The sequence below is a fragment of the Vanellus vanellus genome, assembly GCF_965231255.1.
Source record: "Vanellus vanellus genome assembly, chromosome: 15".
Classification (NCBI taxonomy): Eukaryota; Metazoa; Chordata; class Aves; order Charadriiformes; family Charadriidae; genus Vanellus; species Vanellus vanellus.
In genome coordinates, this window is record NC_138920.1 from 14,041,238 (window position 1) to 14,170,837 (window position 129,600).

Sequence of the window (129,600 nt, forward strand, 5' to 3'; positions counted from 1 at the left end):
GCACCCAAGCGCCCACTCACACACCAGCCCAGGTCCCAGGGGACCGCATCCAGCGGGGACCAGGCTGCTGAGCAGTGGGGGCTCCCGGCAGGGCTCAGCGCGGTCCCTGGCGTGCCACAGCCTGCACACCACCAGCACGTACCGCCCAAAGCAGGAGAGCCGGCTGTGGCAGAGGCTGCCGCGGAGGTCCCGGTGCAGTCCCCACAGCTGCCACCGACCCCCTCCCGGACCGTGGCCGGACGATTCGACTTCCTCTTCCCGCTGCCGGCGCCTCCCCCACCTCGGTTCGCTCCTGCCAACTTTCTCTTTCTTTTTCCTGCTCTCTCCCCTGGGTCTGGCCGGGCAGCCCCACGGCCGCCCCACGCCTAGCGGGAGACATCCAGCTCCAACCCCCCCAGCCCATCACCCTCCCACCCCCCTCCGTAGCATGAAAGATTAATTGGAATTAATTAACAACGCAACCGCCCTCTTTGCTCCTCGGATACAGCACCCAAGGACTGGGAGACGGGCATGCTGGAAGAGGGACCTGCCGGCATCTCCTCCAGCCGACAGCTCGGTAAACATCTGGCTTGGGAGAGCTCCGGCGGCGGTGCGGAAGGTGATTCACGGTTCCCTGCCCTCCCCGGCCACCGGCTCCGGCATTTGCCAGCAGTTTCCCGGGTAACCAGGGGCCAGGAGCATCCCTGGGAATGATGCTGCAGGGGTTTGGCGGCTGGGCCCCGCGGCTCGGGGCGGAGGGAGCACGCCGGGCAGGGTGCGCTGCCAAGCGAAGCCACCGGCCTCGTGCCGAGCATCCGCCTTGGGCTCCCGACCCGCCGCCACGCCGGACCAGCTCTCTGGCGATACAGGGGAAGAGCGGTATTTACGGCTGCGATCCGGCAGACAACGGAGCAGGGAGGGGCAAACTTTGCGCTGCTTCTCCAGAAATACTTTTCACTTTTAATTAAGATTCCTTTCCCCACCCCTGGGATAAATGGGGTGCCGGGGGAGGTGGGCAGGGGGTGCTGGAGCTGTTGCTCCGGCTGAAGCTCCAGGCAGCAAACACGGAGCTGGGACTGCAGGGGGGGAAGCAGCCGGAGCATCACCCACCCTCCCAGCTCACCGTTAGCGAGCTCCTTCCATCCCATCCCAGTGCCACAGCACCCACCCGCTGCCGAGATAGGAAGAAATCACCTAACCCTACTTCTCTACCGTGCGTGAGGTTGGACACGCGCTCGGTGGATAAACACCAGCCCTGTTTATCTCTCAAGGTCTGGCAGCGAGCCTGGCACTGGGCAGAAATGCTAGTTTCTGTTTCGGTAAGCCGCGATACTCGGTGGCGGAGTCTCACGGCGGCGGTGGCTCTTCCTCCACCGCGATTTGGGTCACCGTGCCACACCATCAGCTCTCCACACCCACAGCTGAACCACCCCAACTCACCTCCGTGCCTTCGTTTCCAAACTTTTACTCGCAGCACTCCCGTGCAGGCTGGCAGCCCGCCAAGCGTGAGCTTACGGTAGGATCGGCAGCTCTGCCCGGTCTCGTACCCATAAATTGCCCAAACCTACAGGGTGGTCCCAGCACCACCCTGGTCCTGCTCAGGCAGCATCACCCGCATGCTGCGTCCTGCGGGTACCCAGGCCCAAAGCCCCAGCAGAGCTGCTGGATGCAAACGCAGCACAAGTGCAAAGGAAGAGCATCCCCAAGCCGGAGCGGGACTGGGGCCGGCAGAGCGCCAGGGTATCCCCATCCTCCTCCGACTGTAACAAGGTCACAGTCATTGGAAGAAAACTGTTTGTCCAGCCCAGACACTGCACAGGGGTCAAGAACTTTCTTTGCTCTGGTTCTACCACTAAAAAAAACCCCAAAGTTGGGGCCACAGCAGAGGTTTGGGTGCTGCCCGATTGCTGACTGATACAGAGAAAATGCTTTGCACCGAAATGAAATAACTTGGGAAACAATAAAAATATAGGAGAGCACCTATAAAAAGACAGGAGGGGGGATGGGATGCTGTCCCCTGTCCCCGCGCAGCGCTGGCATGGGGCTGCAGACCCTGCGCCCAGGGGCTGCTGCCGCCGAACCCCCCCCAGGGTCATTAACAAACCCCCCGGCAGCTGGGAACCGCCGGAGACACGCTCCCGGGGACCCTGTGCCGGGCCGCAGGAGGGGAAACCCCTGCACATTTTAAGGGGGCCAAATATCCCTCCTGTGCCAGCCTGGGGAGACTGTTTGCCCTCGTCCAAAGCGCGATGCTAAGAGGGAGCGTTCCCGCTCAAGCTTTCCCCGGGAGGTCGGGAATCGGCTGGAGCTAAGCCGGACCCCAGAGCAGAGGGATGGACGCCGGGTTGCCGCAGGCTGAGCTCGCTGCGGTAACTCCGCGCAGGGTCCGGCAGCGGGCAGGGCAGGGGCAGATGCAGCAGAGAGGGGCCAGTGGGGCCAGGCTGCTGCCGGACCACGGCCAGCAGGAACGCCTGGAGAGGGACCCGAGGTCACGCTCAGCCTCCAGGAGCCTTTCAGCTCCTTTGAAGCCGGTGGGGGTGAGCAGCACGCTGCCGGCAGAACCGGGGCTTATTTCGGGGCTAACATCTGCGGCTTTGGGAACGCTTCGGTTTCCCTCCGATAGCGGCTTCACTTTCCTTCCTCTGGAAGTCTCCTCCTTAGGATGAGCCCTCCTGGGAAATGCACTCACGTTCAGGATTTGTGCAACATCTGTGCAATGCTGTCACTGGTGAAAACTCCAAAATACCTCTGTAATACACACGAGAGAGGATGAAATCTGATCGCTGGAAGTCAGCTCCATGGAGAGGGAACCGAGCTCTCTGGTCCCGGCATATCAACAGAGGAGGACGTGGTCCCAGAGAAGACGTGGTCCTGCAGCAGCGATGCCACCGACCTGCTCCGTTAAACGCTTTAAGAACTACCCATAAGGACTGTACAGGGCAGCCGGGCTGTTACTGGTATTCACATCTCGGCAGGGCATCCCAGGCTGAAAAAGCTAAGAGGGAATATTCCACCTTTAAAGGGTCAATTCCCTTGCTGTTTATTTTTTTAAGAAAGCCTTTGATTTTGAGCAAGCTGCCAGAACATGCTCTGGGTCTGGAGGTGGGAGGGAAGAGGAAGGGGAAGTGCAAACCCCTCTTAAAGCCTCCGCGTAGCACCAGCGCTGAAGCCAAATTAAAGCCTTTTTCTCTCTACAACCAACTTATAACAGGAAAAAAAGGAAAAAGCTACGGGAGCTTTTGCAATCCAAGCCTGGGCGGAAGAAAGATACAGGGCACGAGGAAGCCTGGGGAGGTGCACCATAAGATAGCCGCCTTAACGATAATAAAACTCCAATGGCAACAGGGCAAAATCCAAGTGCCCCAAGGAAGGTGGGAGCTGGTCGAGAGCAGTATTTACCAGCAAGCCACAGACCATGATTTGCAAGCTGAATTTTGTACATTTTAAGAACAACAACCTTCTTTACAGTGCTCCTGAAAAGCCCAGCCTGGCGTTTAAAGCCACTTGCATCCCACTTACGGGTGAAACGAGTCACTCTGGCAGACAGAGAGACTCATTTATTGTACGCCCAGCTCCGCACCCGCTCACGGAGGCTCACAGCCCCATCGGGGTGAGTATCTGCCTCTCCCCCAATAGCACATACCCTCACCAGACACCGACATGGACACATGCACCCACTGCCCAGCACTGCTTCAGCCTCGCTGCAAACCAAATCAAACCAAACCAAACCAAACCAAACCACACCACACCACTGCCTCGCTAACGGCATTTCCTCCACGCTCCGGAAGACGCTTTGGGTCAGGGCTGGGCCATGCTATGTCCGAGCATCATCCCCCGGCAGGCGCCTTGCAGGGCTGCGCTGACGCCAGGGATAATCACATTTCCCTGGAAATCATGAGTTGAAGCATGCCCGCGGCAGAGAAACACTCATTGCACCTCCGCAGCTGAGTCCTACCGCTCCGCACCCCTCTGCCATCCCGGCCCACCGAGAGGAAGGTGGCCTTTTTGTCAGGTCCTGCCTCGATTAATTATTGACAGGAGATTAGGCAAAACGCTACGCCAGAGTGAGCCAAGTGCCCCTCGATCAGAGCAAGTGACGTGGATCAGAGTGCCGGGACAGCTCTCTGCGGGGATGGGGACAGGCCAACAGCACACCCAGGGGACTGCGCACATCAGGGGACCGTGGTCCCACACCCCAGTTATTGGTCCCGGCCAAGCACTGGACGTGGGCACCCGGGGAGTTTTTCCTCTCGGCTGCGAGTGCTCAGAGCAGTGGCGCGAGACCAGCACAGCATCATCCCCCAGCACCCTGCGAGCAGGCAGTGCGGCTGAGCTGAATGGAAGGGTTTGGTACCGGTGGAAGAGGAGCTGCACCACGGATGCTGCCCCGTGCCACCCCGTCGCCCGCAGTCACCCTCCCGGCTGCACCGAAACCACGACCCCTCCGACATTTCCCTCCTGGGCAAAACCAGCCTCAGAAGTTCCTGGGGCCCCTCCTTTCCTCAGCCTTTTTCAACGTGACAGTTCACTCCACGTCCTGCCCGGAGAACGCTGGCACAGTCCCGCCAGCGCGGCTGTGGCAAAGTGACAGCCACAACACCGCTGCCCGAGCGGGTGGGCAGACATGAACCCCCTCGGCTTGTGCACAGCCCCCCCAAGGCACCTGCACCCCCGAGGTATTGCATTTGCTTTATCCAACTATAAAAAGTTCCCCGGGAGCTCCCAGACGGCATTCCCGAAGCTCAGGAGCCGGGAAGGGAGAGCTGCTGGGAATTGTTCTCTGGAGGCAGCACGGCGCATCCCTGCCAGCCCGGCTGCTCCCTGCCCTCCAGCAGCACCCCAAAAACCTGCATCCTACCCCCTGCTGCCCTCCTCCTCTCCCGAAGGGGCTCCAGCACGGGCAGGGATGCTGCGAGCCGGGGCGAAGCGGGATGCGCACCCCGCACCCTGCAGCACCCCAAAGCCCGCTGCAGGGCTACCGGCAGCCCCCCGAGCCCCGCAGCACCCCCTCTCCCCCTGCAGCCCCCCCCGGCCCTGCAGCCCCCCGCGCTGCTCTCACCGCCGCCGCGGCCGGTTGGGGGGGACGACCCGGTGACTCGTCGCCACCGCCGCCGGTTTCGTTTCTGGGGCCTCCCCGCATTCAAACCGGGGCCGGACTTCGCGGAAATTGCATCACGGCGGCCCCGCCCCGCCCCGCCCCACCGGCACCCGGGGGGGGAACCGGCACCGGGCGGCAGCGGGGCGGGAGGGGGCGGCAGCGGTGCCCGCACCCCCGCAGCGAACAGGAGGGATGCGCCCACCCTGGGGTACCACCTTCCCACACCGGTCCTGCCTCCCCCCCGCATCCCGGGACGAGTCCCGTCCCCCCCCCCCCTTCGTCCCCGGTCCTGCCCGCCTCCCCGCAGCCCCCCAGCGCGGAGGGGCCGCTCCCGGGGCCGCCGCTCACCCGCGGAGGGTCGGGGCTCTCCTCCCGCGCTCAGGTCCGGCTCCCGGCAGCGGCGGTACCGGGTACCGGCAATAATAAAGCGGATATAAAGCGGCACGGAGGTACCACCGGTCGCCAGCCCGGCCAGTCCCGCCGCACCACCGGTCGCCAGCCCGGCCAGCCCCGCCGCCAGCCCCGGAGCCCGACGGCCTCCGCTTAAAACGGGTTTCCGGGGAGGCGGGGGAGGGACGGGACGGGACCGAAAGCGCCGATTTCGTTTCTGCTCATCAGCATCACTTTCGTTTTCCGTTCCTTTCCCTGCCTGACGAGGTGAACGCCGCTGCAGAAAGTTCAACCTCGAGCCAAAAATACCCAAACAAACCAAACCTCAAAAAAACCCACCCAATCCCAAATCCACCCCCCCAGCAGCGAGTGCGCTCCGAGGCGAGCAGAGACGCGTTTGCATCGGGCGGCAGCACCCCCACCCTGGGTGGCGAGAGCCCGCACCCCACTTTGCGGGCACATGCCACCCCACCAGAACCAGCGCCCGCGGCTCAGCCCCCGGCATGTGGGGGGGTCCTCAGCCCCCCAGCGCTGCCACTGCCCAGCTGGCTGAGCTGGACCCACAGCAGCCCAGTGGCTGCATCCTCCCCCACCGCGCTGTTCGGTGCTGCTGAAAATTTGAGAGTGGTACACACAGATAACAGCCCTGCAGCCCGAGACCCCCCCCCCAAAACCACACGCATTCAAGCAAAAGGCCCAGGAGCTTCCTCTCACTGCCCCCCCCCAAATTCCCCATCCCCCTCCAGCCCTACAGCACAGCACAGGGGCTGCGACAGCGCATCGTCTCGCCATCCCGGACACGAGGCTTCAGAAAACGCCGACCTAGAGAACGGATGTGCTCGATGCAGCCGGGCTCCAGCCTTCCCACCTAATAAAATTATCTTTATGCCAATGGGCAGCTGCAAGCCCTGGAAAGCAACCGGGCAAAACCTACCACACCTCCGAACTACGAGGGACTGTGAAAGATTGCAGGCACCGGAGGCAAAGTTTCCCTGCGAGCAGCGGTGGTGTTAAATCCCTCTGTCGAAGGACGGGCGCATCACGTTGGGTGACGCCGCGCAGGGGCCCTGACACAAAGCCAGCATCAGCGAGGGAAGCGAAAGCTCACCCTCGAAACAAGCAGGAGGAGGAAATGCCGAAGGGCCGAGAGCCACTGAAGAGCCGAGAGCCAGCCCACGGGGCACGCCGGCGGGGGGAACAGGGGAGGAAGGAGGGGCAGGGACCCATTCCTGACACATTTGTCAACACCGAAGGAAGGAGGAAGAGGAAAGATGTTTTTTTTACTTCCCAGCTTTGTGCAGTTGCACCCATCGGGTGCTGCGGGGGGAGTCCCCACCCCAGACAGCACCGCAGGGAGCCCCGAGGGAAAGATGCTTTCACACTGGGGAGGGATGTGGTGCCGCACAGTCCTGTGGGCGCTGGAGGGACCCCACCAGAGCAGTGGGTGGCTGTGGGAACCAGCCATCCCTGGGCAGCAAACGCGCCTGCTCCATGCACCAGAGCACCGTGGCCGCGACGGCTGCCTGCGGCAGGGCCACGGCTGCAGGGCTGCACGCTGCTCCGCTCTGCCTTTTGTCGGCGAGGAGCAAGGGGGCAGCTCAGCCTCGCAGGAGGAGCTGAGCCCCCGCTTGGCTTTCCTGCCTGGGAAGGAGCCTTTTGGCCTTTTCCGTGCAGCTGAAAGGTTTGTTTCGAAAAAATTTATCAGTCGGGGCAGCGCAGGGGCCCCATCCCTGTGCAGGAAAGGAGGGGCCCCTTCCCCTGCGAAGATGCAGCCCCAGAGCCAAGCGAGGCCAAAGAGCTCGGGAAGGCACCAGCTCTGGTCCCCAGCCCCGGCACGGAGTGAGCGCAGGCACCGGGACATGGAACAGCCACGGAGTGTGTTGCCTGTGTGCAGAAATCATCCCCTCCACAGCAGTGACTCTAAACCACAGCAGACGCCTCTGTAGGAGCCCAGCCATCGGCAGACAGCAGTAAGAAACAGCAACAAAATACCCTCCAACAACTTCCCCCCCCTCCCCAGGATGCCAGAGCCAGGACGGACAGTGCCAAGGAGCCGCTTCGGCACTGGGGCTCCGCTCTGATTTTACAGGTTGGGTATTTGGAGGTTTCACTCTGATTTTACAGGTGGGATATTTGCCCTCGAGCTCCAGCTCCAGAAGCCCAGAGCAAAGAGCTTTCACTATCTTAGATAAAGCTTCTGGCCCCGCTGGGCATGCGTAAAAAGGGGATAGAAACAGAGAACAAAACCCAGGGGAGCAGCCGGGCTCTGCTGTTACTTAATCTCTGGCCGGCAGCGAGGAAGAAGCCTCTGCCCGAGCCGGGCAGCTGCAGCCAGAGCAGGGAGGAGGCAAAGCTGCGTCACCGCATCAACAGCGTCAGGGTGGGGAAGAGCCGAAGGCCAGGATTTGCCGATTTTAGAACAAACACACACCCAGCTGAAAGCCCTGAGTTTCAGTTTCCACTCCTGCAGTGACAGGACCGACAGCCACAGAGGGGTTTCCCCATGAAGCCATCACTGCTGCCATCGGGGGGGGGGGGGTGGGGGGCTCAGCTGTACCCCCCTCCCCCCCCCAGCCCTGGGCACGCTGCGTTGGTGCACTGCACAACTGCCCGAGGACGAGCTGGGATGCGGGAGGGCCTCCTGTGAAGATGCTTGAGCATCCCCTGCCCCAGTACCACCGCTAAACCAGTCCAGAGGAACTGGTGGTGATTTCCTGCAGCCTCCTGCTCCCTGGCAGCCTGCAGGCAGCAGCGCAGGCAGCAGCGCAGGCAGGACCATGGCACAGCTCTGCTTGCAATGCTGCCGGTTTGATGCCTGGGCAGCAGGAGCCTCGGCGGGTCTCTCCCAAATGCTGCAGGCTGCTCCCACAGGCGCCTGGAGCAGAAAATGCAAGTGGCTGTGCCTCTCCATCACTGCACAATCCGGAGAAAAACAGGGATTTGGCATGAGTCAGCCGCAGCCCTTATGTAATTTGTCTCTGGATGCGAGTCCTCCACACCCGGCTGTGAGCAGAGCAGCCCTGGGCTCCCCACGGGAGGAACGGGGAGCACAGCTGAGCACCCAAGGGGGCCCCGGGAAGGCAGCTGCCGGCAGTGCCAGGCTGGCAAAGCAGGCACCGGTGGGCACGTGGGAGCCCCATCCCTGCTGCAGGGACCCCAGGCTCACGTGGTGGGTTGACCCACTGGGATTCACCCCGATGCGCCGGTTGTGGGGTGCACCATACCCGCCGCCGCCCTGGGAGCACACCCGGGCTCCGCGGCAGCACTCAGCCGTCAGAGCAGCGGCACCGGCGAGGGCAGTGCTCCCCAACACGGAGCCCCTGATCCCGGTGCTGCTGTCAGCGCCGCGGGGAGATCCTGCCTCCGATCTGCAGGTGGGACGTGCTCCCACAAGCGATGCTTTACCACCACTGCTGAAACCAGGGTGGAAGAACCAGGAGACAAGCAAACCACGTGCACCACGGGACTTTCCCCCTGGCCAGGGTGCCCCTCTCCGAGCCCCAACGGCCGCATCCTCGCTGCATCCAGCCCAAGGCCAGTTATCCACATGCTGACTGCTACTCTGTTTACAGCTTACTGTAGGTGACTTCCCTTTACTCTTCCTTCTCAAGCCTCAGCCCCAGCCCTACCACGAGTTACCACCGGCCCTCCGAGGATCCAGCTGCCCTTCTGCAGAGCGGGGAAGCACCGCGGCACGCTCAGCTCAGGGGTGGCACATCCCCCCCCCCCGAGAGCAGAGCACACCTCTGAGGCATCCCAGAGCATCACAGCCGGTCCCTCTGTGGAGACCGGGCTGCACCTCCAGCACCTCCCTGCCTGGCTGCCCCGAAAGCTGCTGCAAAGGGAGGGGAGGATTGCACCAGCCAAAATCTGTCTGCTGAGCTTTCGTTGCTTGTATTGCTGTTCACATCCCTAGGAAGCATTGCCTTGCAGGGCAAAGTACACCCACACTGGGAATACTTTGCCAGCGAAGCAATCGATAGTCTCCGGGGCTTGTAAAGGCACGCAGAGCCGGGGAAGAGCTGCTGCCCACTGCCAGCTCTGCCCTGGCAGTCCCTACCCACTGCCATGTCCCCAGCACTGCTCACACCAACGTGGAGATGCCACAAACCCTGCCTCCCCCCACACTCGGATGCCACCTCTCAGACACTCTTAAAGAGGAGGAGGCCCCTCCAGCCGTCCCCCATCAAACCAGCCATCCCCTCTCAACCCGCAGCCCCCGGATAACCTGGATGGGTTTGTCCAAAGCAGAGATGGCTGGTGCAGGGCGCTCAGCCCACAGCTCTCGAGGGCTGGGCAAAGGCATCAACGCTTTCCAGCCACCGGCACTGCTAGGGGAAGGTGTCCCTGTGGTCACGGAGGGACCTTCAGTCACCGTTGCAGCACGGGAGCAGAGGGCTCTGGGCTGGAAGCACAGCCTTGGGTCCAAATCAGCAACGCTGCTCACACTGGAGAGGCAAGAAGAGGTTCACGGTGTTCACAACCCTTTATATTTCCTTGGTCTGACATAGTAATGCCGTCCCAAGTACAAAGACAGGCAAGGAAGAATTGACTGCGATATCTTAATGGCAGGCAGCTCGGGAGGGAAAAGCCTCTGATTAGTCACAGCTCCTCCTAATCAGCTGTGGCCCCGGGGTTCAGGCTCAGCTGAAACAAAACAGAATCTAATGCCTTAGAGGAATAAATCAGTTTTACTCTTGATTGTGTATCATAACTCTTCTAGATACAGCTCAAGGAGTTGGCTGCTATCAGTGCTGGGTGCAGCCGGGTCCGCCCCCACCGTGCCATGGACGACCAGACTTTGGAGCTCACCAGTGCCGTGCACACCCTGCCCACGCCAGGGACGCCCCGGGGTGGCCCGGCTTGGCTCAGCTTCATAACTGCCAGGTGCTTTTCTAAATTAAAACTTGTACTTTGCAGGCAGGATGTTATGGCCAGCACAGCAGTGGGTGCCTGGTGCCGAGTTTGCTGCTGGTATCGGAGATGGAGATGGCATCAAATGCCACAAGCAAAGCCCAGGCGTTTGGGGACAGCCCTGCCACCCCGCCGCTCTCCCTGCTCCGTTTCAGGATGCGGATTTCAGTATACGCACAGCTACAGAGGTTTTTCTCAGGACGATGCTGCATCCACCCGTGTTCAAATCCCCGGCAAAGGGTGGAAGAGTAAAACAACACAAAGTGATCTGAGTGTCCCTGAACAAAAGCAGATGTGGAGTCCATAAAAAAAAACAACTTTTAAAAAGACACCTAAACTACCTCCAAAAAGACACCGCTGCTCACAGCATTTACTGTGACTTGGGGGACGCACAGGCTGGACCGGTGAGCATCTGGGGGCTCTCCCACCCACCCGGTGGGCATGCAGGCAGGATGGACAGACATCCCTCTCCTGTTTCGCCCACCTCATCCCAGCATCTTTTCAAACTCAAGAAGCCTTTTGAGGCAACTCTGCCTCCCCACACCCACCGCTTTCAAAGCAAAATGCTCCCTCCACAACATCCCTCCCCCCTCCTGATGGCCATGTCCATCTCAGCAGGGTTGGACTGAAAACAAAACTCATTAGACAGAAAAATTGCCAAAAAACCCTGAAAATATCAAATTGCTGAAGCTACGGCACACCCTGCCATCGAGAAAGGACGCGGGAACCTTCACCCAACCATGGAGGCACGGAGAGGAGCCCCCTTGCAGCCTCCTCCCCATCCTCCAGGAGCACGGCAGGGCCGGGGGACACGGGAGCACCCAGCACTGCTGAGCCATGTCCTCGCCCACCCACCCGTGACCACGGCTGGATCGGCTGCAGAGCAGGCATCGCAGCAGAGCAAAAATCCCCAGCCCCACACTCCTCCCCACCTCCGTCCCCATGGAAGGGCCAGCCTGGCCACGCTGTCCCCCTCCCCAGGGCAAGGAATGAGTTAATATTGTTTTTAACCAGGAAAAAGTAAGTGATAGTCAAAGCCAGCCAGCCTGGCAGAAGAGGCGGAATTAGCCAATACGGGGTTGATTTAATGGCTGTGACACACAGAACTAGAGGTTTCCGAACAGTGACCCTGCGGCTAACAAAGGGGGACTCTGAGAAATGAGCTCTGCCTCCATGCAGACACACGGCATCGATCCGTCTGCTACCACGGGAAAGAACCGAGCGTCCACTTCAAGCAGAGCTGCAGCGCAGCCACCCCCGGGCTTCATCTCTAGGCTCTTTCCCCGGAGCAGCGCACGCACACGAGGTCTCTGCTCCATCCCCTGCTCCCAACACTGCCTCCGGAGAGCGCTGGGACACGCCGGCATGGCCACGGCTCCTAACGGCCAGGGCAGACCTGTCCCGCAGCCAGGATGGAAGATCTTCTGCATGACTGCTGCTCTCATCCAGCCTGGTCTCGACCCAGCGTGCAGGGTGGCACCAACCTTTCCAGTTCCTGAAATTAAAAGCATCATCTACGAAGTAAAGAAAATAAATCCTTCTATTGCATGAACATGTTTGGGATAAAGACGCTCCCACTCAGAGGCAGCACTGAAATCACTCAAACTCACGTCCAGCAGGGTCCGCGCCAGCGCCAGGAGGTTTCTCTTTCTCCCTCCAAAAGGAGAATCGTCCTCTCCTAATGCAAAACTCTGTTCTTGTCTGCCTTTAACAAACCCTCAGGGGTTTTCCTCAAGTTTCACTCCTCCCAGTGTTTTACCAGATCAGCACCCCCAAACACAGCACATCCAGACAAACAAAACACCCCCTTATCTCCCCTGTAGTTGTTAAACCCCCAAACGCAGCAGTGCATCCCAACCCAGACCCTCCTTAAACGCGCAGGATACGGTCAGAGTGTGTCACAACGTGCCCACCATCCTCAAGGGTTTGGAGTATCTTTGCACGTGTGCAGACAGCAACATGCGTACAATACACATATGTGTGCATTTATACTTAAATTAAAGCGCAAAGTGTGTTCCTGTGCCAACCCAGCCCCACTTTGCAACCCCGGCTGTCACAACCAGATGCAGAAATACAGTAAACCAGTAGCGCTCTTTCAAAAAAAAAAAAATTTATTAGCTCATTAAAGTGACCTGTCGCCGCTGCTGCTGCCAGATCAAGTTTGTTGGAACCCCAACACTTCAAGCACCCGACTCCTTCCAGCCAGAGACAGTGTGACCATCGCTGCAGTTGCACGGCGCGTGTCTGCCCTACAACAGGAGCACGGAGACGCGCAGCGAGTTGAATGGTTGAAGGAGTACTGTGGAGGTCAGCCACCCTGTTACAGAACGGCTGCTCGAACCTGGTGGGGAGGGAACGGCAGCACCCGGCTCCCATGGGATGAGGCACCAGCGAGATGCTGGGGACCGGCCTGATCCTGCGCCAGCATCACACCTCATTAATAACTGCAAGCTCCTGGGAGTGCTGCCATTCAACTCATCTCTCTGCACAGTCAACAGTACATCTCTGCCTCACAACCAAAGGGCTTTGCTTAAAAAAAATCCCAAACAACGGAATTTTTTTTTTTTTTTTTTTTTTTGAGAAAACTAGAAAGAGACACTAAATCCTCAGAAGTTGCAGCTCTTCCCCACCCCTCTGGATTTCTCTCTCCCCACTCCCCCCAGCAGACCTGGACAACTCACCTGACATGAGAGCCCTCGCTTGTTTCCACCACCCAAAGCCAGCATCACGCGCAGAAGCCAACCTCCTGGGGCTTGTGCCCGCGTCACCATGCAGAGCCTCTCCCCAATTTTGATGACCGCACGCATCCCATGGACAACCTGCTCTCAGCATCCCTGATCACTCCCCAGAGCCCCCCGGGGACAGGGAGCAGGCGGCTCCCTGACACCTCCCATCAGTTCACACCAGACCCCTCGGCAGCCGGATCGGTGCCTGCTCAGCGCTTCACCTGCTTGTCCTTTCGCTACCGCCTTCTCCCTGCCCTGCACCCTGCTCCTGCCTGCTCCTCTAGCGGATGCTGCTCCAGCTACGCCTGCAGATGAGGCAGAGCTGATGACCTAGAACAGAGTAACTATTCCAAGAGAACGGGTGAGGAAAGCTTTATAAAAAAAAAAACCCACAAACTTTTTTTTTTTCCTTCTCCTCCAAACAGGTCAGAGCATTTTTGCCTTTCGCATCTCTGGGCATCTTTCTGCCCCCTCTTTCCCTCTGACCTGAACCTCCTCATTACCGAGGTGAGCTGCTCTGAGTCTCGTTAACCTGTGCCCCTCGTTACACTGCTCCTCATCCCCCAGCGCAGCCAGAGAAAAAGGCAGTTCCACCCAGAGCGGCACGGCCAGCGTCCCTCCAGGCAAGTCCCCCTTTCACTTCTGCTCTGCCTCATCGGCCACTGCGGTCACCTCGATGGCAGCGGTGGCGTGTTCATCCCCGGTGGCCTCGGTGGCACCAGACGGGACAGTCACGACTGTGCTCCCACCAGGAGCCATTTGTGTCACGTTCTGGATGGTTGTGCCGAGTCCTGGCAGCGTCAGCAGCTGGAAGGGGCTCACCACCTTCACAACCGTGCTGCCGTCCTGGACCGCAGCTGTGCTCAGCACCGTCAGGTTGGAAGCGTCCGGGTGGATCTCCACCGTACCGGGAAAGGTGGAGCCGGCGGAGGCCAGTACCGTGTACCCTCCCAGCAGCGGGGAGGCCGGGGAGCTGGCGGCGGGAGGCTGGGACGAGCCTTTTCCCAGCATCGAGGGCGGGAGGGCTGAGACCACTTTGCCGAGAGGGAGGTTGGCAAGCTGGGAGACGGGCATGCCGGGGGTGACTGCGAGCTGTGCTGGCTGGGACAGGACTTGGGAGGTGATGGCAGCTGGTCCGGAGGTGGCCCTGGTCAGCCTGGGACGCTTTAAAGGCGTGGGGACGGAGACAGGCGTGAGGGTCATCAGGACGTTGTTGAGGTGCTGCGATTTGTGCTTCAGCTCCTTTGCTCGCTTGCGGTGCTCGTCACACTGCTGCTCCAGAGCTGGAGAGAGAAGAGGGTTGGCTCAGCCTGGACCCCGGACAAGCTTCCCAGGGAACACAGCAATGCCTGGAGCAGCAACAGCCAATCCCACCATGGCTGGTTTAGCATATACCAGCTTTAACCCAAACCCCACTTTCTCACACAGAAAGAAAACATGCTGGCAGTGATGGGAAGTGCCGGAGCACCGGCGTGTCCTGGGGACATACCTGCCAAATCCCGTGTGTACTGCTCCCTCGAGCGATCCATCTGACACTTGTGGCTGGCCAGGACCTTCTTGACCAGATCCAGCATACCAAAGTTCTGAACTACGTTGTTGAGTAAAACAGCATCTTAAAAACAAGACACAGATCTTTGAGGAAGCAAAAATTCCCTACGCAAAGTATTTATAGCTTGCTAAAAAGCCATATGACAGCAAACACGTTCAGCTGAGACGGCCAAAATCTGGGGGGGAGGGGTAACACAAGAACACAAGAGGCTGGGGAAGAGAAGACAACAGAAATCATGAGAAAGTGCAAGAGGTCACTAGCGTATAAACAGTCCTCTGCTTCTTAGCAGGGGTGATAAGAAATCTGCTGGCCCAATAGCTGGTTGCTGCATCATTATTTGATGGCCTAAATTCCACCTCAGTTCCTGAGCCAAGCATTTGTCCAGACCTAGAGCCAGCAGATGGGAAGCCCCAGGAACAGTGCATTGGAGAACTGAGGCCACCTGATGTATCCCTGAGCACAGCCCCAGGAGCCTGCCTGGGGAGCAGCCAGAAATGAGATTTACTTATGAGGAACTATGTCCCTGTAGTGCCATCCAGATATCACTAAGGAGGAAAAAAAAAATAACCCACAAGCCCGTCTTCTGAGCTGCCTCCAAGCACCCATGCCCAGGTCCTTACCACTGAGCTGCAGAGGGGGATCCTGCGCTCGCTGCTGCAAGCCCTTCATGGTCTCTACCAGCTCCTGGTGGAACTCATGGATTACTTCTTCCAGGAGACCCGTGTCCTTCAGGCCTCGCCAGAAAGCAAATGCGTCATCTGGAGAAAGAGAAAACAAGTGAGAACCTCAAAATCCTTGAAGGGGGTTTTAACAGTGATCTGCTCTGGATTCCCCTTCTGGCCCCTACAAGGGGAAAGTCCTGCGAGGCTGCAGGTACAGCGTGCTAGGGCAAAGCCCAGCCAGAGCGTGTACCCGAAGGAGGAGCAGCTGAAAAAGAACATGCTTTCCCCATCCTCTGTCACACATAAACAGGACACTGATGCTACAGAAAAGCCCATTGCTCAGAGCAACCAGAGGAGCAAGAATGATTTTATGACCCCTCTGATTTTTATTCCCCCCCACCCCCCACCCCCACCCCCACCCCCAGAGCCACACAATTTCATCCCAGGATGATGCTGCAGTCAGGCCGCACACAGGCAGGATATACCACAGCGCTATGTGCTGGTCAGCAGTAAATGAATAACCTCAGCGGAGGCTGCTCCGGCCAGAAGGGAGCTCCTCATCCCTGCTGTTTCCTTCCTTCTCTATATCTCCATCCTCTGCCCAGGATGTGCTGAGCCCAACAGGATCCCAAGCCATACCTCCGATGCTGGTGCTCCAATCACTGGCATCCTCGCACGTTTCTATGGTAATTGTAGCCGGGGATCCGTTCACTGCAACCAATAGCAAAAAAAAAAGAAAAGAAAAAAAAACCCAAGTCCTGATTTTTCTCTGTATTTTTCATGGGCTGTTTCTGAGGGAAGCACTCCCTTGCTGCATTTCTGCAACTTCTCTTTTATTGCATAGGGCCATTTTTATCTGAACGTAGCTCTCAAAGCTGAACACAGAGACGCCCAAGCAGGTGGTGAAGCCGCACACGGTTGCTGTGCCAGCAGGGCTTATTTTTCCACATTGGAGTGCAATACCCCAGGGATGACTTCTGCAACCCTTGCACAAGAACACATGCCCAAGAGCAGCATTTCCCTCCTGTTCTCCCCCCGCATACACACTAGCACAGCTCAGGGCAAAAGTCACACAGATGTAGAGTCCGATTTTTTTGGCAATCCTTTTTTGCCCAGCTTACAGTTTGCAGGACTGGGATGTCTGAAGGGTTTCTAACGCCTCCAAGGGGAGAGCATCCCACACACACGCACTGAGCAGGGATGAAGCGAGGCTCCCTCTCTCCAGCTCTGCTGAATCTCAGTGGTTTTGTTACCATAGAGCCAGGGAACCTACATCATTCGAGCCGTGCATAGGAGCGGGATGAATGGGAATCTGGCCAGAGACCTGTGGTGCTGCGTGGAGCGTTCGTAATGCTCAGCCGCTGCCATTAAATCCAATTACTCTGCAGCCTTCAGGGCTCTGGTTATTCCAGCGCAGCCCAGCAGCGAGGGAAGCATCTCCCCGTTAGTGAGCTGATGTCCATGTTGAACGAGGGCTCAGGACAGGCTGCACTGTGCATTGGCATCCCCACCACACCACCGGGCCGTGGTGCCGAAGGTGCCCCACACAGCCGGACAAGGGGCTCTCCCTGGCCTTGCTCTGCTCCCACAGACACCATCAGGAGCTCGGGGGGTGGGGGGCTGTTCTCAATTGTCAGAAGCAAAAGGAGTTAAAAAACTATAGAAGTACTTAGAAATTAGAAAGTTTTCCAGTAAAACAGTTGCCTGTAATTATAGGTCAAATAAAGTTTAGGGCTACAGCTATGTAGCCACAACATCATTTAAAACCAGTTTTATGAACTACATACATGAGTGCAAATAAAAAAAAAAAAAAAAAAAAAAGTCGGTTGTATCCCCTAGTTCTCTTTAATCTTTCATCAGACAAACCCCATAATAATTCAGCCAGGGAGCCTTAAATGAAAACCCCTAAATTATTCTGGAAGAAGTCAGGTTAGAGCTGGGAGGAGGAGGGACTCCCACCCTGGCACCCTGCACAGCAGGAGAAGCCGGGCTGATCCCTTCCTCCCAGGATGAGCCCTGCGGACACAGTACCCGACTGGCAGCAAGGACAGAAGGGAACTTCATCGAGCAACGACTACTGCTTTCCTACAGATTAACTGCAGTCTTCTGCTTCAGCTACACAGTTTGGGGTAAGGCAGGAGGCCAGAAGGGCAGCTCTTTGGGTCATGCATGTTACAGAGCAACTAAGTGAGTTATTGTGTCACTGCTGAGATGCTCTAACAATGACTCTGCCTATGCCTAACTCTGCTATAGGGCATCCTGCAACGAAGCAAGGAGAGAAAGCAGAGGATAAAACAATCCGCAGAGCCAAAAAGAGAGACAACCGTAAGGGGTGTTGGTTACGCGGCATTTGTTGTGCTTTAATGGTTCAAAGGCCCTGTGTTGGGTGCAAGGAATGGCTGGACGTACCATCCGCAGAAGCTGGAGTTAGAGGGATGTACTCCGTCGATGTCTGGCTGGTCAAGGACACCCTGGCTCCGGTCAGGTCGATTTTGGTGCTCCGGCAGGTGTTGGAACAGACCTTCGTGTGCTGGTAGAAATCCAGCTCTCCTGAGTCCATGATCTTCCTGCAAGACAGGGAGCAAGCACAGGGACAAGCACGTCAGCGAGACCAGAGAGTTCCGAGACGCAGCTCCTGGCAGCCTTCACCCCCAAACTTCTCGAAGTCCCAGATGAAAAGCAAAAGCCAGGAGAGCAGGCAGAGGCAACAGTCTGAGTTTCCCTAGACAAGTTCCCATGTCCTGATCTTAGAGGCAGCATTAAGAGTTAATTAAAACAGCATCCACAGTCTGCTCTGTACTGGCCACATGCAAAAGTCCAACAACCCCACAATACTCCAGCAGTGGTAAAGCCTTTCAGGAGGCTGGGACAGAAAGGAAAAAGCCCATCCTGCTGTAGCTGTGGCAAAGGACTGGAGCAGATTCAGTTTCTGACCACTTCCCTGCCACATCCCCCTTCCTCCTGTGGGATGGAGGTGAAGCAGGACTTCAGCCCTCTGAAAAGGTTCCTCTCAAAAACAACCCAGAGAGGATGAATTTCCTTAGTCCAAGAAAGAAAGTCCTTTTCTTCACCACCGGAGCACTCAACTTGGGCTGAGAGGCTCAAGACACATGAGCTTTTCCTAAGGATATGTCCCTGCAAAAACAAACATACCTTGAGATGCATCGGGACAAACCACAATGCTCTCAGCACATTTTCTGCTGGCAAGAAACCTCCAAGGAAAACATACCATTTTGAGCCCAAACACTGCCGCTCCCATAACAGCAGTGAAGCGGAGACAACTTTTCCCTGTCACCCCAGGCCACGCTCCCATGCAGCAGTTTTATCCCTGCCCTGTGATGCTGAACAGGGTCCTCCTCCCTGGGGTCTCCTGACCTGCTCTGAGGATATCCCCCGCCTTTGTAGGAGCAACACACACCTACCCCAACCATGCCCACACGTCCACAGGGCTACCCACAGCAGAGGCAGAGCCACCCTGTCCTGCTGCTCTCCCACCTCCCAACAGCAGAGCAATGCTTGGCCTCCAGACAAGCTGGTTTCAGAGCTGGTCCCACCTCTCTGAGCAAGTTCTTCTGCATGGGGGTCTGCAGTTTTAACTAGGAACCCTTACTGGGACTGACGAACTCCTGGTTTGTTGAGGATGAAGGAGAAGGTCTTAGTCTGGTCCCACCAGCACCTTCCCCCTGTGCACCCCTGCAGCTTCCAGCACAAGGGTGAGCTGAAGTCTCAGCTCAGGGTGAGATGGCAGGAAGCCTCTTCTTTCCCTTTTGACTCTACGCCTCAAATAGAGATGGGCATAACCCTATTTGTAAACTAAAACGAGGCCTCTCAGCTTGAGCAAAGGGAGTTGCAACATTGGTATATGTGATCTTCCCAGTCTAAACACGCTGTCTCCAAAGCATTTGCTGCCCAACAACAACCTGAGCTCCCATGGGCTGCTGGGCTTGCCTTCACACATTCCTCGTGAAGTTGTTTTTTTTTTTCCTTGAAAGACCTGCCTTGCCAAAGCATAAGCCTATTACGCAAAAATCTAAGTGGAGCAAAAGCTGCTTAGAAGGAATATGGGAGACGCCTGCATTGAAGAATACAGGCAAAGGCAATGTGAAAAGAGTACAAAACCACTGACAATTCCTGGGGAAAGAGGTGATGCTTTTTTATCCTGCCTACAGGCAGAGACAGATTTTAATTAAATCAGTCTCAGGATGGCATTCAAGACGACCATAGAAGAATTAAATTGCTGTAGTTAAGACTGGAGAAGAGAAATGCTTGCATAAATACGCTTTAAATAAGTCCTTGGAAAAAGAGTGACGCAAAACAGACATGCTGCAATGGGAGCATTAGCTGATGACCAGACTGACTTCCATTTGGTAGGTCACAGCAAGAACCCACAGATAGCATGGCCCAACCACCAGTGGCCATTAAAATTTTCAATGACCTTATGCCAGCTGGGAACTCAGTGTGGTTCAAGTCTTAAAAAGACCAGGGAAGCATTTCTTGCTTCAAATTATTCCCTAGGGACAAGGATAAAGCCGTTGGATAGACCATACTTGGGGCCAGGCTGTTAAGACAAACATTGAGTGGTGCATTTGCTTTCTCAGCAGCAGAACAACCATGTCAAACTCTGTCCCACCCCACCATTATCCCCCAGAAAGAAGTCTCCACTGTTACTCCGCAGACACAGAGAGACTAACCGGAGCATGATCCCGTTCATGCGTATCGCCCGCTTCCAATCCTTCAGGGTCGACTTGCCCGCCAAGTGGACAAACTCCTTGGGACTGATTAGGTGATCGTCAAACTGCAAGAGGCAGAAGTGCAACATCAGTGTGACAAGCCATAAAATAACAAACCTGTGCCCCGCGAGCATAATTCAGCAGCAAAGCCACGTTGCCTGGATGGCATTTCCCAGTGCCCAGCAGTGGAGGTGCATCACAGCTTCAACGTGCTGTTTAAATAATAGCACCAAAACAGATGGCTGACACATATTTCTCCACCCTAGAGAACATTGACCAGGTTAAAAAAAATTTAAAGCCAAACATTGCTTTCGTGGTTGGTTAACAGCTGCTCAAAGCCAAGGTTTTGGGGTGTGTACAGCACAGAGGAGTTTGCAGAATGCCCAGCCCAGGCAGGATGGCCAGGAACACCACCTGCAGCTTCTGCAAAGTACCATTAACAGCAGTGAGCTGCAGGCACTCCCGTTAACGAGCAGACTCGCACGAGCCAGGCTGCCCGTGGCCACATTTGGGTCCAGGGCCACATTATGCCCTGCGTGAGCGAGGGAAGGAGAAGCCCATTTGGTCTTTGACCTCCTGTTACCGAGCCCAACCATCGATATCAGTGAAACCTCTGGCCTCTCTCACAGCACACACCCATTTCTACCGAAAACCAGCTTTAGGCAGTTGGCATACACTATATCAGCCAACTCTTCCCCCTTCTTTTATTGCCTTACACACCCAGCTGTGCCTGAACCCACATGCTGAGCTACAAGCAACCTGCAGAATCAGGCAGCCCTCTAAAAAGCTGCTTTACAGCACACCTCACAAAGGATTTCCCAAGTCCAGGGCACCTCTTTTCAATGCCCATGTTGACCAACATCAAGCTCACTCACCATTACTGCATGAGAAACTGCTTCCTTGAACAAGTACATGGGCTTCGGTGCAAAGAAAGGACTGATTTTAGGCAGCAGCAGCATTATCTGCAGCAGTACCTGTCTTCTGCCTCGGGGATGGAAAAGACCATCTCTCCTACAAAGGGTAAGGACCATCCTTTGGAAATCCCTCTTGCAACAGAGCCCAGAGGAGACACTCCCTCAGCGTGGTATTGTTTGCATACAAATGCCAGTGATGGCTTATGATAACGTCACTCACAGTATGTTCCTGAATTCATGCAAATTTTAACCACGAGTTATTCAGGACACAGTAGAAGCTTTTCAGTAGGTCCCCTACCAATAAACTTCTCAAAAAATTCTCAACTTTCAAACTGAGCAGGCACTGGAAGCGCCCAAATTTCTCAAACTCTCCAATAATGCAGCTAAATTGAAGCAGCATCTCTTCAGCCAGGACCGCTCAACTTGGCCGAGAAGACAAATATCAGGTACCACAGTACCAAGAAGTTTCCTCCTATCCCACCACAACATGGTTTTGATGCAAAGCAGCTTATCAAAGCTTATCAAAACCAGGACAAGCCAGGTAAGCGTGCAATGTGGGCACAGGAAGGCATGAGTCCAGCATCAGGGCCTTTTATTCTCACCTGCACGCACTTCACGTTGATCCCAGGGCACACAAACTTTCTCCAGATGAGGTTGGCTTTGCTGTCCCCACAAGTGATGGGGTAGACAATCTCTGCCTCCAAATTGTCCTCATCTTCAGCCATCTTCACTTCTCACAGAGAACAGAGGAAGGGACAGATCAAAAAGAAACATGAGTCGCAGCCCCCGATGCACCACCCTGAGGCACACATACAGTGATAAAGCACTTCAGAAGCTCAGGAGTAAAAAAAAAAAAAAAAAAAAAACACCACAACCAAGCAAAAAAAAATTTAGACGATGCACAGTGAGGTGTGTTGGGCTTTGTGGCCACCACTGGTTTGCACTTTGCTACCAAAGCATCCAACCACCCAAACTTCTCAGGCAAAACAGTGCAGGCAGATTTATACGGATCTGGCTGCAGCTGAGTGTGTGAAATCGAGAAGTCAGTGGTCAAGGCTTAAAAAAATTCAATTCTTGATAACAATGAAAGGAATTATGTTGTTCAGGTAATTATACATTCACCTTTGGGTTTAGAGCAGAACTGGTTTTAAGGCAGCTCCAGCCCAGCTGGTTACAGTCTTTGCTCACTAAATTCATTTTTACTTGTAACCCAAGCCTGTGAGTTTGCTGCAAAACTGACGTCCCCATCACAAGCTGCAAGGGCAGGAGCCAGCGATGGCCAGACGCAGGGTCCCATTCTGCACCAGGAGAGGGCAGCAGCAGCCCAGCCAGCAGCCACCAGCTCCCTTCCAGTCACCTAGGCCCAGCAGCTCGCTGGGCGTCCCTGGATGCTGGGGAAGAGCATCCCTGGAACCCCCAGGAGAGCATCCCCGGATGCTGGGGACAGCATCCCCAGGGCCAGCCGGCAACTCTGCACAGCAGTGCCTGGACCTTCTAGGCTGGCACCAGCGCAGGTTTGTGCCACAGTGGGGTGGTGGAGCTGGCACAGCTCAACCGAGGGGCTACAGCACGGGCTGAACCTACCTAGAACCGCTTCCTTCAGATGCGTGGAGGCTGTAAAGGCAGCAGCAGCTGCAGCAGCTGCATTTTCGGTTTCCAGTGTGTCTTCGTTTATGTCACCGCTGGTAAAAGAGGCAGAGAGGCAGAGTTAAACCATGCGGATGTGCCACCCCCACGCCCAATGCCCCATGGAGATATTGCTTCAAAAGTCACTCTGACTACATTTTCCCACAAGGGCTAAGAGTCAGCTCTGGTTTTGCGAGGCTCAGCTCCATTTTTCCGCACAGAGATGAAGAACCCCCCAGCACGCAGGCAGGCCTGCTGCCAGCAGCCCAGCCAGCTCTGCCTCGCCTCCCGTTTAATCCCATCCCCATGGAGCTGCCTCCAGCACAGCCTGTGCTGGGGAGCTGGCGTGGAGGGATGCTGTCAGCACAGCCCCTTGCTCAGAAGTCACTGCCAGCCTCTGGCAGCTTTGCCTGAGAAGATTTCCCCAGGAAAAACATGTGTGAAACATGCGGCTGCTGTCTGGGTGATGGACTGGCTGAATCCCCCGGTACACGGGGATGCTCCCAGGAGCAGGACCTCAAGTAGCCACAAACAGGCTATAAAGGAGTTTGACAAACCTTAACAGCAGATCCATGCGCAGAGATAAAATAACATGAGCTATAGACCCTCACGATCCAATCTCTGAGCCTCTTACAACTCAGTATACCCATAATATTAAGTAATAGCTGGCTACCCAGCTGCTTTCATCCTCCCCACCCCGGAGTTTTCTGGCTTCACTTGGTGCTTCACTGATACAGCTGGTCCTGCACAGCATCCGCAGCCTCACTGTTCGGCCATTCCAGCTTTCACTGCGGCATACAGAGCCCCAAGCCCCTCTAACAAGCTTTGGTGCATGCTCAGACAGGAAAGGCATTTAGGGTTGTGATCCAGGACATGCTCCTCGCCCAGGAGGGTCCCACGCAAGGGAGGAAGCCTGCGCTGGTACCCTTGCAGATCCAACCTGTGCATCACAGCCAGCTCTCGGCATGGACCATTCCTAATGGGTTTTAAGATGTGCGTTTGGTTTTGGTATTAACAATCATAGAATTGTAGAATCGCAGAACGGTGATAGGGACCTTGAAGACCATTGTGTTCCAACCCCCCTGCCACGGGCAGGGACACCTCCCCCCAGCCCAGGTTGCTCAAAGCCCCATCCAACCTGGCCTTGAACACCTCCAGGGATGGGGCAGTCACAGCTCCTCTGGGCAACCTGGGCCAGTGCCTCATCACCCTCAAAGTGAAAGATTTCTTCCCAATAGCTAATCTAAATCTCCCCTCTTTCAGTTTGAAGCCATTCCCCCTTGACCTATCGCTACATGCCCCTGTAAAAAGTCCTTCACCAGCTCTCCTGTAGCCCCTTTAGGTACTAGAAAGCCACAATAAGGTCTCCTTGGAGCCTTCTCCAGAGTGCATAACCCCCAACTCTCTCAGCCTGTCTTCATAGGAGAGGAGCTCCGGCCCTCTGGTCATCTTTGTGACCTCCTCTGGACCCACTCCAACAGGTCCATGTTTCTCCTATGTTGGGGGCTCCAGAGGTGGACACAGTACTCCAGGTGAAGTCTCACCAGAGTAGAGTAGAGGGGCAGCAGGGGGGGAAAAACACTTAACTTTTCACATACTTCAGCATATAAACATCCTAAGGAAGACTGTAAGGAGAACTTGAATTCTACCCCGGTTTGGTACCACAGGTGAATTAAAAGAATGGTTCTAGTGACTTGCTGGTAGCCACATTTCCCACCCGCGGTGCCATGGGGACAAGCAAATTCAAGAGCAACTGGTTTTTCCATCCTGGCCTCCTAACACACAGCTCCGGGGTGGAACTGCAGCTTCAAAGCATCCCTCCCCTTGCCAGCCGCAAGGCAAGTACCTGGTGGGGAGCAGCACTGAGATAAGGGAACCAGCGTGGGCGGCAGCTCAGCCTCACCAGGTGAGTAACTCGGGCGATGCAGCTTCAGAGAAGCGAGAGCAGCAAAGCAGCCCCAGTTGTGGGAGAAAGGCACAGCGAAATGGGAATGTCATGTTGCCTCTGCAGCTCGCAGTGACCAACAACCCAGACCGCTGGGAGGGAAAGGTGATGGATAATGCAAAAGGACTTGACAAGGTAAACTCGGAGCTAACGCATTTGCACACAGGTATTACCGAAGTGGTAGTTCGACATGAGAAAAATGGAAGAATTGTAACATGTTTTTTCTTCAGTTTGCTGCTTGGTTCTTGCATTTCTCTAGATGCATTTGGAGAAAAGCCAGCAACACCACTCAGCAGGGCACCAGGGCTGCAAGAGGCAGCAGCCACATCCCGACATGCAAAGCCCAGTGCTCCACAGCCCTGACTCTGATCTGTCTCCACCCGCCACCAGACCCAAACCCTCCAACTGACTTGTCAAAAAGAAACACCCCAGCAGAAAGTCAGCACCTGAAACACAGCTTCCTCCAGGACTCCGTTGCATTTGCACTGCTCCAAAAAATGGCTGAAAGGCATTACTGGATTGGGAGAAATAACCCAGCCCACATCTCAAACCCCATCTTCCTGAGAAAAACAAACCAACCAACTTCAACAGCTTGTATGAAAAATTCAAGCAACAAGTTTGTGTCTGCCACGGAGATGTAACTGGAGGGGAAGAGAAAACCACAAGAAAAGGTTGAGTTTCTCCACACAGCTCCCCTCATCCCATTCCAGAGGATGAGAGTGTGGCAAATGGAGGAGAAAACTCAAACACCTTTCGAGCCCCAGCGGTGCATCCCACCAAGCCGGTCCTGCCTTTGCTGGTTGCCATGACAAAGCCGGGGGAGGATGGCTCTCATCTTCCTCCCTGGGAGGATCCATAAACCAGATGGGAGGAAGAGAAGAAAGTGCATGCTGATAAAGCAGCGGGCTTGCGTCTCCTTTCTCCTCCGCTCCTGCCTTGCCTGGAAACTTCAGAGAGAAAAAAAGCCTCCACCAGAAACCCGCGCTGGGGATGCTGATCAGAAATAGAAGCACCTCATCAGAGCATCAAGTACAGATCCCTCCCCGTGGCAGATGAAAGAGAAAAGCTTCTTTCTGATTATTACTATTTTCCCATTTCCCTCTGCCTTTTCCAGTCAATCTTAAAAACACAGGAACTAATTAGCTCTTAACCATTGGTTGTATATTTTTTTTTTTTAAATAGCAAAACCATACCCAAAGGAGCACTAGAAAAAAAGGCATCAACCCCCAAGCTGAATCTGGCCGTGACCCCAGCCTCGTGGTTTCTAAGTGTCACACAAGACGAGTTCAAAGCCGGCTTCCCGCGCAGCAGTGACTGAGCCAAAGCTGAGGAATCCCAGCCCGTGCTCGCAGTTGCTTTTCTTATGCCAGCTGGGACTGCAAAAGGAAAACAGAGGGAAAGGGAGCCAGCGCCACCATGGCGTCTCCCCAGGAGGAGTGGAGCCTGGCAGAGGCAACCATCCAAGGCTACAGAGAGACCGCGGGCAGCTCGCGCCCCACCGCTCTGCTCAGCGAGGGGAGTCCCAGCAGCCAGCGCAGTAGGAGTCAGGCGGGTTTTGCTCCATGAGCCTGAGATCCACATCCTTCACATCGACCTGCTGCTGTCCCAGAGAACATGGGAGCAAGGAGCCTGTCCACTAGCCCTTCTCCAGAGAGCTGCAGGAAAAACCCTCTGGGAATCTCTTAATGCCTGCTGAGGTATGCTCTGCTTGTAGCTGCAACTAAATAAAAATCATCCTCTCTCCGCTGTGTAGAGCTGTCCTGCTCCTGACCAACCAGGGGACTCTGGGATGGGATGAGAAAAAGTTTCCAAAGTAAAATAGGAGGGGAAGTAAGAGCAAAAGGAAACCACACCAATTGAGCCAGCCTCTGCCACGATCCATGTTCCTGGACAACATTGCACTGTCGCACATGGGTCTGCAAAGGCTCAGAGCCACATTAAAACCAGAAACCATTCTGATCCAAGAAGAGCCACATCCCAAGTTTCACATCTGGCTGCTTCCCCACCGAGGGAGCTAAGGAAGTCACTGTGGGCCAGAGATCAAGAGGAGCAGAGCTTTTCTTCCCCACCATCACCCGCTCTTTTGGGAATGGAAAAGGCTCTCAGAAGCATTTGCAGACCCGGGATACAGAGAAGGAGCAGGGCAGCTCCTGCCCATGGCATCCCCGTTGCCTGCCCCAGCGCTGACAGCTCTCACCCCTGCCTATTCCCTACGAGGATTTCATCTGTTACTGAGTTTTATATGAGTTACAGCAGAACAAGGGGAATGGCGCCCGTGCTGTAATGTAAAAGCTGTGCCCTGCTGCCCTGCCCTGAGCCACGAGGAACTGACATAGAAAGAACAGGGCATATTTGAGAAAAGGAGACAAATGTCTCCTTTTTGTGGAGAGCAATAAACAGCTGCTCACTACACACTTATTTCAAGTTCAGGGACTTCTGGATCACACAAACCTGTCTGGATTCAGCTCCAGGTGTGAACTTGGACTTTCTGCCCACCGAAACAGCAAAGCACTAAAATGTCTCTGGGCACCGTCCCATGAAAGACTGCAGGGAAATAAAGCAAAGAGCCCATCGCTACATGGGCCTTCAAGGTACCAACCAGGCCCTTTGCCCACGGAAGCAAAGACTCAACCAACCTGCAGCTGAACAGACCAGACTGAACAAACAGCAGCCCTAGATCTGAAATGCCAACAAGAAAGGCAGAAATTGGGCAAAGCAGCAGGACTTAAAAAAAAAAAAAAAAAACAAACAGATATATTCACTCTGTTTTTTTGCGTCTCCATCCAACACTGCATGGTTTCAAGGCCACCTCTCTCACTCACAGTATCACAGTATGCTAGGGATTGGAAGGGACCTCAAAAGATCATCTAGTCCAATCCCCCTGTCGGAGCAGGAACACCTAGATGAGGTTGCACAGGAAGGCGTCCAGGTGAGTTTTGAATGTCTCCAGAGAAGGAGACTCCACAACCTCCCTGGGCAGCCTGTTCCAGTGCTCTGTCACCCTCACTGAGAAGAAGTTTCTTCTCAAATTTAAGTGGAACCTCTTGTGTTCCAGCTTGAATCCATACCCCTTGTCCTATCAATACTCCTATTGCCAGCAGCAGCAGTGGTGGTTCCTGCAGAGCTCTGCTGAAAAAACACAGCCCCAAACCCTGCTGTGGGAAGAGGAACGCTGCTGCACCGCACTCACCACGCTGCAGACGGAGACCCATCTCGTGGAGGTACGTGTCTTAGTGAAGCAATCATGAAATACATGAAATAAATAGCAGAAAAACAGTGACTTAGCTAATGGTGTCCTGTTCCAACTGGACTTGTGTCCATTGCAATATCCACTCAGAAAAGATGTTTTGGTTCAGTTTTTAGGGTTTTTGTTCTTTTTTTTTTTTTAAAGACATTTTCCCCCATTCATCCAAAACAAACTGTTGCATTACTTTTGATTCTGGGTAACATCAGCTTAAAACCACCAGTCGAAACTCAGCTTTAACAAAAAAAGTGGAGCCTCCTCTGCTCTGTAAGCTCGGAGCTGCAGAGCCCAACCCTGCATATGGTCCCAGGGGGGTCAGTGAGGACCTAACGAGGAACCAGAGATTGCCCAGGCATTGCTGAGGTCCTCACTGTAAGAACTGATGCGGGATTATGTGGTAGGTGATTAAATACACCCAGCCCAGCTGACTGTGACCACGGGTGGGAGATTCTCCAGCACGTCACCTCGGTGTACACCAACCCTGCCTCTTACCCATGCTGGGCCAGGTTGGTGGTGACCAGCACTGTCTTCACCTCCTCCATGCCGCCTCCATCCACCGCGCCATCAGGCGTCGTCACCACCACCACCTCTTCCATGTGAACGCTGACATCTGGAGTCGCCATCACGAGGCAGGAGCGGGCAGCGATGGGCAGCCAGGCAGGAGAGCCCTCGGTCACCAGCTGCCTGTGGAGAAACGAGGGGAAGCACCGTGTCAAAAGGTCTCTCTGATAAAATTGGTCACGGAAAGACCATTGGTGCAGTGGGAACAAGGGGAGAGGGGGCTGCAGGGACTCCGGGCTCCTAAGGAGAAGGGGATGAGCAAATCCCCAACGGGTCCATCCCAGGAGGAGGGATGAGGGGAGGCTGGTAACCCAACACAGGCTCTGCAGGTTGGGGGAGGGTGATGGGCGTGGGAAGAGGCAAGAGGTGGGGAGGGACCGGGGGACGGGTGGTGAGGGGCAGTGTGGAAGAGGGTGGGAAGCAAAAAAATGGTCCTAGCATTCACCAAAAGCTCTACGAAGATACTCGGTTTGAAGGTACGTTTCCAAATCTATTTTGAACTATCTCAGCAAGATTTCACACTGCTGGAGGAGCTCATCACTGTCTCCTCCACAGCAGAAACAGGGACTCTCCCCTCCTCCAAAGTCACACACACACACACAAAAAATCAAATTAAAAAAGCATTTCAAGCCTGCAGAAACAAAGTGACATCTGAAAACTATTTCAAAATGTCCGCTTCTAATAAATCAGCAATAGATTTAAGACAGCACTTAAAACCAACTCCAGCACCCACTGCTGCAAAGCCACTATTCCATATGCAAGAAGAAACCTGGGAAAAACCCCAACGCTAGTTAACTGCGGGCACCGGGAGCCGCGCATCTTAACGGTCTCACAGTTGTGCCACATCCCCCGGCTGCTCCAGCCTCCGTACCCAGAGCACAACGTAACTCACTGGGGAAAGCCTCAGTGCCCCCGGGGACACTGTCGCCCACCTCTCCTGCCAGCTCAGGCCCACTTTCCCAGGGATTTTAGTAACTGTAGAATTAAAAGCAGTTTTAAGCCATTTAAACAATAGGAGAGGAGAGGTCAGAAAGGGAAATAAATATCCTTTACCAACACATGTGTACACATGCATCAACATCCTCCAAACACCCCTGTTATCGTTAATGTTACAAGGACACTGTGATCAAACTAACATACACTATTTAGAGCCAGAAAAACGTTTGCAAATCAGCTTCTGATGAGATCTTCAGCCCTGTCCCATGAGGGAACCAGGTCCACACTTCCCCCTACCACCAAACAGCCCTCACTTGCATGCTAACGCCCAGGTGCTGAGAAGCAGGTGACCACAAAGCATCTCCTATACTACCTACAGCACCAGCACAGTCTACACAGACACGTAAGGGTATGGTTGTGGGAGCACTGCCCTTGCCAAGCTCTGGCTGTTCAAGCTCAGACTCCTCTGGAGCCCTCAGAGCACGGTGGAGGAGCCGCTCAACCACGCTGGGCATCCCCAGAGCCATGCACTGACCCGATGTGTCTGACCTAACTCTGCAATGCCATTCACGCCCTGCAGAAACACCTGCCTGACCCACACGCACCCCGCAAGGTGATCCATGGAGCCCATGGGGTTCACCACAGCTGAAGGTGGACGGGTCCCGGCAACACAGCCCAGTGGGAAGTCACCAACAGACTCCATTTAGTTTTTGCAGCAGGAAGGAACAAAGCGAGGGCGGCCGGACCGAGGTCAAGGTGGGAGAAATGGGAGGGTTTGCTACAAACCCAAGCTTTAGCGCTTGCAGAACTGGGCAAGGGTGCAGCACGCTGACCGCACATTGTTCCCTGTCCTCGTCCCCCTCGTTCCTCCACCGGGATGGCAGCTCCCTGCGGCACCCACTGCCTTTTATCGGGATAAAAACCTGCTGGGTGCTGCGCGTCGGCGACTGACGATGCAACACATAATGCAGACGCTCAGCTGCGTTCAGTTTAACCACTGCGATATTATTGAGTTTTTGCCACTCTCTCCCTACACCTGCCTTCTGTTTTGGGGTAAAACTCCTCTTGTAACATTAGTGATACCCACGGTAGCCCCTGCCCCGGTGCCCGGTTTCAGGATGCTACGAACATCCCACCCAGCTTGACGGAGCGCTGGCTGCACGGGAAAGCTTCAGCTCTATGAGCGGGTGTTGCTCAGATATCTTCGGGCAGGAACCAACGTGGGATGGGGAAAAACTGGGCTGAAAACACAAGAAATCATCAGCAGTGGGGTGCAGAGAGGTGGCTGGAGGGGGATGGGGGCTGGCAGGGAACATTTCCCCCCCCCCGTCTCTACCCGGGCTTGGTGCACCCGTGCGGGTCCCTCGGGTGGCACTGAGCAAACTTCAGCGGCTGCAGGAAAGATTGGGGGGGGGGGGGGGAATACCATCGCACCACTGGGAGAGGAGGGATTTTGGGGGTGCGCTGTCAGTGGAGGAGGGCAGAGAGCACCGGGGGGGGACGGGACAGGGGGGACAGGACTGCATGGGGGGGTGCACTGGGGCAGCGAGCGAGGGGGGTGCACAGAGGGTGCGCGGGGGGGGGGTGGGGGGTGAAGGAGATGGGGTGCATAGGGAGGGGGCTTCACCCGGCGTGCGGAAGGGGTGCACAGGGGGCAGGGTGGGATGCACCGGGTGGAATGGGGGGGCGGAAGGTGGACGCCACGGAGAGGGGCAGAGAGGCTGCATGGCGGGGGGGGGGGGGGGGGGGCACGGGGGGATGCTGCCCGGAAAAGGGGGTTCACGGGGGCGGGGGGGGTTGCACGGCGCCGGTGCGGGGGGGGGGAGGACGGCGACACAGCCCGCCGTGCCCCGCGTGGCGCCGCGCGGGGGGTTCTCCACCCTCCTCCCCTTCCCCGCGCGCTCCCGCCGGCGGCGCCGGGCGCGAGGCCGGCGGGAGGGAGGGAAGGGGGGGGGGGCGCGTGGGCGCGCTCACGCTGGCAGCGTCGGGCGCGCGGGAGGGAGGGAGGAGGAGGAGGTGGAGGAGGAGGAGGAGGAGGAGAAGGGGGGGGTGAGGGGGGGGCGCGGGGCGGGCGGGCGGCCGGGCGGGCGCTGCCGCCGTCTCCTGCCGCTGCCGTAACGTCCTGACGCTCCGCAGGGACCCGCCGGCCGGACGGCGCGTGCGGAGGCCCCCGCGGCGCGGCGGGCCGGGCCAGGCCGGGCCGGGCCCTGCGCTTACCTCAGGACCGGGGGTCCCGCTGCCCCGGCTCCAGCTCCGGCGGCGGGCGCTGCGGCTAGGCGGGCGGTGGGTGCGGGGAGGGAAGGGAGGGAAGGGAAGGGAGGCAGGGTGGTGGTGGTGGTGAAGGGGGGGGGGTGGGGTAGGGGTTGGGGGGGAGGGGGGGGGGAGCGGGGCTCCGCCGCGCGCGGCTCTCGGCCCCCCGCGCAGGCGCAGGGCCGGGCCCGGCTCGCGGGACTTATTTGGCGGCGCGCGGCGGCCCGAGCTGCCTGGGAAATAGGTGCCGGGGACGGCGCAGTGCGCCTGCGCGCAGCCGGCGGGTGGAAGGGGCGGGGGGGGGGGGGCGAGAGCGCGGCGCGCGCTGATCGGGGTTTTCCGCGAGTGGAGCGGACGAACGCCTCCGTGGGGACCCTCTGTGTCCCCACCCGGGTCCTGCGTGTCCCCGTGTCTACTGCGTGTGTGTCCCCCCGGGTCCTGTATTCCCCCGTTGTCCTTCCACCACCACCCCCCCGCCGGATCCCTGCGTGTCCCCCCCCCCCCGGTTCCTGCTTCCCCCCCCGTGTCTCCTGCGTGTCCGTCCCCCCCCGTCGGATCCCTGCGTGTCCCCTCGTGTCTCCTGCGTTTCTCCCCACCCCGGATCCCTGCATGGCCCCCTTATCGCCCCGCCCCCACGGATTCCTGCGTGTGCCCCCCCTGGGGTCCTGCGTGCCCCCCATGTCTCCTGCGTGTCGTGTCGTCCCGTCCCTTTCCCCCCCCCCCCCCCCCCCCCGCATCCCGGCGTGTCCCCCGTTGCCCCCTGCGTGTCGTGTGTCGTCGTCCCCCCCCGGATCCCTGCATGCCTCCGTTGTCCCCTCCCCGCGTCCCGCATGCCCCCCTTGTCCACCCTGCGGGTCCCTGCATGTCCCCTATGTCTCCTGCGTGTGTGCCCCCCCTGGGCTCTGCATACCTCCTTTGTCTCCTCCGTGTCCCCCCTCCCCCAGGATCCTGCATGCCCGCCTTGTCCCCCCTCTGAGGTCCTGGATGCCCCCCGTGTCTTCTGCATGTCCTCTGCCCCGACTGGCTCTTGCGTGTGTGTCCCCCTCCAGCTCCCCACATGCGTTCCAGGGTTCGTGCATACCTTCCGTCACGCGTTGCCCCCCCGGAGCTGTGTGTGCAGCCAGTGTGTGCCCGGGGCTCCTGCGTGGCCCCCCAGCCCAGGGCATGGCTGCACTAGAGATGTGGGTCCCCCCCCTGCCCCCCCCCTTGAGCCAAGTGCCACGGGGGTGCTGGGTGTGTATTTCTCACCTCCCAGCCCACGGGTGGGGGTGCACGGACGGGAGGTGGGTGTCTGCTCTTTGGGGGTGCAGGGCCATGCTTGTGCAGGTGTTTGACGGGGAGCCGGGGGACTTTCTGTACCTGCCTTTGCCCTCGGGGCACAGTGCGTACCGGTCACCTGCAGCATTTTGGGGTGTCCCGCACACAGCTGGAGGGGTTTGTGCTCGGTGGCGAGCATGTGCCGCCTCCTTTTCAGAGGACGCTCGGGCCCAAGCGAGCAGCCAGGCAGGGCTGGAGGCTGCCAGGTTTCAGAGGAGGCATCAAAGTGTCATTGGTGACCTTCCAGCCTCTCCCTCCCCGTGCTGGGCTGGCCCCAAGGGAGAGCTTCAGGCATCTGCTTTCCAAGACGTGTTTCACTGTTATGGTGTGAAGAACGTGCACCAAATTATTGTCGTTTAGATAATTATTCTATCACCTGATGACCCCTCCCCACCTGGGAAGGGGAATCAAGAAAAAACAAGGAAACCCTTGGGTTGAAATATGAACCAATTTAATAGAGTAAGACTAAATAGTTAACGTTGATAATACTAAAGAACCACTGTTGGAACGTTGATAATACTAAAGAACCACTGTTGGTCCCAATATGAATATAAAATATACGGGGATTATACTCAGCCCATTCTATCTGTTGGAAGCTGTGCACTCCCCGCAGGGGACAGCCGACGTTGGACACTGCCGGCACTGCAGCTTCGGGGGGAAGGGGAGGGCTCGGGGGTCCGGCACCAGGGCAAGAAGTTCTCAGGTCACAGCCATCAAGGGAGAGAGAGAAACGCCTCAGCAAACTTCCTAATTTATGTTGAATGTGATGTTCATGGTATGACATAACCCTGTTGCCCAGCTTGGGTCAAGTGCCCGTCTCGCTCCTCCTCATCCCCGCACCTGGCGAGCTCCAAAACACTGAGACCTTGAAACCCGCATCCCATAGCTGGCCGTAAAGTAAATATTTTCACAAATTCAGACACCAGAGTCTCGTCAAAATGCAATTTTCCCTACCATTAGAAGAGACCTTGCCGAAAAGTAAAACTACAGAAAGAGAAATCAACCCCGTGTCGCTCAAACCAGGACCTTCGCTGCTGTTGACGGTGCACTCTGCAGCCCTGCGAGAGCGCCGCGGCGCTGCTCTGCCTCCGATTCAAACGGCCTAATAAAAACCTAAAAGAGATAAAGGAGTTTTCCGAGGACTCTTTTACTGTGCTTATCAGCAATGAATTATAAAAGAGGAGATAGAAAAGCGTGTTTTGCACCTGGAGGAGAAAGTAGCTGTGGCTGTGCAGGTGTTTGGATTCGGTGGCAGTTTTTCACACAGCGCTCTGCGGGTTTGCCCCGTTACGGTGGTCACCTCCTTCCTACCCAAGGTGTCTGCAAGCCCACCCTGAGCTTTGCAAACTCTTTGGTGGGTGTCCTGCGCAAAGGCTGTTGTCCCTGGAAGGAGGGGGACCCCCCAAGGGGCGGGGAGGGGGGGGGTTGCGTACTTGGGCACCGTGGAACGCGCCAGTGCTGCTGTTTGGACCGGGATCAGGGATTTTCTGCCCAAGAGCCGTCCCCGAGCGGCTGCGCCCGAGACAGGCTGCTGCGCATCAGCCGTAAATACCGTGCTGCAATTCTGCTCTCCAGGCTTTCCCCCGGCCACCTCAAGCTCTCACAGGTTTGGGTGTAATTTCTGCCATTTCTGGGCTTACCCTGGGAGCTGTGCCTGTCAGGGTGTGACCAGCGCGCTGTGATTTTTCGGGGAGGACTTTTCGCGCGATCTTACCGCATGGCGCTTTCTCTGCAAGCGGGTGGTTAACACGTTCTGAAAAAGGAAGAGCCACACCAGAGGCTCGAAAAGTTGCGAATCCCTCTTCGAAACGTTCTCGATGTGTTTTAGTTCTGTCGGCTTTGCGCAGCGACTGGGCGAGTGGCTTTTTCTGCCTTACGTTCGGGTGGTGTGGCCGGCCCATCGCATGCCTGTTCGGTCTGGTTAGCGGTATTTTTCACATGAATTTCTGCCTGATAGATATGTAGTGGTTTATTTAATGCTTATTTTTTCCCAAGCCTCTTCCTTTTCTTTTTCCATCCCCCCCCATCCAAACCAACCTTGCCCGATAAACAGCTGCCAGCTCTTATTTCCCCCATGTTCCTTTTTCCTCTCCAGTTCACCCAAGTGCATACTCATTAAAGTGATATTTCACGAGGAATTTTATTTCTTTTTCTTTTCCAAGATAACCAACGGCAACCAGCAATGCTAATTCACCCGCTAGAAATGGTGACGCCCTTTTCCATGCAAGCCTGGCTGTATTTCTGCCAGCGGCTCCCTGGGGAGCTGCCGTGCCAGCTGTGTCCTCGGCATCTAAGTGGGGCTGGACGGGGCAGATAAAAAGGTCCCTCTGCCACCGTAACCGGGTGTCTCCAGCGCCCAATGGCAGAGGCGTTACGGAGGTGGTGAGAAGGCGGCAAACCCACGGCAACGCTGCCCTGCTCCAGTTTTCCCAGCAGCTGGTGGCCTCTTGGAAAGCGAAACCTCGCTTTTGCTGTCAGACGCTGGGAAACGGGAACCTCCCCGGGCTCCTCCCCGGCACCCAGGGCCGGGAGGGATTCGCCTCCTGGCACCTTATCTGCCCGCTGCTCCCCGGTCTGCGCCTTTATCAGCTGGCGGGCTCCTCGCAGCTTTACTGCCCGGGAGGTTGCTGAGAAAGACCAGCTTGTTATTTTTCAAACTTTTATCAAATTACTCTGCAAAATGTGAGGGGTTTTCTCCCTTTTGCCTGCCCAGATGCGCTTTTGCATTTACCTGGCCAGAGTCGCTCTTCTCTTCTCTTCCCTTCCCCTCGCTCAGACGTGGCTCGAGCACTTTGGAGGGGGCCTTCCAAAGATATTTTGCTTTGTCGGCCTGGTTTTGATCTGGGAAGAAGTATGTTGGTGGGTGACACAATCTGGTCCAAGACTTTATTGTGCCCCACAGGGCCGCAGGCGTGGGCAGAGGCTGGAGGGCGGTGGGAGCCTCTGCGATGCCCGCCTGCCCCTCCTGCCCGCCCTCTCCCTAACGCATCCCGTTCCTCTTGCAATTTTCTCCTTCGTATCACAAGAGGTTGAAGGATCTGACTTGAATTAACCAGTTAGAGGGCGACCATGCTTGGCCTCTCTCGTACATCTTGAATTTTGTGGCACCGAGGCACTGTGACTATCTTCCCAAGACAAATGCGGAGGCTTACTTTACTACAGCCACTTCTTTTACGAGCCTGGGTTAGTGGTCTCTAGCAAATCTCGGAAGAAAAGTGAGCAACCCTGCATTTGCCATTAGGTCGTTATCGCTAAAATCAGGAAGGTCACGCTGCAGAAATAGAATTCCTGTTTGTGCGGGCGGCAGCGTCCTGCGCGCAACACATGGGAAGAGCGTCGGGCACAGGCGGCTCAGCCGCCGCCGTGATGGCCCCAGCACCGCCCTCCCCGCTCTTACAGAAGGACCGCTCCGGGAATTACAATGTCCCACCTTCTGCCTTCCCCTCGGTTTAGCTCCTCGTACCCCAAGGCGGGGGATCCTTTCCACAGCAGCTGGGGGAGCAGCCAGGCCCCTTCCCCTCGGGTGTCCCCGTGGATTACAAACCTCCCTGTTTTCAGCTGCAGCTTTTGGGGGCATTTTGGGGTATCCGGCCCCCGGGATGTGATTTTGAGCGTTGGCCGTGCAATGTCTCCCGGGTTAAGGTCTCCTCTCCTTGGGAACCGCAGCCCCACTTCCCCCCCCCGACCGTGTCCAGCCCAGGGGGAAGGCTGAATTGTTTCTCAGGAAAAGCTCGTTAAGCGAGCACTGGATTTCTTTTAAAAAAGAAGCTCACGTGTTTTCCAGAACTGGATTTATTGTATTTGTAATTGTCTTACGGTTTTTCGACTTTGCATGCCCTCACCTTGCCTGCTGCAAGGGATGTCAGCAGTACCCTCATTCAAGCATTTTATTATTTTTTCCCTCTGAGAACGGCGATAAACTGTGAATCTCTGCATCTTTTATGCTGGGTGCAAAGTGCTTATTTAGCATACAGATGCTTAAAGTCTATTTTGTTAAATTTTTAGATCAATTTTCCATTTAATGCATTTTATTGGTATTCTCACAATACAAAGAGAAGCCTCAGAACTAAAACAATCCATTTATGGAGAGAGACGGACACATATGGTTTCATACCAAGTTTATTTCTTTTTTTTTTCCTTTTTTTTTTTTTTTTTTTTTTCCTCATAATCACTTCTTTTGCACAACAACAACCTCAAGTTGACAATGAAATGCACGCGGTAGACCGAAGGGAACCGGACAAGGCTCTGTTAGCGATGGAAAGTCCTTCCGCGACACCGCTCCAGCTGCCCCCAGCCCCGGCTGCCCGCCCGGCACGAGCAAAGGTGGCCCACGCTGCGGTGGGAGGAGTGAATCCTGCCCGGGAGGGCAGCCGGGGCACTGAGCCCTGGGGTTACGGCTCAGCCCCGTGGCCACAGAGTCACCTTCCAAGCCTCTGCCTGCAGCCCTGGGCCAGTTTATCCCTCCCGGGGTGGACAGCTGCGTCCCACGACTCCGTATTTTGGTACTTTCCATTTTCAGAGCACTTTAGAGACACGGATGCGCTGGCTCTCCCGCGGTCCCCGTGGGGTAGGGAGCGTCGGTGTCCCCTTTGCATGGGAATGGGGAAACTGAGGCACAGGGGATGTCGGGGCTGGGAGGCCCGGCTGCCCCCTGCGCTTGGGTCCCACCATCCCAGCGGTGGGCGGGGGCGGCTGCATCCCTGCACCCCGGGGACCACGGAGCACCCAAACGTAGGTGTTGGCCAGTGCCCCTCTTCTGCTTTACTTAAAGACAACTGACTACAAAGGTGGAGTTTATTGGTCTTACTATGTCATCTCGTCCCTAGCATGGATAGTAAGAAATCTCTAGCACCGTAAACAGCCATTCCCTGACTCATTTCAAGTGGTATAGGAGTGTACGTGCATATATCGTTTCCACGTATGCATTTCTGTGCGCGTGTGCACAGCCACCGCGAGGGAAGAAAGTAATGCAGCGGGACGGGATTAAACGAATCCCATGAGAAAGGCTTTGCAGAGCCGGGGCCAGAGAGTCACGCCGGGCTAAGCAAAAGCAAGCAAGCTGAAGTTTACACGTTAAAAGAGGCAGCAATACCGACCTACCCCCGAGGTAGGATGCATGCAATCGTGAGCTGCCGCCGTCCCTGGAAGGTCAACTCAAAGGTAACCCCACATCTGGGTTAGAGCAAGATTTTTTAATGAGTTAAAAAATAATAAGATAAGGAATAGGCTCAGTCCAGAAGCAGTCTGAGGGGCCAGCATCCTTGAAAGCACCCATCTACGCACAGAACTGAGGGATAACGTGAGCGCAGACCTTTAATTTGGGATATGAGGCCAGTCGTCCCAGCTCTCGGGCAGCTTCTCTCATCGCCCGGCTGCCAGTGCCAGCTGGGAACTCATTTAGCTCAAATTTTTTTTTTTTTTGCTCAAATCAGAGGCCCTTCTCCGTGACAGCTCTTTGAAAGGTCTCTGCATGCGTGTAATAAATTGCCGCCATCTCGTCTTTCCTCCCTCACACAACTGCAAACGGTCGTGGTGCGGGCAGGGATGCTGCCGGCTGCCTCGAGGATGCTCTCCCTCCCAGGCACAAAGGCGCGTGGTCGTATGCTGCTGCAAAAATGGGGCTGCCAACCGTCGTTACAAAGCTCGATTAATACACATCTACAGGAATCAATGGAGAACCTCAAGCCCCGCCAGAAGGAAGGTGGCCCCGGGAATTGGGGGGTTGCATGCCATGTCCATGACTGCGGTATGTGGGAACGGTCTGGGAATGAGGGAGGCTGGGATGGTAAGGATGTTAATGGGGATACTTAATTAGTCTCAATTGAGGCATGAAGTACGCTGCTGCACACAACCATTAGCAACGCTGGGAGATGGAAAGGCATGAAATAACCGCGATCCCGGACTGTGGCGCGTGCTGCCGGTCACGACCTGGCACCACGTGAGCTACCGGCACCAGCAGCACTGTCCCCATGGGTTTGGAGCGGCGCGGCGGGTGGGTGGACACCCCTCGTTTGGCCGAAACCACGGGAGTTGGGGCACGCAGCCACAGCAATCACACATTTCCCTGATAGCGTCCAGTGGCACCGGACAAATGTCAAGCTCCCCAACATCCCTACTACATTCATCTGCACCGGGGAAACATTGCTCCGCTACACCGACAGCATCTGGCCCCACGGATGAGCTTGTTTCCTTGGCCCCACGTGTCGCAGCAGCAGTAACAGAGCCGGTCCCCTGACGTTACCGATGCAAAATTCTCCCTGCACATCCCCCCTCCTCCGACACGGGAGCTTACCCTGCACTGACACGTTTTCCAGCCGCATCCACTGTCCCTCACAGCACTGACCCGACGGAGGTGAGAAAAATGAGTTTCCCGGTGCTCACACCTGCATGAGCACCATGTGCCGGGCCGCTCTCCTGGGCATTTCCCATGGGATTTTTTCTTGCCAGACAAAGCTATTGCAAGAATAAGTCCTCACCTGAGCTCCAGGCTGGCCGCCAGGGAGGGGGAGGAGAGCGGGCACAGGGCAGCACAAAGGACCGAGATGGAGGATCCAGGCAGGAACCGAATCCAGAGACTCAGTAGCTGTTTGGGGAGGACGGCTCTAACCAGCACGACCTGCCACCAACCGCTCCTTCCTCAGCACACGCCAAACCTCACGGCCCCTCCGGCTTCCCCCGGGGCTGCAGGGAACAGCCTGGACCCCCTCACACAAGGAGGTTCGGGTTAACACTAAATTAGATGTACCGGAATTGGAGCATCGCCTCTATTCCACCTCTCAGCCCTTCCTTCTCCTCCCAGCACGAGGAGCAGCCCGTTCCCGCTCTCACCGCCCTGCCCGCAGGACTCGGCTGCCTCCAGCTCCCGACTCCGTGATTTTCCAGCTGCTCTCTGGTCCGGCATCCCACCCCGCTGGCACCCTGCCTTCACCCAGCCCAGCCTCCAACTCCTTCTGAGCCCCAAGGAAGGAGTGAAAAATGGTCGTTTCTCTTGTTTTAAACTCCTGCTCATGAGTACAACATTTCTGATAATAATCATAATAATAATAATCATAATAATCATAGTACTAAAAACAGTATTTACAACAAGCTCCAGGTCAGAATTACACACCAAGCAAACACTCAGCACCACAGAGAGTAGGACAGGGTTAATATCTCGCAGATACCTTCTCAGATCCCACCAACGCGGGACACAGACATTTGACAGTTTCAACCATTTCTTACACACAAACATTTCGTTTAAATTACTTTTAAATTATTTTTTTTTTAAACTTTTTAAAATTTCTCGTCACTATATGAATGAGGTGATGCTGGCGGTGATGCCGCGCTCTACACAGATGCTTATCTAAGACAGCTGCTACTATAAACTGATCGTTAGCTACTGTTAAGAAATTCAACCCTCAGTTTCCTTCCTCTTAGCCCCAAATCTTATTTTTTTCATCACTGGGCAGCGCTGGGGCTTTCTAACGGTCCTGTCCTCTCCCCCTGCCTGGGCAGAGGGGTTTGGGAGTAAGGTAGCCCTTCCTTTTAGGAGCAGAGTGTCCCCTAACGTCAAACCACCGCCATGGAGGGATCTCTCCCGAATCCTGCTGGGACTTCTGGGGAGATTAGCAGAGAGCCCCGGGATTTGACCTCCAGCAGCTGCTGCTCTTTGGCTTTCCGTGGGGTTTCTGCGACTGCCTGATGCTCACCCCAGGCCGTAGTCAATTCTTTACCTAATTAAAGCACAGGGCAGGCAGAAAACTTCAGCTTCTGAGAAGACTCAGTGACAATTTCTTTTTCGGAGGGGAGGAAAGGCAAGGGCATCGTTATTCCTCGTGCAAACCCCTCATCTGCTCTCGCTCCTCATCGCTGCCCGGCACGACCGTGCAGAGCCCAGTCCCCGGGAGCCGCGGGCTGGGCTGTGCCCGTGCCCACGTCTGCACCCCCTGAACGCTTACATTAAATTATTCCCCGAGGATCCTGCAAAGGCCACCGCAGGAGTCCCTCACCCCACCCACAGAATGGCTCTTCGGAGGCACAGCGCGCAAAGGACACCAATTACTAACAATGGAACATCGCAGTGCCTTGGATGCCCCTTTGGTTTATTCTGGGGTCTGAGAGGGCAGCTGGGACGGAAGGGCCATCGCGAGGCGGAGGGGAGCGCTGCACTGGTGTAAATACCACCCAGGCACTCTGCGCCCTGTCCCCAAAACACCGCACCAGTCTGTTAAAAAAATAACAACCCGGTAATCTCTAAGCTCTGGACAGAGGGGAGTTCTCATTACCTTCTGCTTCAAACGAAAGCAGCTTCCACCATCTCCTCTGCAAAACCTGCCGCAGGACCGTGCTCCTGCAGGGCTGAGCCCCCAGCACCGCGTCCCACGAGGCCCCGCGTGCCCGCAGGTGGCCATTCCCTGCTCTTCAGATGCAACATTTCCACTTAGTTTTTCAAGGCAGAGGTGGATGGAGCCGGGGCAAGGCGAGCAGGTCTGTGCGGATCTCAGCGGGAGGGTGGCAGCCCCTCGCAGTGCACGGTGGCTGCTTGGACCTTGGCTACCTCCATAAGATGTGACTCTAGAAGATTAGGAAGTCCGTGGGCTTTGCCAGTCACCTATTTAGATCAGACACGACTGCCACGCTTGCATGTTCTCTGCTCATCCCTACCTCCATCAAGAGACAATTTTTTTTCTTAAAAACAGGCCTTGAAAAGCTAAAGATAAAGGAATGGGCATGGGGACATCTCTTCACCCTTACTGTGGAATTGCTCCCCCCTTAGCTCCCCCTCATCCAAAGCCCCAGGGACCGGGTACCGGGTACCAGGCGGGCAGCCGGCGTGTCCTGCCTCCCAGGGTGCTGCCTACGAGCCAGAGCTCCGGGGCTCATCTGGCGACCTCTGGTCTCGGGGTCTGCCCTGTAATGGCACCAAAGAGCCTCATCCATCTTTGGAAAGAGGGAAGGATGGTTATTCTGTTCACTAAAAGGCTATTTCACAACCGTGCAGCGTCTCTATTGGATTTGCTTTCTTACTGGAGTGAAACCTCATGCTTTGGGAGCGCTGGAGAGCCTGCAGACCAAGTGTCCTCTCCCAGGGCTCCCGTGGAGCCAGGGATGCAATCACCGGCTGCGGTTCACCCGGATTGCTCGGCCAAGGCCTCTCGGTCCCCGCTCTGCCGGGGAGAGGGCAGCTCAGTCTGTGGGCTCCTCCAGCCCGTGGCCAACCAGGGCACCAGGCGGTGCCTGCCTTGATGGGGACCTTCTGTGATGTGGCACCCAGCACCGAGCTCTCACCTACTTCCAATTGGGCTATCAAAGAATCATCCAAAGATGAGGACTCCGGGTCACTGCCTGCCTGGGCTGGCTCCAGACACAGCCACGAGACGGGGGGTCTGCACGCCACGACTCCTGAGCCATCCCATCCCTCTCTTTCCTCTCTCCTACCACTGGCAAACACGGGGCTGTTCCCTCTTCCACTTCACACACAGAAATTATCACTTACTTCCCATTATTCTGAAACTGATACTTGGCTCAGAGCAAACACCAAGAGGAGTAAAAGCCCTGGATAAGAAATCCGTATCTCTGTGACACTGCTGGTTGAATTTATTAATATCTTAATCTTTTTTTACATCAGTTTAAGAAATATTCTTTTTTTAAAAAAGGACAAAACCCTCCAAAGAAGCTGTTTGATTGACTGATCAATTCTCTATTTCATGTGAACTAGCTGCTATTCTGCTTAGAGATCCCAATGATCTGTGAATCCCCACAAGTACTGACGATTAAGGATGCAGAGATAGAGAAGCGTGTAGCTGGGGGACGAACACCGGGGGAGGGGGGGATGGAGAACCGAATGTTGCATCTAGACAAACAAAATAAAATGTGTCGGTTGGTTGATTGGTTGGTTTGTTAACAGGAATCAGGTGCTAGATGTGTAGAAAAGCCCTTTATCCAGAGATCTCCTCCCGCTGTTCCTTGTTCCTGCGAACTTCAGCCGCATGCAGTTCCTGCAAAGACGGGAGAGATGACACCAGGCTAACACTTTCTGCTCTTTTAATCTCTATCTTCCTTCTCTCCTGCATGCAGGATTTGCATCAGCAAAATAAAGAAAAAGAGACAGGTTTCCCATCCAACGTACCCCAAGGACAGTGGGTTACGCCTGCAAGGAGTGAAGCATCTCATCTGCGGGAGCCTGGAGGTGATGAGAGCCTACAGCGAATGCGTTCACAGCTCCCCTCGTCTGCAAAGCCCTCTGGCCCCTGGATGTGGGGTGGGCCCGATCCTGTGCCTTTGAACTTGCACTGATCAAGATGGGCCAGATGGTATTTTTTCTACTGACCTTGAAGCACACATCCCCCCCTCCTTGTACTGCTCCGGAACAGAGCTGCTTCCCACCAGCAACGAAACGCCCGCTCCCCTGTGCCCCTCGCTCTGGGACGACCCCGCAGGGACCAGATCCCAAACCCCGCCATGGGCATCAGCACCCAGCCCTCTCCCGGGGCATCGCACTCGCCTTCTCGCGGAGCCGCTCCCTCAAGGCGGCGAGATGTGCTTCGCGGATCTCCCTGCTCAGCTCCATCTTGTAGTTGAGCTTCTCCTCGGCCAGGCGGCTGAAGTTGTTGTTCTCCTCCAGCGCCTTGTGCAGCACCTCCCGCTCGTGTTCCCGCTTCTCCGCCAGCTGCTTCAGCACCTGCGCCTCCTGGGTCTGCCGAGGCAAGGCGTCAGGAGAGGTGTAAGGCAACCAAAGAGGCTCTTGTAGCCTTAAGCACTCCAGAGAGGCTTCCTGACCTCTGCTCAAAAGCCTCTGCTCAAAAGTCCTCTGCCACCCCCCTCCATCCCATAACGCTCTTGCTTGGAAGATGCGTTGACACCTTTTTCCTGCTATGAGGCAATGTCTGCTAGGTCCAGTGCTCCGGGCGGGCGGGCAATGCAATGCTGCCCCCACCGGCTCAGCAAAACCGAGGTGACATGGATCAGAGTCCCCTCGCCGAGTGTCACCTCACTCTTTGAATTATTTCAGCTCGCTTTCCTCTTACCCACCAACATTCATAACATTTAGACTTCAGTTTAATTTTCCGGTTTTCTCCTTTTCAATAGTTTTCACCAGAAGACATTTTATACAGCACTCTCAATTAAATGTGGCATGGTCAGCTGTTAGGAACCCAAGGCTGCATTTAGGTTTGAAGTTTGTCGGGTGTGTGACCAACTGCGACGTCTCCTGCAGAATCAGCTGGCAAGAACTGCCCCCCCCTCCCCCACCAGGTCACAGGCAGAGGACCGAGAGGACCCCATACTGCGTGGTTTTAAGAACAGGATGATGAAGATGACGATCAAGTCCAATTCCCTGCCTAAACCAGGCTGCAAAACCTCACTCCATGACTCCCATGTCTCACCTGACAATTTATAGTGGAATATGATAAGCCATTTTAGATTGCTCTTGCTAAGCCAGTTTTAGGGTTTGGTGCAGTTAGTACCTGTCACAGCAAAGTCACTGCTTCTACAGGACATCTCATTACCTTCCTTCTCTCTTCTGCAGCCTCCAGCCTCCTCTGCAGCTCCTCCAGGGAGAGGTCCTTCTTCTTGGGGGGGGAGGAAAGGATCGGGCTCTCAGGAGATAAATCTGAAGGGGACTTCAGGATCACCTCAAAGCTCTGACCTGATGCCCTCTTATCCAGCTGCTTCACCTCCATATCTTTGGGGAGAAAAAAAACAGGGGCTCTGTGGACCTGTGGCGTTCAGGATAGCGTTCACCTAAGGGCACTGAGCTCTTCACACAGGAATTAGGGTGTTCCCATGTCCTGACCTGGGTCATTTTGTTCTATTCCCACATCCTGACCTGGGTCATTTTGTTCTGTCTCCAAAGTTTCCCAATTAGTGATCAGCTTCACCCCCCTCCAAGTGAATGCAACTAATTTAAATCCACAGCCTAATTGCAGAAAGGCCATATCGCTGTTAACATCTTGTATGTCACCCCAGTACGAAGCAGACAGCCTCTGCAAGCAGTTTCTTTCTGGGAAAATGTGGGTGACGTTAATAAAATAAACCGTTAAAGGAGACTAAACAGAAAGACCCCAGGCTGAGATATGGATGGCTGCTCCGGGATGGGACAGCCCAGCATGCTGATGAGCTCCCACGTTGCCTGCAGGAGCATCACGAGATCATCAGGAGCAGCTTACGTACCTCCATACTGGTAGATGGTATTAGGATGGGGCTGGGTGTGGAAACAGGAGCAGATGAGGGAGAGCAGAGACAGCTCCTTCATTTTCTCCTTGTAGGCTGAAAAATATGAAATAGCAATGAGAAGAGAGTCTAATGGCAATGGCAGATCTTTTTCATGGAGAAAGGAAGCAAGTAGACACAAAGAAACCCATTTGCAGCTACCGGACTCTATGGAGGCTTTTCCAGGCTGCCATAGGTTGCCAAAAGGTCCCCAAGGAGCACCTGTTCAAGAGCACACTAAATGATCTTCTCATGTAGCAAATATCAGGGGAAGGCACGGTAGGAAATTGCCACATCTAGAGGTATAAGTTTCTGTGAAGGATTTTCCCTCCAAAGGAGCTGTAAAGCTGCAGCCCATGTAGTTAATCATAGAACCATAGAATGGTTTAGGTTGGAAAGGACCTTGAAGATCATCAAGTTCCAACCCCCCTGCCACAGGCGGGGACACCTCCCACTGGACCAGGTTGCCCAAGGCCACATCCAGCCTGGCCTTGAACACCTCCAGGGATGGGGCCTCAACAACCTCTCTGGGCAACCTGTGCCAGTGCCTTCCCACCCTCAAAGTGAAAAACTTCTTCCTAATGTTTAATCTGAACCTGTCCTCTTCCAGCTTAAAGCCATTCCTCCTCGTTCTATCGCTACATGCCCGAGTAAAAAGTCCTTCCCCAGCTACTTCCCCCAGCTTCCCCAGCTTAATGATGCCGGGACAGCTGCCCAGACCCTTTCTCCATTCCACTTCCAGGCTCAGAGGTAAAATGATCCCCATCAACACCTGGAAACAGCAGTTCCTGATATTTCACAATTCAGCATTTCTGACATCAGGGTGAAGAGGCAAGATGCAGTTAGCTATGTGGAGAACAAACGGGCATTTGAGTGAAGAAATGGCTCAGGGGTGCTGCTAACAGGGAGAAGTGCTGTAACTCAGCTTCCCGAGGTACCTCCTTCCCTGCAGAAGCAGACAAGGGAGGGGGTACGTGGATTCTGTCACCACTTTTGTCCACGTTGGCAGAGGTTGATACTGGTCTGCAATCACAGTAACTGTTGTTCCCTGCAAAGGACAGGGAAATACACAATCCCTTTGAGCTCTGCTGCTGCGAACCCTCCAGTTTGCTCAACATTCCTGTGACTGGAGGACACATTGCAGCATCCCCAGTGATCACAAGCGCACAAGGTGCTGCCTGAATGGCAGCAGCACCCACAGCTTGCAGTGGGTCTGTTTCCGGGGCAATCTTCACCTGTATTTTTGGAGTTTAGCACATTTAAGAAAGCGAACACTTGACAAAGAACCTCAGAATAGAAGGCCCTGAAAACAGAGAGGTGCTCTGCCAGGCTATCAAGTTCTTTATCACATCAGTGTAACCCACACAGCATCGCTGCTATGTCACAGGTCAGCAGCTGATGGCTCAGTGGTGGGTGCTGCTGTCTCACAGATGCCTTGAGGCTCTGCACTGGACTGGCGGGCTCAGGGGACACCCTGGCACATGGGGACAGAGCCCTCATGGCTGCGTGTCCTACCAAACCTGCCCTGAGCCTCTTTGCGCCATCCTTCCTCCTGCCTCCACCACAAGGCACAGGCATTCTGATGTCCTGCCTTGGCTCTGCCTCCTGATGGCCCACGTGTCCTTGTGTTGGTTTGTCCCTTCCTTACTGAGCTCCTGTTTCAGCCTCCACCCAGAGGTGGACCTGCAAGCTGGCTGCCAATGCCCTTTATAGCAAGAGTCTCCACTGGGCCAGGAAAGGGAAATCCCCAAAACTTTGTGATATGAAAAGGTATTAGAGTCAGAACAATTTTTGAGGGGGAAAAATAAAAAAGAAAAAATAAGTCATGCTGTGTACCATATGCCCTCAGGAACACCTTTCAGATCTTCTCTCCTGCCTTCCCACAGCTACTCAGGTGGGAAAACAGTGGTTTCATATGTCTACTTCTTACTTGCACTTATTTTTCCTCCTGGGTACAGAACTTCATCCTAATTAACGCCCTCCTTTTGCTAACTGACAGTCCCTGAAGCTCAGATCTTTATTGAATATTTTCCACTTTGCTCCACATTCTGATTTCCATACCCTGTGCAGTCCTGCTGTTAAATGTAAACCAAATAGGAACAGTTTACATCAGCAGTGCTTGCCACAGAGCAGGACATCTTTGATTTTGTTCTTAATAAAAAAAAAAAAGTCTTTGGAAAGCCTCTGAGAGTGCTGTGTTGTGGTAGAAGTCGTGGCATAGAGCAGCAGTAAGTGAATGTATCTCATAGTGTTCTGCCAGGAGCCCAGAGGAGGGTCCTCTGGACTAAATGAGAGACATCATCATTTAATAGAAACAAACCATGCACCGAGGTTGTTGCTCTACCATAATGTCCGGTCCTGGGTGAAACCAAGACATTAAGCAGATGTGCCACATCCCCAGCCCACTAGTTTAATTGTCTTCTAGCACTTGTTACAGAGCACAGCACTTTGTATTTCACTATTTGAACTTCAGTACGTCTCCCCAGTGCTGGCTTCACGGTCCTCTGTGCCAATGAATGTGTGCCGCAGTCCCTGCCTTTCAGGAGGTCTCTTGGAGTGATTTCGCAGCTGCCTCCATTCCATCGGGATCTTCCCTGTCCCGCTTTCCCTTCTGCAGAGCAAACTGACCATCCCTCTCTGTCAATTAAAATGAAAAGGAGCGAGAGGACAAAAGGACACCGCTTCATTGAGCTGCGGCAGGGCTTTAATGAGCTATGGAAGTGCTGTGCGTCCTTCTCCCGGCGCTGAAGCCTGCAGCTGCACCCCGGCGCCAGCCATCAGATGCAATTAGCAGCATGCGGGCACACGGGTCGGGGAAGCGGGGCCGAGAGCTGCCGGGGCCCCGGAGACCGGGGGTGGGGGAAGATCCCGAAGAGCCCCGACCATCCGGCCAGCCCTCGCTGCCGGGCAAACCCGCTCCAGCCTCCCCGCTGCTGGGAGGGCTGGGGGGGCGGTGGGGACTGGGGGTCAGGGAGGAAGGAGCAGGAACAGCGGCAGCGGACCGAGACATCCCCGGCCGGTACCGGGGAGGGTCCGCTCGGCTTCGGCTCCCCCCGGCCCCGGAGCTGTCCGTTCAGCACCACCGCCCCCGGGACCACCCGCCGGCCTGGGAGCTGTCCGTTCAGAACCACCGCCGGGGAGCCCCCAAGCAGCCCCAAGGCCGGGGGCTTCGGCGTGAAGAGAGGGAAGGACCGACCCCTGAAGGAATCCCTCCTGATCCACGCCCCCAGGAAGAAATGGACCCCTGAACACCCCACCTCCCTCACTCCCTGCCTCTGCTCCAAAGCCAGCGGTTACACCTGTGGGACACAGAAGCATTCACAGTGATGCTGCCATCCTCATGCACTTTTGATCTGACACATTCATTGATGAACAAGAGGCGGTATGTCTGTCCAAAACACTGTTAATAGGCTAAAATCATCGAATCATAGAATGGTTAGAGTTGGAAGGGACCTTAATGATCACCTAGTTCCAACCCCCCTGCCATGGGCAGGGACACCATCCACCAGACAAGGTTGCTCAAAGCCCCATCCAACCTGGTATTGAACACTTCCTGGGATGGGGCATCCACAACTTCCCTGGGCAACCTGTGCCAGTGTCTCACCACACTCACAGCCAAGAATTTCTTCCTAATATCTAATCTAAATCTACCAGAAAAGGCATCCTGTGAGGAGTGGTAGATCCTCTGATTCAGTAAATAAAAGTAAGAAACTTATCCTCTGGGTCACTATTTAGGAGACTCTGACAATGAAGATCAAACCCAAGATCTCCTGAAGCAAGACTACGTCTCAGTCACAGCTGCATCAGAAAGGGCACGCTTAAAACTCTCAGGGGTAAAAGATCAGCATTGCAAACCTCAGCACTAAAATTTACTTCAGAAGTATCTGCACTCACATTTGCCAATAGAGATAAGGTTTTGAGGACATATTTATGCCAGTGGACAAAATCCTTAAACCAAGATAAGATAGCTGGCTGGCCAGAGTATGACATGACTAACAAGGCCCTTCCAGGAAAGACTGTATGTCTTCCAGTGCACAAATGTACATTTTTTAAGAACAATTAGACAGGAAATGCTGAACTTTTCATTTAAGCATCTAATTGCATTTTTTACTTCTGCTAAGTTAGTAAAAATAAATTCAGCTTACACTGAGCAAATACTGCATATGTGTATAAATGAGCAAGGCTTGCTGACCCAGTTCCTCAGGGACTTTATGTCAAAGCATCGCTTTGGTCTCAGAAGTGCAACAAAAGCTTTGTCTCACTGACGGGTAGAGGATTAGGACAGGCTGCTCACTCAGATCTGAATTACTGATATTTTAGGTTTCTTTTTAGGCAAACACTGCAATAGAAGGACCAGTAGCAAGTTTATTCACTCTGGTATGGTCGTAACACTCCACTGCTTTCATATTAGAATTGAGGCAAAACATTGCAAATAACTGAGTTGTTTAAATTAAGAAGTGAATAAACTGTAGAAATTATAGAAAATATATCAGAGTGCCATCCTGTAAAATAGGCTAAACTTGCATCTTGTTAGCTTCATAGGACCCTGGGTAGTGATTTACCTACAATTCTATCTAAAAAGGTGCAGTTTGTTCCTCATTATTTCTGAATATTTATGCCCTGTAATCAGCACAGTCTGATCCTGCTCTGCGTATATTCCACTGCACACTCCATGCAACAATTAATCTTTATTAAAATGTTTCACCTAACTTTTCTCTGCACTGTATATACTTCATAGGCAAAATTACTTTCTCCCTGTTGCAAGGATGAGGAGGCAGATGTGGTTTGGGCCAGACTGGCCACTGAGACGAACGACAGATGCTCTCTCCAACGAGAACGACACCTCTCTCTCCAAGCTCACCCGGGCCTTCACCAAGCCACCGAGAGGGTCAGGGTGCTCTCAGCTGGTTTCTCTCTAGCGAATCTTCCTGTGCTCCCTCTAGTGCCGTACAGCACAAACTGCATTTCCATATCCCTGCTGCTTTGAATGAGCACTATATACGGCATTTATCCGTGTCAAGTGTTTATCTCCCAAGTCAACCCCCGGAGACACTATCCAGCTGCTCCCCAGCAGCTGCGGTGCAGGAGATGAAGGAACAACTGGGGATGGGTGCGGTGCGCAAGCAACGGGAACCATCTTCCCACCGGCGATGTGCCTGGACAGTGGGGCTCACCACCTATTATTCATTAAAAAGTTCTGTTCTCTGCTTCTTAACCAGATAAAATTAAACTGTAGACTGAGCAGCCTGTCTTTTTGCTCAGAATTTAATGACATCCAGTGAAACAGAGTGAGGCCATTTAGGCACAACATTGATACAGACTCATTCATAACGAACCAGAGGCACAGCAAGACTAATTTATGTGAATTCAGGCAAATTAAATGGATGAGACTGGATGTGCTATGTCTGATAGCAAGGTCAAAGGAAGGTTATTACAAGAAAATAATTTGGTTTGCAAAGATAACTTTGGAGAAGTAAAAATTGCTTCCATAAAGACTATTACATCATGAGAAAATGAGAACAGTCCAGTTATCGATGTGGCCATAGCACAAACAGAAGGTAGAGAAGCTAGAGAGACAGGGAACCAAGTCCTTCAGCACAAAGACTGCAATGCCACATACACAACAAAGGCAACCATAGTCCTCGATAAGCCTTGAGAGTGCAACAGACTCTAGATATTCTCACCTGCTATGAATCCGAGCATAAAAATAACAGCCAGACCTTCACTTCATTCTAACTCAGTTCCATCTTATTGCTCCCCAAGTTCCAAAAACAGGTCAGCAGGAGAGCTCACACAACCAGAAAATACCAGCTTTTTTTTTTTTTTCCTCACATCAGCGGTTGTACCCCACACTGGCACCATACACCATCTCAGCTGCTCACTGTGAGATTTGAGGCCCAGAAGTTACTGTGGGCTCATGTGGAATCATCCATGAGAACAGGCAGATGCGAGAGTTGCTCTGCCTGCTGTCGGACATCTGCTTAACTATCACCCAGGAACGGCTTCCAGTCACCCATCTCCTTCCCCCGTAGGTTTCATTTGCAGCTCATGAATGCCACATCAACCCGTGTTATGCACAGCCAATGGATTAGCAAATCACTCAAGCTGTAGCGCTGGAACATGTGGGCTGCCCTCAGGAAAATAACCAGGGAAATCTCCTCTTCTATGGGTTCAGCAAGAGAGAAGGGCACAAGCTGTGCAGCACAGACCCGGTGGCCTGGGTTGGGTGGGTGATTGATTGTCAGGAAGGAGAGAAGCATGGCCTGGGTTGCTTGATAAAGCAGAGGAAGGAGCCAAATGGAGGCAGCTGTCCCAGAGTGTTTGTGGATTGGGGGCAAACATAGGTTCAGACGGTCAGGTTTGGATGAGACAAAGAGCTACAAAGGAGCTGGGGACTGGATAAGGCAGCAGCTCATGAGACAGTCAAGGCAGGAGTCCAATGCCATGGTGTGTCAGGTACAGACATGCTGTGTGACCACAGACAGTCATTTGGTCTCATTGGATCTCGGTTTCCTTTGCAGTAACTGAGGATTATTATGCTCGCCCATTATACAGTGGCATTATTTGTATATAAGAGAATATAAGATTCTCTAGTACAGCACTAAACAGGTAGAGGTACCTTGAAAGAATAAAAGGATTGTTTGGAAATATGCTGAGCAGCTCTTCACTAGTTGGGGTGTGCCAAAGTGCACATGCACACTGTCTTTCATTGCCCTCTAGCTCTTTTGTATTTCTAAATCACAGGAAAAAATTTGACCATGGGTTTAACTCTCCCCTGGATAGGAGATTTTTTTTTTTTTAAAACATAAGCTTATACCTGGGTGAATAAAGCCCATGTCAGTAGGACAACTGGGAGGGATTAGCCAGGCATGTTGTTTCCAGTTCATTTAGGGGTATAGAAGTTTTAGTGAGCTTCAGTTCCCTCCAAGAATTATCACCAAGAATCATCAGCACCGCTCACCCTAGGAAAGCTTGAAGTTGCAATCCATCCTGCTGCCCGCACTGCTCTCACAAAGGCCTTATCTGCAGCCTTCCAGTTGCTACATCAGACCACTAAATCTCAGCTTTTCCTTTGCAGAAGGAGAATGTGTTTATCTGATAAAACAATGCGTTCACCAGATCTGAACCAACATTGACAGGCTCCAAGAAAGGGCTCTTTTGAGGTATCTAAGGGGTCCTCACAGAGTCTACATGGTGCTATTAAAGAAGATATGATTTATATTTTAGAAAGAACAAATATTTTCCAAGGATGTAGATCACTTGTGTGGATACAGTGGTAAAAAAAAAAAATATAAAAAATGCCTACAATAGATTCTTTTGGCCATAAAACTGAAGTCCGAATAGAAGTACCATAAATTTCTAAGGGCATATAGACTTCATCAACATCTGAAGAAAAAGAAAATAGTGATTTCTTGAGAAGACAGAGAGATGGAGAGCTTGATAGAAAAGACTCTGATTCTCCAGCATGGGCAGTAGAAGTGCCGGGACAGGGCAATATCATATGGTGTCCACCAAGACCATCCAGAAAAGGGATTAAGGGGATAACCCAGACCTACATAAAGCCACACAACTCTCACATTTCAGTGCAGGAGGGGAAAACCTCGGGATCCGTCAAGGCACATTTACCATGCCCAGCTGTGAGGCCAGGAATGACAAACCGGTGTTTCCTCTTGGCTCCACCTTCTCGGAGACGCTAACGTCTGAGAAAAGCCCATGAGGCTGTCACCTTACTGCATCATTTTATAATCTTGTGTCTCTTATTCAACCCACACGCCTCCAAATGGTGGGGGCGGTCATATAGCCCTGCAGAATCCAGCCAGACACCCCTTCCGTGGTGTACAAAAGCACAAGGCTTGGTGCAGATGCTGCGGGGAGGAGGTGTGAGGGCTCTGTCCCCGCAAGGTCTGCCCGGCGGCAGGGCCAGCACCGCAGCTGAGCCTGCACTGAGCATGTGCCGCCACGTCCTCTGCTCCAGCACCAAAAACCAACCACCACGGCCAGGAGAAAATGCCTGAGGTGGCAGGGAGAAGAGAGAGAGGACTGCTGGGCTGGGGGAAGCAAACCCCGTTTCTTTTCATCCCAGGGATTTGTTTGTTTAAACAAACCCAAGAAAATCTTCCCAAGGGGGATAAGCCCCCGGGCATCAGCTGCAGACAGTCACAGCTGCTCTCCCTTCAGCACGGGGCTGCTTTTGCTGCGGATAAAGGAGAAAATAATGAAGAAAGCAAACAAGACTCTCTCCTTAATTTAAGAATTTTCTTGCCTTTTTCTCCTGCCGTTCCAGGCTATTCCCCATTCCTGCTGTAAGTGCTATAGGCATCGGGGAGCTGCTCCCCGCACCCGCAGCTGGGCGAGGCTCAGCCCCGCTCCCTTCGTCGGCAAACATTTCCCTATTCTCTTTCCTCCCGCCACAGCACTGGTTTCCCACGACTTTCTACTCCTTGAAATTGTTTCTCTCCTTGATCTGAGCCACAAGGAAGCACAGTTTCTCGGAAGCACACGCTTCTTCATGATCTTAAGTCTCCTTTGGCAGTAAAACCGCACCTTCGGGAAGACAAAATATGCCATCGGCATGTGGGCGGGTTGGGAGGGCGAGAATGCACCAAATGGAAAATGCACGTTATGCCGACGCATGTTTCATCCGCCACCTCGTCCATCTCAAGTTCGATGCAACCTTGGTTTAGATGGCTGGTAAAGCCCGAGCCGTCCCTCCCACCCCCACTCTGCAAACGAGGTCCAATCCTGTTCCGTAGGAGCGGAAGGCAGATGGGTGGGACCTCCCGAGCGTGCACTGCCGCACACGTTCATTGAGACAGGAATACTCGCAGAAAAATATACAATAGCTGGAGATTTTCTATCAGGGTCACATTTTTACAACGCTGCTTTACCGTATTTAGTTGCATCCAAAGCCCAGTTGGGCTCAGCTGCACTCTTATGCACCCCCCCACCCCACCCCCCACCTCTCTGTCCTCTCCCCTGCATCTACTGCTCTTTTAAAAGGAGAAAGGAATAGAAAACGCCCAGCAGGAGACAGGGGAAAGGCCAGTGAAAGACACAAGAAGCCTTGCTTGGTCTGCTTCTGGCTGGTTCCCTGCCTGGGGCGGAGGCGGGGGGGGGGAGGGGGGGGCACAAAGCACTGCTCGCTTTTCCTTTTTGTCTGCTGTTCCTGTTCAGCCCTACATCCTCCAGGATTTACCTTCCCCCACCCCAGCCCTTCTTTATGCACTGCAGAATTCAGAGACATTTCAAGAGAAAACTTGTTTGGGTTTTTTTTCCTTTTTTTTTTTTTTTTTTTTCAAAGAAAAAGACCCTCTAAACCCACCCACTGTTCATTGTACCACTTCAGGCTTTTCTTCTCCTTCACCCACGTTCCCAGTTTCAGCCATTTGAATCCCTTCTCCCCAGTTAAAAGGGGCGAGACGCATCTTTAGGAAACAGCTGGACCGAAGCAGCCCAGCATCCCGAGGGCAGGCTGCCATCCTGCAGCCAAACCCGACGCCGGCGGCAGGTTCCTGGGCAGCCGCGCTGCCATTCCCGTTATTGCTGCAGGAGGGAGGAAGGGCTTTCCCTTGCAGCATCTGATTTCACCCAACGCCATCAGAGGACCGCTCCCCTGTAGCATCTTCTAACGAAGAAACGCGAGCTGCGGAAGAAATCTAGGCATGGGAAGCCCGGAGAACAGAGAGAAACCCATCCAGGTTATTCTGGTTGGGTTTGGGGGATTTTCTAGGGCATTACTGTCAGTCTCTTGCCTGCGTCTTTCTTTCCGTTACCCATTTAGGCAATACACGATTTTCACAAAACAAAATGTTATTGCTGATTTCTCTGCATCCAGCTACACAGGGTGCAAATTTTTCTTGGGGGGGGCGGGAGGGGGGGGAAGCTGTGTCACGTTGCAAAAATAATAATTAATTGGCATGCAGCAGCATCTTCTTATGGCACAACGTAATGCCAGCAATATTGTAATTTTGCAAGTTTATCACAGGTGTATTCATATTAAAATAAAAAGCCCACCTGCTATCTTGCCTCAGAGGGGTGTGTGTGTGTATGGGGGAGGAAGGGGAACAATGCTGCCATACCAGCTGCCTCCTCAGCAGAGAACTCCCCCGAAACCCACAGAAAAAAAAAAAAGAAAAAAAAAAAACAACCTCAGAATAACGATTAAAAAAAAAATAATAATAAAAACTGATGGCTCTATAAGCGGGTTGACGCCAAGCCCTCCCCCCCCCCCCCTTCCCAAAGAAGATGTCTGTCCTACCTGAGACGGTGCTGGCCATGCTGCTGCGGCGGGAGCGGAGCGGAGCGGGTGCTGCAGGAGCAGGAGCGGGTGCTGCGGCGGTGCTGCAATGCTGCGGGGAGGGAGGACTGACTCAGCTGGAGGGGGCTGCAGCCATCCGCGGCGGGGAGAGGCTGGAGAGCCCAGAGAAAAGGAAGGGGTGGAAAGAAAAAGAAGGGTCACTAGTTCAGAATATTAATTAGCGTATCAGGCCTCCTTTCCTGGGTGGCTTTGACGGCAGATCCCTCCCAGGCAAGTCTGCCTGCCAGAAACACAGACCCACCGCGGGGGTGGGGGGGTGGGGGGGGTGGGGGGGAGGGCGAGGAGACACACCCAGCCGGGCTCCGGCAAAAAAAGATGATTTTTCCTCCTCTTCCTCCCTTTCTTGTCTGCTCTAGACGGGCTAAACGGCTTTTTCCCTTGCTGAAAGCAGAAATAAGCAAATTCATTGATTTTTATGTGTTTGTTTTTTGTTGTTTTTTTTTTGTTTGGTTTGGTTTGGTTTGTTTTTTTTTTTAATACCATCGGTTGGAAGGCTGTGCCCACCCACAGGGCCAGGTCTGGGGTCTGGCTGAGCCAGGCTGGGGTGTAAAACCCAAACCCCAAACCTTACAGCAGCTTTAGGTGAACAGGGAAGGGCGGAGGGAACCCAGACAGGCTCAGCATTTTTAGGTGTGTTTTTTCTGCATCAGCACTGGAGCAAAAAAGGGGCTGCAGTTTTGGTGGTGGGGGGAAACTGCTGTGAAAGTAGAGGAGGAAGAGCCAAATGGAGCCTTCTGAATTCAATGGGACTTCTCTGGGTTTCTCCCCACTCCTCCCCAGGCATCAGGACCTCTTTTCTTTTCCTTTTCTGTTTATCATTTCTATCATTTCCATTTGTGGCTGTTGCTAGGGGCCGATGCATCTGTGCTTGTAGACTATCACACACCCGTTAGGGACCAAGGAGCCGTCCCCAGTCCCTATCGCCAGCGGCGCCCGTCCCACCATGGCCGCACAAACCCCACCTCGGTGCCTGCGGTTGCGATCGCATGTGGTTCCATGCGATCCTCCCGGCCTCCGGCCCCCTCGTGCCAGACGTTCTCCCGCCAGCTGCACATCCCCTCCGGCTGAAAACACCCCAAATCTCCCAGCACGCTGCAATGCAGACACTCCCAGACAATTCCAGCAGCTGCAGGGAACTACAGGGTGTTCCAGTAGGTGCCGGCGCTCTGGCTTGGCCGGGGGCAGAAGCCACGGGCAGTGCTTAGTAAATTCAGTTAAAAAGACAGAGATTTCCCTTTTTTCCTATTCCCTCCCCCAGTCTTCAAGTGTCCTATTCCTTCAACACTATACGCAAAAAGAAAAAAAAAATTATCGAAAATAAGTCTAATTCAGAATAATATTAACACTAGCCACAAATTTTCAATGTGTGTTTGGAACAGGAGCTTTTTTTATTACCATTAACCGCTCCCCGTTCTATCCAAGGCTTGTTTTGTAGTGGCAACTCCCTCTTCTTTCTCCTTGGGTGGAATCTCTAAGACTTTATAGATTATCTTGAAGGCAGCGGGCAGATTTGTGTATGTTTCAAAAGCACACTCCCCATTAACAGATGAAGGCCGCTATCCCAGGCACGTGAATGCTGGAATAATTTCCCCTCTCTATTCAGGATGAGCTCTGGCTTTGACTATCTACCGGACCTGAGAGGGTCCATCTACCTCTTGCAAAACTCTGGAGCTTCTGGGTGTAAATCCGGTATGCATTCTTTTTTTTTTTTTTTTTTTTTTAAGAAAAAGGTACAGAATGCTTTCAAGGTGTCAGCGTGTGTCCCAGTGGAATACATGGTATGAGAAATGGGGAGCAAACTGGATTTATGTGGCTATGCCACACATCATACACTGTAGCTTCAATATTGGTCACACTTTCTAGATAACCTGTCGTATAGATAATACAACTAATTCGGGATCCATCTGTAACACTGGGAGATATTTCTTCCTTATTTTACAGGTAACTATCTTCTCAACTTCTCCCTGATTTTCACTAGGGAGCATCTGAAGGCCCTGGGTATTTTTTTCAAGGTGGGGATTAGGGAAAATTGGTGAGCGTTTGGTTAAAATGCCCCGTGCCTTCATCCTACATGACCGGGCAGGCTATCAGGAAACAATAGATTTTCATGGAGAATCAGCAAAGTTGGTTTTGTAGCATGCACTTCTTTCACTATCATCTCATTACAAATATTTTCAACATTTTTAACAATTAAATATTTCTAGATGTTTTTCAATGTAGGAACGGCTTCTTCCAATAACTCGTACTTCCAACAATGCTGAAAACAAAAGAAAAATTGCAAAACTGACAGAAAAGATTCTCTCTTCAGCTCATCCCAACACAGGGACCCATAACAATCCTCGTGTTTTGTTCCAGGGAACATTCACCTCTGGCATTTCGCGGAGGAAGATTTGCAAGTTGCGGTCATTACCAAAAGGGTCACAAGCCCAGCACATTTTATTGTTGTTATTTGTGGCTGCAAACCTGGCAGAAGCACGGCTTGCGACAAGAAATATTTGGGGAACAATTTTATCTCGTGACTAATGAAATAACATTGAAGGATGAAAATCATCCGGTCTAAAAGGAAGAGCACGGACTGCGCTACGGGAGGCTGTAACTCCCAGTACCCGGGAAATAGCATCGGCGTGAGACCTCCCAGTGCCATTTGCAGTCTCAAGCTGGGAGAAGCTGCCTTAGTTGGCAATACATAAATAAATAAATAATAATAAAATAATAATAATTCCACATAGGGCAGCAGTCAACCCCCTGAAAATGTAAAATAATACAAAAGAAAGGAGAAAAAGAATCAAGGGAGAGAAACCAGTGACGGCATCATCAGCAGTAACTCAAGAAAACGTTTCCCTGAAGGCACGAGAAACAAGAGGGTTATTCTGATGTTTCCTCTTCATCACGTGCGCTTGGGAAATGAGGCCCCGTTGTACAAAGGATCTGGAAGAAGAGGAAGAGTCGCAGAAAGGTGTGAATTCAGCTCACCCTGGGGTCTGCTCAGCGACAGCGGGTATTGCGTTGCACGCACAGTTAGCCGCGCCAAGCTAGGCGGCTGAGCAACTACACATGGGAGAGAGGAGCAAATTTTGAACCCGTGAGGCTGTGAACTCTGCTCTAATGATTTCCTTCTGGCCTCCACCACATCACTAATCTCACCTGCTTCGGTTTCTTCATCTGTAAAATGGGTGTTTACTCACCTTCCTAGTAACAGAATGATTGCGATTAAAATTGGAGTGTCAAAGAAGAAAGCAGTTTTATTTCCCAACAGTAAAGAGAGAGAAAAGCTCTGGATTATCTGGATTCAAAGGATTCAAATAATTTTGTGGTCAAACAAAAGTTTTAGACTGTTGCTATGGCAACCACCACATCTCCCCAGAAAGACAATGAACGGCAATTTAATTCTCTCCCATCTGAAAGGGGAAAAATAACCTTCATGTGAAGCACGGGAGTTTCGTGGGTGTTCGTTGCGGCTCTTCAAACTCTTTTGTCCCATTCCTCAAGATTTTTACTTTTCTGGGAATAGAACCCTGTCTAGGTGGTCTCTGAACAAAAATGACGATTATCCACTTTGTATTTCTGCACCAGACATGCGTTCTGCTTGACGGGTTCTCTGCAGTTCGGTTCAGCCACTCACACCCACTCCCTCACAGAATTTAAGGATCATCTTTTTCAAGGTTTTTCTTTTGTACATTTTTTTTTTCCCTCAAAGGCACTACTTCACACGAAAAATGGTTCGTTCAAGATCTTTACCGTCCACTAATGAGCAAGCAGTGGAGACACCCCGGTTCCTGCTGTCTGGGTAGGATGTAGAGGCCGTTATGGGTGTAGGGACTGGCCTTCCATATAATCTTCTGTGCTGCTCTGACAAATTTTTTAAACCTCTCCTCTTCTCCCTCTCCCAACTCTTGTCTTATAAGAACTCAGGGTTCATTCTAGGGAGCCAAACACCAGAATGACAATCCAGCTGTAAGACCAACACCTTTATTTATCACATCTGTATCCCAACATAAACAGACGTTCTAGCTTCAGCGAACCTTCACAATTCTTTTGCCACCTTAATAAGAACTAAATTTTTCTCTTCAAACTTACAAAATTTTGTTTCCTCTGTTCCCAGTTTTTAGAAGAAACTGGCATAGCAATGCTGAAGACAGACTTGCCAAACACTGGCACTGCAGCCTTGGTCACATAAGGTAAATGGTGCAGAGCAACAACCCTCCAGAAGAATAAAGAGCGCTCAGCCAGTGCTGACTCATGTTTGCTGCTGGACACCGGCACATCTGCTGACTCATACTCCTTTTTGGGTTTGTTAACCTTCCGGCTCCTCTCTCTCAGAAGGTAACACTGCTTCAATCAACATCACTTCAGTAACAGTTAAAATAATCTGATTTGATACACTATTGATATTATTCTTCAATGTAGGAAAGATATATTTACAGGAAATAATAATGGCACAGTATTCCATATACTTAGGAGGAGTTTTAAACCTTTATTCTCCATTATAAATACCTTATCCCACACTCTCATTTTACAATCTTTACAAAGTCATTTCTTTTGCAGCTTAATCTTGCGCAGCTGGTATCAAGTTAAAGAGTTCACAGTCAGGAACATGAGCAAAATCAGTTGTTACATTTTGTGTGAAGCGCCATGAAGATCTGAAGGAGTAACTCACTGCTCTCTAGCCCATCGGCTACAATTAAAGACAGTTTACAATCCAGGCAAGGCCAGCTCAAGGAGTTTAAAGGCTGGCAACCAAAACAGCAACGCCTGTAAGTTCCCCTAACCAATGCCTGGAAGACGCAGAATGTACCAGAAGTTTGAGAACAGATTACATAATATACACAAGTTTAAGGTCTGTTCCTTTTAAGTTATTTTTCTTTATATATCAGAACACTTCTACATACAAACAAGCTATGCAGCTTGCTAGGAATAAGTTACAATAAACCAGGTCACGTCCTGTTCTGCATCTAGCCAGTAACCACCCAACAGCATGAGATGCAGCAATAAAGTACAGAGACACATGTAAAATATTTTCTTCCTACCTTCTTCCTCATATAACTGCATAATAATATGGTTTTGTAAATTTTGGGGATCCAGGTAAACCATGCCTAACCGTGTATTAACACACTCGAGTCTTACAACCAAGTAAAGCATCAACCCAGAGCAGTTCAGAATTCACTACAATCACACACATGTGGAACCAACCCTCAGCCTGAGCAACTGAAATGCCGACGCAGCCATTCCTGGCCATATGCGTGGAATACAGACAGGGAACTGAAGGCTGAAAGAATCATGCTGAAGCAAAGCAGGGAACAAAGGAGCTGCACATTCACCCCTAACAAAAGATACCCGTCAGAATTCATCAGTGTTCTCAATGCAGAAGCTACAACGCTCGACAGAATGACACAGAAACCCTTATATCTTAAATGCTGAGCGTTTCAACAAAGAATCCTGTAATATTCTGCTTTCTTCTATATGCAGTACCACTGAATGGTGACAGACAGGCAGCACAAAGCAGAACAACGAGCCGGAGAGAAAATCTGGTCGAGGGCATCGCTTATCACATGGCTCCCCTGGGTCGCTAATGGAAGAAAAGGGGAGAAACGCCAGTCCCCGAGCAGCCGCCACCCCAGAGTGCTCACACCCCCCACGGGACCCGAGCAGGGCTGCGAGGCTTTAGAAATGCAGCTGCTTTGCCACTTTTAGCAACCAAATGGCCAATCTTCTGTCTCTTCGGGGCCAAACCTCGGCCTCCGCCCCGGGCACTGCTGGGGAAGCATCTGGGAGACCCTCCAGCTGAACACCCGGGGTCTGACGGGGGGGGGGGGCCCTCCTCAGGCCCGGGTCCCACTTTCCTCCAGGCCCGGCAGGATCCGAGCCCCACCGGACTTGGTCCCCTTCTGCCCGCGGCCCCTTGGGCCTCCACAGCAGCTCGCAGGAAACAGCACCAGACCCCCCCAGCCCCGCTCGCATCCCCGCCATCCAGGCGAGAAGGTCCCACTCCCCCCACCGCCACGGCCGGGCCCGCCGGCAGCCACCTCCCCGCCCCGTTCCCCGGGCAACGCCGCAGCTCTCGCGAGAGCTCCCGGCGGAAGTTACGCACCGCGCGTGAGGGAAGGAGGCGGCACGTGATACAGGCGCGGGGATTCCGAACGGGAGGTGAGGGGCGGCCGTCGTTGCTGCGCTGCTCGTGTTACTATGGCAACCGCCTCCATGGGCCAGGGGTCCCGGGAAGTCGGGCCGGAGCGGCGCGGGGGGGCGCCGGGAAAGAGGGTCGGGCCACACCAGAGCGGGCGGGAGGTCCTGGGCCGGCGGGCCGGGCCCTGCGTGCCCCTGAGCCTCCTGCCCGGGCTGCCCTGCGGGTCCGCTGGGAACGTCCCGTCCCGACATATGAGGCGAAAACCGGGTCTTTCGGTATTTCGTCGTGGAAACGAACCTGCCCCGATTCCGGTTGGTCGCTCTACGCGATACCGGCGGTGCAGCCCCCTCCCGGCGTGGGCGGCAGGGTAAACCGCGGGCCTGCGCTTCCTTGCAGGTACTTGACGGGAAACATGCCCAAGGTAACGCTGAACGGCATCACGGTGGATTTCCCCTTCCAACCCTACGAGTGCCAGGAAGCCTACATGGCCAAGGTGCTGGAGTGTCTGCAGAAGGTGAGTGCCTCTTGCCCCTGCGGCGTTTCAGTTCATTTACTGTTTTGTTTCTAACCATAATAAAGGACTTCTCTAAAAAGAGATTGTCACAATTCGAGTTTACTTTTTGTTGTCTGTATGCCGCCTTTTCCAAATCCTCTCTGACCTTGTTTTACTTGCACTTTTATTTACTGTATAGTCATTAAAATCCCAGCAATGCGTCGGTGGCAGTCAGTAGAAATGGAGATAGGGTGCTTCTGCTTAACGAGAAAAAGATGAAAAACTGAACAACTTTTCCTTGCGTTGTGCAGTCTGCCCTTAAATATCCGGTTTGGTTTTGTGTGATTAGTCCTTGGACTATTAGTGTAATTAATCATTTTGTCACGATAAGATAATCTTACAGAATGAATCTCAAATAAGAAAATGGTTTATACAGTAGTTATCAGGACTTGGTTAACAGATCTCTGTGGTCCTTGTTCTAAGAGATCGAACAAGCTTATTGTGGAAGCTTTGGTTTTCCACGTGGCTCAGCATTCCTCCATGTCATGGGCAATGGCTTGGTTCCTGCTTGGTACCTTGTTTTAAAGTAGAAGTGCTGTAAGCCTGTTACTTATAAATCCCTTTCATGCACTTGAACATGAGTTGTCACAGCAGTGCAAGCCCAGCTGCTAGTTTTTCTGCAACTTGTAGTATTGTTACGCACTTTAAAACTGTGACATCCAGTAGGACTGTTTAAAAGTGCTTGCAAATTTTTCTGCCTAAACTATGATGTGGGATATAGTCTTAATTCTAAAGGAAACTGGCAGTCTGTAATCTAAGAGTCACTTTCTGGGTTTTTTTTTGGTTTTGTTTTTGTTTTTTTTTTCAATAACTTCTAATATTTTCAGGTATGTTATGCTGAAATGCGATGCATTCTAGTTGCTCTAAGAGTGGAGAATTCCTAAATAAAAGATAATATCTGGCTCTGGGTTTTAGATTGAGCCTTACTAAGTCGATTAGAGTCCTACAGGTCGTGCATTTATAACAATTTTCTGTGAGGTACATGTGTGTTTCTGTCGTATGATAGAGTTTACCATGTAGTGATTGTTTTTTTACTGAGGAAATGCAGTACTGCACAAAGACCTATTCTAGTTGAATCTCCAAATTGCTCATTTTTTCCCTTTTTATTTTATTGCTCTTCAATAAAGAAGGTAAATGGCATTTTGGAGAGCCCTACAGGCACGGGAAAGACCCTCTGCCTGCTGTGTTCCACTCTGGCTTGGCGGGAACACTTTAAAGATACTATCTCAGCCCGCAAAATTGCACAGCGTATGAATGGAGTGGAACTCTTTCCTGAGAGACCCATGTCATCCTGGGGCAATGCTGCCACAGATGCTGATATCCCAAGTAAGTACTCTGATTTTTATACTCAGTAGAGGCGATACCAGAATGTTAATGAACACTTGCTTTTATCTATCTTTTGTAGTAAGTGTGTAATTATAAAACTCATGGCGCCATTGTTTAGCAGCCGAAGCACAGTTTCACCATTTCATAGATTTTTTAAAGGTGTTTCACATATTTTTAATTTTTCTTAGAACATTAGACACTCATTTTTGTGAGTGTGAATAGTTAGATGACAAAATTTCTTGCTGTCTCTACAAGGCAAACTGTTACCATGGTACCAGCTGGGAAAGGAGGCTAATAATATCTCTAGTTCTTCTTTCCATGCTAATAATATTTTTCTGCCTTTTTTCTCCTCTATTTCACAGCTTATTACACTGACATTCCTAAAATAATTTATGCCTCCAGAACTCACTCACAACTTACGCAGGTCATTAACGAATTAAAGAACACAGTCTACAGGTAAATATGATTTAGAATAATGTTCCTATTCAAAGAAAAGGTGGAGAAACCTGTCTGATTTAGTTATTGTTTGAATTTTTATGGATGAATATATAAAACAAAAGGGTATCTATGAAATGTAGTTCTCTTCATGTGCGTGTATAGAACCTGAATTTCTTTGTTGTTGGGTTTGGGTTCTTTTTTCATACTTTAGAGCTGCTCTTATCTCCTTTGATCATGGAGTTTCCTGAATTTGGTCTGGTTTTGGTTCTTTACTTCACGCATTTGCTTCTAAAATTACCCTTTTTTTTTTTTTTCTTTTTCTTTTTTTTTTTTTCCTGAAGCATTTCTTTAAGGCAGTGGGAAGCTGTTACAAAGTTGAATTCTTTTGGCTGATGTAAATCTCTGAAGAACTCTGTGGTTTTTGCTATAGCAATGTCTGTCACAGTTTTCAGCTGTTGTCATGCCAGTGTGTTAACTGGGCTCTTTGGAAGGGCAGTAGCCATGTTTGTATGTTTCTTGTAAAGATAGGGCCTTGTAATAAGGAAAAAAAAAAAGTATTGTGAATGTTTGTAATGCATTAGTTCTTGTTGCAACCTTACTCTAAAATCACAGCCAGCTTGGAACAGCTTCTCATAGACGACAGGCCCCAGCTTATTCGGCCAAACTGTCATAACAGAGCCCAGATTTTACAGTGCATGATGTAAGCTGCTACTCATTACCTCCTGCTGTAAACTGTTGCTTATTACCACCCACTGCTAGCAGGAGAAATGCAATACCATAGAGTGGAATATATATATAGCTGTTACAAACAGATTAACTTACTGTTTCTGATTCTGACCCTTATTTTGGGCTCATCTGGTTTTCCTGAATCTTTCGCTCTTTATATATATTATAGCCAACCTAGGCACGTACAACTGTGTTCTCCTTCCTTGCCTTTTTTTTTTTTTTTATATCAGTTTTGTGTATTCTGTTTGAACAGGCCGAAGATATGTGTTTTGGGTTCCAGAGAGCAGCTTTGCATCAATCCTGAAGTGAAACGACAGGAGAGCAACCACATGCAGGTGAGAACAGAGCCTTGACAGCCCGCACAGTGAGAACAGGGAGCTTTTTTGCTTTGGTGTGTGGTGTGTCAGAGTTAAGAAACTCTGACATTGTCTAACTGCTGGAGGCTGTAGGGAAAGATAGTAGTTCTAAATGCATTTAGAGGAACTTTTCAGTTTCTAGTTTTGTGAGTTTAATTCTGAGTCTCTGGTAGGATTTTCCATCCAGAAAACGATGTTATTGTCTGGAACGTGAGAGTTAATAGTTTGCAGTTTACTTTCTGATCTGCCACTTAAGTGTTGTTCAAGAGCAGCAATAATTTCAAAATAGTGCTTCAGTGATTGATTTAGCTGTTATTTTCACAAGTCATATCAAAGATTACTGTTTTGAAAAGTATTAGTGGCAAAATATAACAAAGTTTCCTCAGAGCAGCTGAGTGTTCTGTGCCACATAAAAAAACATAACTTTTAAGGTGGAGAGGGACACAAGATTTTAAAACTGAAGAAGAACTGTGATTAGCATTTATTCATCAGCTGGTGTTACAGAAAACTAATAGCTCGTCACCCCTTAACACGCTTTTCAGTGCTTGACAAGCTATGCTACTCTTGGCTAAAATATACTGTATTTTACAGATCTACATGTGCCGAATGAAAGTGATGGCTCGTGCTTGTCATTTCTATAACAATGTGGAAGGTGAGTTTGGCTGTGGCAGTAAAACCCTGTCTTTTGGAGAGGGAGGGGTTTGCTAGGCAGGTAAAGAAGTTTGGAAGAGTTAGAGTCTGCCTGTGCATGCGCGTGCGTGGGTGTGTTTTGCTCTGTGTTAGTGTCTTTCAAGAATGAAATGTTAGGAAGTGGATGAGCGTGATGATCAGGGTAACAACAAATCCTTGTGTGATACCTTTACCTGAGCTTGTGGTTGTAATGTAATTTTTCACAGAAAAAAGCACAGAGAAAGAACTGATTGAATCAATCATGGATATCGAGGACTTGGTTAAAAATGGAAACAAGCACAGGTGAATGATCCCCTCTTACCTTCCTGCCCCTTAAATAGTGAAATAAGTGAAAACTCTTTCTCTGCTCATTTTTATTAGTACCTTGGTATGGAACTTGACATACACTAAAGTAGCAGAGCAATGATGAGAGCACAGTGGAGTGGCTAAATATGTTGCAGAGACAGTTTCCAACAAAATTGTGTGTACACTAAAGCCTTAGCTTCTGTTACTGCAGTTTTCATCATGCAGCAATTTATTTCAATCCTTACTTGTGTAAAGACTGAATCGGATCAGAGTCAGGCTTACCGATATTTATTTCTCGCTTGAGCAGAGGCTGCCAATATCATCTGAGGTGACAAATGATATTGCAGTTTTGTTTCAGATCTAAGAGGGTGAGGTGACTGATTTGTTGAACTAAAATAGTCTAGTGCAGCATTTACTTCCAGCCTAAAGGGGTGAAATGATAATGCAGTAATGAATGCCACTCTTTCCCCTTTAATTTCTTTTTTCTTTGATTTGTTGAACTGCATAGCTAAGTGTTTTCTATACTTCTTTTTACTTGTGTGAATAAAGCTAACCATCTGCCCTAAAATAAAATATGCCAGTTTCAACTGCTTAAGAAGTTGATTAGGAACCCTTGAGGGTATGAAACATAATACATGAATGCACTCTTAATATTTCTGCAAGTACTGCTTTATAGTTTGTGCTACTTTTTTTTTTCGAACAGAGCTTGTCCTTATTATCTCTCTCGAAGCCTGAAGCAGCAAGCAGATATTATTTTTATGCCTTACAACTATTTACTAGACTCAAAGGTAACACATATCTTTTCTGTTAAATGCAATTGTTCTTCTATTTATCTTATATTGGCTTTTAGTGGATAAGCTGTGAAGAACTGATGAATAGCAAGAGAATGCATTGTGTGGTATATTTCAAAACTCATCATAACCCAGTTCAAATTCAGAACTCCTTTTGTGTTTTCTCTGTGAAGTTCTTTCCCACAGTTGAAGTATTTTCTTTCCTCTTTTTTTGTTTGAGGTCTTGCTATTTTTATAGAATTAGCTTTGCAGAAAGTGATGCCCTTGTTGTTTGGTGATATTCACCTCCTGAATACAAATCTTCAGTCGCACACTATGCAGTATTTTTGTAAGCATTCTAATAAATTTTTGTTTCTGGAGCCAACTGTGTGATTTCTAGAATAAGGAAAATTTTTCAGTAGCGATTGGATATCTCTCTTGGAAATAATCTCTGGCTTTGTTAAAAAAAAAAAAAAAAAAAAAAAAAAAGCTGTTGCGATAAGTTGTTTCATGGATAGAAAATGAAACCTTTGAAAACTGTTGAGGAAACAAAAACCAAAACTGCTGATATCTTCATGCAACTTGAATGTCTTCATGAATTATAGTAACAGCCAGATTACATTCCACTGGTACAAATGGCAAAAAGACCAAATATAAATTAAATATAAATGTAATATAAATTAAAAAATAAAACAAAATACATTTTAAAAAATCTCTGACCACCTTAAGCATTGTGAAATTAAGTTATGTGATCTGGTACTGTTGGGGGTGTTTTTTACTTCTTGCAAAGATGACACAAGCATAAATTTGCAAAAACGGGGCGAATTCTCCTTGCTTGACACCCCACTCCTCCCAGATCCCTATCTGAAAAAATAGTGACTGAAATTCATTCTGATTAGACTTGTGTGTCCTAGTATGGTACAACTGTTGGTTTTTTTTTTCGTCTTTATTGCAATGTAAATTGTAACCTCCATGTAAACTTTTACATGATGCATTTTATCACCTGCATTTCCAGAGGAAACAATTCTGTGGTTTATAGTTTATATTAGTTAGCCACTTGTGGTTTTCTTAAAAAAAAAAAAAGTATTCAATCAAATCTGTATTCCTCTGTAACTTTTTTGTCCATTCCCTCATTCTCCTCTTCATTTTTTAGAGCCGGAGAGCACACAACTTAGACCTGAAAGGGACTGTGGTAATACTTGATGAAGCTCACAATGTGGTAAGTTTTTTCTGGTCTGTTGCCATTTTGCAAACTTCACCCAAATTGAAAACAGACCTGTGCCCTATTACAAACAGTCTGTTAAATCTGTACTTAGCTATTTCAGTTGTTAATATTCATTATAATGAATATTTATTGTTTCCGTGACAGTTAAAGCTTTGTAGTTTAATTAATGGTCCTTTGATGCTACTGTGATTTTCTACAAGGTGATAGTTTCTTCCTGAAGGGTGCATCTCCAAATTTATGAGGATGCTCATTTTCTTGTTTGGAGGTTTCTTGTCCAGGATGTAAGAATCCAGGAAAGATCCATTCTTGAAGCTCATCTGCATTGGCTGTCCAAGTGCAGTAGATGGCAAATGTGACTCTTGTAATATTTCCAAGACTTCACTCATAGAGGGGAAAAAAAGAAAAAAGAAAAAAAAAAAAAAGTGCTACATTATGCTTATTATTGCTTACAAGTATCTAAAGGGTGGGTTGGAGGAGGATGGAGCCAGGCTCTTTTCAGTGGTTCCCAGTGACAGGACGAGGGGCAACGGGCACAAGTTGGAACATAGCAAGTTCCGTTCAAATACAACCTCTTTATGGTGAGGGTGCCAGAGCACTGGCACAGGCTGCCCAGGGAGGGGGTGGAGTCCCCTTCTCTGGAGATTTTCAAGACCCGCCTGGATGCAGTCCTGAGTAATGTGCTCTGGGCAGTCCTGCTGTGGCAGGGGAGTTGGGCTGGATGATCTCTAGAGGTCCCTTCCAACTCTGAAAATTCTGTGATTCCATGAGATCTTCTTCTTTGTTGGCTTGAAACTGCAGCCTTTTGCCTAAATAAAGAAATGCAAAGCAACATTTGAAATATGTCCCTTTTTTTCTACCACATGAGCAGCCTCCCAGTGGAACTTCTGCTAAGCAGCTGCAACGTTTATTTGTTGATTGCACGTTCTTTCAGTAAACATGCCACCAGAGGGTGTGCTGTGTTTCACTAGAGATAGTTGCCAAGTTGCATCCACTATGTGCTCTTTTCATCAGAATATCTTTTTTCTGTTGAAAAATGGGTGGAAATCCAGTCACAGTTGTTTGGTGTTTTTTTTTTTTTTTTTTTTCCCCTGTATAGTGTTTTAAAAATATTAATTGATGCCTGCATGCAGGAATTAACTAGAACAGCTATTCTGTAACTACATGTTTTGCAATATTTCTCCCGTGGTACTGTCATTTCCAGGTTAATATGTGGAAACTTAGTAATTACTCTGAAGTAAAATGGACTTCTTCCTGATTAGGTTGTTTGCACATGCAGCTTGTTCAACATTTTTTTCTTTATAACTTATTTCTTCATAGCTATTGCAGTCAAATTTTTGTGTAGGCTAGTCCTTACTATTTTTCTTAATTCCTCAGGGAAAATGATCCTTTTTGTGAAGGAAAAAATGTGTAACAAAACAATATGTGACTTATTTTTCAAGGTCATAGAGAGTTTTGTCAAACTTAGCAGTTTGGTGAGTGGCGAAACCATTACTACTTTTTTTTTTTTTTTAATAGAAAGCTAGTATGTTTCCTTCCTTCTCTATAATAATATTTGCTCTGGCATACATTTGGCCCAAATTTTACATATGAATAATATGCATTTTACTGCTTGTTTTTCATGGCTCCCTTTCCCTTTTTTTCTCTATGCCCCCTTGTCTGAATGCAAGATCATGAGAGGCAAGGACCGTGTCTTCATGTGAGTGAATATAGGGATACGAGTATTTCCTACGAGTGTGAGAGGGACTGAGAAGTAGCTCTTTCAAAGGACAAACTGATTCTCCAACTGAAAAAATTGCTACTTGAACAGTTTGTCATTGGACAGCAAGCTACTAGGCAACTGTGTGGCAGAAATAAAAGAATGTCAGGAAAAGTCTATTAGCAACACTAAGAACACAGAGGAGGTGACACTTATTAGAAACACAAGGGATCTTAATGATGACAGTGATTTGCTACTAGATGGGATTGGTAGAATGTTAATAATGCGGAAGGGGCAAAATCTGTTCTACACTTCAGAAAAAAGGATGCCTACTAGTAGTCAAAGTGTTAAGGTGCTTATGAAATGTCCTTTGGCCTGAGCTGGAGATCAGAAATGAAATCAAGTCTGGTCATCTAGTCTTTATCATCTCTGAAATTGCCTGAGCAAATAGCGCGCTGAGCAGTCCAAGTAATGCTTCCATTCCTTATATTTTAGGAGAAGTTGTGTGAGGAGTCATCTTCTTTTGACTTGACACCCTATGATTTGGCTTCTGCAATGGATGCTCTAAATGTCGTACTGGAAGAACAAGCCAAAGTAGTTCAACAGAATGAAATAAATGCTGAATTCAATATGGAGTTGGCCAGTTCAGGTGTGTTGACAACCACAAACCACTTTTTTACTGGGATTATAGGGTGCCACTACGCAAGAACTGGAAAATAACTTTTTCTAACGGTTTCTGGAAAATTTAGTCTCATTCATAGATACATTATTGTTAATTAGTAATCGCTGTTAGACAAACATGAGAAGATTTGGCCAAACCAATGTGACAGGAGGGGTCATGAAACAGATTTGGCCAAACCAATGTGACAGGAGGGGTCATGAAACAGAATAGTGATGGGAGTACTGATGTCTTTCCATGTACACAGTTCTAGCATTCATATGCATGATTTCTGAAAAGCCACAAAGAAATAGGCATGAAACAGACATGAAACATCCTCTTTGAAATCTTTCCTTTCTTCAACAGGACTGAACATGGAACTTGAAGATATAGCAAAGATAAAGAGTAAGGTTATTTTTTGTTTTGTCAAAAATTGTTATTGAGACAGTTTCAAACGGTCAACAACTATAAATCAGGTTCATGTAGTGTTTCTGTAGACATTGCTCATAACTGAGAAATTCATGGAGGTTTAAGTTGTCTCTTTTTTTTTCAGAGAATTTGGTGGGATATTTAGTTACAGGGTTTTTTTGAAAACAAAACAAACAATAGTTACAGGGTTTTTTGGGGAAAAAAAAACACAACCAAAACAAACAAACAAAACCAACCAAACAAACAAAAAACGAAAAAAAAAACCAACCAAAACAAAAGGGAGATTTGGCAGATGAATACATTGCTTCCTTCTTTGCTAGAAGTTCCCTTGTTTTCTAATCAGTGTGCTGGAATTGTTTTAGTTGCATCATTCTGCTTTAAGAACATGATGCTACATAAAGTTAATAGCAAGACCTTGAGTTGTCTCAAGCTTTTTTATTTTTTTTACAATGTATTCTCAAGAACAACTTTCCCCGTCTGTAGAGAAAGAGGTTAACATTTAGCTGACAACTTAAGCGTCATCTAAGAATTGAGGTCATAGAAGTTCTTAAAGGTGAATACGTATAATTGGAGATGATATCTAGGAAATTGGTTTTGATCTTTTTGATTTGTTGACAGAATCAAGAAAACAGCTAGGTTGCTGCCTTTGGTAACAGCCTTTATAATAAAGTACATTTGAAAAAGAGGTTTAGATGTGTCCCAGAAGTGAGTTTCTGGGAACCCTAACCTTTTTCCCCACTTGCTTCTCTTAAAGAAATTCTTCTTGAGCTAGAAAGTGCTATTGATGCAGTGGAGCTGCCACCGAATGGTAGTGGAGTCACCAAAGAGGGAAGGTAAATTTCTTCTCATTAATGTGTTTGCATGTTAAAAGTAGAGCAGATTCTAGACCCAGGTGAAACTGGGTCAGCTGTTAGGATTGGTAGAATCGTCTGGGTTGGAAGAGACCTTTAAGATCAGCGAGTCCAACCATCAACTTAGCACTGCCAAAACCACCACTAAGCCATGTCCCTCAGTACTGTGTCTACTCATCTTTTAAATACCTCTAGGGATGGCAATTTCACCACTTCCCTGGACAGCCTGTTCTAATGTTTGATCGCCCTTTTGGTGAAGAAATTTTTCCTAACATCGAATCTAAACCTCCCTTGGTGCAACTTGAGACCGTTTCCTCTTGTCCTATCACTTGCTAATTCACCTTGCTACAACTTCCTTTCAGGTAGTTGTAGAGAGTGATAAGGTCTCTCAGCCTCCTTTTCTCCAGGCTGAACAACCCTAGTTCCCTCAGCTACTCCTCATAAGACTTGTTCTCCAGACCCCTCACCAGCTTCATTGCCCTTCTCTGGACACGCTCCAGCACCTCAATGTCTTTCTTGTAGTGAGGGGCCCAAAATGGGACATAGTATTTGAGGCATGGCCTCACCAGTGCTGAGTACAGCAGGACAATCGCTTCCCTAGTCCTGCTGGCCACACTATTTTTAATACAAGCCAGGATGCTATTGGCCCTCTTGGCCACCTGGGCACACTACTGGCTCGTATTCAGCTGGCTGTTGATCAACACCCCCAGGTCCTTTTCTGCCAGGCAGCTTTCCAGCTGCTCTTCCCCAAGCCTGTAGTGCTGCATGGGGTTGGTGTTACCCAAGCACAGGACCTGGCACTTGGCCTTGTTGAACCTCATACCATTGGCCTCAGGCCATCAATCCAGCCTGTCCAGATCCCTCTGTAGAGCCATCCTACCCTCAATCAGATCAACACTCCCTCCCAACTTGGTGTCATCTGCAAACTTGCTGAGGGGGCACTCGATCCCCTTGTCCGGGTTGTTGGTAAAGATATTAAACAGAACCAACCCCAACACTGAGCCCTGGGGAACACCGCTTGTGACCGGCAGTAGTACCGTTCTAGTTTCTGGGAATAGTGTTTATTCAAGGTCTTGGGTTTCCTTAAATCCCCTTCTGTAGTAATCGTTATTTCTGGTGGAACTCCCTTTTAAAGTGTTTCAAGATTAGAAAATCCTATGCTGTGTGTATGCCCATTGGGTATTCTAAACTGGAAGGAGCTCCTCACTCCGCTTCTTTCAGTTTTGGGTTGTGATTTAAACAGAGGTACTAGTGCTGCAGTGATTTGGTTTGAGGTACCTCAGAGCTCTGCAAGTCTATTTCTAAGCTAACACCTATTTTATGTTGTAAAAATATCAGGGAAATTGCATGCAAATCTGTTTCTAAATTAATGCATGTTATATGTGGTAGATAAGTCATGGAAAATATGAAGGATGTGGTCAGTATGCTTTCTGTCATGTCAATATTGTCTGCTACCTTTATAACTAAATACTTATTTTTATTCCTGTAAATTTTTCTTTCTCATGGAGACAAGAACATGTTTTGCTACTAGGTGGTGGAATTGTTGTTGTTGTTGTTGTAAAAGAGTAACAGTAATTGTGTCCATGTGATTATTTACAGTGTTTACCCATTTGTGCTTTTTCTTTGTAAATTGCAGCTACATCTTTGATCTGTTCGCAGAGGCCCAAATAACATTCCAGACCAAATCCTTACTCTTGGAGTCGCTAGAGCAGATTTTACAGTTCCTTTCAGGCCGTAAGTTTAAAATTGTTAGTTGTTTCACTCAGACTTTTCTCTATAATGTAAGCAATTGGAAATTTGCACCATTTGGAGAGAGGAGGAGACAGGCTTCTTTATTTAGATTTAAATTATAAACTTTTTAAAAGCTAAAATCTGACCCTGACGACCTGTGTCTTTTTATTAAGACTTGCTGTGAGGTCCTCTGCTGGGAAACGTGTTTTATGTCTGTTCGTGCAACAGAACTACTTTTAGGAACTGCTTTGTGTCAAAACCTGAGTGTGTACCACGTATCATAGAATGGTTTAGGTTGGAAAGGACCTTGAAGATCATCAAGTTCCAACCCCCCTGCCATAGACAGGGTCACCTCCCACTAGACCAGGTTGCCCAAGGCCACGTCCAGCCTGGCCTTGAACACCTCCAGGGATGGGGCCTCAACAACCTCTCTGGGCAACCTGTGCCAGTGCCTTACCACCCTCAAAGTGAAAATTTCTTCCTAATGTTTAATCTAAACCTGCCCTCTTCCAGTTTAAAGCCATTCCCCCTCGTCCTATCACTACATGCCCTAGTAAAAAGTCCTTCCCCAGCTCTCCTGTAGGCCCTCTTTAGGTACTGGACGGCCACAATAAGATCTCCCTGGAGAGGTGCTCCAGCCCTCGAATCATCCTCATGGCTCTCCTCTGGACATGCTCCAGCAGGTCCATGTCCTTCTTATGTTGGGGACTCCAGAGCTGGATGCAGTACTCCAGGTGGGGTCTCACAAGAGTGGAGTAGAGGGGCAGAATCACCTCCTTTGACCTGCTGGCCACGCCATACTTCTTTTCATGCAGCCCAGGATATGGTTGGCCTTCTGGGCTGCGATGGCACATTGTCGGCTCATGTTGAGCTTCTCGTCAATCAGCACCCCCAGGTCCTTCTCCTCAGGGCTGCTCTCCAGCCATTCCCTGAGCTGGGATTGCCCCGACCCAGATGTAGGACCTTGCACTTGGCCGTGTTGAACTGCATGAGGTTGGCATGGGCCCACCTCTCCAGCCTCCTGAGCTGGAGGCAGCACTCCAGGTGGGTTCTCACCAGAGCAGTAGAATCTGCTCCCTCACCCTGTTGGCCATGCTGCTTTTGATGCAGTTGGCTTTCTGGGCTGCCAGTGCACATTGCCAGGTCATGTTGGGTTTCTCATCTACCAACACCCCCAAGTCTTTCTCCTCAGGGTTACTCTCAATCCATTCTCCGCCCAGCCTGTATTTGTGCTTGGGATTGCCCCAACCCAGATGTAGGACCTTGCACTTGGCCGTGTTGAACTGCATGAGGTTGGCATGGGCCCACCTCTCAAGCCTGTCAGGGTCCCTCTGGATGGCATCCCTCCCCTCCAGTGTGTCTACTTCGCCAAACAGCTTGGTATCATTGGCAAACTTGCGGAGGGTGCACTTGACCCCACTGTCCATGTCGCCGACAAAGATGTTGAACAGTACGGGTCCCAGTACTGACCCCTGAGGAATGCCAGTCGTCACTGCTCTCCACTTGGACATCGAGCTGTTGACCGCAACTCTTTGAGTGTGACCGTCCAGCCAGTTCTTTATCCCCCGAGTGGTCCATTTGTCGAATCCATGTATCTTCAATTTAGAGACCAGGATATCATGTAGGACAGTGTCAAATGCTTTGCACAGGTCCAGGTAGATGACATCAGATGATCTTCCCTTATCCACTGCCGCTGTAACCCCTTTGTAGAAGGCCACCAAATTTGTCAGGCATGACTTGCCCTTGGTGAAGCCATGCTGGCTGTCACCAATCACCTCCTTGTTTGCTGTGTGCCTCAGCAGTGTTTGCAGGAGGATCTGCTCCATGATCTTGCCAGGCACAGAGGTGAGACTGACTGGCCTGTAGTTCCCTGGGTGTTCCTTATTTCCCTTTTTGAAAATTGGCATTATGTTTCCCCTTTTCCAGTCGGCAGGAACCTCGCCAGACCGCCACGACTTCTCAAATATGATGGCTAGTGCCTTAGCGACTTCATCTGCCAGTTCCCTCAGGACTTGCGGATGTATCTCATCAGGTCCCATGGACTTGTGCACCTTCAGTTTCCTCAGGTGATCTCCCACTTGATCTTCACTTACAGTGGGCGGTTCTCCATTTTCCCAATCCTCACCTTTGCATTCTGCGTCATGGGCAGTGCGGCTGCAGTCCTTGGCAGTGAAGACTGAGGCAAAAAAGTCATTGAGTACCTCAGCTCTGTCTCTGTCCCGGGTAACTGGTTCTTGCATTTCCTTCTGGAGAGGGCCCACAGTTTCTCTAATCTTTCTTTTCTCGCTGACATACTTAAAGAAGGATTTTTTTATTTGTCTTGATGTCCCTGGCCAGATTTAGTTCTGTCTGGGCTTTAGCTTGTCTAACCCGATCCCTGGCTGCTTGAACGATTCCTCTGTATTCCTCCCAGGCTACCCACCCCTGTTTCCACTCCCTTTTTCCTTTTGGTCATGTCCAGGAGCTCCTTATTCATCCATGCAGGCCTCCTGGCTTTTCTGCCTGCCTTCCTCTTTGTAGGGATGCATCATATGTGTGTATGTACATGTGCATACGTAGAGGATTTTTGCACACAGCGCCCTTTTTCTCCAAACCCAGAAGAATTGTGGGGTGGAGTTTGTTGACATTTTGCTGATGGCACTTTTGGTGTCTTGAGTCCTCCCTGGTCATGGAATTATGAAACAGGAATATTGGGAGTCACGTAATGTGTTTGGTTTGTTGTGGTTTTTTTTTTTTTTTTTTTAGTCAATTTAGCAAGCTTCTATTCAACTGTCTATCAGCATTTTGTTCTTAATTTGCCCTTCTGCAAAGAAAAATCTCCAACTTCCACATGTGCTAAGAAAATAATTTAGTTAGTTCTTACTAGCAGACTCTTCAGTAAAAGCATTGAAGAGAGCAAGCTCGCTCCATGGAGACTGGAATATAAACTGTCTGTTCTGCAAGCGCATCCTTTGAGAACACATCTATCCTTCCTCTTTTCCCCCCCCAGCATCTTTCTCCTTTTAGGCTGTTTGCACTCGGGATTAATAGGTGCATCTGTTTATCGTTTCCCTGGTCAAATTCTCATAATCAATGCATTTCCTATGTTCTTGTCACTTGCTCTGTAGTTGCTGTTTTAAGCGTACTGGGATGTGATTGTAAAGGGCTAGTTATAGCTATAGCGAAGGTTAATTTTGTCTCTGCATAACGGGGCAGTCAGTTTTCTATTCTTTTTTTTTTTCACGAGACTAATATTAGTTATGTGAGCTTTTGAAAAAGTAACTAAACAGTTTAAGCATGCCTATCTTTGTCTTAATTATCTCCTTTCCAATTTTTTAATGAAGAAGAGCCTTAAGAAGTTTACGTAACTGTCTCAAGATGACAGCTTCCCAATGCATCTGAGATGTGAAACTTCCTTTGGAATGCCAGTTTTACATTTCTCCTTGCATCCTGAATAATGGTGATAAACTTGAAATAATTTATTTGTTTCAGATAATACTTTAAACCATTGTATTCACAGTGTTGTGCTGTTCAAGTAGCATATGGATATATATACAAACAGATGTAGATTTGTGTTGTGAAGGTAATCATGCGTTATTCTCTCTAGGTACTGGGATATTTGTCAATACATCTGGATTGCATAAGCTCTCAGATATTATCCAGGTAAATAATTAATGCTACTTCTATGTACGTCTGAAGGATAGAAGAGTTGGTTTAAAAAATGTGGAGAGACGTTGGATCTATTCTCTTCTTGACTGGATATACACTTGTGCATCGATGGAAGTCTATGGGTTTTTGAGGAGAAAGCTGCTGCCTGATGGGATGTTCTACTTTCATTTTTACCCAGGTTGTTCTTTTACAGTTTTGATGTCCCTTTTTGGACAAGCTCGATTTAAACTTGTCTGGTTTTAGCCTCCACCAGGTGGAGCTTGGTTATTGAGGTGTTTCTAGCAGCAATGTTCAGGAATGAGACCTTCTCATGAAATAACAGGACAGGCTAAGGAAAAAAAGCAAAAGATAATTCAACTGTATTCTTTTCATTGAGTTATTAAGTTAAGGGATCTGTAAAATAAAAATCTTTTTAGAGCCACGGGAACTGAATGTGGCACTTGTGGGTATCCATGTGGTGCTGTCAGTTCTCTCCCTGTTGTGCGCTTGCAAAACATTGATTATGAAAAACCTGGGCCCTGTAAAAATAGAAGGTACAGTGGATCAGTGGCCTGAAATTGAATTTCTAGCTTCCCTCTGAAGTTGACCCAAGCTCTAATATTGTTGGGTGATGCTCAAAAAGAGGGTAATGTTTGGACAGCTTAAAATTCAAACAAAATAACATCTTAGGTGTATTGTTACATTTTGGGAAATCTGGCGATGCTTGGAATAAAGTTCGCTATATTCCCAGAATCTGGTGATTTCAGAGCATCGTCCTGGCCTGAGTTACTGAGTGTCAGGTTGAATTAGACCTTTTCCTGATGGTGAAATAAGACCTTTATTTCCCAAATACTTGTGAGGTTTTTGGATCAAAAAGATCTCTTTCCCCCCATTTTTAGTAGGTGGGTGATAATAATGATGGCATTTTAATGTGTGTTACTTATTGCTTTTCTGTCTTGGTTCAATGATTTTTTTGTTGTTGTTCTATTAAAAATTGTAATTCAGCCGTTGATGCAAGAAATTCCATGACGTTAAAGTCTGTAGTGGCTGGCAATGGTCAGTCTCTTTGCAGTTCTCTGGTTTTGTTCTACTCACTGGTAGCCTGCTTAATAGATTAGCTGCCAGACTTCTTCCAAAATCCTTGGTGTCATAGATCTTTCTTCTGGAAAATGTGCTGCTTACAAGTGTAATCTATGTTTATAGGAAGCACAGGAGTGTCAATAAAGGTGAAAAATAACGGAAACACAGGCAGGAGGAGAGTAAAATCTATGTAAGAGCAAAAATGAGGAAGAACACAGCAATTTATCTAATCTGAAAAGTGAATTACTTCTGTGTCCAGCTCTGCATTTGGCAGCAGCAGATGAACTCTTTTTTCCTTCCACAATATTCTTGCTCATTTCCAGGACTCTTGTTAGAAGATTTGTAGTGAAATTATTTTCTGTCTGGGTATGGTACAAACTGTATACTTTAGTTTTCCCTTTTTGCTGAAGGATTGATAACATTCCTAATGCATTTCCCTTTACCTGAGATTATTACTGTGTATAGGTTTTAGTGTCCCTTTTAAGTAAACTAGGAGGCATTAAATCATCTAGATTTGAATTAGCCATGTTCTCTAAAAGCCCTATCCTGAGTCTTGGATTTTATTTATTTATTTTGAATGACATGGCTCAGGCCTATTTTGTCATATGTACCAAAATCTACTGACAGCATTCAGGTTGTCTTCCTGCTGATTGCTAGAAAATCTTACGAAGAGGATGTGCAAATTTTTCAGTATCATTGCTTTTCACCTCAGAATCTACTTGCTGTCTTAGCTTAATTGTGAATCCTCTTCTTTTAGAATTGGAATTTAATAGAAAAGGATAATATTGATAGTTTAAATTAATTTTCCTAAAAACATTATTAGATGCTTGTAGGAGAACAGTCAGCTCAAGTTAACATAGTAATTCCTTTAGATGATTCATTTTTCTTACTTGATAAGACTTTCTATGATTGCTTTGTCTCGTAGTAGTGTATGAAGTCATGTTCCACCAGTTCTGCTGGTTGAAAGCAGCGTACATGTCCAAAAGGACACCACAGAATAACACCCCGTGTAAAACTAAAAGTGAAGAAACCTATTCAAACTTTGCAGACCTGCATGATAAAGACAAATTTCTAGCTGTATTTTGAACGGTCCTGGCAGGTTTGTAATACTGAATTCATCGAATGTATGGATGTTTGTGAGGGTGTGTTTGCAGTGGCATACACAGTATTTCATTTTTATAGCAGTGGTTCAACAAAACCGATATGTATGTGCTGATAAAGTAGTAGCAATTTGTGCACACGGATACCAAAATGATTTCTACTGGAAGGTGAGTGTCACTGTTCTTCTGTGGGGAAGGTGAGGTATCCTTAGTTTAAATTAGTTTTCTAGGGTTTCAAAGCTGAGAGATGAGAAGATTCAGAAGTAGAAGCCGGGTCTCCTGATCCCAGTGACCAGGGCCCGCAGATGCGTGTGTGTTACAGGACTGGGGATAATTGTCTGTGTGTGCTCTGTTGGCCTGTGGATAGATGAAAGATGATTTGATTTGGAAGAGCAGTCTTTTGCTGAAAGCTAAGATCCCTTTTCTGCTGCTGCTGAGAACATGCACATGGACAGTTATTGAAAATCATCTGCCACGTGATAGTTTGTTATTCTGAGATATTTTTAAGTAGGACTAGGTCACAGAGTCTTTGCTGGTTGAACACAGTGCTTTCTTGCTACAGAGCCTTGTCTTCAAGACTTAATTTATAACCAGTTTGTTTTTATTAATAATATTTTTTTCCTCGTTTTTGATGAACAGTTACTGAAGTCTTTTTTGTACACCCTATATTTGGCCATTTTTCAGAAGTTAGTATTTCCAGGAATTGTGCTTTTTTTTTGTTTTGACTGGTGGAGAACATCTTTCTTGTTGCAACTAGCTGATATTATTATGAGCTTTAATAATTCCTTTTAAATGTCTGAAGAAATCTTGTTTAGAAAAATTAACAGAAGTTATAAATATTTGAGAACCACAGCTGTTTTCACTGAAGTTGTGCTGAATGCCATGTGTTTGCTCTTAGTCATAAGACATCACATACAGGAAAGGGGAAGAAGCATAACTCTGTGCAGAAGAGTTGATAGGAGCTTTTAATTTAATATACGAACAAGTAGATATGATTACAACTTTTTTTTTTTTTTTCTCCTAAGCAGAGTATTGTTAGTGTAGGGTACCATGGCTGAAATTTTAAACTAAAGGAATTGAAAAAGTTCTTACACTCAGTTGTGACTCTATGATCTGATGAATGTGTAGTGTATTTATGTTTATCCGCAGCCAGAAGTCATGAACAGTCTGAATAATAATATTGGCGTTTGTATAGTTTGAATATATTTAGATACCGGCTTGCATTTTTTGGAACAATAAGAAAGCCGTGTAGTTAGCAGAAATTGCCTGTAAAAAATGAATTTATTCAAGATTCCCTGTCTTTATTTAATAACAGGAGCAAGGAGATATATTTAAAGTTATCACAGCAGTAATTTTTGTGGAGATGCTTCTCAGTGCAAGGATATATTAGGGATTTTGCTGGAAACAGTTGTTAAATCTATTCATTTGTTTACATCCATTTTCCAGACAGTATTCAACATTGACCCTCCTGAAGGCACAACAAGTTCCGTGCCACATCAGGCAATATCTAAATATTATAAGGTATGGGATGCTTTTTGTTCTGCATTTTCCTTGCTGACGTTTAATGTCTGTGCTTAGTGTATCCAAGACTCAGAAGGATGCGGATGGTATAGCAAAAGATCATGTTGATTACAGGGAGGATATTTAAGTTCTTCAAAAAAAACCCCACCAACAACAAAAACCCAAAGAAACAAACCAAAAAAGCCACCAGAGGAACTGTAGTTAGTTTAGGTTCCAAGGAAAAAGAGGAGCTACACAGTAATTTTTAAAGAAACTCTAAAACAAAATTAGGAAAGTGCAGCCAGTGTGAATTATTGAAAACTTTGATATTGCGTGTTATGCAAGAATTGATGTGTTCTTCCAGTAATCTATTCTCTTGACTTTGGTTCAGTCTATTACCAAGCAGGTACAGTAGAGCCACTGAACCTCATCCTCCAAAGTCCTTATAATTCATTTCGTGTTTGGGACTTCCGGGCTGTGATGCTATAATGAGTTTTAGGAAGAGATCTTTTTTTAGATAAAAGATAACTTTCATATTAAGTTTAAGACTTGATACTAATTTTGTTGCCAAATGAAGCCAGTCTTTCTAACACAATAATATTTCTTTTTTAGTCTGTGTGTTTTATTCTGATGGACAATACCCAAATAATGGGCTGCTTTGTCTCTGCTCAGGGCAGCCCATGAAAAGCTGCTCCCATAAACTGACTCAAAATGGCTGGTTAAATGGCGATATACTTCTTTGCTCCTTGTTAGAAACATTATGAAAGACTAGAAACAAAATAGGAAAGACAGACAGGAAATAATATGACCTTACTAACACTATTATTTCATTAACTACGCTTAATAGGGGTTATTTTTTTTGAGTGATGAAGTGCAAGTTCATTTCTGTAACTACCTCTAGAAGTGTTTCTGTTATTTTCCTTCAGGTACATATTCATCTGGATAACAGTAATCAGAAGAAGAAACAAAGGACAGATCTCTGGAATTCATCATCTGCAAAAAAACAAGGTACAGGACTTGGTCTTGTGGAGGCTTATGCAAAAGTTCAACTGCTCCTTTCTGATTTAAATAAGAGAAAACAACTCAAGACGTCACAATTTGCATTACTTCAATTTGTGAACAGGGAGTCCTCTGGCACATTTAGGAATGTCATTGTGGGATTGTGAGTGAAACACCACCTATGTTATCTCAAATGTTAAAAATGACACTGAGGAATGAAGGGCTGAACCTAATAACTCAATGAGGGCACACTCCAGATCTGTCCATATGCAAAAAAAAAAATGTTTAAACCCAAATGGCATAGTATTATTCGTCACAGAGCTGGAAAGCTTTAAGTGCGTGATTAGTATGACTTGTTGCCATGGTCCAACTTAAAACCATCAGTAGATGTGGGATTGGGAAGGATTTTTTTTTCCTCTACTAAGTTAGCAGAGAACCAGTGGGTTTTGTTGTAGGGTTTTTTTTGGTCCTCTTCTTTAAGATTAAGAGAGTTGGAGCATTCTTGCCCCAGAGCTCTCTTTCTCTAGAACAGGGTAGGTTTTTAAGGCTTTGGGACTTCTAGTTTGAAGAATTCTGGGGTTGTTTGAGGGTGTTCCTTTGCAGTTTTATGTTTCCAAATACAGCTCCATTGTTGATGCAATGAGTCAAGGAGGTGCTTTTCACTTTTATAGTTACTTCTAAAGGGGAGATGACATGAGCAATCGCAGTATAAAATGTTCTTGTACCAGTGCTGCTTTGTGCACTGCTGGAATAGTTCTAGTGCAATTATTCCAGTGAAAGAAAATCATCTCTGTTACGGAATGGTTGCTTGTATCAGTGTAGAGAAAATCTTCAGACCAGCTCAAGAATGGGAAACTCTCCTTCAGGTTTATGAAATGTTCTATTACCCTCATATCAGCTATATTTTTCTGTATAACTGTGTTGTGTTAAACACAAAATTAGTGTTGCTAGTGCTGTAACTACCTTTTACAAGAAGGAGATTCGTGTATAGATATGATACTGAAAATGTTTGCTGAAGGTATTATGGTAGTAAATGCCATGAAAGTTATTAATCTCTGAAATTACTCCTATATCGTGGAGGAGTTATAATTGGTTGGCTCATTCTGAAACTCTATAGTGAAGATTCATGTGATGGGCCAGAGAAATAACGCTTGAGAATGGGAATTCTTAGCCAGAAAATGCCTGCCAGGTAGCAGCCTCAGGGCACTGTTACCTTGTCCGAGATGACTTTTTTTTGAGCAACTTCTGAAGTTCTTCAGGGCATGTTGTCACTTCTCGATAGTTTCACACTCAACTATACTTTTCAATCCTTCTTGTTCAACTGAGATTTCTCCCTCTTTTTGTCTCTCTCTTCCCACCTATTTTGTTCCTTATTCTCTGCAGAACTTAGTATCTGGAACTACCTCAATATAACCATGCTTCAAAACAATATATTTAGAAGAAAAGCCACTTGGTTTTTGAATCGAAGGCTTATCCTTAGGTTCGTATAAAGCAGCACTGAGCTTGGCTTTGTTGGACTTCAATATTCTTTCTTTCTGAAATTTTTATTTATTTCTTAATAAATACAGTTAGGTGGAAAACATTTTCTGATTAGAGAAGACAGAAGCATATCCCTTTAGCTAAGCCTTCTTAATAGGATACTCTCCAAGGATCTTTGCAAATACCTCGCCTTGTAACTATCTACTTAATTACTCAGTTAGTCACTCTTGAGAATGTAAGTATTTGTTTCACAGAAGTCGTTTTCTTAAGGACAAAAGCAACATTTTTCAAAGAATGAGTTTCCACGAATTTAGTGGGTTTGCCCATAATGTCCCCTTAAGTGTTTCCACAAAGTAAGCTTTGCTCTGTTTCTGAACAGAAGCGTGCTGTTTGGTCATCTGCAAATATTGCTCAATTGGAGTTGGAAGTTACAGGAATAATTCTAAGTAGATTTTGTTAAATATGTGCGCAGGAAAAGGCTAATAGAAACACTTCAGGTTTATTGCATAATTTGGAGGATTTATACACAAATTCAATACGAAGCCATCGCAGAGTTCTCCTGTGACTTACTAGACACATACTGATATATTTGCTTTTCAAATAAAAACAGTCTTTGCAAGTATCTATGCAACAGAGTAGCAATTTGTTGAGACTTGCACCATGTGTAAACCCAGCAGAGGCCAGACAAGACTGATCAAGTCTCCAGTTTCCTGTAGTGGTATAGCAGATTGTATAGAAATAATGCTAACCTTTTAAGAATAGCTGTTTTCAAAGGATTTTGTGGAAATTATTCACTCAAGTGTAATTCTCTGCAAACTGTAATTGGTGTGGAGAAGTGGATGGTTGATGAGATTACTGCCCTAGCTAGCTATTCTGTGCACAGGTGCCACTCACGAATGCAATCTCGAACTGTTACAGTTTTACATGAAGATGAAAACTCTTGGTTTGCTCTAAATCACCATGGTGTAAGCTATTAGCAAACCATTTCTCCATGGATTAGCTGTCCTCGTACCAGGGATGGAAAAAGCGGCTGCAGAGATCGACTTTGTGTGACATCCAACAGTTCCTGCTGGTGAACGGGACCTTTGAAATGGATTTAATATTGTTAACATAATTGCAGGACACAAGGCTAAAAATGTACTACAATGCCAGCTTCTCCAAGAACTGGGCAGCTGGTGCCTGGCAGTCATCCTGCAGGGTTACAGGGAAGTATATTTCAAACTAAGCATTGGTGAGGCGAACGGTGGTGATGTTCTCTTCTAGGCCATATCAGCACAGTTTGCTGTTATGCTGGAATTTCTTGGGCTCCTGACATAAATGACTTTGCTCTTGTCTGTAGGTACTTACTGGCCTGTCCATATACAGATCCTAACTGCAGTTGGCACCAATTCTTAGTGTGACTTAGTAAGATACAATATTTGCTAAATTTTGGGACGTGGTTCTACTAGAATCTGGCCATTGTATCGGTGGATTTGCCCAAATGAGATGGAAGGATAAAACCTTAGCTTAAAATGAATGTTCTCTTGTAATTCTAAGCAGTAAATGACTCACTGGGCACATATTATTGGGGATTTCCTGAAACCGTCAACTCCTTTTTGGAAATATCGTCTTTGAATGAAGCGTGAGCATTTAAAAGATATGCACATGATATGTGGCTGCTAGTGTTTTTTTTTTTTTTTTTTTAACTGAAACTAATGCAAAACAGAATCAGAAACAAACAAAAGCTAATGTTTTATTTGGCTGCTCTTGTTCTTGATGCAGATGATTGTTTCATTCCCTTGTTCCTTTGACTGTCTCTGAAAAGCTGTTGCTAAGTTTTCAGCAAGACCAGCAATGGTACAACTATAAGCTGAGAAATGACTAGTGTGATTTATCCGTGTTTCCTTATCCTTTCTGTTGATAATTTATAGTATGCCACCTTTTCAGTGTCACGCATATTGTATATCCGCATCCCACGAAAGATTTGAGCAGAAGTTGAAAGGTTTGGCAGTTGACTGTGGGGAAAAATTGAAAGTTTAGGTGAAAAGTTTATAGCCATTGGAAATTCCTGATGTAGAAGGGATTCTTCTCTTTTCAAGCAAGAGCATGGGTGGAGATATCTTTTTATTATTTTTTTTCCAGTAACTTTAATCGTTTGTCCTTCATCCCAGTATTCTGCAGTTCTACCTGCTTCCCTTTCCAATTGGAAATCCTTGGTGCCCTCTCAAGGCATATCAAGGATAAGAGGGTTATTAGGGGCAGTCAGCATGGCTTTTCCAAGGGGAAGTCGTGCTTGACCAACCTCATAGCCTTTTATGAGGAAATAACGAGGTGGATGGATGATGGCAGAGCGGTAGATGTGGTCTACCTTGACTTCAGTAAAGCATTTGACACGGTCTCCCACAGCATCCTCGTGGCTAAACTGAGGAAGTGTGGACTGGATGATCGGATAGTTAGGTGGACTGCGAACTGGCTGAAGGAAAGAAGCCAGAGAGTCGTAGTCAATGGGGCAGAGTCCAGTTGGAGGCCGGTAACCAGTGGAGTGCCTCAAGGGTCGGTACTGGGGCCCATATTATTCAATATATTCATCAATGATTTAGATGAGGGAATTGAGTGTACTATCAGCAAGTTTGCTGATGACACTAAGCTAGGAGGAGTGGCTGACACGCCAGAGGGCTGTGCTGCCATCCAGAGAGACTTGGACAGGCTGGAGATTTGGGCAGGGAATAACTTAATGAAATACAACAAGGGAAAGTGTAGGGTCCTACATCTGGGCAGAAACAACCCCAGGTTCCAGTATAGGATGGGGAGCTACCTGTTAGAGAGCAGTGTAGAGGAAAGGGACCTGGGGGTCCTGGTGGACAGCAGGATGACCATGAGCCAGCACTGTGCCCTTCTGGCCAAGAAGGCCAATGGCATCCTGGGCTGTATTAGAAGGGGGGTGGTTAGTAGATCGAGAGAGGTCCTCCTTCCCCTCTACTCTGCCCTGGTGAGACCGCATCTGGAATATTGTGTCCAGTTCTGGGCCCCTCAGTTCAAGAAGGACAGAGAGCTGCTGGAGAGAGTCCAGCGTAGGGCAACTAAGATGATTAAGGGAGTGGAGCATCTCCCTTATGAGGAAAGACTGAGGGAGCTGGGTCTCTTTAGTTTGGAGAAGAGGAGACTGAGGGGCGCTCTTATTAGCGTTTATAAATATATAAAGGGGGAATGTCATGAGGATGGAGCCAGGCTCTTCTCAGTAGCAACCAATGATAGGACAAGGGGTATGGATTCAAGCTGGAACACAAGAGGTTCCACTTAAATTTGAGAAGAAACTTCTTCTCAGTGAGGGTGACAGAGCACTGGAACAGGCTGCCCAGGGAGGTTGTGGAGTCTCCTTCTCTGGAGACATTCAAAACTCGCCTGGACGCCTTCCTGTGCAACCTCATCTAGGTGTTCCTGCTCCAACAGGGGGATTGGACTTGATGATATTTTGAGGTCCCTTCCAATCCCTAGCGTACTGTGATACTGTGATACCGTGATTGTCCTTGACAGCAGGAAGTGAATCAGTGGATGGAGGACTGAGTAGTTTTATCTGCCGACAAAAAGACCTGATGCTCTGTCTTTTCTGTAACCATCTTTTGATTAAAAGTATAATCTACCTAAGGTGTGAGGGAGCAATGACTTTTTAAACTATGTTTTGAACAGGCATAGTGATTAAATGTGGGAAGGACCTAAGCAGAATATACCATACATCTGAAATTTTCACTTCTGGCCATTTTACTTTCAGAAGTTCAGATGAATATGCTATCTGCTAGTCATATTCTAATTTTTCCACTTACAAACTTGCTTCTTAATGTCATCTCTTTATTTGATACAGGAAAGACCTTAAGCTACTGGTGTTTCAGCCCTGGATACAGCATGCACGAGCTTGTTCGACAGGGAGTCAGGACAATTATCCTTACTAGCGGGACTCTTTCCCCCCTCTCATCATTTACAATGGAAATGCAGATGTAAGTATCTGGATGTGTGAACGGTACCACTACTGAAAATGCACAATCTGCTCTCGTGATTTTAGGTTTTCTCTCAAGATTTTTGAGTGTTCTGGGTTGGTAGCCAGTAGGGAATCCTATAATGAGTATGACTGGGATCTTACTTTTGTGTTTCTTTAGCCCTTTTCCTGTTTGCTTGGAGAATCCTCATGTTATCGAAAAACACCAGCTCTGGGTTGGGATCATTCCTAAGGGACCTGATGGAGCTGTGCTTACTTCTACCTATGAAAGAAGGTAATGAACTTCCATGTGGAATTCTGCTTTGAAGTCTTGGGTTCTGACATTTTGGGTTCTGCTTACAGGAGGGTGCTACTGAAGTAAGTGGTTTCTGTAGTTGTTTTCTTGCATAAACACTGTGCTGAATAACAACACCCTTTAGCCACTGTTGAAAATGTAGAACTGGAGGGCTGGAAGGGATCAAACGTCAGGGCGCTGGGTGCACTAATAGTCCTTAATGGCCCTTACCAGGCTTAGCTGGGACTTCCACCCCCAGCCATCACCCAGGAGCTCCACTGAAGGTCTGGCATAGGCCTTCAGTCACTGCCTGAGCTGTAGAACTATCTGTCTCCAGCTCCATCATAACCACACCTGGCCGTGGACCTTGTTGATCTGACCCTGACCTACTGATTGACTTCCCATTTTGACCTCAGACCTGCCTGTCACTATGGGCCTGCCTCACCATCCCTGGACTGTGACGGTCCTTGCTGTCACTGCTCCTGATTTACTGACCTGGCTTGCGTTCCTGGCTTGACTTTGGACCTTCCCCATCACCGTGTCTTTGCCTGATGATCTGGATTTGTGACTGAGCCTGGGCTACTGCATCCGAGTCTTGCCTTGCTCTGTTGCTGCAGGTCTGGGCCAAGACCCCTGCCCCGCACGCCTTCATAGCATGCTTAGCTACCACCTCTCCGTCCCTTACAGAGCAGTCCACCCTCACTGGCATGGAGCCCCACACTAAATTTCTTTGCTGAAGGCTTACTTGATTTGAAACATGACTGGCCTTTGCAACAACTATTCTTCTATTTAAACCTTGTCACCGTGACCAGCCTCCCTTTTACCTCTGCGGTGCCTTCTTAAGGAAAATACACCCAAATATTTGTCAAACTTCTCATCATCATTCTTCTTGCTTTTCTCTGGTCTTACATCATTTTCCCTGTGTCTTTCTGTTTTTCAGAGTAGACAGTGTTTCTGCTGCAGCTTCTGCTGCCAGCATAATGTACTGCCAGCAAGGAAGGCTAAAACTTGATATTGCTCTATATTGACTTTCATTGTGCAATAGGATAGTCTTGTTGGCATCTCTGCATATAGTTTTAAAAGGCAATTTCATGCTTTGGTGCACATGGCAAAAGGTTCTGTGCTTGCCAGTTCTCTCAAGTCGCTAAAGAGTGGCATCACACTGGTGCTCATACTGTGTTTAGGGCTGTACTCCTTCTGTAGTATTTTGAAATGAGGATCAGTTCCTTGTGTATGATACATGTGTTCTTCTGTTTAACTGTATTCCTGTAGCATGCACATTTTTATGTGTTGGCCTCTGGCTGAGAATTTTGTAATTTAGCCTGCTGCAGGCCTGACTTACTGTTTTTTAGCAATACAGAAAAATAAATAGATCTTGATGAGCTTTCACTGAGGAAAAAAAAGGGGAAAATGCCAGATGTTCCTCAGAACTGCAAAGGGACTCAGCAATTGTAATTGATTTTTACAAAGAAGTAGTCTGGAAAACCCTCGGACTGTATTTTTCGTTTTCAGAAGCTTAGTGTGCCGTGTCAGTGTATCTCATTGAAGATACTGTCTTTCGAGGGAGGGAGGTTGGGGTTTCTCCCCCTAAGGCTTAGAACACCTCTTTTTTTATTGTTTGAAGGAAGGGAATTCACACTGTTTGCTGTGTTTTGACAACATCTGTGTGGTGATACAGGTGTTTGTAGGTCTTAAAAATAAATATGTTCTTTTTTTTTTTTTTTTTCCCCTACATATATAAGTTTCCTGGGAAAACAGTATGCAAAACTAGACAGCACTAAAAGGAAGGAAACATAAAGGCATGAGAGAACAGGTGACTTTTCACTCAGGGCTGGAAGAAACAGATGAATACTACTCATTATAGAGCAGTACTTTTTCAGTCAAAGCAAAAGCAATTTACTTGGCTTACGCCACAAGTAAATAATAACCATAGTAACCAAATTCACCCTTTTTGCCCCGCAGCCTTGCCGCACCCAATTCATCAATAATTATTTTAAATAGTTGTAACATTAGTCAGGCTTGGCAGCATCTGCAGACTTCTCTGGCAGAACTTTCTCCCTTAAATTGTTAGTATTAATCATAAAACTCGTGTGGCTGCCCATTTCCACTTGTTACGTTTTGATAATATCGAAGCTTAGATCATCCTCAGTGTTAATAATATGAATATATAATAGTACTATGTAGTCAAGGTATTACTAATTTTGTGTCATTGGTATGGGTGCTTGCCACAGGAAGGAGAGCAACTGGGAGTATGAATTTTAGATTTTAGATGAATGTCAGAGGAAGTCAGTATGTGTGAAAAACAGGAAAGGAAATACAATAATGTTACTTGATTTTTCTTCTTTGTAGGTTTTCAGAGGATTATTTATCTTCTCTGGGGAAAACAATTGGTAAGTGAAACGTGCGGATTTCAGAAATGGGTTGTTGCACGGGGTTTTTAGAGATCTCCTAGAAGGAGAAATACTAAAGAAGATGTAATAAGATCAAGAAAGGTAAAAGATTGCATTGCATATCTGAATGCTGTCTAGTTTTGTATGCTTCTGTTTGCTCAGGCAGCTGGCTAGTGTAATTGCATACAAAAATGAGTTGGAGTCCTTGGTTTAATATTTCTAAGTTAGTTCATTTTTATTGTCAGGTGTTTGTGTTTGGGACAAAACTGTGGTTCCTAAACACAATCAGAAAGTGGGGCAAACTAGAAAATCGGTGCACAGAGATGATGCAGCCAAGCATCATTCACAGAGCAGTTAAGGATTACAAGAAGTCAATGCAATTTCTTGTGATAATTTTAAAGACACCGTGTCAAGCATGCCTTAAGTCAGCATTTATTGTTTTGGTAATGTTTTACGAATATAATAGAACTACAAGATTTTAACACATGACAACAGAATAGAAGAAGAGCATTTGTGTAGCTTGACTGAGATACGGAATCACAGAATTTTCAGAGTTGGAAGGGACTTCTAGAGATCATCCAGTCCAACTCCCCTGCCAAAGCAGGACTGCCCAGAGCACATTACTCAGGACTGCATCCAGGCGGGTCTTGAAAATCTCCAGAGACGGGGACTCCACAACTCCCTGGGCAGCCTGTGCCAGTGCTCTGGCACCCGAACCGTAAAGAAGTTTTTCAGTGTATTTGAACGGAACTTCCTGTGTTCTAACTTGTGCCCATTACCCCTCATCCTGTTACTGGGAACCACTGAAAAGAACCTGGCTCCATCCTCCTTCAACCCACCCTTTAGATACTTGTACGCCATAATAAGGTCTCTCCTCAGCCTTCTCTTCTCCAGGCTAAAGAGTCCCAGCTCTCTCAGCCTTTCCTCATAAGGCAGATGCTCCAATCCCATAATCATCTTAGTTGCTCTTCGCTGGAGTCGCTCCAGCAGTTCCCTGTCGATTGAAAGGAATACAATTGAAAGGAATCTGTTAAATCTTGAAATGTTTGAAGGAAATAAAAGAGAGTGCTCTGAGATGTTCAGATTGACCTAAAAGGTGAAATTAAGGAAATGCTTTCACAAAATATCACATTAATGTTTTTTTTCAGTAAGGTGTGTGCTATTTGACCAGAGAAGTGTTAAAAGCAGTCCTGTGGGACCTCATCCATTGCTTTGTCCACTGCAGTCTAAACATTCAAAGAGTGGAGAAAATGATCTAAGAATAGATCCTACTGTTGTAAGGATAAATACGGCAGATGATGTTGTATCTCTTTGATCTTTAGTGCTTGGTGTAGCTCATAATACCTTTTATTCTGTTGACACTACACTTTAGAAAGCTAGTTAGGTACCTGTATTAAAGTTTGTGTCTTGATGACAAGATTATTGAAATTATTTTAAAAAATGAAACAACTTCTAATACACGAACATTCATGTCAAGAAAGCAGAAAAGGTGTCAGAAGGAACCCATGCTGTTAGTTTATTTTTACTCTGCAGTCTGTGTGCTCCATCCCAGGATGGAAACGCCCTCAGCTGTACACTTGCCTATGTCATTGCAGGTAACCTTGTGCGAGTTGTACCACATGGACTGTTGGTGTTCTTCCCATCATATCCTGTCATGGATAAGAGCCTGGAATATTGGAGGGTATGTTAATTGCTCTGTCTTTATTAGGTGGTTTGGTTACACACATCAGACAGCTTGTACTTACGCTGTCTAACCACGCTCATTAAAAAATTCTTTCTTAAGAAGCAAATTATAAAATCTGGAAAGTGAAAACTCAGGTGAGGCTACTTATATTTTGATGGCAATGCACTGAAATGCAGTGTTGTAGGAACCAAACCCCAAAGAATCTTAATACATTATGTCATCTAATCTGATTTCAGAGTTCATTTAATTTCACCAGACTTCTCTTTATTAAACTTCCAAATTGTAGTTGGTCTAAGTGTTTCAACTCTTAGGGGAAAAATCCCACGAGCATTTCTTTTTTGTTTTTCATTTGTAACTGTTGCAACTGTAACTTTTGTAACTGCTGTGCTCATGACTTGAGCATCCCTGGTGAGACTTGGTAGAACAATTCTTTTTTACATGCTCCTCTCCTTAAAAGTGAATGCTGGGAAAGAGGTGTCATACTGCGGAGTGGGTCCTTTGGAGATGGATGTCGGGAATTTGCAAGTTGGAAGGAAAAGAAATGGTTCTCCCATCTGCGCAATGTCTGAGTTGCACCAACTGCAAGGAATCACTGTTAGTGTTGTTAGGATTGCATGTTTCTTCTTTCATCTCTTCCTATGTTTGGCAAGAGAGGAACAGTCTGTGTTGGGGAAGTTTGTGGTGGCCACTCGAAGTCTGTGGTGACCATTCCTGAGTGTTTCCTTTCTTGTGGACACCACTTCTGCTATGTGCTTACTTTCACATGCCATTTCTGATATGTTCCTTATCTGTTTAACAGGAGCATGATTTTGCTAAAAGAATAGAAGAAGTGAAGCCAATGTTTGTGGAACCCAGGAACAAAGGAAGCTTTACAGAGGTTGATTATTTGCATTGCATACCTGTAACATTTTCAGAAACTGGTTTTATGTTTAAATACCTTCTCTAAGATGTGTTTGGGTGTGAACTTTATTCTAGGATAAAATTAAAACTCACTGAGACCTTCTTTGAATTATAGTACTATGCATCTTTCCTTTACTCTCTTGGCCAGTTGCGCGGGGTACGGTCTTCATTTGAAATCCAGTGATGTAACCGGCTAACATACATGTGTACTGAGTAATTGAGATGGTAGAAATCTGTCACTTCAGTAGTCAGCACCTTTTAAATGTTTTGCAGCACACTTCCTCCCAGCTTGTCATGCTTTGAGTGTTAAGGAACTGTGCAGCCTCATCTTGTTTATTTATAGCCACAGTTCTTAGTCTAAGTAATATCCTTGAATTGCTTTCCCGGTTTGCCTATTTTCCTCAAGGATCTGCAGAAATGTAGGACAGACCATGTTCTACCTTCTCATCAGAAGTATCTGATATTAATCTTTTATGCTTACCCAGATGTATTCTAGATTTCACAGTAATGTAAGGATTTTGCTAAGCAAATGGCTTCTGACATTCGCAATGAGTAACAGTAAAGAAAATTATACTAAGCCAAATTAATCACATTTTGGGTCTTAGTATACAAGTCAAATTTAGCTAATACTGGTTTCTATTTATAGGATAATACCATTCTTGCTCATGCTTAAACTGGTTTATCTTCTAGGTAATGGATGCGTACTATGATAAAGTTGTCTGTCCTAAATCCAATGGAGCTGCTTTTTTGGCAGTGTGTCGGGGGAAGGTAATGTAACTGAGAATTTGTTTCATCTGAGACCAGATTATATAGTTGTATCTTTGGTGAGAGGCTTGCCAAGCTTGTGAGAAGGGCTTTAACCTAGAGTTGCTGTGGGAGGGGTACCTCAATCCATCCCACTTCTACCAGTATGATGCCAGTGCCAGCAACAGGTGTCCAGAGCCTGGAAAAGGGTTGTGGGTCAACAGGAGAGCACCTGGAGTGCAGCACAAAGCAACATCAACCACTCCAGCCAGTAAGTCGGCTTCATCGGGCGCCCAACTTAAATGCCTCAATGCAAATGCACATAGCATGGGGGATAAACAGGAGGAGCCAGAGACATGCGCACGCCTGCAGGGCTGTGATCTTATTGGCATCATGAAAACGTGGTGGGATGGCTCTTATGACTGGAGTGTTGGACTGGAAGGATACAGGCTCTTTAGGAAGGACGAGGAGGGGGTATAGTCCTCTATGTCAATGACCAGCTGGAGTGCATGGAGCTCCGCCTGGGGATGGATGAGGAGCCAGCCTAGAGCTTATGGATCAGGATTAAAGGGAGGGCAGGGACAGGTGATGATACAGTGGGGGTCTGCTACAGGCCACCTGACCAGGAAGATCAAGCGGATGAGGCCCTCTATAGACAGATAGGAGCAACGTCACATTCACAGCCCTGGTCCTCATGGGGGACTTCAACCACCCCGCTGTCTGCTGGAGGGACAACACAACAGGGCATAAGTAATCTGGGAGGTTCCTGGAATGCATTGATGATAACTTCTTTCTCCAACTGATAGAGGAGCCAACAAGGAGAGGTGCTATGCTGGACCTTGTTTTCACTAGCAAGGAGGGACTGGTAGGGAATGTGAAGCTCAAAGGCAGCCTTGGCTGCAGCAACCACAAGATGATGGAGTTCAAGATCCTTAGAGTGGTGAGAAGGGTGCACAGTAAGCTCACTACCCTGGACTTCAGGAGGGTAGACTTTGGCGACTTCAGGAATCTGCTTGGCAGAGTACCATAGCATAAAGCCCTGGAGGGAAGAGTATCCCAAAAAAGCTGGTTAATATTCAGGATCACCTCCTCCGAGCTCAGGAGCAATGCATCCCAACAAAGAGGAAGTTGGGGAAAAATGCCAGGAGGCCTTCATGGATGAACAAGGAGCTCATGGACAAGCTCAAGGAAGAACCAGGGAACTACAGGCCAGTCAGTTTCACCTCTGCCTGGCAAGATCATGGAGCAGATCCTCCTGGAAACTATGCTAAGGCACATGGAAGATAAGGAGGTGATTGTTGACAGCCAACATGGTTTCACTAAAGGCGAATCATAGAATGGTTTAGGTTGGAAGGGACCTTGAAGATCATCAAGTTCCAACCCCCCTGCCATAGGCAGGGACACCTCCCACTAGACCAGGTTGCCCAAGGCCACGTCCAGCCTGGCCTTGAACACCTCCAGGGATGGGGCCTCAACAACCTCTCTGGGCAACCTGTTCCAGTGCCTTCCCACCCTCAAAGTGAAAATTTCTTCCTAATGTTTAATCTAAACCTGCCCTCTTCCAGTTTAAAGCCATTCCCCCTCATCCTATCGCTACGTGTCCTAGTAAAAAGTCCTTCCCCAGCTCTCCTGTAGGCCCCCTTTAGGTACTGGAAGGCCACAATAAAATCTCCCTGGAGCCTTCTCTTCTCCAGGCAATCGTACCTCACAAATTTGGTGGCCTTCTACTATGGTGTTACAGCATTGGTGGATAAAGGAAGAGCAATTGACATCATCTACCTGGACTGTCCCGCACAACATCCTTGTCTCTAAATTGGAGAGACGTGGATTTGACAGATGGATCACTTGGTGGATAAGGAACTGACTGGACAGTCACACTCAAAGAGTTGAGGTCTACGGCTCCATGTCTGAGTTGTGTTCCTCAGGGATCAGTACTGGGACCGATGCTGTTTGACATCTTTGTTGGCAACATGGACAGGAGGATTGAGTGCACACTCAGCAAGTTTGCCGACAACACCAAGCCGTATGGTGCAGTTGACATGCTGGTGGAAAGGGATACCATCCAGAGGGACCCTGACAGGCTTGAGAGGTGGGCCTATGCAAATCTGGTGAACTTCAACAAGGCCAAGTGCAAGGTCCTGCATGTGGCTCAGGGCAATCCCAAGCACAAATACAGGCTGGGCGGAGAATGGATTGAGAGTAACCCTGAGGAGAAAGACTTGGGGGTGTTGGTAGATGAGAAACCCAACATAACCTGGCAATGTGCACTGGCAGCCCAGAAAGCCAACTGCATCAAAAGCAGCATGGCCAACAGGGTGAGGGAGCGGATTCTACCCCTCTACTCTGCTCTGGTGAGAACCCACCTGGAGTGCTGCCTCCAGCTCTGGATCCCCCAGGATAAGAAGGACGTGGACCTGTTGGAGTGAGTCCTGAGGAGGCCACGAAGATGATCTGGGGGCTGGAGCCCCTCTGCTATGAGGACAGGCTGAGAGAGTTGGGGTTGTTCAGCCTGGCTCTTCTCCAGGCCGCTCCGTCCCTGGAGGTGTTCAAGGCCAGATAGCATGGGGCTTTGAGTGACCTGATCTAGTGGGAGGTGTCCCTGCTCATGGCAGGGGGGTTGGAACTAGATTATCTTTAAGGTTCCTTCCAACCCAAACCATTCTGTGAATTAAAAGAAACTTTTGTAATCAAACATGTTAGAACAACACTGCTGAAAACCAAAAATGTTGCTCAGCTTTAAGAATTTATATTAACTTCAGGTCCCCTGGGCACATTTGATGGCCTTTCATTTACATTTTCCAGTGCTGATAAATTGATTTATGGTATCGGTGGAAATATTTGCAAAATCATAAATTACTATTAGGGCCTTTTTGCTGCTGCTTACTGCCTACCAAGAGAAGATTCAACTTCTTTTGAACCTTTGGTCCCAGTCTCCAAAGTGTCTGTTGGATCAATGAAGAAAAGACATAGCTCTTTTTGGGTAGAACTCAAATGTTTGCCTTCCAACAATGGTGTATTCCCCTGAGATGAATAGCGACTGTGGAGATACCACGCTTTACAGTGACACGCAGTTGAAGGATAGATTCTTTAGTGTGTTGTAGTCACAGGGTCAATAGTAAGATTGCAAAATTGGAAATTGCTAAGAACCATGTTGTCAAAATCTGTAAAACTAGCTCGGTTCTCAGCAATCATCACTTCAAGGTTCCTTCCCAGGTTGTTGCTCAGCTTTTACATTGGTAGTAGATTCTAGCAAGTTTTTTGTGTTCTCTGTTCCCTGAAAGAAAACTAAAAAACCTGTTCTGTTTATAAAGAGGAGATTTGGTCCCTGTTACTCTAGTTCTTTTACTAGCTGTATCTAGGCTTTTAAAGTTAGAAGTGTCTTTAAAAGTTCACAGGAATTTTCTTTCCTGCTTTGGAAGATTGAAGGGCAAAGGTTGGGTGTTTTTATTAGGGTTTGGTTTTGGTGTTTTTTTTTGTTTTTTTTTTTTTTGTCTGAGGTTGGTCTTCTCATGCTCTCATTGGCCTGGGGAATTTCCCTTGTGCCCATGAGAAAATACCCATTAATACAACTTACGTGATTGCTAGCTCCCGATGGATTATAGTGCATGCTGTGATTGCTCTTAGTGGTAGTGCTGGCTTAAGTTGAGCAGAGTTGGTCATTGCACCCTTCCATCCCTGATGGTATATTTCATCACTGCTGCTTGCGTGGTGTGGTAAATGACACAGGAGAATGGATTCAGCTGAAAAACAAACCAAGTTGGTGGTTTTTTTTTTCCCTCTGAATTCTTTTTCAGTCTGTTCAACTGTGATTTTGTTCATTTCACAAAGTGATTTGCCAGCACAGCATGGGATGTGAGCGTGTACAGGGGGGATGAGCGACAAATACTTGAGCAGCACAGCTGGTGGTTATGACACTATGATTCTGAGCAGATTTCTGGTAGCTTTCCATTATTGCTTTGAAATTATTCTGCTCATTTTTAATGTCGGAGAAGGTTTTCTATGTTCTTATCATGTCTTGTTAACAATTCAGGGTATGGGAGGTTTAAACAGAGGCATTGACTGACATTTAAGACATCTTCTGAATACAACTGTTCTGCTTATCCGGGAATAAGACATATGCGTTAACGGTGTAGGCTGAGGTTATGCTTTGTCCAGGGCCTTCTAGAGGAAAAAGCCAAGTTTTGAGTCCTGGTAGTAAAAGCAAAAAAATCTAGTTGAAACTATTCATATGTATTCATAAACTGCACTTGGCTAGGGATTTAATTTAATGGAGGAAAAAAGACTGATAACTGCCAAATTGCTCTGAAATGTCACTTCAAATCTTGTTGATAATGGAAAACACTGTCTCTTCAGGCCAGTGAAGGCTTGGACTTTGCGGACATAAACGGACGAGGAGTCATCATTACTGGGCTTCCGTTTCCTCCTCGTATGGAGCCCAGAGTCGTTTTAAAGATGCAGTTCCTGGATGAAATGAGAAGAAGTGGTGCAGGTGCACAGGTAATACTGGGTGACTTCTCACTGTTGACTCTTTGCGGTTCGTGTCATTGTTTCTCCCTCTTGTCTCTGTGGATTTTGGCCTTTGTTATCCTCCCAGCCTCAGGGGACCTTGAATATCAAAAAGTCAAACGTCCTTGGGAATTTGTCATGAGAAGTCACCATTTTTTTTTAATAGCGTTAAGGGTTCAAAATTCTGTCTCCAGTGACATGGTCTCAATCAAATATAGGCCCAAAAATGGTACAATTAAAGTTTCAGTCAAAATCTTTGTATGTGTGTTATCCCTGATTTCTGAGGGAATTATTTCATCCAGAGAGAGGGTGGGCAGGAAGAATTGCCTGTGCTGGCTGGTTTGGAGATTTTTGTTTTGGTGGTTGGGGGTGTGGGGTGTGTGTTTTGGTTTTGTTTTTTTTGTGTTATGTTTTGCTTTGGGTTTGGGTTGTTTTCTATTGCTTCAGGCATGAGAATGAATGGCACTATAAATTTAGTTTATTGTCTTGCAGGGGTAGCTATTAGGCCTTAAATAATACGGTGAGTCTGTTGTACTACCAAGGCTGTCAGTGCACTGTATACTAAATAGCTCTGCCTGAGTTTTCTGTGCACTGTAAGTCAGGTGTGGTATTCGAGTCAACCTGTATTTGGTTTTCCAAGGCTTTTAGATTTTGTCAGTAGGTCTTGTTGGATTCATTTTTTTTATTTCTTTAGAAAGGAATAGTGACTGTACAGCACAGAGAATAAATTTTACCTGGCAAATAACGTTAATTCTTTCTCCCACCTATTGCAGTATTTATCCGGGCGTGAGTGGTACAGTCAGCAAGCTTCCCGGGCTGTTAATCAGGCGATCGGCAGGGTCATCAGACATCGCCAAGACTATGGCGCTATCTTCCTATGTGACCACAGGTGAAACCTTGGCTCTAGAACATAAACGTACATCCACATCTTTATATCCCGACACGGATATTGGTATTTTGTATATCAATGTGCTGATGTTACTGTTTGCAGAAGGCTACAGTTCATAAGTAATTAAATTATTTTTTATAAGAGGTTATATAAATATTGCACCGCTTCAAGAAAGTAACTAGATTGTCATCTTCTGCTCCCAAAATATACTGTCTCGGAGCTGCAGAAAGAGATTAATGGTATTCATGCGAAATAAGCCAATTTATTGAATTCGTGTTTGTAATGCTACTGGAAATTATGTGATAATAACTTACGGTTTTCCATTTTCTCTATCTCTCATTTGAGGAGGCAGTCACCACCACTGCAGTTTTTTGAGAGGAGGAGGATGAAAATGGGGAAAGATTATAAGATTGCTGAAACAATATAATCTATACTGATGTATTTAATATCCACCAATATAATATTAATTAATATTATTAATATTAATTAATTACTATAATATGTATATAATAGGCAACAAGAGTTTTTGATAGCCTTCAATGCTGAGGCTTGACTGGAGACAGAGAGGACGTCACAGTTCAGTACTACTGTTACTGTTGCACAGTTAAAGATTTTATGGACGAAAGATAAAAATTGGCTGATTGCATGGTACATGGTATCAACAAAGTTCTTTTCTCCTCAGTGAAGACATCACCCTATTATATCTACTGCAGGGTTTCAATCTTTTATCGTCTTGGTGCTCCTCCCTTGTCCTTTTGTGGACCCTGACCTAGCATTTGTTTCATTCATGATGGCCACCCTAGCAAATAATTATCTCCTTTCCCAATCCTACACAGGTTCACTACTGGTGATGTAAGAGGCAAGCTGCCTTCATGGGTCCGTCCTTATGTGAATGTTTATGACAACTTTGGGCATGCAGTCAGAAGTGTCTCCCTCTTCTTCCGTGTTGCTCAAGAAATTGTAAGTGTCTTTAAATAAAATAAATAAATAAATAAATAAAAATCTTGATAGTGGTGGGCACTGGGAATACTAATCCAGGTGAGAGATGTGACAGAGTCACTTGTCTTGTCACCTCTAAACATTGGAAGCTTTACGGGAAAGGAGATATGCCTCATCTTTCTCCAAGAGTGAGCTGGGACAGGATGTGTTGTCGTGCTGTGGAGCTCATTAGTTTAGATCACAAAAATAACTTCCTTTTCCCTCCTAAATAAACAAAGCTTTTGTTGGGTGGTATGCAAATACTGGAACCAGTGTCGGCATCAAAAAGCTTTCTGCCTCCCCCTCAGGGAGAGACTGTATGTGTGGAAGAATCAGTTAAACCCTTAAGCTTAAATCTAGGCTGACTGGTGTAAGGAGTGAGACAGACCCATCTGTTGTTATTACAGTTCATCACTGGGTCATCTTTACTAATATGGCTTCTCTTTTAGCATTAAGAAGCTCTTTTTCTCAGTTCTTTGATTTTAAAAGTAATACTGTAAAAAGACTTTCTAATTGACTGGATAAAGTCATAGCAAGAAATGTGCTGGAAGCCAGAATGGGGAATTCCTTGTCCACAAAATGGAGATTAAAATTAAAGTAAAAACTTAAAATGTCACATACAGACTTGGATGACTCCCTGGAAGATGCTTTAGCCAAATACAAGTTGTTCAAAACAATAAGTTACAGATGGATGATGCTGGATTACTTGGTGATCTTTTCTGATAATAAATGGGAGTTTCATGGTAAATAAGAACCACAACCCACTGTGCTTTGCCAGAAGGAGCTGTGTTGCAGGGACAGTGTTAGGAAGCAATTGTTCTTTAGCAGGCTTATGACCCTCTTTCTGTTCCACGGGTCGCTTAGTGCTAAGCTTTACTACACTTCATCTATCTGTATTGCTTCCTAGTAATTTGATCCTGTCATCAAAAGCACATAAATCCAGAATGCTTAACAATCTTGCTGTCGAGGGTTATTTGGGAAAAAGGACGTGTCTCTTTGGGTTGTTGCTGGGATTTTTGGTTGCAAAGGAAGTGGAGTGGAAGAGTAACTTTTCCCTACTGTAACATTTTGTAAACTGCTTGCAGATGCCCCTGCCCCTGCCGCAATGCCCTTCTGGCTCTGCTGGTTCCCTGAGTGAAAGCGATAGAGCACCATCTGCTTCATCTGAGCAGATCCTCTCCCTGAAAAAAGCCAAAAACTTGGACGACCATGTTCCCAGTTTGAAGAGGAAAAGAAAAGGTAGGTCTGGATCCTCACGGATATAATTTTTTGTTTTAAGCTCCAAAAAAGGAGGAGCGAGAGACTAGAAACTGGAATGGGAGAGAAAGCAAGGGGAGTTCAAAGACTGATGTAAACGTCTGATCAGAAGGGACGTAGCCCAGCATTAGAAAATGGGGAAAACAGTTGCAACTACAGAGCAAAGAGGCAGATGGGACCTGCAAAGGTGTCCTGCAGAACAGGAGATTTGTGAAATATCATAGATAGCTTAAAAAATAAGAACTGGAAGTCTGTTTGTGACTAGCACTGACTTTCATATGCCCTTCTTCCACCCTGTTGTATAAACGACTCTTACACAGTAATCTAAGAAAACAGAAAGGGCGTTGACCTTGGAAGAAAATAGTAATTTAAAATTTGTGGTTAGCTAATGCCAAAGAATAAAGTATTCCTCACGTCAGATATTCTTTCAGAATGTTCCACTCTAGATCGCTTGTTCTCGTTGTTTTGGAACAGAACAATGATGTTGTGTTTAAAACTGTGGTTCCAAAACAGTTATGACGGAGTGTGAGGGTGATTTCACATTACATCTAAGCCAGTGTTACTGCAGGTTGTCGGTTGGCCACCGCTTTTTTCCTCCCTCAATTTCCAACCATGTGCTTTTGCTCCTTTCCTTGATTTGAATCCATCTATTGTGCAACCACAGAGCGAGATGAGCGTGCTGAACCAATTTACTTCTCGCTCATGCGACTAATAGATCTATCTCAAAGGATGGGTTGGAGCATGACGGGAGGTAAAAGGAAGAATCTACATGACCTCTTTGGATACAGATTTTCAGTTGCATTGTGTTAGCTGTAACATCAAACTGCAACTGTAATCATAGTTTAGGCCAAAGAGTTTCTTGTACTAACTTTTTAATTTATAGCTTAGTATACTTCCATTCTTCTTAAAATAGTGACTTTTAGAAACTGACTCTGAACTCATTTCACAAAATAATGGAAATATCTTTTGAAGAGAATGCCTTTTAGAAGTAGCAAACTGATATTAATTTAACACTACCTACAGCTCTAAATTCTTGTGTTTAAAACCAAATATACCTGGATCCTGATGAGTGAGAATATATGTTCTTGGGACCTGAGTGTGACTGTATCTTACAGGTACTGATACTGTGGGAATTGTAGGCTTTAAAAAAAACTTGCGCTGTTTAAAAACAGTGAATCCTATTTCATGCTAGGATGTCTTAAAAACAGGAGCTCACTTTTTGGGAAATCCATAAAGCTGAAGTAGTTAAACGCAGACAACTGATGCAGTTAGAGGCTTTTTCCATTGACCCTAAGCCATTTTGAGGTTAAATATGTCCATCACTTCAGGAAAAGTTCGAGAGAAGTCCACCAGATTGTGATAACAAATGCTTGAGCAATTTTGGGAGTGATTAACTGAAGCAGTTTTCTTACTAAGTCATATAATGCGATTTTGCAAGATGTGGAAGATTAAATAAATCAACACATCTTTGTGGATGCTACGTAAGATTTTTGGGATATTACTAAATCAAAGAAAATGCAAGAGACAATGTGGAATGTTAATTTGTCATCTCTATTATGCTGTGATGCCAGTAAATGCAGATGGAGCATCCAGCCTATGCATGGAATATGAGCAAGAGCTGGTCTCGCCTCGAAGACAATGTATTGGGCTCTTGGATGCATTGGAGCGCAATGAGAAGAGCAGCGAAGATGCAGAGGAGGAAAGTGATTTGTCGGGAGAGGAAAAGGTAATGGCAATGGTGTAGCAAAATACTTGCTTATAAGTAAAACATGTAGGCTCTAAAGCAAAGTGAGTTTGGCATTGATTGAAGAGTACTAGTTCAACCCTCTTTCAAGAAAAACTTATTGTAATCAGCACAGCAGTGATAACGCTGTGTTGCTCTTGCTTTCCTAAAATCCCTGTTTGCACTTGCTGGAGTAACTCCCTTACCTGGCTGCCATCAGCAGGAATGAAACTGGTTGCTTGCAGGCTCAGTTTGGCTGATGACTAGTGTGTGGACTCCAGGAATGCGACACATCTAAGCAGTTTGCTTAGGCGAAGGATGCCTGAGGGAAAGTGTGGAGGTGTACGGAGTATCTGGGGAATATCTAAGGAGTCCTAAGGGAGATGAATGGAGACGTGTACAAAACAGAGGGAATGTACAAACCTGGAGAAACGAACAAGAATCAAGAATAACTTGCATGCAGCTGCTTGAGAAATTGGCTCTGTCATCCATGGGCCACCACAGCATAGACACCAGAACTTATTCTTCGGAAAGCCTGGCACATCTCCAGGCTCTTGGTAACTCAGCTACAGTATCTTGTTAACACAGCTGCACTGCTTTTGGCATAGTTCAGCATTTCCTTCAGCCAGATAAGTTGATGGTCCTAATGGCTTGGCAGTGAGTCAGCTCGTGTCCGCTTTCTATATTTGGCATTACTACTCATCTGTGGCTTGCAGAGAACTGTGGGATCATCCTGTGCTGCACCTAAATTCATGACCTCTGGCACCAGAGATCTGGGGAGTGTAGTCCTGAGACATGCAGTGCCTCTGAGGGAGTCAGCTGTCACTCTCAGTCTGGTATTGAGCTGATTTTAATAAGCACTGGATTTGGACTGATAATAGGATTGATGTGCTTTCATATCTTTCTTCACCATCCATCATAGTATCTGTCTTACCATTTTTTCTTTTATCAAAGTTATACTGTAGCCTTGTTCCCTAAATAATGGAAATTTAGCTGCTGTCATTCTGAAACATGTTGCTTGGGGTGAAAAAGAAGAAAAGAAGCCTTTGTCATCTCAAAAAAGCAACATACAAGAAATAGTCTCTCAATCCATTTAAAAAATGATTTGACAGTTCCCCTTAATCAGTTTTCCTTGTGAGATATGCCTTACGGAAACTTGTCTTTCAGAAGCCTCATTTCTTCTGGATCATGCTGTTCAAGGTGGTGCCTTTACATCGTCCAGGATTCAGAAGATGCTTTTGATCATTTTTGTGACTTATTGCATGTATCATAAATTTTTGACTTGCTGCTTGTATTCAATTCTTCATTCAACTATGTGATGCTTAAATAAAATATATTTAAATGTGCACTTAAATCATGGTCAGGCTTGTCTGGAATTCAGTATCTTTACAGTATTATGAGTGCACTGAACGTAGTATTTCTGAGTATCAGCAACTGACTCTACAAACTGGCAAGTCTGAGGTTATTGGCTTAAGGTTTTGTTTATTTTTAGTGTTGTTTTAGTTGTAGTTAGTTTAATTTGACTCTGAAGCTTTGTGATCTGAATAGGCATATTTGTAAGTCACAGTGGAATATTGGGGTACTGTTATGTTTCATTGGTTCCTCTCACAAACACTATTCTCTAAATGCACTGATAGTCACATACTCGCTATGAAATTCTTTTATTGGGCAAGAGCAAAGAAATAAATCACTTCACATACCTGCTTTCTCAACAGGTGTGTAGAAACCAACTGGCAATATAGGTCTATCCCACGGTTTCTGCTGTTACTTAAGTGATTGTTTTTAATGTGGTTGATACTGGCTTGTTCTAATATTGGAGACTCTGCTATTAAGAAATTCTACTCCTCCTATGCCCACTCACTTCTCTTTTGGAGCTTTGTGTATACCAATATTCCCAGTCATTGCAGTACAAGCGCAATTCTTTGTTACTGGGAACGGGAGATGCTAAAGAGTTTGTCAAGCCACAAGTGTTCCTGCTACTGTCTCATCCTGTCTGCCCTGATATTTTCTACAAGACTTCTTAGGCTTCCCTTCTCAGTACCCCAAGAAAAGCCTGATATAGGTTTTCTTTAGAAGAGATGTGCTTCCAGGCAGGAAAGTGAAGGGGCATGTGAGGCATCGGTTACACACGGGTATGTGTATACTGCCAGGACTACCCTAAAAGAGTTAGCTGTAAGTCCAGCTTTGCTTAATCGGGAATCTGCATCCTCAAGATAAACCGTGTCTTTAATTTCCTCTGTTTTGGTCTCTCTGAATTGTCCAGTAAGTGATTACCTTCTAGAAACATACATGTGTCCCAGGCTCTGTTGCAATAATTTAGGTTGACTTCTTTCACTTTCTTGAATGGTGTCACAAACTGGGTTAACAAGCTTTACTACTGGAAATGGCTAAATTAAATGGACAGTAACTTTGAAAAGCATTTTTTTGACCTTTGTTCTTTTCTTTTCTTTTAATCTTCACAGGCACAACGTCTGTCAACACTTTCCCTTCAGTATGAGAAGAGGTTAACAGATGAACAGAAAGGAGGAAGGAAGAAAATAAAGCTAGTCAGCAATACAGTATGTGTTTTCATGTGTCTGTGCCATCCCTTTGATCTGCAGACTGCTTTAATTTGAATTGGAAATTTCCAGGCAGACAGATGACTGATGCCAGAACAATTATGTTTTTTCTCCAAATTATAAATATTCATCAATGCACAACTGAAATTTATTTCTCTCATGCTCTTTCTCAAATCTGGACATCACAGAGCCAATCAGGCATAGGTCTGGGTATGACTAGTAGGTGAAAAGAATTGTTTTCTGGCATTGACTACCTTGTGAACACCTTTTCCTTTTGACCAGGTGTGGTGGGTGGTTTCATTCTTTTTGACAAGAATAGTTCAGTTGGAAGGAGCCTACAACAATCTTCTAGTCCAACTGCTGGTAGAGCCTCAAATGGCATAACTGACCAGTTTTGTTTGGGTAAGCGATCGTGTGCTAACCCCACCTGTGGTGGGTCATTATTCTGCGTTGTGTTTGCAGTTGTGCGTTACTATTTTGCACTGTCTCCAAACTCAGTTAACTCGTCGTGCAGCCAGTTGCTTAGCTGCCATGATAAATTCATGAGAATCCCCTGGGTGACTGTGTGTGCCAGTAGTTGTCCAAGGTACTGTCCTAACTGGGTGCTGTCTGTCTGTCTGTCAGCTGGCAAACGAAACTGATAAAAGCAGTCACAGATCCTGAAGCTGATAATAGCCAAGGTGTGAGGAAGGGAGCAGGTTCATTGCAGAAGGTTATGTTTGCAGTTTCTTGCTATCTGATGTCATGATGAGTCAGCCTTGCCCTCAAGGTTTGGAGTAAATGTCATTTCGCTTATTAAGCCTTCTCCTAAGAATAAAATTGTGCAATGAGACTTGGCTGCCTTCTCTAGGAATATTCCTCTGAAGCAGTCAGTTCTGTCAGCAGTTAAGGTGAATAGCATTGCTCTTCTGTGAGGAAATGAATGCTCATGGGTGTTAGATTCATGTTTTAGAAATAGATACAATAATCATCTGGGGAAATTAAGAATATACTTGTGCCTCAGGATTGCCCCAGTGACACTGGTTTTTGTCATGGAGACATGTGACAAGGGTCCAACAACTTATAAGTTCTCAGTGTGTGAGCACGTTGTAACGCACAGTCACTTTCATAAGGGAGAGCTGATTCTCAGTCTGTTTCAAGTCCCTGATGCTTGTGACTGTAAAAGAACGTTTCCCAGGAAGGAGTAATCCAGCTTGCTCGTGTGTATAGTGTCTTCAAGAAATGTCTTAGAGGCACCGAAATGTTTGAACACCTTCCGTTCTTTGTATCTCCTGCTTCAGAGGTTTATGTTTTTCAGTTAATCGGACGTTTCCAGGAGGTAGGCTGGTTAGATTTGTGTTTATTCTGTGGCACTGAAGTTGTTTTTTCAATTTGTTTTTTTATTTTTTTTGAAATAACAAATGGATATGGGGGTGACTACCATAATTGCAAAGGACAGTAACCTGTTAGTTGAACTCATTCGTTGTTCTTTGTGGTGGTGGAATTGTAAATATATTGCTTCCATCTGAATTCATGCGAGAGTAACTCCTCAAGTCATACCATTTACCGAAAAGTCTTCCTGTCTTCGCAGCAAGCTGATAACAAAGCAGACCTGACGCAGCCGAAGAAGGCCCGGGCTACACTGTACATTGCAACAGTGAAGGAGACCCTAAGCCAGCAGAACTACGATCTCTTCTCTAAGGCTCTTCAGCACTACAAGAAGACAGACGATTTCCCTGCGATGTTATCTCAAATGAGCTCCCTCTTTATAGAGGATGAAAAAAAGCATATCTTGTTACGAGGTATGACACCTTCCCAAGTATATTTATATTATGCGACCTTTGTCTTTTAAATAAACTTGAGTGTTTCAGAGGTATTTTAGATTGAAGTACAGATCAATCAGGATGATAGCCATTAACGTTAATTGCTTTATATCCCCAGATCTCACAGAAAATCTTCTCAATATAATTATCATAAGTTAGTTTGCATCTTGACAGGCCTGAAAAGAATCACGTTCCACGGAAGCTTGTGTTATTTTAAACTTTGCCCAAAAGTAGTTTAGCTTATTCCCTGTGATTTAGGAGGTAAGATCGAGAGTGTGGTTGAGTGAGTTGGATAGATGCATTCATAAGTGTTAAAGAAGTAAATAAGTAGACAGAATATCTAGAGAACTTTTCTGTTTAAATAATGGTGAGTGTAAAGCAAGTCATCTGGGCAAGCATGGATAGTTTACTGGTTTAGCTGGTGTCGTGGTTTAGGCTTTTAACATTGACAGGAACTGGACTCCCACCAACATTTCATCTAGTTTAACAGAGCATTTTCTCTGTCAATTTTCATTTCTCTCTTAACTTGTGAGCAAATGGGCAGATTTTTCTGTGACTGTTTTCATCTACTAAAATCAAAAAGCGTAGTTATGCATCTTGTAAATTGTTTAAGGTTAATTTCAAGGTTAAGGAATAGAAAGCTCAGTATGAGCACTTAGTACTAATAGTAGCGACAGTCTGTTTCCCAATTTGCTGATCTTAGTACGTAACTAAGAAAAGATTTGATCACCAAATTAAGGCCCAAGTCTAGTTCTCAAAAGTGGCAGGCACCTGAAACCTAAAGTTCATTTGACACTTAGGCTTTTGGTTGGCAAGCATTTTATGGGAAGTAAGATGAGGTGTAAAATTAACAGTATATCAGTTATTCAAAGTATCAGCCTAGCAGGTACTCGGACCCCACGGTTTGAGGTAGCTCATGGCCTTTTGCTCCAAGTACCTGTTTCACTGAGAGATAAGCTACTTCATATTTACAGTGAAAAAATTACAGTTATTACCTGCTTGTAATAATATCGCTGGAAGTTTGCGTGATAGCTGGCCTTTGTGTAACTTATAGGTGTGCTTATTGTATAAATGATAAAGACATTTAGATTTTACGTTATTTAGCTGCACTCTTTTATCTTCACATTACCTATCCTAGAAGTCCTGTCAATGTAGGCATTTATTGCATTTATTACCTGTTGTGGACTGATTTTTATTCTTTCCTCTCCCCTCCTTTAATGAAAGAATTTTACCAGTTTGTTCGACCTCAACACAAAAAACAGTTTGATGAAGCGTGTTGCAATCTGACTGGAGTGGGCTGTGGCTACAAACCTGAGCACAGCCTCCTGCGGGAAGAGAGAGAGATACTGGCCAAGAAAATAGGTGAGCAGCTTGTTTCAGCCCTGTGCAGGAAGTTGTATCGTTTGATGGACGTTGTCAAATCGCAGAGCAAAATGTGTCTAATATATAGAAACGTAAGCATGGGAAGCAATTTAGTTCAATCAATATTGAGCTAAGTCTCTTCTCTACATGACCCTCTTGCCTGCCTTCCCATAACACACACAGATGCCTGAGCGTTGGTTACTGCATGGTTAGTAATGATGCCGTTTTATTTCAAAAGGGGATTTTACAGATCTATTTAAATCTTGAATCTGGTCTGAGGATTTAGAAACTTTGTGCGTATTCCTCTGTCTTCTTTGCTGCCCACATACTGCCACCAGAACAGTGTATGGAGGGTAATCGTGTCCTCACACTGCTTGTGAAATCTTTGAAACTCTGCGACAATAAAGACCTGAAAAAGCTGGGTGCTAACTCATGCCCTCTTATCAGAGAAATACATCCACATCTTCAGGGGTTTTCAGCGCAGAATGGTGTACTTTAAAATGCACCATTCTGCATTCATTCTTCCCTAAGTTCACTGTTAATGGATTGGTTTGATTTAACAGAAGAAAAACAGAGTCAGCAGAAAACAGCGTTCTCAAAGGACTCGTGCACGCAGCTAAACCCTGGGCTCCACTTGAACCGGGGAGGATTCCACTTGACGACAGGACTGAATAGTGCAGGTACCCTTCATGTTAAATAAAAAAACAGTCTCAAGGTAGTACATGTTATGGTTTATTTCATCAATGACTCAATTGTCCTGGAGGGAACCAATGTTTTTTGTGTTCACCTAGCACGGTGGCTCACTATCGGTAGGTAGGAGTGATGGTAATTCAGAATCTTCAGCAAAGATTTTACAAAACGAAACACAAAAGCCAATAAATTAGATCGAGGTGGATATGAAAGAAACCAACTAAAGCCAGAAGATTGCGCTAGAGGCTGACCTGGCATATGTCAGTGAGGGAAAGGGTGAGTTTAGCACAAGACTGCTGGGCTTCTGTTTGCCCAGGGTTTGTGAAAGAGAGCCATTTAAGGAATGTAATTTTAGATTATGTCACTATGAAGGCAAGTATGAAGAAGAAAACAGTTCCTGTTTTGTTATTGGTAATGTGTACCCTCCTAATGTGGACAGTCTGGGTTTTCTGCAGAAACAGAGTGGTAAATGCATTCTCACAATTGCATGTAATCTCAGCGTGCATCCCTCTGATCTCATGCTGTCCAGTATTTATCTTTGAAGTCAAAGGCTCGCTTATGACTTGATTACAGACCTTCCTGAGAACAGCTGGGAATTTTTTCTATTTCTCACAAGGAAATGAGTAGGATAGTTGGACAGCTTAGACGTCTTTCTTTAGAGGGTAAAGAATAGTCAAGGGCTAATCCTTTTTTTTTTTTTTTTTTAAATAAAAATAAAAAGCCAATGTTTCCTGTAAGGCTTTAAAACCTTTTCATGTATTAAGCCATGTTGTTTCTTTTGATTTGTTTTCCTGTTTTGGTTTGCATTTTAAGACCACTTGCACAAAACAGAATCTTTAGTATTTATTTTGTCCTGAGGTCCGTGAGATTGATTTTCACAGAAACTTGTTTCCACTAAAACTAATTGAGAAAATAATAGCAATAAATGCACGTGTTATTTCTGTGGCTCACTGCCTAAGTAGGGTATGCTCCCGTGGAAGTGTCAGAAAGCTGTACGATATGCAGTAGAAGATACTGATTATAAAATTCACAGCTATGATTTTCCCCTTTCAGGAAATTGAGCTAAGCCCATCTTTTAAAAGTTCATTGTTTTGCTTTAACGTCTTTAAAAGTTCTTTAGTGAAGAATAAAGACCTAAATACCAAAAGCTGTGGCTGGTTAATTTAAATCAGTTTTTTATAAAATACTTCATCCTTATTTGCATTCCTTTAATATACAAAATAGAACTTTTTCCTCTAAAACATATCAGAAGCCAAACACTGACATTTTGAGCAGAAGTTCACTTGGAGTTTAGCAGGATGTTCATAGCTGCTCCTACCTTCTCTCGTGTACCTGCATTGCTCTTGTGCTATCTTGTGTATTATTTCAGGTCAGTTATTCTCTTTTAACATTAAGCTTTCCTGTGGGCGAGGGGGAACGCTGCTCTCAACAGTGTACTTGCCCGTGTGTCAAGCCAGCATTGTTGGTTAAACCAGCTGTTTAAAATGCTTCTTCTCCTTCAAAATGTAGCACAAAACCTGATTTATAGCTGACCTCCATGCACGGTGTCTTCCGTGTCACCTTTTTCTCATTCCCCTGTGACCATCTGACACATCGCTCCATTTAAAAGATCAAAAGACTCCCGAAGATGCTAAAAGCGATCCCCAGAATTCATTTGCTCAGTTGCCATTCCTTGGAGCAGGTCTTGGCTCTGCCCAAGGCCATGCCAGAGGGAGGTGTGCGACTGTGCAGGTGGTGTTGGCTTTACTGCTTTGATGTAGTCCAGGAACCCCCTTCTGATTGAAAAGAGAAATTGATACAGAGGAGTGACCCGTTTGTGTTTGTCTCCGTTCCTGCCCAAGCCCTCCTCACAGGTGTTCTTTGTCTCTCAGGGCAGAATGCCAGTCGAGCTCCAATGAAAGATGCTGAAAAAGCTTCAAGCTCTAGGAGAGATCACCACCAGGTCCTCAGGGCTACGTACCTTAACGACGTGAAAAGGGCTTTAAACAAAAGCACTTACGGCCGTTTCTACGAAGCATTGTTAGCTTACAAGAAGACGGATAACTATGATGCTATGATATCAGTGATAGCAGCCGTCACCACTGAGAGACCGGAAGACTTTCATCTCTTACAAAGTAAGGCACTTTTTTAAAAAAGATTTTTATTTAGTTGAAAAGAAGATGTAGGTGCTGTGATCTCATGTGAGCAATATCCATTCACTGGTCATTAGTTTGCAAATTCTTCACTTTTAGGATAAATTTTTAGCATTGGTAAAGTTCACCTCTCCCATTTTTTGTTTTAGCAAACCAGATAAATGGAGCAGAGGAAAAATGTGTTAAACGAATGTCAGTCAGAGAACAAAAAAATGTCAAGGTTATAAAATGTTATCTCTGGTTTTCAGTTAGAAATTGTTCATTAAACACATTCGATGAGACCTTAGTAATTCCAGTCCTAACCTTCAGTCAAGCTAAATTCAGTCAAATGATTTCATTACCTTTTTTCTCCTCAATTACTACAAGTGATTGCTCTTTAGAAAAGACAATGCTGACTATTGCATGGACTCAATTTTGTTCTCCTGACTGTTGATTGCTATACTGGTGCTAAGCTCTTAGAACACTTCCAGGTTTTGGGATAAGCCATCAATCACACTTTTGATTCACTATTCTTCTCTAGAACTTTACCTCGGAATAGTTATGGAACTGTGTCATAAATGAGTATCCTTATCATTTATAATAATCTAGAAATTTCAAGCTGATATTTATTTTCTCAGAAGTGGTTTGGTTTGGATTTTTTTCCTTTCATTGGTTTAATGATGAAAGGATTTAGGAAGCTACAATCTTTCAAAATTTGAAATTGGGCTTTATTGTTTAAAAAACCCCAGAATAATTAAAAAAAAAAAAAAAAGAAAAGTGATTATATGCTGGTCTTGATTGCCTTGATGGAGACCTCTTGTATCGTGCTATGTAACATCTCAGTTCCACCTTCTCCCGTGTCTCTGGTGTGAAGCCCTCTGCAGGAAATGATGCGTACAGTGTATGCTGGGAAGTGCTGATGTAGTTTCGTTTGTTGTCTTTAGGAAATAACAATAAGTATTCTGTTGACCTTGAATAGATGTCATAGTCTCCAAATTTTTGGAAAATATTTTTTTTCTGTTGGACTAATTAGTCAGATTAGTCTTGACACAGTGAAAAGTGGGAGGGAGATTAACCGTGTGGCACTGTGACTCATAATCTCCCCCTGAGCATTCTTTCTCACAGAGAGTATCTTTACGGATCAAATGTTTTGACCTCAGAGGTAGAATTGTCTGTGCTTGGCGGTAAGACGTAATTGGGATTTTTTAGAATTTCTGTATGTGTGTTGTGAATCCTTGACAACCAAACAGTAAGAAGAAACTTCCTTTTGGAGGAAAATCTTTTCAGATATTGTGTATATGCCTGATTTCCCTAGATCAGTTGTCAGGTGAAGGGCTGGAAAAGGTATTTATGCTTAGCTGTAGGGAACGGAAGAATTTTGAGGTAAGCTGAGATTATTTTCAATACTAAATACTCATCAGCCTTCTGGCAAGGAAAACCTCATTATTATAAAATCAACAAGCATCGAGTGTTCCACCAACCTGAAGATACTCTGAGGAATACGACTGATGTTCAGCTTCTAAAGAATGTCTCCCCTCCAAAGGAAGAGGTTTTCCATGGTCAGGCATTTATTTTCCTATGCATTTGACTGTGTTTTCTTTTGGACAGGGTTTTACATGTTTGTGCGCCCTCATCACAAAGAGCAGTTCAAACAGATGTGTAAAGATTTGACTGGAATGGTCTGTGGCGAGGGAGAGAAGCAATTGCAACAGCAGGTGCACGGTGAAGGGAGCCCTCTGAGTTTGGGGAGCCGGTGCACTAAAGGAGAAAACAGCCACGTACAAGGTTGGGAATGAACATTTGTCTGAAGTTTAGAATCTTACTTATTATTAGGATGGGTAGTGTCCAAAAGCCTTAGCTGTGGGCTGGGGCCTCCCTGCGCTAGGGGAGGGAGGAGGGATGTGTAAAGGAAGATCAAAGCAATCGGCCATGTCCCAATGGTGTTTAAAAAAACCAAACAGGTGTAAGATAGAAGGCAGTGTGAGATGGGGAAGTGCAAGGAAACAAAAAAGAAAATTAGTCATAGTGCCATCTTCTTTAAACTGTGGATTGGGTGATGGCAGAATTTTTCATCTGTGTGGGGTGGGAGTAGGAGTGGATCGAGATGCACTCTGTCGAGGAAGAATTTCCACAGAACTACTTCCATATAAAGGGTCCCTTTCAGTAATAGTGCATGTGTTGGTATCAGAAACTTCTGTTATCAACCAGTATGGCATAAAAAAATAGTTATTCAGATTATGGTTTTCTTCTTATACAATGAGAACTTACTGAACTTACTGCTCATTGTGTTTTATGGAATCTGTGTATTGTGTTCTGCATTATACCGTTTTGTATGCTGGTTTGTTGGGGTTTTTTTTTATAACCAGATGCAGCCACTTCTAAGGTTGAGGTGCCAGAGAAAGTTCAGAGAAAGATTTCCTCCTTCTCCTTCACCCAGAAAAGCAAACTTGAACCGCCAAAGATCAAAGTATCAAAAGAAACCAGTGATGTGAGAGCACCCACAGGCTCTGGAGCTGTGCCTATCTTTCCCCTAGAGATGGAGCCAGAGTGTGGTAGGTATAGGTGTGATTTTGGATGCAATTCTCTAATATTCGGGAATAAAGATGAGATATAGAAATGAGAATTACGCTCGTGATTATTAAATGATGACTAGTTCATGCCGGTGTTTGCTCAGGTGAAATAATGGCTAGTGCGGTTTGCTAAGTATAATTTGTACTCTCTGCCACTTGCATATGTTTTCTCAAAGTATTTCTTTGTCTTTATCACAATGATGTAATAGTTTCCTGAGAACTTACGGATTTTTCTTGACAACTTCCTTGTAAAGGGAGGATGTAACCTCAGTTTCTAAATGTGGATCTGCAGCACCAAGAGGCTGAGTGAGGTCATGTGAAAGAAATAATGTAACAGGGCCAGGTATTGCACTGTTAAGGTAGTTCGTGAAACTCATGGTCATCGTTTTCTGGACTGCACTGGAAATGTCTATGCATGAGAATTTCACCCATGATTACTGGAATTTAGTCATTTCCTCCCTCTCTCTCTCCCCCTCTCCCCACCCTCCCCTCTGTTCTAGGAAGATTCCAGTGCTCTAACTGCAAATCTGAGGATGACGTCCCTTTTAAATGTCCATTGTGTGACTTCACTTGCTGCAAAACATGCTGGGAGCAGTTCTTAAAGGTTATCGTGTTTACTGGTTTCAGTTTTTCCTGAAACTACTGGTGAATTTTGTGCTTTTCAGGAGAACCATGTGGACAGTCCTGGAAACAGAATTCCTCTGTTTACAGAGAGAACACCTAAATCCTGTTGGAAGATTTACCACTTGTTTCGTTACTTTCCGTGTTCTGCAATGTGATTGGAGGCAGACCTCTGCCTTATGCTGTCTTTTTTATACCTTTGCAGCTCCTTCTGAGCTTCCTTCAAAAGTTTTCCTGTCTTGAGCTATGCAGGCAACAAGCTGTGGAGTCAACTTGGGGAAAAAAAAAAATTCCTACATCTGAGCCTTTATTTTAACTTTCTTTTCTTGCTTAGTTTCATAATTTGCCCCATCTAAAAACCTACTACTCTGAAACGTTATAATGAGATGAGGCAAATTCATGCTCAAATATCTCCTGTCCTTTGGGTTTCCTGGCTGAGTAGATTGGTGGTTGAAATTCTTCAGGTAAGAGGATGTAACCGATCCCACAGTGCATGTGTTTGGTAGCATCTTACCCAACGTTTGATTTGGCAGCCAGATATTAATAATCTGTGACCCTGGGTATGGAAGTTTGATGCAAGAGTTGAGTGGTTTCTGGACGTTCATAAGTGTTGAAGAAGGCTACTAATAAATGGAGCTCAGACAGTAGGAAAAGAAATCTCTTCAACCTGTGAATTTATAAGCAAGTACAAAATAATCAGTCATTCCAAGTTCCAGAGAAAGGTCTCTTTCTCAGGAAGGAGACGCTGAATTGTCAGCTAAGTGTAGAAAATAAACAGTATACTTACATCCAAATAAAATATAACGATCAAAACAGACTTGGTCCAAGAGGAACATGGAATAATGTCCAGACTTATGTTCTCGGACATGTATCTCCTAGAGGGAATTCAGAATAGCTGTTCAACTAAATTTTGTCCTCAGTCTGCTATGCCATATTTCTTTAAAAATGTTGAAATCCAAAAGTATTGGAGTATAAGGAATGTATGTAAGAAAGTACAAGAAACCCAAAGGAAGGCATCTCACATTAGCTGCAGATTGGGCAGTCAAACCAGTTGCCTTGAATGGGCATTACCACTGAATACTCAGTTGTTCCTTTTATGCTGAAGTATAATGGGGATCGACGTCTGACAGTCAACATACTCCACTTCAGAAACGACTCTAGGAAGGTCATGGCAAGAATTTTACTAGCATGTGTCTGTAATCTCTGCTGCTTGAGACTTGAGTTGATTAAGGAACAGAATGAGCTCCCTGGGGAATTTTTTTTTTGGTTAGGCAAGCATTTACTATCCCACAGGGAGATTGTGTTATCTCAGCCCATAAATTTTTATCTTATAAACGTCTAGGGGGGAAAACTCTCTCGTTTTGCCAGTAACATGTAACTTGTAATTGTTTCATCAGCTTAAGAATCCACAAAATTAGAACTGTTGTATATTGAGCAATTGTAGAGCCTGCTCTGTGATTTTTGTCTTGAAATTGGTAATTCTGAGGTCTGGTTTTCTCCTTTAATCCCCAAGTTAATGTGCATTTTCATAGTTCTTAGATAAATCACAGAATCTGCTTAGCCTAAATTGTTTTAATCACTCCTTTATCTGATTGCACATCTCTTAGACTGGGGATTAAAATAGTCTGGTCTAATAGATGAGACTGTATTTCAGATTCAGGTACTTGAATGCATCCGGTGGAGGGCAACAAAGCTGGTGGAAAGCCTGCAATGCGTGTCCTCTGAGTGGCTGAGGGCTTTGGGTTTGTCTAGTTCGGAGAAAGGAGGCTGCGGGGCGACCTCGTTGCTCTCCACAGCTTCCCAAGGAGGGGACGTGGAGAGGGAGGTGTTGATCTCTTTTCCCTGGTATCCAGCGGCAGGACGCGTGGGAGCGGCTCAGAGCTGGGTCAGGGGAGGTTCAGACTAGATATTAGGAAACATTTCTTTACTGAGAGGGTCAAACACTGGAACAGGCTTCGTAGAGAGGTGGTCAATGCCCTGGTGCCCGTAATAATATGCTTTAACTTTTCTTCGGCCCTGAAGTGGTCAGGCAGTTGGACGAAATTATCATTGTAGGTCCCCTCCAACTGGAAGTATTCTCTCTGTTCTATGCAGGTAGCCAATACAAAGCCACGTTTGAGGAAATGAGTCATTCCCCATGGGTCATTTGTTATTAATGACTTCATATTCGCCACTTGCCTGAATAATCTTGCTAGTTACAGTGAAACTTCATCCCACGTTGTACCAGGTGGTGGCAGGGATAGAAAATAGCTGTGTTTTTCTTAGCAAGGTGAATCAGAGCTTTGCTTTGCGGTAGCATACCGCAGCCCTGTGAGGTGAATACAGTCTTATAATTTGTAAAGATCAGGAAAGACAGGTGTAGTTTGAAGCAAATAATCAAAACATAATAGCAGACGTACTGAGTCAGAGTAAAGGTCAATCCAGCCCAGCATTCCATCTCTGACAGTGACCAAAAAAGGATGGCTAGGAAAGGATAAAAGAATGTGGCAGGCACGAGTGATGATTCTTGCAGGTGATCTCTCAGCCCTGAAGCTATTTGCAGCACAAGAGCTCCCTGAGCCAAGCGTTTACCTATATATTAAGAAACCTCTGATGCATTTCCATCGTGTTGTCCAATTGCCTTTGGACACAAATGAACTTGTCATCCATGTCCTACAGCAGGCATTCCCACAGCTCAGCCAAACATTATGTGAAGAACTGTCTCGTCTTTTTGTTGTCATTTTGAACCTGCTTTTTGCTACTTCAGTTTAATGCCCCACTTGTTTAAAAAGGACAAATAAAATATTCTAAGGGTTCTCAAGAAAACACGTCATGGATATCCTGTCCTTCATAAGTGCACCTTTGGAGTCTTTTGACATACACCAATGGTGTGATCCATTTGCCTCCTCCATAGACAACATACATCAAAGTCCTTATTTCTAAGAATTTTTTTTTCTTGCTCTGAACAACAGACTACTGGGTGTGGGGGTTGTAAGAAGCATCTTCTCACCAGCTGAGACTTTTTGCTCTACTGTTCGAACACCCCTGAAGGCTCAGAATGACTGACGTTCTAGTCTTCGTTATGGAGAACATAAAACTATGTGGTCTTGTCACCTTTTCTTACCTGACTTCTGGCATACCTTTCTAGTGATGAATAGTTCTTAGTATACAGTAATTTCAGCTTGGTTATGATACAATTCAAGTGTAGTTTGGTTAATGAAAAGTCAAATATCTTCTAGTTTGGGCTATTACTTGCGGACTGGTGGACAACAGGATGCCCATGAGCCAGCAATGTGCCCTTGTGGCCAAGAAAACCAACGGCATCCTGGGGTGCATCAAGAGGAGTGTGGCCAGCAGGTCGAGGGAGGTTACCCTCGCCCTCTACTCTGCCCTGGTGAGGCCACATGTGGAGTATTGTGTCCAGTTTGGGGCTCCCCCATTCAAGAAGGACAGGGAACTGCTGGAGAGGGTCCAGCAAAGGTCTAAGATGATTAGGGGATTGGAGCATCTTTCTTACAAGGAAAGACTTAGGCACTTGGGTCTTTTTAGTCTGGAGAAAAGGAGACTAAGGGGGGATCTTATCAATACTTATAAGTCCTTAAAGAGAGGGTGCCGGGGGGATGGGAACAGTCTTCTTTCAGTGGTGCCCAGTGACAGGACAAGAGGGAACGGGCACAAACTTGAACATAGGAAGTTCCATCTAAACCTGAGGAGGGACTTCTCTCCCGTGCGGGCGGCAGAGCACTGGCACAGCTGCCCAGAGAGGGGGGGAGTCTCCCCCTCTGGAGCCATTCCAAACCCGCCTGGAGGTGTCCTGTGCCACTGCTGGAGGTGCCCCTGCTCTGGCGGGGGGTGGCACTGGGGGAGCTCCAGAGGGCCCTTCCAACCCTCACCATTCTGTGATGGAGAGAGACACTTCTCCCGGTGATGAGGCGAAACTGTTCTCTGCTGGTCATGCAGATGAGAAGGAAGAACAGCTTGGTTAAGAGCAGAGAATTGCAAACAGGAAGAAGGTTATTCCATGTTTCTCTGAAACCAGGCCCAGAGGAACCATCTCCTAACACTTCCATCCGCATTCCTACCCCTGCGTTGCTTGGTTGTACAATCGACTCTCTTCATGGCAATGGCAATGGCTGTGGTGTGGTAGAGGTACCCTTAACCAGCAGGAAATGAGCAACCATGTTTATTGTGTCTGAGCTCTGAAGTCTCATCAGATGGCATCGGGCTTTGTCACCACTGACTGGGCTGGGTTTGAAAACTCATCTTTTTTTCTTTGCTAACAACTTACTCACAATGTTTCTTCAGCTCAAAAACACTTTGGTGTATATTGTCCTATGAGGAAATGACTAACAGCCTCCCATCCGAAATGCAATGACTTGGATTTTGCAAATTGTGGTGTCTTTTTCAATTTGTTATTTTACTGAAAGCTTAGTGGTGGGGAGAGGCAGTGAATAATTTTGGAACGTCTTGGAAGCTTTTGGAAGAGCAGACAGAATTCCCTGCAGCTGAAGGAGTATTAGAGGGATTAGCGCTGGTGCATGTCGGGTGTTTTTCAGTGCGTTAGGGGAAGCCTCACAGGGACTGTGCCAATACACGCTGCTTTTGGATTTAGTTTTCGGTGCAGAGGTCTATTGCTGCTTTTCAGTGTTTAAATGCATCATTTACTCATGCTCTTTTTGCAGATATTTCAGAGAAAAGAAGTTATTCTCATTTGGACTATCTGTAATGTGAGCAAATAATATTTCACAATTATATATTACACTTAAAGTTTTCAGAGCTCTTTGACAAATCCCCATCTACTAGGAGGTAAAGTGAGTTTTCCTTTCCCCCTCCATTTATGGTGTTTCAATTGATGTTTCTAGAATCAAAATACTGGTGCCCGAACCTACTTTGCAGTCTACGTCTGTTGTTACAACAATTAACTTCCATACCGTAGGGAAGCCTGCCCCTGCCCAGTGCCACGGATGTCGGTAACCAGCTGGTGGTGATCTTCTCACAAAGATTATTTTTTTAAAAAAGACTTCTTACTATCTAACTTTTGAAATAAGCAGAGCATTTTTGTTTTACTAGTAATTCTCAAGACAGAAAAAGAACAGTTAGGGTTCATCTACAGGTCAAATGGCTGAAGACCAGACTTTAAAATTTAAGCTTAGTGAAGAAGCAAACTGAAACCTGGGTGGAGAAAGGGTTGCCTCATGTACCCGGTCCCCTGCTGTTAAGTGAGAAAGGTGTGTGGTGGTATGAAGAAATAAATGTACTTGGTTCCCCTACAAAACTCTTGGTCATGACCACACGTATCATTTGTGTCCTGGTGTGCCCAGGAAATTACTTCCTTCTCATCTGTGCAAGAGGAAGCAGAATTTCAGGGAACTCCTCAGTTCCCTTATACGGGATTTTACTAATAACAAGGACATCTATACTTCACAACAGCTCTTGCAGGCTCTGTATTTCCTTGTTCCTGTATTTTAGTCTTTCAGATATGTCATGGCTGTAATTAATCTGAGACGACTGCTGTAAAGTTTGTTGCTCCTTCAGTGGGAGACTTTCTTTTTCCTCCTTTTATTACTAGCAGTTAAATAACCGACTGCACAGTAACACTGCATTTAAAAATAGTAGATATGATATCTTGGGGACTGTCAGATGACTAGCGTGGCTTAGAGTTTATGTTGGACAATAACAAACTTGATAGAGAAATTTAATATATTATCTATGTCTTTTGTTCGTTTCTTTATATAGATGGTGAAGAAGTGCCCGGAGTGCCACAGTGATGTGAAGAAGCAGCGATTAATCCAAGTTTTCTTCTGGTCATAATCTCACCGACAGAAAGAGCAAGTACTGCGTATCAGCAGAAGCAAATTGCTGCGCTCTGGCTCTCAACCCGAGCAGAAGCAGGATAAAGGTTCTTTTAAGTGTCTTTGATCCTTGGCTCTGGATTACGCGCTGTGCACCAACGTGTATCATTTCTCCCTACAACATCTGAAGGGTCTCTCTCCTTCACCACTGGCAGGAGACAAAGCAGAGTATTGTTCTCTGTTGGAAGTAAGAAGGTTAATTTCTTATTTATATTAGCCTGTAAATTTTACTGTGGCCACTCTTAGGCTGAAATCTTATATCCTGGAGGCGTCTGTCGTTCATGGACCCCTCAGGTAATACCAGATCCTGGAAAAAACCTGGCAATAATGCTACAGTGGAACAGAGCTGGCTAAATAAAGAGGCCAGACTACCTATCCTTACCACACTGGTGTTCCTGGAAGAAGTGATTCACATTCACTGTTTGGTGTTTGGCAGCAGCTGCTGTCTCCCAATACCAGAAGACACTGAAAGGATGACTTTTTAAAAGCGAAAAGTGGTTGAATAGCGAGCAGAAACACTCCCTTGCGTCTGCTGGGCACCCAAAGCCCGATTCCTTCCATCCTGCTGGGATTTTTGTGGAAACGTGCTACCAAGGAGGCTTTATTTTCTGCTCAGTACTGATATTTCCATTGTGCCTGTGTTATCTGATGTTTACTTTCCAAGAAGGAAAAGGAACTAATTGATTTAAAACTTTAAAGTAAATCAAGTTAGATGGGTTAAAAAAAAAGAATTCCTTAATACTTCCACTCTCTGTGAGTAGTGGATATAAGTGGTTAACCTGAAAAACTGTATCAATTTTAAATCTTTGGTAACTGCTATATGTTAAACTATAAATAAAACCATTTTTGTCTCAATTGGGTTTTGTTTGATTTAAAAAAAAATAAAAAATTACCAGGCACAAAACCATTGAGTGTTGAGTCCCAATGGCCCTGGTAGGAATAAGTGGAGAGATCTATACCGTGGGATTTTTGACGCTTGAATATTTTTGTTTGATAAAAATGAGCGAAGGATTGTATTCTCACTTGATAATTAGTTTTGGGGTTCCTGTGGTAACAGAGACACTTCATATAGCATATGATTTCAGAATTTTCTGGGAGAACATATTCTTTAATAATTTTAGGGGTGTGTTTTTTCCTCAGCTGGCAGGTGGATTTCATATCAATGGAATTTTGGAAAGTTTTATGTTAATAATTGATAACTCAAAATTGAAATTTTAACAAAAATTTCAAAGGTTATTTCCCCCAGTTATGGACTTCAAAACTGGTGTCTCTTCAAATCTCGTAGTTGCTGGGATATTGGTCCTCATTGAGAAATTTCTTTTATCAGATTGGAATCCACTTTACATAGAAACAACCTGGTAGTGTGTGTCATACTGTGACTCTTGTGCATTAAAATGTCGATGTTCACTGCTGTCAGACTATGAGAAGAATAAGAAAAGTGGTGTTCTTAAATGGCAGTGAAGCTGGAACTTTCCATACTTCATTAACTAATAATTAGAAATAACAAAGACTTAGACAGGAATGAAGGTAATTTTGGGCTCGTGTGTATTCTGATGTTTAAATCTCTGAATGAATTTTACCTTCTATCCATGTATCTATTCAGAATTTAATCCCCTAATGGTAGTGCACTGAAGACAAGAATAAATAATGCAGAGAAATCCCTAGATATTTGAAATGTAAGTGGGAAAAATTACAGAAAAATGTATGTCTGTATATACGTGTTGTAAAAATGCACAGAAAAAGATGTGGAGTGATGGTGTCAAGAAGGCAGTAGCGTTAAACTCCTGTCCTTCAAAAAGACTGAATATTGTACCGTGGTTGTGTTTAATGATGGAAAACCTACATTTTGCTGGACTGAAATCTTGCCAGAAACATAGAAGACAGCTTTGTCTCCCAAAACCAAAGCAACTCTGTACCTGAAATGTGCTTAATTTGATTTGTTGGTCAATGGGCTTTTTGTTGTGGTTGCACCTTCACAAGTTGTGCCCTGAGTGTTCTTTATCAATTTTTAATTATTAATCTTTATCATTACTTCTATTTTGCTTTTCTAACAGGTATAGCGATAATGATTGCATTACAGAAGTTTTTTAAAAAATAAAAAATTATGATGTTCCTGGGGGAAGCAGATCGGGCCGGTGCTGATGTTCTGCAGTCGGCAGCTTTGGGGCGATCTGAACTCTCTGCGTGGAGTAAAGCCTCGCAGCTGCTCCCGAGCGCGTCCCTGCGACTTCTTTCGGACGCTCATTTGGACGTCTCGGTGCGTTCTCTCGGCCCGGGCAAGCACTGGAAAGGGAAGGCTAAGAGCTGGGCGAAGGCTGGGAGCAGCGAACAGTAAAATATTACTTGGTGGCAAGATAGTTCAGTGCCCTGCCTGCTCTGTGAAGACCTCTCCCTGGGGAGAGCTGCAGCTTGCTGCTTATGCCACTGGAGGGAAACCACAGCACGGGACATGAGCTTTGAACATCTTCAGAGGGGCAGTGAAATGATGGCTTTGTTTAGGTTTGTCTGATGGAAATTTTCTGCTATAGACTGCAAAAATGCTGTTAGATCCAGCAAGACTAAATGAAATACTTAAAAGCTATGTGTGATTTGCTGGGACAAACAGGATTACGCTCTCTTCTTTCCCCTCAATTACAATAGTTTTCTAGCTGTGCTTTTTCCTTGCCACTGGAGTTGGTTTAGTTCTGGAATCTGTTCCTACCTGGGAATGCTCCCTTGTTTGTGAGGCGAGGCAGAGGGATGGTGTTAAAAATATCCCAGTGCCTTCAAGAGATTCAGACGTTCCATCTTTTACTCTTCAGCAGTTAGATCGTTGTGCTGAAGAGACTTACTGTTATGTGCCTTCACTAGCCGAACCCACCCTGACAAGCTCTGAAACACTTCAGTGTCCCCATCAGTGAATCTGCTGTTTGCAGATGGACTTGATTTGGAATGGGCCTGGTTCTGATGCTGCTTTCTGGTGTAGTGGGGATTGCACCGCAGTGGGTCTGGAAGTGTGTTTCCCGGCTGTCAGCATCTCTCGGGCAGGACAGACGGATGCGAACACGTGTACTGGTGATGGGAGAGCATCCAGACTGCAGGAGGTTGTCCTTGTCTACGGCTTATCTGCTCATCACCTAATTTTAATTTTAATAATGAACAGAATTTAATGATCTTATCATTCCTGACCTATCTTGGGAAGGTTTGCTGAAAAGTTATGATCATCTATTAAAAAGAAAAGGAAAAAAAGGAAAGCTGCTGCAACCCTGACAGCCAGGGACAAGCAAAGAGTCTTTCATGTGGTATTGTCCTTCACCAGGTTTTACTGCAAACCCAAAGGAGCTCCTCTTGTGGGAGACCACAAGAGGTTAGGTCTCAAGTTCTCTACCTTTGTAGATCATTTGGCGTCACTAAATAGCAACCCCATTGCCTGTTAGGAGAGTGTTTGTGCTGGGGCCTCCAGGGCTTCTGGCGGACGCCCAGCAGCGATGTTACCTGACCTGTGATCAGACCTCTGGCCCTTCCCCTTCCCAGCTGCCCAACCTCTGCCCAGCGTTGACCGCGCGTTCCCCATGGCAGGATACTCAAGAATCGCTTCTCACAAAGGACTGTACGCACGCATTTCCACTCCCCATCTTCCAAAGAAACGTTCAGAGGCCTGTGTGTCACTGAACCTGTCCTGACCTCAGCATGGTCCTCCGAAATGTGTTTAGAGTGCTGTTTCCTCCCACCCCTGCCCCAGCAGTAAAGCTGCTTCCAATGAAACCTTGAAGAAGAGGGTCTCCAGGAACCGGCTGTCAGGGCGTGCTGCAGATAGCGATCTTTTGTCATCTTGAAAGTAGTTGGATTTCCAAGAAGGAGAGGCAGAGATAGTACATTATTTATGAAGACCAGAAAGTAAAAACAAGAATTGTTTCAGAAAAGTCTACATTGCTATAAGTGGTTTGAGGAACTGATCCAAACTACTCAGCGCTTAGGGAGAGGGAAATCTATCACGGACACTCCTTGCTCATTTTGGGAAGCAAATGACACATGAGTTACAGATCACGAAGGAAGTAGATAGTAATCTCTCTTTATTGCCCCTGCCTTGCAGTGCTATGACTATACCTGGAATATTGTCTCCAATTTTAGTGGTGTGTCATTGAAATAATTTTTCCCATTGTTTTTCCCAAATAAAGCTGAAAGGACTTGGGAAAGAGACCAAAAATAATAAAACAACTGTTTTATCAGGGAAGAGATGAACTGTTTCTTTGCTTGGAGAAGTGGCTACTGATGGAGAGAGAGAAATTTCTTTGCTTTTTCAGATTTTTCTCTGAATATTAGTGAGAAACCTGATTTTGCAAGAGTAGGTTTGAAAAGTAGCGCTGCTGGACATCCTGAAGCGCTCAGAAGTGTGAAACGATGCCCTGTGTGGGGAAGTGAAATCACAGCCATGAGAATATGACGCTGAATTCCTTTTCTAAGCTACCTCTGCAGGTCAGAAAGTCAGCAGTGAGTCGAGCTGTTGCTTTCCAGTGATCCGGCAGTGACCGCATAAACCCGCTCTGGGAGGTTTGTTGGACAAGTAAAAGAACAGAGAGAAAAAGATTAATTAAAGGTCGTTGTTCTACCGGACTCATATCTCCCTAGGGGGTGGAGGTTGCCTGGGGAAGCCCTTTCTGTCCCATTGAGCTGGTATTTCACTCTCTAAATATTTATGTGACGAATTTTTGTCATTGTTAAATTTAGAATAAAATTAATTGATGATACTACGTGGCGGCATGGTGAGGAGCTGCGTCCTCGGGGTTTCCTGGCGCATCGCATCCGTCCCAGCACCCGCCAGTTATTGTGAGTAGGGTACGGGGACTGCCATGAGGTGCCATCCAGGATGCGCCACCTACGTTCACTTTGTACGGCTTGTGGGTTCCTCCATCCATTAACAGGTGTAAGCAGATGTTCTTTGGTGCTTTTCTTTCAATCTAAGCACAATTCTGAGGGAAACGAGGAAGAAATTAAGCGGTTCCGATTACTTTGAGTAATCCTTTTACAAACATTGCAGTATGACTGTTCATCATTTCAACCGACTCACAAGTTTGCAAAAGTCTAGATGACCTGATTTCTGTTGCAGCTTCTTGGAAAAGTCTAGATGTGTCAGCGAGAGAGCTGATACCAACCTCAAGGACTATGTGAAATCCACAGTAGGAAAACTGAGATCAGCCTTCTGCCTACCAGAAAAGGAAACGCGCTGCTCTTCCGCTACGGCTGCTCTGAAATGCCGGCCTGTCCTCCGATGGGACGAGCCTCTGACAAAGGTCTCGTTAAACTCTCCAGCCAAGTAAGCTGCAGTGCGGAGCTTCGTGCTTGATTCAAACTAGCGGGGAGTTTCACCCAAAAGAAGTACCCTCAAGAGGACATGCCTCAGTCCCAGGGGAAGGCCCAGGTGTCAAAAGGTGTCACAAATCATCAGGATTACTTTGGGGAGCTGCGAGTGGCTGAGATAAACCAGCAAGAGGATAAAAGTCCATTTTGGAGCGGCCTATGAAAATCAGCCCATCACCTGTTTGGCGTAGAGTGCACATGAGCGCAGCCCGGGCCGTGCCCTCCGCTATTCACCAGCGCTCCCAGACCAAAACATTGACCCCTTTCCCTCCAGCTAGAGACAGAGTTTGGTCTCTGTTGGTGGTGGGTAGGAGCTGATCTTACTGGAAGGAGCTTTGGATTCCTTCTGACCATCGGGGATTACTTCTCCTTCTGGGTAGCAGAAAACTGGGTTTGCTTCTCTGTGTTTGTAGAATGTGTGTTTAGCTCTGGCAAGTTTGATCTTTAACAGCGTTAAGAATAAAGTCCAAGAGATTCACCGTCTGCAGATCCGCTGACTGGCGGCTGGAGGAGAGAGGCTCATTCTGGGGCTGCGGAAGGCAAATGCTGAAATGTTAAGTCTCTGTAGATAAGCAAAATGATTTGGCTGCTGGCTCCTGAGGAGAAAAGCCTCCCTGTCCTCTCACCTCCTCCCTTTGGCTCCTTCACGTATCCAGAGACTTTGCATTTGCTTTTTTTGAGCGCGTGATCTGGGATTGACTGTCCACCGATGCCTGTTCGGGAAGTCTCTTTGAGAATGAGATGCTGCCTCCGCCTCGGGGGTCGCTGGAGGGTGAGGGGAGGCTGTTAGGGACGAGCTCTCCCTTCCCCCTTCCCCGACCACAAGTGCCCGCGCTCCTGCTCGAGGGGCACTCTTCAGGACCCCTTCTAGCTAGTGGCTGGCTGTAAACAAGGTGTCTGCGCCTGGGCTGTATACGGGGGATAACATTAACGTAATAGATGTGACTATATGTGGAGGGAACGAGCGCGAGAAGAGTATTTGGGAACACTGAGTGTTGAGAGATGAGGCCATGAAGAGCCCGGTGGGTGCACAGGAGAAAGATAACGGCTGGAGAGGAATGCAGCTCGGACTACAGCTCGGTCACGTGTGTAACAACTCTAAAACATGAAAAGAATGCCACTCCTTGTGGTGTTGGGCCTCCCAACAACAACAAAAAAAAAAAAAAACAACCACCAAACAAAACAACAGAGTACAAAATTTTCCAAAGTACATTTTTGTGCGATGCTGTATCTGGTGTTTGACACTTGTAGCTGCTCAGCGGCCTGAGCCACCCGACAGAGCAGAGGGCACCCGGGAACGGGAGATGCTTGAGAAAAATACGAGTTGTGACAGCTGCCGGTGAAGCTTATTCAGAGGATGCTGCACTGGCTTATAAAAACAGTATTGCTTTTGGCCAGCTGTATTCCTGCGTGCAATCCCTTTCTTGCAGCTCAAACAATGGGGGGAAATTTGCTCAGAGCCCCAGCGCAGGGCAGGCGAGGGTACCGAGCGCTGCTGGTTTCAGAGGCGGTGGCTGATGTCCTCTTCATTGGAGGTCTTCAGAGCAGAGCACAAAGCTTGACCTGAGAGCTGCCAGGCTATAAATGGCAGTTCCAGGGAAAATGACTTGTGGGAGGGTATTTTAGACCCTTCAGTGTCCCCATATGGCGATGTTTGAGAAGTTGTGCGTGTTAAGCAAGTGTGTTTATGGCCTGGCTACTGTTTTCAGACTGGTCTCTTACATGCTTTTGTTCTGAGCAAGCGAGGCTTTGCCGGCTGATGGTTGTTATCCCTATTTTGTCTTGAGAGATGATACTCTCAAGTATGGTGCTCTACTGGTATAAAACCTACCAAATGGTTTTTTCCTTGTCGCAAGCCTGCTGCTCCACATGCCAAGCCAGGGATGGCGGAGCTGTGGGATGTGCCAGTAGGAGAGGCCATGAGGAGTTTGTGACCCAGGAACCGGTGGGGTTTGTGTGATGAGCTGCAGCAGCAGCCCAGCGTGCCGATCACAGCATGCTCCCTTGCTCTTTTCACAGATAAAGATGGTAAATTATGACATTAACAGGGGTGTAGTACAAAACCCGTCAGATTTCCCAGCTGAGTGCTCTGTGCCTAAGGATGTGATTTGTATATAGGTGTGTTTTCTTCTCTTCCATTGATTGGAAAGTTTAGAAAACAAGAAAAAAAAAGCTAAACTTTTTTTCTCTGCCAGCTATTTGGGATTGGTGGCAGCTTTCCCCTTCCACTCTGCCTTGTGGCACCGATCCTGATAGGAGAGATGGTGTCTGGGAGGAACTAAAAAGGCAGATTTTCAGGTACAGCGTACGCTGTGCTCTTCATGGGCTTGGGAAGGAGCACTCCTGCTCTTACACCGAAGAGAAGGTAAATTCTGTGCTCTTTCTCCTTCCCCCTGCGCTGCGGTACGGGGGGGACCAGAGTAGGTGCAGCCGGAGGGGAGGGACGGTGAGGTCTCCCCCGTGTGCCTTCCCAGCACATAAAGCGCTTTGCAGAGGTGGCCTTGGATATTCTTGCCTTCAGAGGGACTCTGGTGAGATGAGGCAGAAGGACAAAGTACACGAGTCTGACCTATTTAAGCAGCGGCAGTGCAGAGCCGGCAGGCACCAGTACGTGCACTCCCGCGTGGCTCTGCTGAGCAGGGTACCTGCCGGGCTAAGCTCAGTTTCCGCTGAAATCCTCGGGGTCCAAGATTTATGGCAAAGTGTCACCTGTAAGATATTTAAATGCCGACCTCCTCAGCTGCTGGACGTTGTTATCCCATAAAAGGTAACTCTTAAGTGGTTTAGTGGTACAGTTGGAGTTATAGAGTGTCATCCTCAGTGCTCCTGAAAGGAGAAAGTTGAAGCTCTGAGCCTTTTTCAAGAACGCATTGCCTACCCACTACAAATCTGGGCTGGTTTAGCAGGGTTAGTGCCCTCAGCGTGCGGGAGGCGGGTTGGGGTCTCGCAGAGCAGCCCCACAGTGCCGGTGAGCAATTGCACATCTGGGCTGTGTTTAGGGGCAAACTTTGCCCCCAACAGCCAGAGACAAATGCCGTTACTGGGAAGTTATTTGGCACTTACAGCCAGGGAACAGAGTGTTCGCGGGGGACTTTCCCTGCCTTTCCCCAGCCAAAAAAAATAATCAACATACCACTATAAAACTTGCAGCTGTGCAAATCCCACCTACCTCCTCCCTCCGCGCAGGTAAATGCGCTCGGCTGCCCAGAGAGCTCCGTTTCTTGTGTGCAAAAGCAGAAAGGGGAGCGAAAGCGGCGTTGGGAAGGCGGCGAGCGCCGGGCTGCGGGGCTGGAGGGGAACGCGGAGCCGCTGCCCGCCGCGCCGGGAGCCCGGGAGAGGGTGAGGGGGGCCGGGCGGGCCGGGATGCCGCCGGCCGCTTGCGCAAGAGGGGTCTTTCCCAGGGACCGGGGCTATAAAGGTGCTGCCCGGCGAGGGAAGCGATACGGAGCGGGGCGGTGAGGGCCGGGGATGCGGGCCAGGGAGTGGAGCCGCTCCCGGGGGTGGGATGGGGAGCGATGGAATGGAATGGGGAGGGGTGGGAGGGAGGGAGGGAGGGAGGGCAGCCGCTCCCGGGGGATGGGGTGGGGAGGGAGACCTCGGCTGCTGCCCCCACCACCTCACCCTCTTCTATTCCCTCCTTGGCTGCTGTTTGGGTCCTGCCTGCTCCGTAGCTGGGGGTGACTTGCTCCTCCGAGCGCTTACGCATGTCGGAGCGATGAGTACGTCAGGAGCACGGACGCAGCCTTCCACTGGCAAGCCAGTTCTCCGCTGTGCTATAAGACTCCGTTCTGTCCCTGGGCTGGGGAGAGCCGGCATCTCCCTCGGAGAAAGGACTGTCTGAAAAGCAGACTCAGCGTTTCTTAAACAGTCCTCACCCGTCTCTCTCGGCTTTAAAGCTGCTCGGCGCTGCTGCTGCAGAGGGGAACTCCAGCCCAGCTGCTCTCCTCAGAGCCAGTGCCAGCCTCTGAGGAACCCTCTCTGTCTCCGCAGGTTTCTGATCGTGGCTTTCGGAAGTCCTCGGTGCTATGCTACCCTGCCACGTGCCGAATTTAAGGCATCCATCCAAGGTAACGTACCGCCTGCTCTTAAGGTTGGGTGCACGTGCTTTGAAAAGGAAAGGGAGGATAAATGAGACTCTGGGATTCTCCGGTCCTATACCGAGTATCCGCATTTCAAAGAAAGTTTAGAGTTCCTATGGAGCACCCCTGTATTTGCTAGTTTGGAAGACTTCCCTGCTGCTTCTTGACCTGCAAAGGTCTCACCCCAAACGGTGGGGAACCGAGTGGGGTGCCAAGAGGAGGAGAATGTGCTGGAGCTGCTTTTAGTCCTGAAAGAGGGAGATGGGGTTGTGGAGGCACCACAAAATGGGTTTGAGAAGCATTGTTTGGGAAGGAGGCTTTGTCACCTGGGGT

General features: G+C 47.6%; 4 protein-coding genes across 6 annotated transcripts in view; 2 read left to right on the plus strand and 2 right to left on the minus strand.

The window, feature by feature from the left end:
- Positions 1-12,470: 12,470 nt before the first annotated feature.
- Positions 12,471-31,611, minus strand: GMEB2 (glucocorticoid modulatory element binding protein 2). Of its 3 annotated transcripts, none has more exons than XM_082491297.1 (10): positions 31,492-31,611; positions 28,270-28,461; positions 22,547-22,644; positions 21,565-21,692; positions 20,010-20,113; positions 17,728-17,885; positions 15,958-16,029; positions 15,277-15,414; positions 14,597-14,719; positions 12,471-14,390 (listed from the first exon to the last, which is right to left on the minus strand). In XM_082491297.1, exons 2-10 carry the CDS (start codon positions 28,398-28,400, stop codon positions 13,744-13,746), a joined length of 1,599 nt encoding a protein of 532 aa, XP_082347423.1. In that variant the 5' UTR covers positions 28,401-28,461; positions 31,492-31,611; the 3' UTR covers positions 12,471-13,743. The 3 variants fall into 3 exon arrangements, with proteins under 3 accessions (XP_082347423.1, XP_082347424.1, XP_082347422.1); XM_082491298.1 differs by having other exon boundaries at positions 14,597-14,695; positions 21,565-21,695; XM_082491296.1 differs by having other exon boundaries at positions 21,565-21,695.
- Positions 31,612-42,758: 11,147 nt separating this feature from the next.
- STMN3 (stathmin 3) lies at positions 42,759-55,307 on the minus strand (the record flags this gene model as incomplete). Its single annotated transcript, XM_082491065.1, has 5 exons — positions 42,759-42,818; positions 43,325-43,516; positions 44,328-44,503; positions 44,992-45,087; positions 55,289-55,307. 5 exons carry the CDS (start codon positions 55,305-55,307, stop codon positions 42,759-42,761), a joined length of 543 nt encoding a protein of 180 aa, XP_082347191.1.
- A 6,577-nt stretch (positions 55,308-61,884) lies between these two features.
- Positions 61,885-120,086, plus strand: RTEL1 (regulator of telomere elongation helicase 1; the record flags this gene model as incomplete). Its single annotated transcript, XM_082491248.1, has 35 exons — positions 61,885-61,986; positions 63,153-63,351; positions 63,714-63,807; positions 64,769-64,850; positions 65,463-65,523; positions 65,768-65,843; positions 66,550-66,634; positions 67,770-67,835; positions 70,033-70,186; positions 70,562-70,600; positions 71,379-71,457; positions 73,112-73,209; positions 76,793-76,848; positions 80,460-80,534; positions 81,440-81,521; positions 86,830-86,962; positions 87,122-87,235; positions 89,585-89,625; positions 91,221-91,306; positions 92,109-92,186; positions 92,900-92,977; positions 97,307-97,450; positions 98,233-98,348; positions 99,185-99,308; positions 100,412-100,565; positions 102,155-102,309; positions 104,769-104,864; positions 106,435-106,645; positions 107,891-108,028; positions 108,592-108,708; positions 110,590-110,832; positions 112,438-112,614; positions 113,196-113,381; positions 113,900-114,003; positions 119,736-120,086. 35 exons carry the CDS (start codon positions 61,885-61,887, stop codon positions 119,808-119,810), a joined length of 3,918 nt encoding a protein of 1,305 aa, XP_082347374.1. The 3' UTR covers positions 119,811-120,086.
- A 9,127-nt stretch (positions 120,087-129,213) lies between these two features.
- The window catches only part of TNFRSF6B (TNF receptor superfamily member 6b), a gene marked incomplete at its 5' end in the record, with an annotated part of 7,571 nt that continues 7,184 nt past the window's right edge, over positions 129,214-129,600 (plus strand). The window contains one exon of the mRNA XM_082491167.1: positions 129,214-129,255. Coding sequence (XP_082347293.1) covers positions 129,214-129,255 — 42 coding nt within the window. The remainder of the gene's footprint in view (positions 129,256-129,600) is intronic.

Bases quoted from the DNA above. Each gene is read 5' to 3' on its own strand.
- GMEB2 (XM_082491296.1), bottom strand. From the start codon at position 28,400: ATGGCGACTCCAGATGTCAGCGTTCACATGGAAGAGGTGGTGGTGGTG. The intron at 22,645-28,269 runs GTAAGAGGCAGG...CTCTTTTACCAG, and splicing joins ACCAACCTGGCCCAGCATGG to CGGTGACATAAACGAAGACA. The intron at 14,720-15,276 runs GTAAGGACCTGG...CTTGTTTTTAAG, and splicing joins TCCCCCTCTGCAGCTCAGTG to ATGCTGTTTTACTCAACAAC.